The 133,793-nt window shown below is 39.4% G+C and overlaps 1 protein-coding gene across 6 annotated transcripts; it reads left to right on the forward strand.

Moving 5' to 3' along the window:
• The first annotated feature begins 1,322 nt into the window (after positions 1–1,322).
• Positions 1,323–104,373, forward strand: cdk18 (cyclin dependent kinase 18). Of its 6 annotated transcripts, none has more exons than XM_008115635.3 (16): positions 1,323–1,679; positions 65,040–65,194; positions 76,414–76,553; positions 80,974–81,099; positions 84,259–84,315; positions 85,243–85,357; positions 85,537–85,631; positions 86,265–86,327; positions 86,628–86,751; positions 87,588–87,708; positions 88,450–88,547; positions 89,619–89,724; positions 90,306–90,348; positions 96,160–96,250; positions 97,504–97,581; positions 98,538–104,373. In XM_008115635.3, exons 2-16 carry the CDS (start codon positions 65,071–65,073, stop codon positions 98,570–98,572), a joined length of 1,416 nt encoding a protein of 471 aa, XP_008113842.1. In that variant the 5' UTR covers positions 1,323–1,679; positions 65,040–65,070; the 3' UTR covers positions 98,573–104,373. The 6 variants fall into 6 exon arrangements, 5 of the variants coding, with proteins under 5 accessions (XP_008113842.1, XP_008113843.1, XP_008113845.1 ...); XM_008115636.3 differs by lacking the exon at positions 1,323–1,679 and adding an exon at positions 4,936–5,846; XM_008115638.3 differs by lacking the exon at positions 1,323–1,679 and having other exon boundaries at positions 65,062–65,201.
• The last annotated feature ends 29,420 nt before the right edge of the window (positions 104,374–133,793 follow it).

Genomic DNA, 133,793 nt, shown 5'->3' on the forward strand with positions numbered 1-133,793 from the left:
CAGAAGTTAGCAAAAGAGATAGGCACCTACTGCTATGTGGAGTGCTCAGCTTCAACACAGAAGGACTGAAGATTTACTGTTGTCCTCTATCCAAAGATATTATCCCCATCTTACATTTCTCACCCCTACTCATCAGACTTATGCACTTTATCCATTAGCCCTATTTTCAAAAGTGAGTTGTGCCAGCTTGCCCATTCATGCCTAGAAATTGACTTTATTACAGGCTCATTGGTGATTGGTTTGAGATTGTTTTTATTCTATCACAACCGCTGTGTTGTTTATAATTGTTGTTGTTTTATTCTGTTTTATGATACTATGTATGTATTTTAATGTGATTATATTCTATACAATTGAGCTGAGGAAGCAATATAACTGGTGCAAACAAAATTGATTGACAGCTATAAATAACCAATCAATCCAACTACATTTACAGGGTAAAGGCAAAATCAGGTATGATACAATTCAAATCTTGCAACTTACAGTTCTACATATAGATGGCGCCACTCGCGCTGTCACACTTACATTTATTATTTAAACTGTTATGTTTATTCATATCATGATCTGATCACTATGTTCAATATATCCCATATGCCTGGTGGTATTGGGATAAGGATACAAAAGGTTTGCTAGGGTAGATCCTCTCTCACTCAGACTCAGCTCCCCCCACCCCGAATCAAAATCCTGGCTACGGGCCTGGTTGACTGGGTTCAACCCCATGTAAGCTGTTCCGAGTCCCCTTGGGGAGATGGTGGCAGGGTACAAAAATAAAGGTATTGTTATTAACCCAGCTTATGCATGGTGTTCCATGCAGCCATGCCAGCCACATGACCTTGGATGTGTCTACAGACAATGCTGGCTCTTCGGCTTAGAAATGGAGATGAGCACCAACCCCCAGAGTTGGACACGGCTGGACTTAAAGTCAGGGGAAACCTTTACCTTTACCTTTTATGCACTTTATTGTTTCACCTTGGTTAGGTTCCTCAGCTCCTCCTCACTTTCAGCCATCAAAGTGGTATCACCTGAATATCTAAGGTTATTAGTGTCTGTAGATCCAACCTGTCATTCTCAACTCTTACAACTCTCCGAGACCCCTTGGGGAGATGGAGACAGGGTACAAAAATAAAGTTATGATTATTAACCCAGCTTTTGCACTTTCTTTTCACCTTGGTCAGAAGGCTCCTCAACTCCTCCTCGCTTTCAGCCATCAAAGTGGTATCATCTGCATACCTAAGATTGTTAAGTGTGGCGTAGATGCAGCCTAAGCCCTTTCTTCACTCTCACTAACCAGCTCAGACCTTGCCTAGAGGGAAACCCATTCTAGAGGCAGAGGCAACAGAGCAAGTGGAGGGGGAAACAGAGCCCGCCACGCACCGCGGGAGGCCCTCCAGCAGTGAGCCGAGGCTGCTCTGCGTGGGCCCGCCCCCTCGGAAGCCCCGCCTGCTTGCCTGCCTGCCCGTCTGCTTTCATGTTGTTGCTGGAAACCAGACCCTTCCAACCCACTTTCTGCTTCGCACCGGCTCCAGAGAGCGAGAGAGCAAGCGAACTGGAAGCTGCAGCCGGGAGGCGTGGAAGCGGGGCTTCGCCTCTTCTTCTTCTGCTCCTCCTTTGCATAAGGCGAGAGAAAGGAAGGGAGCCGGTCGGAGCCGGAACGAGCGCGGCTCCCCTTCGCCAGCCGCCGGGTAAGCCAGCCCCAAAGGCTCCTTCCTTCTTCCCTCGCCTGCTTTCCACCGCGTTGCAATGTAAACACAGCAAAGGTGCTTGGGAGGAAGAGAAGGTTGGGAGCACCCAAGCGCCCTGTGTCTTGGAAGGCCACGGGGACATCTCTACACTGTAGCATGAATGCAGTTTGACACCGCTTCAACTGCCGTCACTCAATGCTATGCAGTCATGGGAGTTGTAGTTTTAGAGTGCCTTTTGCCTTCTCTGCCAAAGAGGACTGGTGCCTTGCCGAACTGCTATTCCCTGGATTCTATGGAGTGGTGTCAAAACTGCTGTAATTCTACCTTTAAAGTAACCAACCTTCTTTCGGGACCGGGGTTGGCTTTTTCTGGCTTTGACAAGTAAAGAAAGTTGAATTAATGGGGTTTAGGAGGAAAGTGGCAGAAGCTCTCTGTTCTCCTTGTAAACTCTGTGTAAGCGACCTCTTCTGTGAGAGGGAAAGCCCTTGTAGCTGAGGGTCCCAACAGGCTGGGCTTCCCTTATTCAAAATGTTTGAGACCACATGTGTTTTGGGGTGTGTTTACACTCTAGGGTGCAGTTTGACACCACTTGAGCTGTCAACGTCCATCATGAAGATGGTCTTCAAAGCAACAAAATATGCCTCTACTCCAGGTATGGGCAAAGTTGGACCTGTCCTCCAGGTGTTTTGGACTTCAACTCCCAGCATTCCTTTCCCCCCTCAGCTGCTTAAGCGGCTGAGGGGGGAAAGGAAGGGGCCTGAGGCTGTCAGGAATGCTGGGAGTTGAAGTCCAAAACACCTGGCGGGAAGGCCCAACTTTACCCATACCTGCTCAACATTGTGGAATTAATGTGGTTTGACACCACTTTAACTGCCATGGTTCAACGCGATGGATCCTGGAAGTTGTAGTTTACTTTTAATTCGGTTAAGAGTGACTTGGGGCTCATCTACACTGTAAGAATGATACAGTTTGACACTATGCTATGGCTCAGTCCCGTGGAATCATGGGTCTTACAATTACTGTAGCCTTCTCTGCCAAGGAGTTCTGGTGCGTCACCATACTATAACTCCCATGATTCCATAGCACTGACCCATGGCAGTAAAAGTGATGTGAAACTGCATTAATTCTACAGTGCAAATATGCCCTTAGAGTTTGGCGTTTGGATTATCTCTATTTGCATATAGGTACATAATGAGATATCATGGAAAGGAGACCCTAGGCTAAACAGGAAAGTAATGTCTAATGTGTTGTTGAAGGTTTTTATGGCTGGAATCACTGGGTTGCTTTGAGTTTTCCAGGTTGTATGGCCGTGTTCCAGAAGCATTCTCTCCTGATGTTTCGCCCACATCTATGGCAGGCATCCTCAGAGGTTGTGAGGTGTTGGAAACTAGGCAACTGGGGTTTTGAAGCTGCCAGGCTATTCAATGCTAATCCAGGTGGCCAGTTGCAACATTCACACCTGCCTCAGGCAGACAAGAGTTCTTTCTCCCATCCTGAACATCCCACAGATATATAAATCCCACTTGCCTAGTTTCCAATATCTCATAACCTCTGAGGATGCCTGCCACAGATGTCGGCAGAATGTCAGAAGAGAATGCCTCTGAAACATGGCCATACAGCCCGGAAAACTCATAGCAACCCAAAGTAAGGTTTGTTTCATCTATCTATCTATCTATCTGTCTATCTATCGATCTACCTATCTACCTATCTTTCATATACACATAGCCTGGAAGTAATTTAATACAATATTTTCATCATTTTGTCCATGGAACAAAGTTTGGAAACATAGAACCACAAGAAAAAAAAAATCAAAGGTGTCACTTTCTCAGCCGCCCATGTGGACAATTCTTGAATTTCAGATAAGAGATGCTCTGCCTATACAGTGCAAATTCTCTGAAAAAGAAAAGGGAAATAGAAGAGTCACAGAACTTATCCTAGAATTGCTCTTTGCAGGTTTACCATAGTATTTTTCTGTTTGTGAGCATTATATTTTGGTGTCATCTGGATCCTATCTGACTGCCCAACATAGATGGCCAAAGCATCTGGGCCATGCTACATTTTTCATTGGGAAGTACACCCTGGTTTATCCAAAATCAAGATGGCTTTGGATCATTCAGATAACAAATCTGAATATTATGTAACGTGTAATCTTGAATTTTCACCTGGCAACTCTTTTCTCCTCTGGATTTTAAAAAATAATTAGAACAGTACTTTTTTCTTTTTAGGAGAAAGACCGAAAGAAGGATAAAAATACAGAAAAGTGATCTTTTTTAGGAAGTTTGAGTTGCACTTGTTTAAATCAAAATTATTTGACTTTTGAGAGGCTGAACTGATGTGCTGTTCAACTGTAAGAGATCCCTTTTTCCTCTGTTACCTAATATGCCCAAACAGAGATTAATCTGCCACATACTGGAACATTTGGGATTCCTCTGGCATCTTCACAGCTTTTTTTTTTAAAAAAAAACAGAAGATAATGAGACACATTATGTTTGAAATGTTTAAGGCTGTCATTCTCTACAATTAAATCCTCTAAAAAAGATGAGTCTATGAATATAACTGTAATTTCCTGCCTTGCTAGACTAGATTTGTGCCATGGGTATTTAAACTGGCTCTTCTCTCTAGGAAAACAAAAGGGAGAGTGAATGATGTAGATGGATGAGCAACAATAGTGGGATTAATTGTGAAAGGGAAGACCCTCAAACCTCAGGCTTCTGGCACTGATTTTTAATTTTGTAGTTTCTGCTGGCAAAGTGAGTGAGTTAGAGGCCAGTGGTGTGTGTCACTTTAGAAAGGTGATGAAATGATTACTGGAAGGACAATGAGCTCTAACAAAATTGAAGAGGGAAATATGTAAGAAGCCAAATTAGGCACAAAAAGGCTAGTGGGGCTGCAGGGCATTTTTAGTAGCAGTGGGATAAAGCAATGTTTTAAAAAACATTCATTGGAATCATTTGTCAGAGGATATACTTTGGTATAATCCTGTAGTGAGCACTTCTTTATCGTGTCAGAAGCGACTTGCGAACATACTGCAAGTTGCTTCTGGTGTGAGAGAATTGGCTGTCTACAGTGACGTTGCCTAGGGGATGCCTGGATATGTTACCATCCTGCTGGGAGGCTTCTTTTATGTCTCCACAAGTTAGAGCTGACAGACGGGAGCTCACCCTGTGACGCGATTTGAACAGGCAACCTTCAGGTCAGTCACCCAACCTTTAGGTCAGCAGCCCAGCAAAGGGTTTAACCCATTGCACCCATTGCAGCTCTTGGAGTAAGAGCTAATTTTATGTCTTTATATTTAGCAATTTAATGTCTATCTCAGGGTTAAACCACTGAGCTACTGAACTTGCTGACCAAAAGGTTGGTGGTTCAAATGTGGGGAACAGGGTGAGCTCCCGCTGTTGCCCCAGCCTCTGCCAACCTAGCAGTTTGAAAACATTCAAATGTGAGTAGATTAATAGATACCGCTCCAGCAGGAAGGTAACGGCGCTCCATGCAGTCATGCCGGCCACATGGCCTTGGAGGCGTCTATGGACAACGTTGGCTCTTCGGCTTAGAAATGGAGATGAGCACCAACCCCCAGAGTCAGACATGACTAGACTTCATGTCAGGGGAAAACCTTTACCTTTACTTTACTTGCATTGTATTGCATAACTTTACACTCGGGGGGGGGGGGGATATTTTCATTATTCTTGCTGTTATGAGTTGACTGGAACTAAATCTTGAGTTCAGTAGGACTTATTTACTTCAAAATATGTATACTGTATAAGGACTTTCTTTTCTGAAACCCTTCAAACATTATAGCAAGATCAGAAGTGGGCTATAATTTGAATGAGTAGAATCATAGAGTACTTAATTTTCTCAAGTATTTTGCTCAGACCTGACTGTTTTGTTATCTTGCTTTTCTCACAAGAATGCATCTTGCATGCTGTTTCAAATATATTTATTGTGTCTTTAAATTCTGAGCAGTATGAATGGAAAACTGGCCAGTGATTTATAATTTTCCATGACTAGGTGCAGCTGTTGCACTTTGTATCAGCAAGAAATAAATTTGCAAGAACGTCCTTTGAGGCTCACCAGACCAAAAAAAAAAACCCCCACAAAAAACCAGAACTACTGAAATGTTGGGACACTAGTGGAATGTTTTTAGTCAAGTCTTGTTGGAGCAATCAGGTACAAATTGTTTTTACTTGAAAATTATTGTCCAGGTGCTGCTATATAGAGCTAATGCCCCTCCCTGTTCATACAAACAGGTGTTTATAACCTGGCTTCCTATTGCAATTTATTCACAAACTACTCTGTTTTTCCATGGCACATTGAACTTTACCTGTTAGCAATAACTAGTTTGATTACCTGATCATTGATGTGGGATGCTACAGTAACTAATCCACTGGCAGCTTATAGTCCAAACCGGGAGGCGAGGGAGGCTAAACCTGTAGTGGGAGAAGTGATATTTCCATAGCTCAGACCATAGGCTAGTGAACTAATCTTATAGGTCAAATGGATGATCTGTAGCTTTGTAGGAAGTGAACTCTAACTGTTAAGCAGAATGAGTCATTGTCTCAGGTTGCAGATGCTGGGGGATTGGAAACACCTCTGAGATGTTGGAAAATGGAATTATCTGTGTCATAAGGCCTATTCTCTGCCTCTACATTGGGCTTTTGCTCTGAGATGTGGAGAGTGCTAATCCGTTATATATGTAAAAATAACATTAAACTTGCTAGTCCAAGTTGGGTTCTGTATGTGAAATGGAGAGGAGTGGGCAAAATAAGTATTATTCTTCACCTTGGGCAACAAGATGTCTTTGGCTCGGCTTGTCATCTTTACATAGCATGGCCCGTGGTCAAGGATGATGGTGACTTTGTTAAAAAAAAAAGTCTGGAGGACCACAGGGTTCTTACATCTGCCATAGGCTATTGTTACTACTAATGTTCTCATAAGTATGGAATTGAACATGCATCTCTGCATGGTGGAAGAGGCCCTTGATTTTTTTTATAAAGTTCTTTGTTTTTGTTTTGAAATGTGTTTTGTTAATTGGGGAGAAAATGAATGAGGAATTATCAATGTAGCTATTTTTAGTTACACTGAGATCAGCCTACTGGCTAGAGATGCAAATGATGTAGGTTAAAAGCTGTGAGGCAGTTTCGTTTATTTTATTTTTTTACAAGCCTAGAATGGAATCTCAATGCATAATATATCCTCAAGATGCCACATTCAACAACATCTCCTATTTAGACAACATTGAAGGTTTACTATAGAGGCTACTGTTCTGTTTATACCCAACATAGATAAAGGTACTTACTTTGTACTAAACAGACTCGTAGCTGTACATTTTTAATGATTGATTTTTAATACAGCAATTATTTCTGCTCCTAGAACTCATTTTGGTGTCTGGGTTGCTTAATTCTTCTGACATCCCAATGCAAATTTGATTGGTTTTTGCAATGTAGTAGCAGAGTAGCAGCGTCACTAAATAAGTTCAGGTTCCCACTATACTAAGTAGTAAGGCAGCTCATATGTTGTACATGTACCGATACATATTTTAAATTAACATTATTCATATAATAGTATCCAGATGCACAAAAATTTACCAAAGGTTCTAGGTAGAGTTTCAGGAGGCAATATCCTGCACTCAGTTATCTTGTCACTTCCTTGTCTTTGGCTTAGGATCTTAGATTCCTTTCCTGAATGCTTTAGCCCTTCTAGAACTTTAATGTCTTACCTACATATAGAGTTTGACTGTTCAGTTTTCATTGGCATGGTTCTCTTTACTATATCAAGGCCAAGATGTATTATGTAAATTCATTGAATACAATTCCATTTATATATAAAGAGCTTTGAACATCATGAAAGTGCTCTGAGGACCTAGAAAATGCCTAGAGTTTTCTGTAGGCCTTCAGAGCAATTATATGGTCAAGTTCTGAAAGATGTGGAGCATAGACTTGGACTGGATAACTAGAAAGAACACTTCTCCAGGCATTTTCTAGGTCCTCCTGAGTGATTCTGTGATACGTTTCAGCCAGAAGCCCAAGCCATTGTTAATTTTAGGTAAAAGACATGGGGTTCCAGATTATGTGAAAATCATATTATGTGAAGAGTTCTGGAATTGATCCCTTGTATAATATGCAGACCAATTTTCACCACTCTTGATCTCTACAAAAATAAAAGCTTAAAACATATACAGTAATTGTATTTACCAGTACCTCGTGGTTGCCTGTACTTACATAGGTGATCCCTTATTGTCCAAGTATGATAACTTTCCAAGTGTAGTGTCTTGGGAGTGGATACATAGATGACTGTAGAGCTCTGCTGTTGACCCACATGTTCTTCCACAGTGAAGGTATCTGTTTCCAGCTGGAAGGCAGTCCCAGTCAGGGCTTGCGTGATGCACCTTACTCCTCGCACATTTCACCCTTTCACCCTGCATTCATGCTTCTTCAAATTCCACAGCACTGCTGGTCACAGCTGACCTCCAGTTAGAGCACTCAAGAGCCAGGGCTTCCTCAGTGTCTATGCCAAAGTTTTTGAAGTTAGCTTTAAGCCCATCTTTAAATCTCTTTTTGTGTCCACCAACATTCCGATTTCCATTCTTGAGTTGGGAGTATTGTAACTGCTTTGGAAGACGGTGATAGGGCATTCAGACAATGTGGCCAGTCCAGAGGAGTTGATGGCATAGGAGCATCGCTTCAATGCTGGTGGTCTTTGCTTTTTCCAGTGTGCTGACATTTGTCTGACTGTCTTCCCAAGAAATTTGCCTATATACCATCTTGGATTAATTTCTTAATTCTCTGTTGTCAAGTCTAGAAGTTGTATGCTTAATAACAACCTGTGGTGTCAAAAACGTTCCCTTTACCTTATTTGTTAACTTCAAATTGTGACTGAGAATCAGATTTTGGAGATTATCCAGCACCTTTCAAGTTCTCTAATGTAGATACATAGATAGATAGACAGGTAGACAAATAAATACAGCTGTAGCTAACATAGATAAGAATTGTAGGAAGAACTTTAGCCAAAAGCAATCTACCCAGAAATAAAAATAAAGGATCAGCATGATTAGCGAAACTCCAAAGTTTGGGAAAGTATACCAATAATGTTTAAAAGTAAAGCTTTTCCCCTGGCATTAAGTCTAGTTGTGTCCGAGTTCAGGTGTTGGTGCTCATCTCCATTTTAAGCCCAAGAGCCGGTGTTGTCCGTAGACACCTCCAAGGTCATGTGGCCAGCATGAAAGCCCTCCACAATCACCTCAATGAGAACTAACTAAACTCATAGGCAAAGAATGGCAAGTGTCAATATGTGAAGGAAGGGACAAATAACTGGGGGCTGCACATGGTTCAGTGCTGCATCCTGGAAAAGGACATGACTGTCGCCCTGAATTGTATGTGCATGTTGTTCTAGTTCCACATGTTAATTATCGTACAGGTTTACTTTGTGCCAGTATTCAGCCTTAGACCATTTTAGAAAAGGTGTATGTAAAGTTATAACAAATACAAATACTTCTGAACGTATGAAGCAAAATTTGTCACAGTCTTGATCCTTGCATATTTACAGATTGCGGCATGATATGGTTTCCAAAAACTACTAAAGCCTATAAATTCAAATATTTTGTTTTGTTTTGGTTTTTAAAAAACAAAAACAAAAGGAACTAGGATTATGCCAATTTTCCTGCAAGAACAAGATCAGGCACTGAGTGCTTAAAAACATAGTACTGAGGGTTTGTCTTTCATTTGGTGCTTTCTCCCACTCTTTCAGACAGCAAACAATTCTTCTTTAGCTGTGTCCTTGAACCTGTTTTCTAAATCTCTACAAGTGTGTGGGAGAAGCTGGCATTGCCAACTATTTTATCTCCCCAGCTTCTGGAGAGGCCAGAGGGCAGAAAATGTGTTCTTTTTAAAAGTCTGAGGAATGGAGGGGTAATGAAGGTCTTTCAAACAAAGAGGCAGTTGATCTGTGTCTCTGGCACTTTTTACCATTGCAATTGTTAATATTATGCAGATGATTTATACAATAATAAATAGTGTTTGAAACTGGCCGGGTGGAGGGAGAAAGACAAGGAAGGCCAAAGTTGTGATAGTTCTTTTCCAGATGAATGATGAGGCAGGGAGAGAATGGCAACATGGAAGTTAACAAAACACACTAAGGCAAAGGGGGATGTGTGGTTTCTTAAGCTTCAGTCTCTCTTGTTGATATACCTTGATGCACTAAATGTGTTCCAAAATGAAAGAGAAGTAAACCTAAATGTGCCACAATAAAGTCAAAGAAAAGGAAAGACTTTGATCTAATCTCTTTAAATAAAGCAAAAGAAAAGGTGCATGGTTCTGTAAGACAGCAGCACATGAAAGGGTATCCACTGAAGAAGCACAATAGAAAAGTGCTCTCATAAAACTGATGAGAGGTTAGATAAAAGAAGAAACAGGGAGAATGCTGAAAGGATACACAGAAAGAACCAGACTGAATCAATCTAACGGTCCTGTTCAAATTGTCAGTTGCCAGAGTAATGCCTGGTATAATTGAAAGGAATCCAGATAAGGATAAAATGGGACTTGACAGGGCAAATATGTTTGTTGTTCATGTTTCTGCCCTGTTCTTTTGTAAAATATATGGGATCTAATTTTAACAGCCACAGTGACAGATGAATGACAGATGAATCTCTGCTGCCCAATTCTCTCTCTCTTTTGTATTGAGTGATCTACACTGAGAAGAAAAATGCCTTTTGTGTGATTGAATGGAGGAAGTTCAACATCCCTTCAGTTGTGTGTCAATAAGTCTGCATCTGCCTGAGATGTTTGTGGGGTAATTTCTTTCATTTTTGTATTACATTTGGCCCCGAAAGTCCTTCTGCTAGAACCTGTGCATGAGGAATTGTGTATCTGGTTGTTCCCATAAAAGCAAGGAATTTCATGTCAAGTGTAGAGTTTTATGCTGCAGACATTGTCATTATTGTACCTCCCTCCAATTTTTCACCTGCTCTGCACCCACTTTAGCATCAACAGTATAAAGAAGCTATCTTTATACCTCCTATCTCTGCAGACATATGTGCTGCAGTGTAATAGAGAGATTTCCAAATAGGGTGATAAAATAAAAATAAAAATATGGTTCAGTGGTAAAGCACATTATGGATATGGAGAACCCTTGTTCATGGCCTTATCAGTTTTAGGGGTGAATTAATGTGCAATTCAAAAGAGCTCTGACTAATGCTATTGGGGGCCAGAGTCGACAGCAACAGAGCTTAGAAGAAGTGGAGGAATAATTTTGGTCTCCCAAAATACTTTAGCTATCGTGGCCAGGGGATTCTGGGAGCTGTCACCTAGAAAGCACTTTTCCAAGCTCTGGAATAACTAAGCTGGTGTGAGACAGATTCCTATATGTTCTCATTTTATCTCTACAGGCTTCAATGTGAGTAAATATACAGGTATTTTTGGTTAATTTATATAATTTAACTGACCTTCAATAATTGTAATTTTGAGGCAAAATTTGGTCAGCTCTTTCTAATGTACCATTTGCATACTCTTGCTCATGTGGGTCCTCAGTGTACCTTCTCATCACATCAGGTTTTATATGGAGTGTTGGCATCCTAATCCTAGACATTTTTTTTGCTTTTTTCCCTTCTGTGGTCATCTTCAGCAAGCTTGTCATTGTTTTGCTTCACTTTCTTGTACAGGTGAACTTATACTCACTGTGTATCTGGACTCTCATGTAATGAGGACCTCAAGAAAATTATGTTTCCCTGCAGCTGTTACTTTACATTTTTAAAAAAGATGTAGATAAGGGTCAAATTAGACTTGCAGTGTCCAAACATTTTCTTGTGCAACATTCACCCTCCCTCAAACATGGAATATTACAGGAGACCATGAGGACATTATCTCCTGTTTGTTTCCTCTTCTATTTTATCTGTGTAATTTTGATATTGCTTATGTAGTACAAAATCTATCTGTAAGGAGAGGCATATTTATACAGTAGCTTTGGGTCAGTGAAACATCCTTGATGACAGCAAAACCATTTACCTAAGTATGGATCTATTTCAGTTGCATATGAGAAGTGTGCATAAGAGTTGGTGTATGTTTGGGTTCTGATTTCTACGATCTGTGTGCTTAAAGAAAAACCTACAGCTCTCCTGCCCCTATCTATTTTCCTGAAGTGTGTCTCACACCCCCAGTCAATTTTATTATTTTTATTTTTAAAATATGTATATTTGTTTGTTTATGGGGTCATAGATGAGTGAAAGAAAAAGACAGTTGGAGAAAAAGTCTAAAGAAAGGATTTAAGTTCTTGTATTCTGGTATGTTTTTTTGTTTTGAAAACCAGATCCATGATTGGAATGGATCAGACTTTAAACTAATAGGTCTTGTGAAGCCTACATAATTTGGTTTGGTTCTTGGTCATGAAGATTAGTGAGGACTTCTCAGTTTTACCTATTGTGTAACAAAGAGGTTGCCAGAGCTATTTAAAGTAATGAGGTTTTAAGGAAATACTGTAACCAAAAACAGTAGCAGTGGAACTTAGTTGCTTACTATGGTAAATTTGTTAAAACATCATGACGGAAAGAACTTGTATATTCCACAAATTTGATGTCACAGTTAGCACTGTATCTCAGGGCATACCCGTTATGCCATCTGGTGAGGTATCTTGGGATCAGTCTCAGTTGATGAGATGCCTGAATCATTCCATCTCACCACATGTAATCTTGACCATTGCTCATATTGGTTGATAAGTTCCAGAAGAGATGGATTGATCAGGCGGGTCCAGCAGGTGATTAAGGCATCATTGTGTCAGTGAAAAATACCTGCCACTTCTCCGGGAAGAGGATCTCCTTGTACCCTGAAGTATGTGAGAACTACAATCCAGAAACTGGAACACATGGTAACTATAGTTTTTTATTTTTTTTATTTGGGAGGGGGGGGGGAAGAAGCGGATCAACTGGATCTATTTCAGTTTGGTTTCATGTCAGAATATGATACTGAAACAGCCTTACTTGCTCCAAGTGATACTGCTTTGGTTGAAAAACAAAACGGATGCTGCCCTAATGTTCCTATTGGATCTCTCAGTAACTTTGGATACCATCAGCCATCATATTCTACTGGACCTGTTCTGTTAGATGGGAGTAGAAGAGATTGTGTTATAGTAGTTCTGTTCCCATCTAAAAAACTGGTTCCAGAGAATGGTATGAGGGCATTCCTTTTAATCTTCATGAAACTCCTATCCATTTTCATCTTTGGTATCTGTACTGAGTGAGAACCTTAGGAAATCTAAAGTGAAGTGTCATCACTATGCTGATGACATTCAGCTTTTCCTTGTCATCGGATTCAGCTGGGACTGTAAGTGATGGACCAGTGCCTGGATGTTGTAACAGGCTAGAAGAGTTGTAGAAAAACAGAAAGTATGCCAAGCTGTGTCTCAGAAGCTACAAATTTGAGTCTCTTTATTTCCAAATCTACTACATTATACAAAACACCCAGACAATAGGAATAGTTAAAAGAAGGAAGAACTTTTTGGATTCACAATCCTAAGGATAGAGTTAGGGATCAGTGGAAAAATCAGAAACAGAATTAGGGTTCCATGGAAAAAAGAATCTTCTGAAATGTTCCATGATTGAAAAAAAATGGAAATCACTGATCTGTATCAACACAGCAGTGCAAGCAGTGTTCATCTCCACAAGGAGCTGATCTTTTGTACCATTACTTGTCCTTAATTATATGTACAAGACCAATCCACCTCCAATTGTTTGCCTTATAAGAAGATCTCAAATCAATATATTGTTGCTGGGAAAGTCCTTCCTTCTACAGCTACTCAGTGGATTGCAGCTGTGGTAAGAAGAAATAGGAAAACCTTCAGGGGTGGGAGATGGCATTGTTATCCGTTGTAATGGACAGTGTTGTAGCACTGTCCGATCTTGACAGTGCTACAACACTGGGAAGAGAGTTAAGGAGAATTATGGGCTGAATGGGCTGTGTTTGGAGGAGAATTCAACGCTTGTAGTACTTGCCTCCCGATCTAAATGTACAAGCTCATACTATTTCTATTATTGTGTGATATACTTAAGAAATAAATATGGTAGTTGCTGCATTCATTCTTACCCATAACTATTGGTATGCTCATTCAGGATATCTGTAACTTGCAGATAATTGTGTGGCAGCTTCCTACCCATGAATATCTACCACAAAGTCCTAACAGAAGTATCTTTCAAGAAAACAAACTAACAGTTGTTTTTTTCTGAACTTTGGTCGAAATAGTAGAATATATCTTTGTATTATTTTGCTGCTTATAAATTTTGTTCCAGCAGAATGTCTTGATTTTTGCTTTGTGATTATTACCCAGAAAATACTCATAGCTTTACACAATCGGAATTACTAAATCAACTGTATTGAATGTTATGGGGTGGAGTTTTTTATTGGTTTAAAATGTTTAATTGAAAGAATAAATTAAAAAGATGGGGACTATGAATTTTAATGTGGTCAAAGACTGCTTTGTCAATAGTTTCTCTTATCATAAAAATACATAATTTCTGAAAAGATTCAACACTGAGCCTCATTGATTGCATATTAACTTTATATCCATCACTGTTCTCTTTTCACATTTTTTTCTGGTCAAGATAAATAGCATCAGTCATGTGGCTTTGCTCCTGCTGGGAAGTCTGTCAAGAGCAGTACTTACACATTCCAAAATTAATGTTGTCTTTGTTATGGCTGAGTTCATGTGTAGTACACGTTGCTGATATATACCCTTTATAAGTGTATTTTTCTACTATATATCTCTCATTGTGTAAAAATCATATATGTCTTTTTTATTTTTGGTTGTAGGCCATGTAGTTGCACCTTAGGGATTGGTGGTAAGCCCTGAACGAAAACAGAACATGCATAGCTTTTCTGCATTAAAAGAAATGTGCTGCTCAAAGTTGTGGTTCATATTGGCTGCCAGTTTCCAACAGGTTTCCATGAAGGAGGCTGTTGCACCATAATTTCTATAAAATGAAAAAAGTCCTTTACATTTGATTGACACTACTGTAGAAGGAGAGAGGCTTCAGTTTATGTATCTTGTTTAGTAAATGATCAAAGATTGCTGTGTTGGACTGAAGAATTATCAAAGGCAAGTGTATAGCTGAACATGTCAGAAATCTCTCTCTTACCATATGACATGTATTAGTTTGTTAATATTTACCAGAAACTGCCTATATATCCTTTATACATCCTAGTTTATACCTTAAACTTCTTCTAGAGTTTACAGATAGTACTCTTTAGATTGATCAAACAATTTAGATGGAATGGTCCTACTTACTTTAGCAGAACTGTTTTATAGTGCTTTAAAGCCTTGATTATAGCAATCATACCATTTTGTTAATGGTAGATATGCTATTTTGCATGTTTGTCTTGTGGATGGGAAAATGTGGGCGATGTTGGGGAATTCAACTATAATTTTGTAATGGAACAGTTATACATCTGTAAGAGAGTGTTGGCTTTTGTGGCCATTACACCGGGGGAGGGGGGGGGGGGGAGAAAGATACTGAAGTAACCACAAGGCAACTTGAGCTTTTGCATTTCCCAACTTGGGTTTTAAAGATATATGTCAGGAATCAGCCAAAACATGACCAAATAGATTTCATCATGGTAATGGCATAAATGCCCTTTACAAAATCTTGTGCTTTTATTCTTATACAGTCATATTCACACCTCAACTTAGTTTTTTAATATAACAATAGCAAAATGTAAGAATTTAAAATAAATGTCATTAAAGAAATTGTAAATGAAGCAATAGTTATTGAAGATTTCTGTCCAGACATAGACTACAAAGATCATATGTTTTTGTTCACATTCTTGTGCTTGGAGATACGTCTTCTCTTTCCCCACTGTATATAGCATCTTGCCCCAATTGTCTCCCTCAATCTGAATGGAGTCTTTTTGGTGACTGAAAAGCTTTCTGTAAGTTTTTATTTTTAATGCCTCTTTGGTGGCCATTTTCTTGGAAAATAGTAGTGGTGGATCTCACAGATGATATTCAGCTACTGTGAAAGTTAGGTTATTTTTTGTACAGTGAAACAGGAACTATCATTTATGTGTCACATAATATATTGTCTATGAAAATGACAGATGGGTGATAGGGAAAGGCCTTGATGTAAAAGAAGGCATTATGCCCCTGGGAATAAAGTATAAATAACCAATCATTGGCTGAAACCAATGAAGTATGACCAGTCATTGCTTGCATTCAATAAAAAAAAAATGTGACATAGCAAAAGAGAATGTACATTTCCAGTCTAAAACATATTAAACTATCTTAAAAATTAAGCAAGTTAAATTAGAAACACCCTCCCCCAAAGGTTCTAATTAAAAGAGATTTCAATTTAGTTCTGAAATTAAGCTAGCAGTAGTGCCTATCACACTTCTAAAATTGAGATCTTTCAATAACAAGGGTGCCATAACAAGTTTGCCCTATTGGCACATTCCTACAGTAAACAAGTAGTTATTGGAAATAAATGGGTTTCCTTTATCATTTCTTCCACATTATATGTCATGTGAGTGAGGGGTGCTTTACTTAATAATGTTGCCTAAATTTAAGCCTTGAACAAAATAGTACACAAAGAACAAATGCAGTGAACCTGTGTTCCCTTCTGTTCTCAGTTTGAATTCATATGTATTGAAATCAGTACTGACATATTCCTTGACAGAAAAAAGCCTGACTGTCATAGAGAAGTGGTTACAGACTAAAGCTGGGAAGACCCAGATTCAAATTCTCATTCAGCTGTGAAATTCACTGCGTGACGTGACGTTAGACTAGTCACTCTCAGCATGCCCTACCTACAGGGTTAGTATAAAGATAAGGTTGATAGGGAGGGATGAACCATATGAAGTCCCTATGGTAGAATATAAAAATAGAATAAAGGGGGGATCCAAACCTCCCCCAGCCCAAAGGCACATAGATGACATTTCCTAATCTAATTGGGGTGGAAAAAGCTCACCAAGCTTGTCTGGATTGCTGTGCACAAGCAAAATCCAGCCTGTTCTTTGTTGTTGCGTGCTTTCAAGTTGTTTCTGATCTAGATCAACCCTAAGGCAAACCTATCATGGGGTTTTCTTTGCAAGGTTTACTAAGTAGGGGTTGCTTTTGCCTTTCTCTGTGGCTGGGATTCCATGGCCTAGCAAGGATTTCCAGAGTTATAGTCTAATGCTCAATTCACTGCAGCATGCTGACTACACCCAGGCTGCTCTTGAAGTAAACAAAACCAATGTCCTATGTTACCTATGTTAATCTATGTCTACCTATGTAACCTATGTTAATCCCTGTCTCTGGAGGCGATGACAGCAAGACAAAAACCTGACAGGCTATCAATGAAAACGGCAGAGGTTGTCTTAATCTTGGGCCTTTCAGCCAAAGGGGAGGTGCAAAGTCTTAGCAAATGTAAGGCTGTCAGACTGGAAAGTTTAGTTTGGAGAGTTCCTTTGGAGGGCAAATACTTCCTTTCTGGTGAGTGAGGCCAAATTGTTAATTCTGCAGAGCACTAAGTCCCACCCGGATGAGAAGGGCCCCTTGATGTGCACTCTAAGGGCAACTCTGCATGTGTGCATGTATGTATGAAAAAGTAAGTGTAAGTAAGGTCACTTGTGGCATTTATGAAAAACATCCCTATTAGCAAGCTGCGTTTTCTCCAGCATGAAGAGAAAGCCTGGCTCGTATATCTCTACCTTAATTCCATTCCTGATGCCATTCGGACCTCCCTCTCTCTGTATCAATACATCTCTTTGGGCCCCTGGGCAAAAACAATAGCAGCACTTTTCTCTGCTGGAGTGCAGATTCCTAGTTTTGCACCGCCTTTATTGTTGCTGAGTTTCTGGAGAATTACGGTTACTTTGTGACGCTAAAGCGTTGACTATTAAAGAAAGCACCATCGGCGTCTCCAGTCCATCCCAGCTGGATCGGGCAAAGAATTATTGACGGTGACTGGAAAAAAACAGAAAGGTACTAATACTGTTGTCGACCGCGTTTTAGGGGATCGGGCCCTTAAGGAGGGACCCGATCCGGTCCTGAGAGAACGGACCTTGGCGAAGCCAAAAGGAGAATTATGAGCCGCAATACAACCTGAAGCCGAAATGAAGAAGGTCCGCCAAAGTTGAAGGAAAATCCGCCAAGGAGTCTTTATTGAGCAATTCAGCTGAAGAGGACTCTAGTAGCGATCATTCGGTCTACTAGGGTACCATACAATCAAAATAAAGCCATATTTATACAGAATTTCAGTCTGACAGCCCTTTGAATTTCCCGCCCTGCTCCCCCACCCATCTGATCGTTGATAGGCTAGAAGGTTGAACGAGGCGGGCTTTCGTTTCCCGCCTTGCTCCGTTGGCCCAATAGGAAGCTGCCTTTTGTCTCTACTCGGGCCAATCAGGAAAGAGAAGGCGGGAGTTATTGAAACAATGAGGTGACAGGGCAGGAACTGTCGGATTAAGTCCTGCTAGACCGATTTCTAAAGGGTGCTAAATTTATTAATGGCAGCAATCAAGGGTGTCCGGGTTTCTGTCACGTATACAGATTTTAGATATGCCTTGGGGTGTCAGAGGTGGAAGCAAAGATGGGTGGTGATGAGCCATATTGACAGGCTCTGCAGGGCGCCTTCCTGAGGTGTCCTGGATTTTCCTTTGGGTGAGATATGACAATGTTTGCCTTGGGGCGAATCACCTTTAGGTCAACACTCCGAATTCGGCGACTCAAGCCCTATATTGTCCATGCAATTTGAATTTGATTGGGTTTAGCGGGGGCAGATTATCCTTTTGTTTTTGGGAAAGGAAGCCTGGGTCATAGGAAATGGGATAAGTTCTGGGGTTCAGGTTGAGTTCAAAATATTTCCTATTTGATTTCATGACTTGACAATTATATGAAATAAAATGAAAAATAAAATAAAGTTGGAATATAAACCATGCTGGGAAAAATACATATTTTCCGGGGATCCCAAAGAGTACAAATACATATAGGCAGATAGATAGATTTCATGGAAATAAGGGAGAATTCATAAAAGTGAGTTACATTGCATAAAGGGGAATCATGAATGGTATAAACAATTGAAAATATTTGATAAGAATGAAGTTCATAACATCTGGAGAACCCAGCATGGAAATCCATAAAAGTGGAGTTTTAGCAGCATGATTTTACAATTCATGAAGTTGTTATCTCTTGCCTCAGGCTAAAAGGTCAAACACCTTTTGTGCAGAGAGTCACAGTAAACTCCAGTAAAAAGTCCTGGGGGGGGGTTGGTCACCTCGATCACAATACAAAGGAGCCTTTTAAAAAATTTAAACTTGATGGACTTTCAGAAAGAAAGGAAATGCAATTTGGAAAACACTGAAAGTGGCATGAATTGTGTTTTAAACTCTAAATCTGGCATAGCCTCCTATTAAGAGTGACTAATTTATACAATTAGCAATGTTGTGATAATGAGCTAATAGCCTCTTTGTTGCCATTGCCATGTGACAGAAGCTAATTGTATATTGCACTATTGTTCCCAAAGGTTTTCTTACAAGGGAAGAGTGACTTCAAGAGATTACAGAAGCATGAATTATACTACTGTTTTGTGGATTATTTTTTTTAGCTATTAAGACACTACACATACTCTCAAAGGTGCACATTCAGAGCCCCCCCCCTAGTTTACAGATATAATTATTACTGTACATATTTTTCCGATTACCTTTAGGATGGTTAGCATATTCTTAGAGCCACCATTTGTGTGGTGGTTTGAGTGTTGGGCAAGGCTCTGGGGGGCCTGGGTTCAAATGCCTTCTCACCTATGGAAACCCACTCTCTCAGCCTCAGACAAAGGTAAGGATAAACCTCTCTGGAAAATCTTGCTAAGGCAATGATCACCATAACAAAAGCAAATTTGTAAGTTCTAGTGTTTAGCCAGTAATCCGTGTTGAAGCTATAAAAATCCTGTGCCAGATTCCTAGATCCTTTCGAATGAATGTCCTATGATAGATGAAAAGAGCCAATGTTTCCATTATTCTTACGATCCTCAGCATACTACTTTGCCCTTTTCTGTAGACACTATACTGTCTTGGTTGTGTCCTCTCTACCTTTCCTTTCCCTATTGCTTAGCAGGTGGTAATATTAGACTCTTTTCTCCCAAATTCATTTTAAACAAAATCAGATCACAGCCCAGTGTGCTGCAAAGTGAGCTTCCCTGTTGCAGATTTAGATTTAGATTTCAGCATTTCACCACTTTAATTTCCCCAGAATGCCTCTGAAGCCCCTTTTACAAAGCTGTATAAAATGCACATTATCTGCTTTGAACTGAATTATATGGCAGTGTAGATTAAGATAATCCAGTTCAAATCAGGTAATTTGGATTTTTTGCTTTGATAATCTGGATTATCTGGCAGTGTAGAAGGGGTCTGAGTTTAATGTATTGCTTGAGAGGTATTGTCTGTAGTTTTATGTTGGTGGTATGAACATCATCCATCTAGAACTTTAGTCAAAAAGACTTTGAATACATGTTATTTCAGCTCCAGCATGTTTGCTTAGTTTGGAATTAGAATGTCTTGGAGTGCTTTCATCAAAATAAGTGCTATTAATTAGTCTGCCTTCCATTAAATATCCATAAGATAATTTTATATCTTCCTGCAGCAATAAATTCCCTACAATAATCTTATCTTTAAGATTCAAATCATTTCCAACTTACGACAACCAAAGGTGACCTCATCATGAGGTTTTCTTGGCAAGATTTCTTCAGATGGATTTTGCGTTTGATTTGCTCAGAGGCTAGAGAGTTATGTTTGTTCTTCCTGAATGCAATTACTTTTCACTTGAGAAAATGATATATGAATAAGGTTTTATGATTCAATGGAACAGGCAGCCTTGGACCATATTTTTGCTTGAAAAGAGCATAGCTGCCTATGTAGAGAAGAACCAACCCTTAACAGAGTTTATAATACTGAAAACCTTTTAAAAAATCAAAATATTTATTGGATTAATGACAGAAATGACAGAAATGTTTCACTTAGAGTTCTTTTCTATACAGCATTCCAAAAGGAACATAACAGAAAATGCTTATAATGAAACATAGAAATTCATATTTATGCCCTTTTCTGATTACTGTTAGATTTACTTCTTTCCTAATTTTATTATTATTTGCAATGCTTTAAAATGTTTTTAATTAATATATACCATTGGTAACATATATCCGTAAGAGGCATAAACATGTGCCAACATAAATACAACCCCACACATAAAATCAAATAGATTATAACATCTATATAACAAATACTAGACATCCCATAATATCTGTGTCTACTTTCATCTACTAACAAGTGATCTTAATTAACATAAAATACCCCCCCCACACAAAATAAGTTGATTTCCCACTTTCCCATTGTTGGTGTAGTAGAGAGTTATTTTCCCACCTGTGATCAAGTTTCACTGGAAGTGAGTTATGTTGGAAGACTCAGAGATTTTCAGAGTGAACATCTCTCTAGGAATCTCTAGGTCTTCCAGTGTGATTTGATTGTTCGCAGTCATGTTGGAGGACCTAAAGATTCTAAGAGAGGTGTTCTCTCATATAAAATGTGTATTTTTTTAATAAAGTTTTTCACTTTTCTAACAAATGTGGAAGACTGGCTGTATTTATAATATTTGTGTATCAAATAATAAACAGTGTTCTCTGAGTAGCTTGCAACTTTAAAATACAAAACACAATTATATGAAATAAGAATTGACAAAACAAAAGAAGAGCAACTCTCAATGTTTTATTTTGTTCTGAAAAGTATAATAGTATGCCTATAAAACTCAGTCAATGTGGTCTAGTTCTGCTTTCCCTTGTTCTCTGATGGCCTTCAGGTGCACATCTGAAGCGGGACAGCTTGGGAAATGCATGTATAGAATATGAAACTTCAAATGATAATTTCCTCATTCGGAACTTCTCTTATTATGTTAACCTATTTGTAACTCTGGATCCATTATTATTGAATTCTAATTCAACATACATTCCCTGTCCTTGCCTAGATTGGGGAATCATCTTAGAGCAAATTAATAAATCACAGAAGAATCTCCATTCTTGACAAAAAGGCAAATAAAAACCTAAGGAGAACCGTACATTCCCGATTTCAGCAACACACTTATTAAAAAACTTATTAAAAATAGTACACAACATTGTTAGAGCTACACACAGTGAGTGGAATTTTTCTCCTCCCTCAGATTAATTCATATCCTGCTCTTGTACTTTGTTTGTTTCCCACTCACGCACTACTCTTCATCATTGAAACTTTTGAATCTCTCATTCTGAGACATCAATTCAGTCTCCCACACAGGCCACAGTCTTCTTTAAATGCAACTAGCTGTGACTCTGATGCCCTTGACAGGTTAGCAGTACAAGAGAAAGAGAGAGAAAGACACACAGAGAAAGGATGGTGTAAGTCTTTGGAAACTTTGGAGAGAACAGAATACTGCACAAGATATAAAGTAAGATCCATCATTTTAGAGATCTCTCATTTCAAAGAAAAAATCAAAGTAAAGCGTGCTAAATCTTGTTTCTCCTTGAATATTCAAAGCCTATAAAGAATAGGCTGAACCAGGGGAGGTGCTGATGCCAGGTGACTCAAACACTATTTGCATCTACAGTACTTTCTGCAGAGTTTGAAAAGATTATTTCTTTTAACTGCAACATCTAGAATTTCTCAGCCAACCAAAAATTAACATTTTGAAGCTCTGGTATGTAGTTCAGTAGAACTGCCAAGGACAGCTATTTGCACAGCATTGCTTTGTGGCTGGGATGCGTACTAGATATTTGGGGAAGAGAGGGAAGCAGCATATCAACGAAGATTGTTCTGGTTGTGGTCATCATCATCATCATCATCGTCACCATCTTCTATCATGGATTGTTGAAAATAAGATTGAGGCCTAATACCGAGTTGAGTATTGTTTGAAAAATACGTGATATATATAAATGAAAGGGCAAGATTCACCAGGATTTTAAACATCCATCCTTTCATTTTTGTGCTGAGCCTTGGCTTTCTTTTGTGATCCAGATCCTACAAAAACATTCTGACTCTCTTATTTGTTCTCCTACCAGTTGTGTTTTGTACCTTTCAAAGAGGAGAGAGCTGGGGTTTTGTAGTAGTTAGAAATATTATAGTTGGACTTCTACTTGGGATATTTGGAGATCTAGAGTAGTTGAAATGGTACCTGCTTAATCTGGCCAATTGACTTACTGTCAGCCTGACATATTTCACAAGGTTGTATGAAGATAAAAGTGGGAAGGAGAAGGGCCATATTTATTTATTTATTTATTTATTTATTTACAGTATTTATATTCCGCCCTTCTCACCTTGAAGGGATCACAATGCACATCTCAAGGTGGATCACAATGCACATATAATGGCAAACATACATGCTGCCTTCAGATCATTGAATGAAAGGTAATATATAATTAATACATAATCAAGATGATAAGAATCTGATTGTACAATAAGACTTTGTGATGGCTGCTAGGACCAAAAATACCAAGTTCCACCAGATGGCTCATTGTGGAGTCTTATGGAAACAAAATGAGAATAAGTGCTATCACCATCTGCCATATTATTGCACTTCCCTCACCCGTCCTCGCCTGTCCCAGAGCCATCATTTTTCTGTCCTTCGTTTCTCCCTTGTTTTGTTAATTTCTCAGGCTGTGGAGCTGCTTAGTTGAAATTTCTCTCTTTTGTGACAAGGAAATTGCCATCTCTGTGATGGGAGACTATAAAGGAAAGGAGAGTGCACAAAGTTAAATCAGCCCACTCAAGAAGAAGCTTCCCGTCTGGTTGGTTCAAAGTTAGAACATGAAAGTAGCAAGTGAGTTAGTTGCAATTAGTTCTGTTTTGCAGTAACTAAGACAGAAATAATTTACATTGTAATGGTATCATATTAAGGGAAATCATCCCCTTTGTGATGGAGTTTCTTAATTACTGCTTTGGTGTGGTCTGTGCCATACAGAAATCTAATATTCTACACACACACACACACACACACACACATTCATGATGAGAAAGTGACATTTTAAAATTAATTGTAGTGGAGATAACTTTTTTAAAAAGCCAGTGTGATATAATGGTTTGAATATATATAATAGAGACCAAACAAACCCCATGGCATTTTTTGTCTTAGGTTCATTATAAGTTGGAAATAACTTTGGTATAAAAAGCTCCTCGTACTTTTTGAGCCTTAGAACACTAAGATCTAATGCAGCTAGAAGTCATGCAGCCCCTTCAGATGTTAGATTGCATTTCTCACACTTGGTTGTGCTGACTAGGGCTGCTGGGAGTTGTAATCCAACACCTTGAGAACTGCTTAACTCCCCCTCTGCTCTAGTGTCCACTCTCTTTAACATATTTGATCTGTTTCTTTCCCCTTTGTGATCTGCAGTTACATCTATGGTTACAAGGATGTGCAAATAATCTTGACTGCAGCTTAAATTTACAAAGATAAAACATACTTCACTGATGAGTTTAACTTGCTTAAGAAATATTTTCCATCTCAAAGAATGGTGTACTGGGAAATGTATGTGCTGTGTGGAGCCACTCAAAAGACCTCAAGAGGAGAAGCAGTGGTCAGTCCCAGCTAGCATAAATTTCTAAATTTTCCATCTCAATATTTACCGACTACAGGTCAGGTTTTATATAGGTGTTGTGTGACTTGAAATTTGTGTACCAAACTCCAAGAACCTCTGTGACTATATAATCATGTTGCTGATTTTTGCAGTTCTGGGATGGGCAACTTGTAGCCCAACAACTTCTAAAGGGGTACAAATTGCCTGTTACGGCTATAGCACATTGCTGCTCAGTCATGTGCCTTTTACTCTCACTCTTTTTCAGTCACAGTAGGCTCATTCAGCTCTTTATTGCTACTTTTTGATCCAGTATATTCTGAAAGTTAGTGAAAATGCCAAATGTGTTACTGTTCACTAGACATTTTTGATTGACATATGGGAATAATTTGTTTAAGTACAGGATGAGTATCCCTTACTTGAGATGCTCAGGACCAAAAGGATTTTGGATTTGGTTGTTCTTAAATTTTGGAATACCTGTATTTGCATACATGTACATAATGAAATATCTTAGAGATGGGACTCAAGTCTAAATACAAACTATATACATAGCCTGAAGGTATGTTTATACACAATATTTTTAATAATTTTGTGCATGAAAAAGGTTTGTGTACATTGAACTATCAGAAAGCAAACGATGTCACTGGAGTGTTGTGTGGTTTCCAGGCTGTCACTATCTCGGCCTCCCATGTGGACAGTTTTGGATTTTGAAATACATTAGATTATGGGATAAAGAATGCTCGGTCTGTACAACAAAATCCATGAATGAGTAATAATTTTATTGGCCAACCAAACTTCAGAAAACACCTCATGCAAGCTTTCAAAGCTTTACTAGCAAGATGTTAAAATCATATAGGAGTAGAAAAGTGATAATGTTAAAAGTCACAAGTCTACATTTTGTCTCATGTGTTACTTCTGTTGTCTGTTAAGATGGTCTACGTAGGCCTGCACAACCTGTGGCCTACAGCAGTTTTGACCTCCAACTCCCCAAATTCCTGGCCATTGGATAAGCTTGCTCTGGCTTCTGGGAGTTGGAGGCTAAAATAGCTGGATGGCCACAGATTGTACAGACCTGGTCTAGAGCAGTGATGTCCAACGTTCGATCCTCCAGGTGTTTGGGACTCCCAACCCTCAGAAGCCCTAGCCAGCAATGTTCATGACTTTTAGGAGCTGAAGTCCAAAACACCTGGACGACCAAAGGTTGGATATCACAGGTTTAGAGCAAGCCTAAACAACCTGCAGCTCTCAAAGGTGTTTTGGACTTCAGCTCCCAAAATTCTTGGCCATTGGGCAGACTGGCTAGGGCTTCTGGGAGCTGGAGAATCAAACATCCAGATGTCCAAAGTTTGTGCAGGTGTCGTCTAGAGAGATATCAATGCAGGCTGTGTAAGACTTTCAAGATCATGACCAGCACTTTGAATTCTGCTTGGAAATGGAGTAGGAGCCACAGAAGGTGTTTCAACAGGGTTTATGTGTTCACTATTATCAACTCTGATCACCTGTTTCCAGCTTCCAAAGGCATCCCTATATACGATCCATTACAGCAATCCAAGTGGTATGTAATCAAGCCTTTTATCACCATGACCAGACCTAAATTTTCCAGGGATAGGGAACGGCATTTCTAGCCACTACTGAAAACTCCACACCCAAACTCTGAACCTGAGTTTCTTACACATTGTTAGGCTTAGACAAATCCACACTTGATCCCAGCAAAGTTTATAACCCATGAGTCTCCTGTGGCCTTAATTTTATCACAACCAATTTATTTATAGTACTCGGAGATAAGTATGAATAGGGTTGTAATTCTGTGCATACTATAAATAGACACCAGTATCTCAGAAACTACCTTTGGATTTAGCCTTCTATGGAAAGGTCTTATATCTTGTTTTGAATTGTGGGCACTTTCTTAAGATATCAGTTGGTGGAAAGACTTCAGGTATGCATAAGGTGGCCTGCTAAGTCATCTGACTACAGAGACTCACAGAAAGGAATTTCTCAAAATGTAGACTTTAGCAGCATGCAATGTCTTGCTTCCAACACATGATCGGGTGGACCCTGCCAAGCTCCACCAAACCTGAGGAATGTCCACCAGTGGAGGGAAAATGAGAACACCCTAAAAGTTCATTTGAGGAAATGCTTCTTCTGTTTATTTTACTTCTTTTCAGGCAGGCTTCAAAATAAGAACCAAATATGATTGTTAACAAGGCTCACCGTTTCAGTCAGCTGTATGTGAGAGAGGTTTGGAACATGATGCTTGTCTTATTTGAGGTGGCTCTTATTTCCTTTGCTGCAGCCTTCAAGCTTGTCCTGGAATGTAACAAGGGCAACTCTCCTCATTTCTGACAGTAGCTTCTCACTGCCTCCGTTCAGTCCACCATGAGTCTGCAGCAATTAAATTCAGCTGTCATAAATAAAGCAAACCTCTAACTCTGCATCCCTCTGTCAACAAAGATCATGAGTCACAGTATCCAATAATTAGGGTTGTGTTGTGCTGGAGCTACTGGCATAGACTGATGAGGTAGCTGTTTGAAATTTTGGATTTTTTAGCCCGTTTACTGCTTTAAAAGGCTGTGGCTTTTCTGTCACTATCACCAAATCTATTGTGAAAAGTGAAAAAAAAATGGGGAACGGATATACAAATGCCCAATAGCCAAATTGTAACACGTACATTTTAAAAAGAATAAATAAAAAGCAGCTGCGGGATGTTCAACTTGAGTGGCTCAGATAATGTCACCTTTGATTTTTGATGGTTCAGTGTACACAAAATTTGTTATGTGCATAAAATTGTGTTTAAAATTACCTTCAAGCTATGTGTATAAGGTGCATATGAGATATACATTAATTTTGTATTCAGACCTGGGTCCTGTCTCTAAGCCATTTCATTGTTTACATATAGGCAAATACATGTATTCCAAAATCCAGAGGGAAAATCCAAAATCTAAAATGCTCTAGTCCCAAGCATTTTGGATAAGAAATGCTCAACCTATATTATGATAATAAAAAACCAATTACAATATTAATTACAGAAAAGACTACGTATATCAAAATAAAATGGCATATAACATATAGAGTAGAGCAGACTTTTAAGTCTTTCCTCTTTCCGTCGCTTTGTTCAGAGTGCAATTAAAGGTGTTATTTGGTCAGGGATTTTTCCGCTACAGCAAAATGTATTGTATTTCTGTTTAAATTCTAGTAATTATTTCTAGATCTACCTCTATACAAAGAAATCAATATGTGGAACTGTTAAGCAAATTTGTACCCTTTGTTTCTTTTTTTCCTTTCTTTCTTTCTTACAGTACATAATTGAATTTTCCTCTTATCTAATTATATAAAAAACACATTCACAGCACAAGATGCATGGATAATTGTTTTTCCTTGAGAAAGCATAGTTGAATTTTTGCCAAGGAAGCCCAACTGTTTGGTTTGTACCATGTGATTCAGTAGCAGCTTTAAGTAATGTAGATTCAGAGTCCTACCACACTATGGTTTAGCTGGCTCATACTAAGCAGCAACATTGCCACACCGATATCTGAGAAAAATCTAGTTATTTATTGTTCCAATTGCACAGCTGATTCATTAAGGCAGGAGAAGTAAATTGAGTAACTGTCATCATTTATTGCAGCTCTTGCTTCTAAAATCTCACTAAGCAGAAAGTGCCGATGAATGTTCAACCCTTGGCCTTTAACCAAAGATCAGACTTAATGAATGAAGCTTTCCTTTTGTAAGATGGGAAGCTGTTGTTAATCCCAAGGCATTTTGCAGGTGAGATTGCCCTCCCGCTTTTCCTGTTGGGCAAAGGCAGAGTGCCAGGCCACCTGCTAAAAAAACACAAAGGCTGATCCTGGTGGATGCCATTAAGTGCCAGAGCTTCTATCAGAAAATGAACGATTAGTCCAATGACTGTAATGTTTTGCTGGGAGTGGAAAATCTATGCATAGTTCCTCCCCACCCCCTCATAAGTTGACATCTGTCCATTTTACTTGAGCCATGGTATCAAACTTTGCTGTTAACTGCTTTCAAGTTGACCTTGACTTATGGTGATTCTATTACTGAGAGGCTTCCAAGTTACCCTGTCATCAACTGCCATGCTCATGTCTTGCAGATTCAAAACTGTGGCTACCGTGATATTGTATATGTGTGTATCCATCTGTAATACAGTCTCTTCTTTTCCTATAACCTTCTGCCTCTCAAAGTATTATTTCCTTTTCTACTGACTCGTGTCCTGTTCTGTTTTGTCTACGTATTTGGTTTTTTGCTTTGCTATTCCTGCTTTCCCTTGATTCCTACTTTTCACATCCATAATCCTTTAATATGTGCTGAACAGCTTCGGACTTTCCTTTCACCTCTTATTGCATCAACAGCTGGACATTCTTTCAGGTTAAATCCACTTGTCTCATTAGCCACAGCGCTATTTGTACTTGTCCTCTAATCTTCCCCCAACATCTTTCTGAGTGCTTTCCAGCCCAAGAGAGTAATTTCTGTTACTACTTGTTTAAAAAAATAAGAAAAAAGATAATAGTATTCACCTTAAAATAGGATATTTCCGAGCCTACATTCAAGCTAACCTGTAGCTTCTAACTGAGATTCTCAAAATCATAGAAGTGTAGACTTGGAAAAGACCAGAAGAATCATCTTGTCTAATCTGGTATGGTATGTGGGGAAGAAAATAGGATTCTGGTGATAGGCTCTATTCCATGATATGACTTGTATCTTAGCGCCAGAAGAGTATCTATATTCATGTTAAAGCATTAAGCCAAATATTAGTAGAATTTATTTAACAGAAAAGATCATGTTTCTGCCACAGGGGTTTTCAAACCTTTTCATCTGTGGGGCCCTTTTTGAAGCAAAGGTTTCTCATGGAACCCCAAGAAATGTTTACATATTATATATTACATTATATATCTCTATATATAAATATATAATGTGCGTAATTAGTACCGAGTTAACAACAATACCACTGAGCCAAATCACACCAAATTTGGCCAGACTACACCAACATATCCAAGGTATGTCCTTCACTCAAGCCCCCCCCCCCCCGAAAAAAACCAAATTGGCCTATATCTATTTTTCACTTTTCCCCTCTCCCTTTTCGGCCGGAATGGTACACTCCCCTCTTTTCCCTTCACACTCCACTCTTGCCCTGAGGGGGCCCACTGTGTTTACAGCTGAGGAGGGAGCCCAGCACTTGCAGAAGAGTAGGTAGAGAGAGAGCCAGCTGCCAGGGCTGTTCTTCTTGGAGGGGCTTCCCTCCCTCCTCGTACATACAGAAACACATAGACATCCAATTAGAAAGCGGGCGGGGGAAGGATGAGGAAGAACCATTCTCCCCTGGCTGCCAGTCAGAAGGGTTGGCCCCGCTGCCTTTAGGCCCCGCCCCTTCATGTCATAGCAACACCCTCAGCCACAATGGTACCCCAGAGGACAAGCAGAGTTCACTTAGGCCTCTTCCACACTGCCTATACAATACAGATTATCTGATTTGAATTACATCATATGGCAGTGTAGACTCAAGGCCCTTCCACACACCTATATAACCCAGAATGCCAAGGCAGATAATCAACAGTCTCTACTTTGAACTGGTATATCTTGAATCCACACTGCCATATAAACCAGTTCAGCGTGAATTTTATACAGCTGTGTAGAAGGTCTTCATATAATCCAGTTCTAAGCAGATAATATAAGATTATAAATATAATAATTACTATAGTATAATAATACAGAATAATATAATTTCTAAAATCAGGACAGTAAATAAAGAGCAACACTTACATACAGGGAAATTCCAGAAAGGAAATAACCAGAGCCAGCTTACACCTCCCAACAAAAGATTCCCCCAGGAAGGAAGCAGCCAAGCTTTGAAGCTGTAAGGCCATTAAATGCTAATCAAGGTGACTAATTTCAGCATTCATACCTGCCACACCCAGAATATTCATTGCTATTCAATCTGGCCAACCAAGGATTCCACAAGGTAGAATGTGGCCAGGCTTGCAAGCAGCAAGGCTATTCAGTGCTATTCAACCTGGCCAACCAAGATTTAACCTAGGTAGAAAACCCCGAGGCTGATGCCACGAGGCTACTCCGTCCCATTCAACCTGGCCTAGCAAGATTGCCCTATGTAGAAAGTGGCCAGGCTTTTAAGCTGCAAGACTATTCAGTGCAATTCAAGCTGGCCAAACAATGATTCCCCTACAAAGGAAGTAGCCAGACTTCAAAGCAGCTCTTTGATTGAGGGTGCTACTCCAGCTCACCAAACAAGGATTCCCCTAGGTATAACACAGCCAGGCATTGAAGCTGCAAAGCTATTCAGTGCAATTCAACCAGACCAACAACGGATTAACCTGGTCAGAAGGCGGCCAGGCTTTGAACCAGGGATACTACTCTGTACTATTGAACCTGACCAACCAAAGATTCCCCTAGGTAGCAAGCAGCCAGGTTTTGAAGTAGAGAGGCTATTCATTGCAATTCTAGCACTCCAAAAAATCATTCCCCTAGAACACAAGTACCCAGCCTTCCAAGCAGCAAGCCTATTCCATTGTATTCCAGCTCACCAAACAAGGAGTCCCATAAGATGAAAACGGCCAGGCTTTGAGGCTGCAAGGCTATTCACTGCTATTCCACCTGACCAACAAAGGATTCCTATAAGCCACAGCAACGTGTGGCTGGGCGCGGCTAGTAATATATATATATATTAGGCATGGGCAAACTTTTTGACCAGCCTTTGTGGTGATGATGATGATGATGATGTTGATAGCGATAGCACAAACCCAAAGAGCCATGCCAGAGCTCCTCAGTATGCTTTGTGGAGCCACAAGGGCTGCCCGAAGCACACTTTAAGAAGCACTTTTCTATCATATGAAAGTGCTTCGATTCAGGACATAGCAGAACTCTCCACTGGAATCCCCACTCCCTTTGCGTGTATATTTTTTGAGCTATCATATATGACAGATGGCTCACTTCATACTGAAATGCAAGAGACAAAATGGATAAAGGTAACATTCTTTTTTAATTTCTTCTCCTTACTTTCAATGGCAGTTGAACATTATAAAAAGCCAAATTCCAAATGCACTATAAAATGCCTGTCTTTCTTTTCTTCCTAATTAAAACTAACAAAGCTTGAACTACCTTATAGGAGTTTGAGGAGAATTCAGCACTCCAGAAGAAATATTGATTTAGTCAAGACACAGTGGCATTGTTGCAGCCGTAGTATGGTGTTTACCTAATTGAAAACATTTTAAATGTTTTCTCATAAAATATATCATTTTGAATATAGGGGTCCTGTTTCTTTAATTGTCATTAGACGTCCCTAACTATTTTCTGGGATGATTTCAGTTTCTAACATAGGTATGGGAAACAAAATAAATTATGTTACGATTTATATTTCTACATGAAAACTAAACTGTATCAAGGGGGGGGGGGGGGGGTAAAAAGGAAACTTCCTGTCGCTGCCTACAGAGGCCCCCCTTTCAATAACAATTAAGTAGAGAGACTGATAAGATTTGCAATTCTAATTTGCCACCCTGTAGGTAAAATAAGTAATCATCCTTTGAAAAAGAGCAATAATAATTCTTGAATCGCTTTATGCTAGCAAGGAATCCATATATCATACTGCCTTTGGATGAGTAAACTGCTCAAATGGTAACCCCTCAGCTTGTTGCACCTGACGAGAGGGGGGAAAACTTTGTACATGATGAATCCCCTTGTGCTTCCCCTTGACTTTGTATTATGTAACCTCCACATCCACTTGTATCCTTTGCTTCACATGCAGGGCTGTGTATAGTCCACATGTTTTCAGTTTCCTCATTCAAGTGTAAATTCAGAAGGCCTTGTGCAGAATTTAGCTCATTTACAATGTCTGCATTGTAGTTGTAGTTTTTAAAAACATAAAAGCAGGTTTCCAACCTCTTTGATAAAAGATTATCAAGAAGATTATTTATGGATAGGGGACAGGAACACAACAATAGAGCCCTGAAACACTTTTCCAACCAGTGGTGATAACTTAGCATTTCTAACCAAACCAGCCATGTACAAAACATATGTAAAATGATTGGTCATTAGTATATGAACTTGGGTAAAATATGCGGCACATAAAATATGACTTTTTTATTCTCAAAGCAAGTACAGCTCTGAGCATCCCTAATTTGTTCTGTGGGTTTTCACTAGCTAAAGATGCACACTTTTCTCAGAACCATGAATGGAGCCCGAAGTTGCTTCCCCTAATTGTGAGTCTTTTTTTCTTCCTAAACCAGAAACAGCAGTCTGGTGTTTTGGATTTCACTCCCTAGGCTTTAATCACTTGCTCCCATATGACATGAAGAAGAAATAATTAAGGGCAGTGTAGTGCAAATGACAGTAGTAGTAGTCTTAGCTGTTGGCAGTATCAAAACCACTCTTCACTAAAGGGCAGCATTTGTCTCTCACCTCTTACCATTGTCTCCTTCTGTGCTTGGATTGACAGCAAGCTGACATCTGGGATGTATGAACCAGAACATTCTCAGAATTTTCTTTGATGACTTGGAAGATCCGTAGAGCTCTGTGTGGGCTGATGCGTGGCAGCAATATAGAGATAATGTCCTCAGTCATTCAGTGGATTTCTATGGTTGAGTGCAGATTTGAGCTTTGGTCTCAGAGTCTTTTCCCAAATTAGGCTCTTTTTTGCTGTGTAATTCAAGACCTGATATAACCTGTTGGGAAGAAATTAGCCACGCCAACTTCACACTGCAATGAAGTTGAGACCTCAAAACCAGATTGAAGACCCCTGGACCCAGCAGATCAAGGCTGCCTTCGTGTTGCCACCATTCCTAGAATGCCCTGTTTGTGGATCATCCTCTGCCTACTGCTGGTGGTGTAGTTGTATTTACAGAACATTCAATTAGTATAACTGGGGTTTCCAGGATCAGTCCTCCCCATTGCTGATATCTCTCCATCAACTAGGTGAGGGTAGCTCTACCTCATCCTTTCTCCATCCCAGGTGATTACAATCATTGTCCTAAAAGAAGTCACCACTCTGCATCTCACTGCACTACCTGGGTAGTTGTTTCAGTTGTTCTGTCCTTACTGTAGACTAAGGCCCCTTCTATACTGCCATATAATCCAGATTATCAAAGCAGATAATCCACACTATCTGCTTTGAACTGGATTACCTGAGTCTATACTACCATGGAATCCAGTTCAAAGGATAATCTGGATTTTATATGGCAGTGTAAGAAACATAGTAAGGTGATTTGATTTCAGGCTATAGTTGGCCCTCCACATTTGCAGGTTTAACATCTGTGGATTTAATTATTTGATTAACATGTTCTCTCTGGCAATTTCTAGGTCTTCTAAAGGGGATTTTATGGTTAACTTCCTAGATTTATTTGTTTGTTTATTTATTTATTTAGTGTCAAAAGCATTGCATAACAAAATACATTTTAAAATGATGGGAAAAAAGGAAATCACAAGCACCTAAATAGTTTTAGACCAAAAGCGGGCAACAGCAACCACATTGTCCGTAGCTTTAAACAACCCCTCCTCTGTACATGAGGCAGGGCATTGTGGGCAAGCAAACATATGCGGAGTTGTTTGTTCAGCTCCACAGTCACACAAGGTGGAGGATTCCTCCAGGTAGTGCCACCTTGCCAAGTTGTCTTTATATCTGCCCACTCCAATTCTGAGTCTGTTCAGGGACTTCCAAGTTGCCCATTTTTGGTTTGCCCCTGGAGGAAGACCCTCATGGGGGGCCATCCAGTTGGAATTGCATGGTTTAACTGCCCAGAAGGACACCTTTGCTGTTGCTGGAGGAACATCAAGAGGAGTGGTGGTTCTCATGAAGCCCTTCCTTGATTTGAGTCTGGTGGGAGGAGGCTGATAGTCATGCAGTGGGTGGCTTTCACAATGTTCGACCTTATTTCTCTCGCAGTTAGCAGCAACTTCCCATCGCACGTCAGGAGGGGCAATGCCCGCTAACTTGTAGAGTTTATCAGCAGGTGTAGGTCTAAGGCATCGTGTGATTATTCTGCATGTTTCGTTTAGTGCTATATCCACCTGCTTCACATGGGCAGACTTGTGCCAAACAGGACAGGTGTACTTAGTAGTTGAGAAAGACAAGGCCAGGGCTGATGTTCTTATTACTTGTGGGTCTGCACCCCATGCACTGCCAGTCAGTTTCCGCAGGATGTTGTTGCGTGCGGCTACTTTGTGCTTGGTATTCATGCAGTGTTTCCTATATGTTAGTGTTCGATCTAAGGTGACACCAAGATATTTAGGATGGAAACAGTGTTTGAGCTCTTGGCCTTCCCAAGTAACTTTCAGTTTCCTGTTGGCTTCACAGTTACGTAGGTGGAAAGCACACATTTGTGTCTTGGCAGGGTTAGGCTTCAGGTGGTTCTCTTTGTAGTAGCTGGAGAGATCTTTCAAGGCATTAATGAGTTGGTTTTCAACTGTTTCAAAGTCTTTTGCTTGTGTTGTAAGGCCAAGGTCATTAGCATATATAAAGCCCCAAAAGCATTGGAACTTCCTAGAGATTCCTACAGATAACACTTTTCAGCATTTCTTGGCCCTTCAGCACAATTCTGTGGTCAACATCTGGTGGAGGGTGACCATATAGTCACCTTGGAGAATCTAGAGTGTGGTTCTCAACCTGTGGGTCCCCAGATGTTTTGGCCCTCAACTCCCAGAAATCCTAACAGCTGGTAAACTGGCTGGGATTTCTGGGAGTTGTAGGCCAAAACACCTGGGAACCCATGGATTGAGAACCACTGATCTAGAGGTTCCTAAAGGTAAACAAATCAGTGGTTTTTGAATTTGTGTTTTTTTCACTTTTGTGAAGGTCTCTGTTCCTAGCCAATACAAAAGTGATGGGCCTACTGTATGTCCAGAGATAGGGATTTGTGTATTTCTTGCATTTTAGCTCTGATAATGAACGTTTTCACTGGTTGATAATGTGCTGGTATCTTGGTTGCTACAGCTTGTTTGTGTAATAATTTTGATCATCCGGTCAATGGACTGCTTCTTAGTGTTCATTTTTCCTAGTAAGTTTGAACATAGCATTTGTGAACAAAATGATTGATTTCTGTTTTTTTGTCAGGGTGAAATATAACTCAAAGGTCCCTTAGGGGATCATTGTGGATCTCTAATTCCTAAAAATTGCCCCCTTGATCCCAAAGATTGTTTTGAGGATTAAATAATTAAACTAATGAGAGCATTGAGGAGTTTTGTTTACAAGCATTTGTAAATGAAGTGACAAATAGATTCTATGTCTGCTTGCCCAGATTTGGAAAAAAATATTATTTTAAATTAATGACCACAGATGGTTAAATAACTGTCTGGGTTTAAGCTGATTTTCAATCTATGTTCATACTTGTTCAGTTTTTTTTCAATTAGTATAGCTCAAAACATTGCAGATAATAATCTGTTTTATCCTTCACCTGCATTTTCTTCACCACCAGGTATGACTTGTCATTAAGTTATGAGGCTGTAATTTTACTAGATTAGAGGTGGCATTTTCAGATCTTGTATTATTTTTTCATAAGATAAATTTTGTGGATAAGTGATTTACAAAATACTCTCCAGCATTCATAACAAACATATGATTGGCTTTGTGTTAGAGATTCTCAGGGGGAAAACAGATTTAAAGTGGTATATTTACAATGTGCTGCTCTGCCCTTTAGGATTTTTTTATTTCTGACTTTCATGATCCACCAGTCTAGATAATAATATCAACATATTTTTAGTAGAGCATCCCATGCACTCTTGCAAATCTTAACCTCTAGTTGTGCACTGGATAACCAATGTACTGTACTTTGGTTGACACCTTCAACCTATGTTCTCATTGCTAGATCCTCTTCTAGTGTAAACAGCTGATACAGTGTTCCCTCACTTATCGTGTGGGTTACGTTCCAGGACCACCCGCAAAAAGTGAAAATCTGCAAAGTAGGGATGCTATATTTGTGTTGTTTACAATCTCACTGGCAAGTAACATCTCTGTCCTCTCCTTACCTCTCAAGCACGCGCATGCCTTGTGAGGTGAAAACAAAGCTACTTCAGCCTCCTTTTCTCTCCCTTCAGCTTCCTTCCTTCCTTCCTTCCTTACTTACTTACTTACTTAGGCTTCTCCTTAGGAAGGAAGTAAAAAGAGGGATTTATAATATTATTTTATGATTGATACTATTAGTTTAGTGTTTATTAAAAAACTGCGAAACAGGAAGGGCGCGAAAAGCGAACTGCAAAGTAGTGAGGGAACACTGTACATTGATTGACACTGGCCCAAAGTATACGATCCTGTGAAAAGCTGGAGTGTGCCATGCAAAATGCTGACACGGTCAACATCTTTTCAGCCTGACAAGAACCTCTGTAGTGAAGCAGACAATATGGGTTTTGAAAGAGCAGTGGTCATTGGGGTGTGACTTAACAAGCTGGCTCCTAACAGCAGATGATCTGGCCAAAGAGTTGAAAATAGGGAGAAATCAATGTGACTTTAAGACCTTCCATCCATTCTGGTCTTGTTTCCTTACTATAAAATATGAATTTCAACCCTTTCTAAAAATTTGCCCCAGTACCTAGCCTGATGGCAAATTCTGGACAACTGAAAATCTGATAAAAGTGGGTTCATAAGCCACAAGGCTGCATTTCATCTTTCTTTTCTTTTCTTTTCTTTTCTTTTCTTTTCTTTTTTGCCTTTCATCTATATCAAGGTCCATATACCAAGAGGAAAACAGTCCTATCTGATTAATTGCTATGTGCTGTACTTCTTGTAATAGAACCAGGTCTTACAGGGTCAAAATACAAGGGTATTTTTAATTAAGGTAATCTGCCACTCACTTCAACAATCTCTAGTCTCTCTGATCTCAGCTGCAATCCTCTTTTGTGAGGAAAATGCCAATAAAGAATATGTTTCTTTATTTATTATACCACCTTTATCCCAATATAGGACATATGGCCACACATTGGCACTAAGCCAATATGAGTTGCTTTAGTCTATTAACTGGAAAGAAGTTGATACAAATGATGGATTTGATATACATGAAAAATGAAAGTCGGGAAATCTGATGCAGAAAAAAGAGGGTGTCTGTCTACTTTGCCTTCCTAAGGAAGACCTGGATCATAGCTTCTTTAATAGTTATGTGAAGAGCCTGGAAATGTGACAGTTTGGGGCACTCATGACTTTTGAAGTTAAGTCCAAAAAGGTTTCCAAAAACTCAGGTGATGCATTAAACAACATAGGACCTGGGCTGAGGAAATGTAAGTGTCAATGTATTTCTTAGTTTTTAAATAGCCACTAGGTTCTTTATTTTTGGACATTGACCAGAGGTGCCTATCTTTAAATGTAATTTTCTCCCCTTCACACACACACTCTGTTTTTGCAACTTGGAAACTTGCTTTACCTGCCTTCTCACTCATCATCTTCTGGCTGCTGGTGGTATATAACACATCATAAAAGGGTTCACAGGGTTGAGTCCTGGGATGAAATCGAGATAGAATTTGGAGGCTCTCACCTCGAGTGAGAGAGAGCCTAAAGAGCCACCAAGAGCGGGTTCGCTACTGTGGCAAGAGAGAGAGAACCCAAAGTTAGAATTTTGCCGTACCCAATAAATCTCACCAAAGGCTGAAGAAAAGTACCACTGAGTTGAATTTAATTTGATCCAGCTGGAAAGGATGTCAACCACGATCAGTCATCAAGCAGACATGTCATACAATGGAATACAGTACACTTTATAACAAAGAAACGGGGTGGTCAGGTTTGAATTTCTCACTCCCTCCCCCTCAGCTGACTTCACGCTGATTGGTTGTCTTCATCAGCTGGAGGAGAGGCGTGAACACCTCACCCAATCAGAGAGCCGGCGCCGCTTCAGCCTCTCGACCAATCAGGAACAAGGGGGCGGTCTAAGCCACAAACAAAGGACTGCTGAGTGGATTTATGAATGAATCAAGGTGACTAATGTTGCCTGATGGTTGTCGATTATCTCGGGGGTCCTCAAGACAACCAGGTATTATTTCCAGCAGTAAGAATATACATTTTGGGTCTGACGTGGCTGTCAGAATCCGGTTTTTCTAAAGACTGATTATGTAAACAGATAAGTGAGAGCCAGGAAACGGCGGCGAGGCGGCAGCGTGGCGGCGACTCCGTTGACAGTCAGCTGTTCGTCCTTTTAAATTTGATTCTATAGGAATAAAGGTTGTTCCCAAAGCATAGGGGTCCAAAGTGAAGAAAGCAAGATAGCAGTCATGCTTAGAGTTAGTTCAGGAAGATGTGATGTGAAATTGGTGTTGATCCGTTGATTTGTGGTTACTGAGATCCTGGGATTCTCTGTAACCGCGGTTCAAGGGAACACACTTTCAGCCAGTTGCCAGCGACGGCCAGCAACCTGGGAAGGAAGAGAGTTCATTATGGAAGGCTAGTGTTGATGAAAAGGAAAGGTTCTCATGCTAGGGTCAATAGGGGGATACATAATAACCACCATGAGAGGAAAAGGTTATAATGTAATACTTTTATTAGGGATTAGTTCCATTCATCCAATGGCTATCACCCTCCTCCCACCAGACTCAAATCAAGGAAGGGCTTCATGAGAACCACCACTCCTCTTGATGTTCCTCCAGCAACAGCAAGAGTGTCCCTCTGGGCAGCTAAACCTGGCAATTCTAACTGGATGGCCCCCCAAGAGGGTCTTCCCCCAGGGGCAAACCAAGAATGGGCAACTTGGAAGTCCCTGAACAGACTCAGAAGTGGAGTGGGCAGATCAAAAGACAACTTGGCAAGGTGGCACTACCTGGAGGAATCCTCCATCTTGTGTGACTGTGGAGCTGAACAAACAACTCAGCACATGTATGCTTGCCCACAATGCCCTGCCTCATGTACAGAGGAGGAGTTGTTTAAAGCTACAGACAATGCGGTTGCTGTTGCCCGCTTTTGGTCCAAAACTATTTAGTTGCTTGTGATTTCTTTTTTTTTCTTTTTTCTTTTTTTCCCATTATTTGAAATGTATTTGTTGTACAATGCTTTTGACACGAAATAAATAAAAAGGGATTAGTTACAATGTTAGGGTTAGGGAGGGAAGCAGAGGAAGAGATAATTCAGACACATTGAAGCTGCTGCTGGGACGAACAGCAGGACTTTTTCAGATCTGTGGAACTCCCTGCTGCAGGTCAGATTTGATTGAGTGCAGGGAGCTTCTGGTTCAACCTCAGGGATATGCAACTAATGTGATGTGTGAAAGTGAGGTGTATCTTTCACATACCTCTCCTGGGTTTGAAGATCGGATCTGTGACAGTCTTTTTAACAGTACTGGGGGAGTTTTCAGGTGCATGTTTCAAGGAACACATTGTCTCAATTCCCAAAATTGTCACATGTGTAAACCACAGATGGCTAAAATATGGCTCTCCAGAACAATGTTTTTCAAGCTCTGTTCCTCCAGATGCTTTGGACTTTGGCTCCCATAATTCCTAACAGCTGGTGAGATACCTGGGATTTCTGGGACTTGAAGTCCAAAACACATGGAGGAGCAAAGTGTGAGAATCACTGCTCTGTAAGGTCTTGGTCTGCATCTTCCAGCTTTCACTAACACACTTGTGGGTTGGGCTGAGAGGCGTTAGAGGTTGACTCCATATTTGCAATCTATACCTTGTCTATCCTTGGTGTGGGCAGAAGAGGCAACATAGAATACTAGGGAGTTGTCACACTAATAAAGGCCGATCACAGCTCCCCAAAAGGCATGCCATTGTGGTCAATTGAATGAAAAGCTTTTGCAGACTAGAAGGAGTGAATGGGCTTGTTGAGGAGTGAAGGGCAGCTGCAGCCCTCTCAGACACAACCACTGTCATCTCAAGCTGTTCTGGCTGCCCTGTCCTTTATATACCTGGCAAAGAGGAGAGCATATTTAAGGATTAATGTGCAGAAGCAACAGCAACTAAAACCCTCTCAAGCACAGCGACCTCCAGCTCATGCTTTCTGAGGAAGAAACTTTTTTCAAATCAGCTCAGCCTGTCTTCGGTCTCAGGCTTTAACAGCTTACTCTAGGAAACTAGTTGATGAATAGGATATCAATTGATTCCCTGCCAGGAACATGGCTACCTGGCAGGGAAGCTTTGTTTCCTTTTTGTAAGTGAAATGTCAAGCTCCCTGACCGAGCAGCAAAGTCCTGCAAGGAGAAATGAGGCAAAGAGAAGGAAATGTCTTATTCGCTATCATTAGAAAATAAGTCATGGGTGCAACAGCTGTCCTGAGTAAGGTTTCCCAAGGGTAACAAGTGATTTAACCCATACCCTACAAGCACAGATATAATCGTAACAAGACCTGCAAAGGATTTCATAAAGAAAAAATCCTAGTAAACAAAGCCCCAAAGCATTGCTGCTCAGGCAAAGAAGCAAAATACAAAACAACTTTTGAAAGGATGAGCTGCAAGGCTGATTTTGATGACAAGTCAACCCCTTTCTATTCCCCAAGGCTCTCAATAGGTAACTGGTAGCTCCTACTTGCTTTCAGATTTTTTTGCATTGTGCACATGCCAACTTAAAAATAAACAAAAGACCTCCAAGCTATATTCAGAATCACAGTAGGAACAGCAGCTAACATGACAGAACTTCTTTCTTCTCTTTCCAGTGCCCTCCCACCCTACAGCCTTTCTCACCTAGTATTTCTAATGTGTGTGTATGTGTGAATGATCAAGGGGTTGCAGGGTGAAACTTTCCTGTTCTGCTGGTGTAAGAAATTCTGGCAGTAGAACCTGGATCTTCACCATTGTGCTTTATTATTGCTTTTAAGTGAAATATGTTGTAAACGGCTTTAGATGTATTAACTCTAAATATTTAAAGTAAGCAAATTATTGCTAGGTTCTTTCTGTCACATGCTTTGAAGGGTGGAAGCAGCTGCGCCAGAGGACCTACCTCAGCCATAGTGGATCTGCCTGCACTTTCCAGAGCTAGTTGTGGTTGATAGTGGGGTCCCACTTCTGGAAAGCTTATTTTTCTTGATTGCTTTCTGAAGTGAAGTGCTTCAATACTCTCTATCCAGTTGGGCAGTGAATCTACTTCAGGTTTTGGATGAATTTAAATGATGAAGCTATTTTTTTTTGGGGGGGGGGGGAGTTAGGGATCAACATTTTAAGTACCTCTAAAGCCTGGATTAAAACTTGGTGTGAATTCACCCAGTTGCCAAAGTATGTGTTTGTTGAGCATGGGTAGAAGTCATAATGGCCTTTTCTTTCCTGGCTGTACTACAAGCCTGGAGTGGCTGAGAAATACAGACATAGAGGAAGTACAGAAGAGGAAGTGGTGGGGGAAAGCAAATCCCAGATGTGAATAAGAGAGTAAGGGTCAGAGCTTAGAACAGTTACTTCTTGTATATCAGCTTCCAGTAATCTTCGGTGAGTATATTTACTGGCTGCCAACTGGACAATTCTGTGAATTGTGGCAAAAAAACCCCACCTTTCAGGTTCTAGTGGTGTAGTGGTTTCTGTCTACCTAAGTCAAGCAATTGGTGCGCAAAACCCTCAAGAAGGAGGGAAGGCTTTCTAATTACTTTAACCTGCTGAATAAATTATGTGCAGATCACATGAATGCTACCATGTTTCATCAACATGCCTCTTGATAGTTGCAGAACTCAAAGGTAACAAATTACTAGTAAACTGAGAGCCAATATCTTGTAATGACTCAGGAGAATAGGTTTTGAATCGATTCACAGCCGTGGAAACCCACTAGATGACCTTGGCGAGTCACATTTTCTCAGCCTCAGAGGATGGCAAAGGCAAACCCCTCTGAACAAATCTTGCCAAGAAAACCCCAAGATAGCTTTGCCATGAGTTCAAAACAATTAGAAGGCACACAGCAACAAAGTTTCCTGCAACTCGTTTATTTGCAGGGTAATAACAGCAGAATGAGGTAAAATGTCAAAAACAATGCAACAGATACAAAATAAGTTACTTTAAATAACATCATGGATCAGCTCCAAAAGTTCATTTTAAAGTCAATTGTTTAAAAATTTAAAAAATATTTTGACAGGAATTTTTCTATGTGCAAGTTGTTTTTGATATAATGTTGTCATTCTATTTTCAGACCAAGAACAGATGGTGTATTCAGTGCCATAATTTAAGTAAATCTTCTCATGCATTGAGTTGCGCATTCTTTCCAGTTTTTTGAATCACTGTTTCTATTCTCCCTTATGTTAAGCCATGTTGAAAGGAGTTATAGTCCAAAACACCAAGGGGGGTACTTGACTACCCCTCTCCTAAAATAAACCAGAAATGCTACAGAACTCACAATTGCAGATATGCTTTTTCTGACAACAATGGTATCAACCTTCAATAGCTTTAAGTTTAAATGGAACAGTGGGGCAAGAAGAGAGTTATCAAGAGAAATAATTGCTGAACCATTTTCCCCACAGTCTTTTTTTCTCTTCAAAACCTTTTCCAGGTTGCCTTAACCCCATTTGATAGGAAGTGCACAGCAGCCTCTAGCAGAATTTATTTATTTATTTACAGTATTTATATTCTGCCCTTCTCAACCCAAAGGGGACTCAGGGTGGATCACAATGCACATATACATGGCAAACATTCAGTGCCGTTAGATATGCAACATATAGACAGACACAGAGGCATCTAACATTTTCCAGCTTCTGCTTCATGAGGGTATGCTCAATTCCGGTCACGGAGAGTTGCCGCTTCATCGTCTACTTGTGACACTGAGTCTTTGATGGAGTACTTCCTCATTCCTTTCTGCACACTGCTGGAAGTTTTTATGGTGTCATAAATTAGTTAAATTAGCCTCCCCGCATAAAGCGGTATCTAAATTTTCTACTCAACAGATGCAACTGTCTTTCAAGCTGCTTAGGTCAACAGCGAGCTAGGCTATTAATGGTCGGGAGCTTAATCTGACCCGGGCTTTGATCTCATGACCTCTCGGTCAGTAGTGATTTATTGCACCTGGCTACTAACCAGCTGTGCCACAGCCTCGCCCAGAAACCATTGATTGATAGATTACCAGTTGATGGTAGCACATGATTTATCAAGCAGGTGCCTAAAGGTTCTTAATTCTGTCAGTAATAAAGGATAAAAATATTCCCCAACTGTGTCTCAACCCCTCTCCTTTAAAAGTGAATACTTTTTCTTGATATAGTTTGGTGCTTGAGTGCTACTACTGTAATGTATACAGGCAGAGAGTCAGAAACAGACTGTGGACCATATAGTAGCTATTACCTGTCAAAGATAAGGACCCAGTCCATATAATATTGTTGGCTAGTTTGTTTTACTGCAATGAATTTGCAATTGTTCAGTAATTCCAAGAGATTTAGATTGCTGATATTATTTCAGAATTTGGCTAGTACAAGACTGGATGAAAATTACCTAATGTTTAACATCAGATCTCAGCATTCCTCACGAGTGACTATTATGACCATAGCTAATGGGAATTGCAGTCTGAAAACAGATGAAGGGCTGCATTTAACCCATCCCTGGTTTAGTGCATGCTCTCACACAGAACATGCTACAGTGGTCTGATTTTCTCCCGTGTTGAATATTCCTGATGCTCAGAAGATTGGCTGTCATCTTTCAACAAATTCTAAAATTCTTTGCTTGGAGTACTTCTGCATTACAGCATAAGAGGGATGACTGTGTGCCCATAAATCTGAGCTGAGCCATTGTTTGAAAGTGCAACAGCTTTCCTCAGGCCGCTTCCTCCAGAGGCCTTATGCTTCCCCTTGCTGAACCACAGCACACAGTCACACCACTGTTTCTGCTGATGGAATAGGGAAGCAGTGTGGCTGTTCTTCCATCCCTCGCACTCACCAAAACCAAAATCAAGTCTACTTCCAATTTTACAGGCTATAAACAATTTCTGTGAGTCTTTTGTCCAAAGCTTAGAAAAATTACTTTTTGGATGACAGCCCCCAGAATCCTAGAATTCTGGAAGTAGTAGTCCAAAAAGGCAACTTTCCCACTATCTGTTGGCACAGTCAGTGACTAGAGGGGTGATGGTTTTTTCTCCTGACAGTAGAATTTGGAACGTTCCAAGCTAAAATTATTAATATGATCTTCTCTCTGGCAGTACAGTAGGCTATGCATTACATGTTGGACCCATTCCAAGAACCTTCGCATAACTGTTTTGTGTAATCTGGAACCCTATTTTTCTTATGTCTTGGGCATCTGACTGAAGTATACCATAGAATCGTTCTGAGGGGCCTAGAAAGTGTCTTGAGAAATGTTCTCATTACACCTCCAGTGTGATTCCATGGTCAATTTCTGGTAGAATTTCCAACAGAATAGAAGTTGACATAGAAACATACTGAAGGCCTAGAGAGATCAATTCTCTAGGCATTTTCTAGGTCTTTCAGAGTGATTCTCTGGTATTAAACCTATTCCTATATAAATACAACTATGTTCAGTGAGCTTGTGTAATGCTCTAGAAAAACCAAGTACACTATGTTAGAGGACAAAATAGTCCCCTTTTTATCATTGTTAATTTTTATTAACTGTTTAACAGGTAAATTCAAACAGATACATTTCAGTTGTGTCTAATTAAAAGATAACCCATATCCCGAGAATTCAGTTCTGATGCCAGTTGAGACAGAGCTATTCCCATTCTGATGTGACAAACTCAGAGGAAAAAATAACATTGTTACACATTAATCATTATTTAAATTACTTACTTTAGATTACTTAAATTATTTACCATAATGTTTTTTTTCTTTTGAGTTTGTCACATCAGAAAGAGAAATACCGTATTTACTCGAGTCTAATTCGCCATAGAATCTAATGTGCACTCCAGTTTTCAAATCCCTGAAACCCAAAAAAGTATTTACCGTATTATCCAAATCTAATGCACACCCTAATTTTGAGAAGGAAATTTAGTCAAAAAAAGATGAGCATTAGAATCAAGTAAATACGTACCGTATTTACTTGATTCTAATGCTCTATCTTAACTTGTCTCAGAACTAAATTCTCAGAATCAGCCTTTTTATAATGAACATTTACGTTACATTCACTGTTCTTCCTTCTTGTCCAGCATGGTGAACGGGCTCATGCATTAATTCTATTAACATATCAGTGGTATTATTGCTTTTTGTATGTGAAATTACAAAGTAGAGATCCATAAATGGATGTTTGCCAAACAAGCAAGAACTTTCATTAGACAAAATTGTCTAATGACAATTGTAGCTATTGATTAGTGGTATCTGATAGTTACCATATTTGGACACCACTTATTTTAATAATGGAAGATTCAAAATCTCTTTTTCTCTCCCCTTCCACCCCACTTCGATATATTCCTCTATTTAGCACTGGCCTCTTATACTGCATGCTAATGCATCCATTGCTATGGAGAACAAAAAAGTGCTTTCTGGAAAATGATGATTGCGTTTTGTCTTCCGTACTTTGGCTGCAGTCTTTCAAGAACTAAAATGCTCTGGAATGAATCAGCTATATAGTGAGGGTTTTTTAAAGGCCTGTTGCAATTTTTGAAATAGGAGGTAGTGAACAGTACAAGAAAAAGTATGTTGAACTGGAAGTGGTCAGAGCAACCCAGGAGGTCCAGACCAACGCAAACTGACAAAACCAAATGTATAATGGAACAAGGAACATTTTGATCTAGGATTCAGTTCATGGCATCAGGAAATCTGTGACCTGAAAAATAATTTGTTTTTTTTTGTTTTTTTCGTTTCCAGCTAATGGTGTCTCTAAGGCAACCCTTTCATGGGATTTTTGCAAGGTTTGTCCACAAGAGGTTTGTCTTTGCCTTCCTTGGAGGCTGAAAGTGTGTGACTTGCTCACGGCCATCCAGTGGGTTCACATGGCTAAGTGTGGATTCAAACCCTTGTCTTGAGAGTCACAGTCCAATCAATGTTCAAACCAATATACCATGCTGGCTCTCTGAAAAACAGTGCATTGAAATGAATATTATTGTATATACTCATGTATAAGGCTAGAAATATTAGTCAAAAATTGACTCAAAAATCTTAGGTCAGCTTATCCATTGGTCAATGTAAGAAATGTGCCTTAACTGTCATCAAAAGAAGGAACCACCCTCTTCTCTGAGTAAAGTGGGTGAATGGCGAGAATGTAGTCCATCCCAGGAAAATCTAAAAGGAGCACCAGCCCACTCTTCTCTGTCTGCTTTTTTGAATGCCTGGGAAGGAAAATGGTAGATAGGGGCAGATTGCTGTCTGGGATGGCACTGACACTTTCCCCTCTCCTTGGAATGACCCTCGACTTATATCAAAATCCATAGTTTTGGCCCCCAAACCTGTGCTCAACTTATACACAAGGTCAACCTATAAATGAGCATATACAGTACATCCTTTCTGTTTTTCCAGTAGTGGCAAAGGCAAAATTTAATTTGTTGAATTCAAATGGTCCAATTAGGAATAGGGCAGAAAAAAAGCTACAAGTATAGTCAGTGGCATTGTTGACCACACACACAAGTCAAAATGATAGGGCTGCAATTGTTTGTATTCTTAAATGGTAATAAGTCCAGCTGAGCATTATAAGTCTTGTTTTCAATTAGGTTACCTGATATAAACAGTAAAAAAAACATGTCAATTTTATTGATGCCTTCTCTTCCATGAATTCACTGGAAAAAATAGATACCGGACCTGAGTTCATCAAAGTCTTCCTCCATAGGATACATAGCCATTCATTTGTTTACATTAATTATGTAATACTATACCAGATAATCCAGATGCTCATAGACTAGTGTTCTGTGTTTTTGTTACCATTTTGTTAACCTCTAGGAAACATACATTTTCCACTATTACTTGAAGCTATGACAGAGCCAAAAAAATCACACATTGACGTGTTGATATCAGGCAGCTGCTTTCTTTTTTTAAAAGGCTACTTTGTAAACCAGTTCCTCCTAGGGTTTTCACCACTCTGAATAGTTCACCTAGACTGAACAGAGTCATAAAAGTGAGGGAGTAAACTCAATTCTGATGTATTTGAAACTGGATTAAACTCTTCTTGATGGGGAGTTCTTTTTGCACTTTATGCAAATAGCTGTTTTGTGACCTTGTGGCCTTGCAGATGAAGATCTGAAACAGGCAAATCCCTGGAAACCATTCTTTGAGTAGAAATTAGACTGACAGCATCAGGAAGAATTTTTTAGCAACCAGGCAATGCTCCTAGCAAAGAACTGGAAGACATTTCAGATTTATTACAATTACTGGAAGTACAGACTGGAGCAGGGGTAAATACTTCTTACAGGAAGCAAATGGGAAGCAGCAACCCAATCCATCTTACTCTGTGGACACTTTAATTGAAGTTTCCCTGAAAGTGGCAGCTAAGTTCCAATGTAGTTAGCAGAACCAATTCAAGTTCTTGAGTTCAGAGAGTAATAAAGATAATAAATGCAGCATAACCTCACATAGAAAGGTAGCAGCAGCGCCCAACAATATCCTGTGATTTTTCAGCTGCTATTTATACCCCCATCACTTCCTCTCCGAGCATGGTTATATTTAGTAGTGTATAACAAACAAGGCATATGAAAGAAATCTCTCACCACTTGCAATTTATAAACTATTCGAAACCATTGGCTCCCACTTTAACACCTTGGAGCTGACGGAAGGTAGAACCATGGGTCTCATGTTTTAGTCCAAGCTAATTTTGTTTTAATCACATAACTGATCCCTATTTACCCTGGAGTGTGCACTGCAATTCTTTTAGTAATACAAAGGCAATAATATACAATGCACAAAGAGTTTAAGGTTTTAGATCACAAACTGATTCTTTGTTCAGGAAACTAGACCAAATTTTTTAACATGTATTGATTTTAAATTATCGTGAATTTTCTCCACGAGGGTAATGGCAGGGTTCATATCTTGTCCCCACTTTGGCACATTAACCCTGTTAGAGAATGAATGAGTCTAAAATACCCAGTGATTTCACTTAATGAGCTCAGTGGGAACTAGAATGTGGCTCTATAAAAGTTCTGTCACATGTTAAATAAGCAACACAGGAGGAAAAGAAAGTGCTAGATTTACCCCCAGTTAATGCTACGTCTGTTGTTATCTTCATGTGAAGAATGTCTAAATAGGAGGGGTTTCTTCCATGCATTGACACTTCCCACATAATTTGCGAGCCTATTTTTTCTGTTTCTGATTGTGTAGATAGCATTCATGCATAGGGGAAGCTCTCCTATTGATGTTTTTCCCTTTCTGTGTGAGAAAAGTGACAGAACTAGAGCTGGAGGAGGGTGAGGCTCAGACACTTCCTTCTTCATGTGTTTTTTGTACCTGCTTCCCTAGTAAGGGATTAGAGTTAAAGACTCTGTCTCACAAGCTAATCACTACGCTGGCTCTCAAAGTGACCATTTTGTACTACGGTTTTGAGCAACCATTTTGAAGTTTTTTTCCTCCATCTAGGCACATGTTCTTTCGCTTGTCTGGATTGAATGAGCCTATGATGAAGAAGTAGGTAATCATTCTGATTTGCCTGAGGTCAGACACATCTGTCCTGTATATACGCTTAGATGGGGGGGAAATAAACTTCTAAATGCTAATTTTGTCAGTACTGGTTTCTGCCTGCAGCATTTTATGTTTTCTGACCCAGCTAAAAGGCTGAGTGATAAGAAATGTTATCTGTGCAAGTCCGTGAAAATATTTTCTATGCTGAAAGACCAAACAACAGAGGTGGGAAATATGCCCTTCAGTATTGCTGAACTTCAGCTCCCAGCAGTTCAGGTCAGCATAGCCAGTGGTATAGAATGGTTGAAGTTGTAGCCCAACTGTATTTGGAGAGCAACACATACAGAATCATGTACAAGGAAAAATATAGTATGCTGAATCATGAGCACCACAGTTATTTCTTTTTCTTGGTTAGTAAGCTATCATTCACAGCCTCAAACACACTATATACATAGATACATACAGTACCTTTTCTGCATTTCTGTCATCTTTTTTCATCTGTCCTCCCACTATCTCTTGAATTGACGGTACTCCATCCATTCTATTGTTCTTCAGTCTTCATCTGTCATGCTAACCATTATAACACAGGAAGCTGCCTTACACTGAGGCACCACAGCACTGAACTACAACCCTTATCATCCCCGATGAGTGTCCATGTGGGGTGGTAGTGTAACCATCTGGAAGGCCTTACTAGAAGCACTTGACTCAGTTATGCTGTATGAAAACATGTGCTCTATCACCCTTTCCCTTAAAACAATGCCATAGTTTGTGTGCATGACTTGAGAGCACACTATGTAGTAACTTTGGAGAGCTAAGCAGGTGTAGCCCACTAGTGCTGACTGACTTTTTTTAAAATACATTTTATTTTATACATCCCGGCAATTAACAAACTTTTACCATACAGGACTTATTTCAGTATACATTATTCCAAAAGTAAATATTCCTTAAATGACATTTTAAATGACAGCTGGAGAATAACAGATTCTTTATTCCTGTTAAAATAATAGGCAAAGAGCTTTCTGAATGTGGATTTGGAAGTACAACTGAATTGTGAAGCCCCCATTTCCTGATCAACCATGTGCCTTCAGTGATATGCTAGTGTGGATAGCAAGATCATAAATCCTAATTTCCTGGAATCCCTTTGAACTCTAGAGGTTCAAATGGTGATTGTGCTGTTTTGTCATTGGTATATCAGTACATAAGTGATCAGCACTTTGGTTTCCCCTTATCTTATGTCGGTCTGAAGATATCCTGAGTTGATCTATGTTTTAAAATTATCATATGCTTAAAAAGTCTTTTCTGACTTATACCAAACTACTCATTTTCCAAAGGATGGTAATTTTTATTGATATAAAATGATCCTGAATTACATTGTCCAGTTGTCATAGTCTTATACAGTACTCCCTGAGTTCTCTTAGCTGGACCATGATCATCCCTCTCACTGCCCCCCACTCCCCGTATTTTCAGGGTCACTTGTCAGGTGACGGTATACTCATTTTAGAGGCTGTCCATGAGATGCTAATTCATAGGCAACTGCTTCTGAGAGGCATTCCTTCCCAGCGTGTCAGCTCAAGCTTGTTGCCTGTACTAGATCAAACAAGTTTGTGCTCTGCACAGCCATGCAGAACTTGACCTGAATGCTGTCTTGGCTGAGCTCCAGTCTCCCACTGACTTTAGTAGGATGGTGGAATGGGTAATGCTGGGCAGCGAAGCAGAACTGGTGTGAAGCAAGAACCTGGTCTTTGTTGTTGTGTTGGTGAGAAGAACATTTCTTGTGGGAAATGCCACTAGGTCTCAGGACCAAAGTGAAAGCCCTCCCCCCCCCCTTCATTGTCTTTTCATGTGTCATAGAAGATGGACTGGGGTTGGCATAGATAGTATCAACTTCAGCCAGTTCTTGCAGAATAGATTTCACACACCCTGGTAGGATAATAGTGAGGAATGTGGTACCGCCGTGTTTTCTTCTTGATACACAAAGGAAGGCCTGTCTGCCAAACCTCTTGGCGTTTACAGGTTAAACAGTGATTTCTGAACTCCTATCTTCCAGGTGTTTTGGACTTCCAACTCCCAGAAGCCTCAGCTACCAACACCCAATAATTTGGGGAACTGTGGTTCCAAACACCTGGAACGCCAGAGTTTGGGATACACTGGTTTAAAACAAGGCCATTACAGTGTTGCTAATGATAGACTGCAATTGTCCTTAATGTGTTGTTGTGCACAATACAGAACTAATCCAACCATATGTTCATATTCAACCTGCTGGTATTGCAAGACAGTTGACATATTGTGCTTTCTGGAACGTTGGGGCCAGTTTCTGGTTCAACACAGGGACATTGGTGTTGCCTACAAAGCAAGCAGAACTGTTGAACCATGACTATTTTCAACTGAGATATTGTGGAATTGGGACCACATGGTTCAGACAGGTCTATGAATTAGGGCAGAAAATTTAATTTCTGTCTTTAGAGGTGTCGTCGTTCTTGGTATTGTATGAATTAATAGGAAAACTATCTTGTACCATTGCAATGGATAAAGGGGGCTTCAGTCCCTAAAAACATATATAGGCAGTCTGCAAGTTACAGACATCTGACTTACAAATGACTCGTAGTTAAGAATGGGGGTGAGACAACAGGAAGTGAGAAATATTTACCCCTAGGAAGGAAAATTCGTTCCTGAAAGAGTTATCATGCGAAAAAGGTGTTTCCACTGAAGCTTTATCCCCAATCCTTGTTCTCACAACAAGTCAATTCTTTTTCAAAATCCAATGATCACAGGGACAGAAAGGTGAAATCTTTTGAACAGGGGCATAGACAGAAAAACAAACACTACAGATGTGTTAACCCTTCCCTGTGCTATCCAAAACGTGTGTGTGTGTGTGTGTGTGTAGGCTAGAATTACACTTAAAAATGTATCTGTTCCAACTTATGTACAAATTCAACCTACAGAAACTATCTTGTTCGTAACTTGGGGACTGCCTGTATTTTGATAAACCATACATTGAGATGCTATAAAATAATTTTCTTTAAACACATTAGATTTAAGAGCTTCAACAAAGTCCTTTTGATTCCATCAAATTGCTAGCAGAAATTATACTTATTCCTCAGAAAGTGCAGATTGGGTAACATTCAAACTTCCAATGCAATTTGGTAGCTAGAAGTGAATTGGAATAATTAACGTTATTAACAGTTGTCAGCCAATATATGAAGCTTTTGGCTTCTTTTTTATGAGGTTGATGAAGTACCCCAAATAAGCAATTAAAAGGGGGTTATTTGTGCCTGAAAATATAACAAAGTTTTTTTTTTCATTTTCTGTTTCACAACTTCTCTGTAATGGAAAAGACTTTACAGAGATTCTTTAAAGAAACAGAGTAATGATCATCATCTCTTACAATGAGAGTATCAGAAGCACGCACGGTGACATTTTCTTTCTTATCTGCATGGAGGTCAAAGCAATACACAAGGTTCTTCCTTCTCCCATCCCCAGCTGTCAAAATGATAGCCAGACGTAACACGGCATCACTTCTCTGATATACCCAAAATGTGATTTTTGGCCCACAGAGGGAGGCATGGGAGGGGAATTTGCTGATGTCCCCCAATATAAATATAACAAATGGTGCTGAGGATCATTTTGGACTTCTTTTGTTACAGCTGTCTGTCATTGGCTTGGTTGCCTAGACACCACTTCTAGTTACGCAGGAAAAGCAAATCTACACCTAATTTTCACTGTGGCTCAACACTTTCTGATGTTTCATCTAGATTGCCAAATAAAACCTTTTTTTCATTTACTCTGCTTGCTCAGTGGCTAATTCATTCAGAATCATTCTTGATATCTTTGGAGATAATACAGTAGTTGCACTGATATTTTAGAATTTGTAGCCACCCATTCTAATTAAAGTGCCCCCCCAACCTACAACTAGGAATTACTAGCAGAGCTTTACTTTGTTCATGTCTCATGATTTCTCATGACTTCCCATGTGCAAATGGAGACATACAATATGATGTTATTTCACAGGGTCTGTCCTTCTGCCTCACCAAATCCGCACATATGATGCAGTTCTGTGATGACCTGCACGTGATTTTTTTCACCATCCACAGTTCAGGAATATGTCAATCACACAGTCCTAACCAGTGTAGCAGCAAACAAGTGGATAGTGCACTAACCCATTATAGGCATTCTGTCAATGCTACAGGAAGAACAAATTTTGCCTGGAACCCTTCCAATGTTACAATACAGGAATAGATTTTTAAACAGAGTATTATTCCTGCATGCAAACTGAGATAACCAGAAAACAAGGTAGTTACTTGTTGCATATTGCAATGCCTTCAACAGTCTCAAAACAATTCAGATATTCATAATAGAAGAGGCAGAGAAAGAAGCATCTGTTGTCACCATGAAAATAAGCTGCTTTCCAACAACACTTTGCAAACCTTTGTCTGCAAACTCCGCTGGAGAATATCAGAAGAAACTACACATTGTAATAAAAGAATTCTGAACAGATGTGCAGAACCAAATCTGTATAGACACACTATAGGAATCTTAATTAGGCATCATCCATCTGCTGTCTAAAACAGACAAACAATGCAATTCTGGGTATTTCAAAGCCTGGGGCATCAGTACTATCTCTGCTGGGATTTCTGGCTGTATGCTGTCAATATTATTTACAGGATTCTCCTAACTTCCTGAAGAAAGCACAGTTAGCCATACTCATTTGCAGATTTAATTTAGGGGGCTTAAATATTTGCAGATTTGGTTAACACGTCATTTCTAGAAATCTGTAGATCTTCCAGGATGATTCCATAACCAATGTCTAGAGGACCTAGAGCTTCCTATAGAACTGTTTTCTCAAATTAAAAAAGTTATTTTAATTTGTGTATTTTCCACTTTTGGGGGAGCCATACCCCTAACCCCAGAAAATGTGGAAGATCTACTGTATAAACCACTGCCAGTCTTCCAGAGGAGATAATCCTAGCTACCATGGATATTGAGGTCTTTTACAGCAACATTACCATAAAAATAGACAACATGGCACCAGGAATACAGCTACAATGTTTCCAGCTACTTCAATTTGAGGTGGAAAGTTATTTTCAAATCAGTGGCACTAGAATGACTCCACAATACACATATGTATTCATGGCTGACTTGAAACAATCTAAGAACTGTTCTTTTGGTTGAGATATGTTTATAGAACCTAGATCATCTGGACTCATGGCCAAGAACCACCTGAGAAGTTTCACCAATATTGAGTTATATCTCCCCCACTGAGCTGAGAGTAGTCCAGAAGGCCAATTTATATTCTGAACACAACTGAACAACTACATAATTGACAATAAACATTCCTTATATCAGAAACATGCTGACCATGACACATACTTACATACTTCCAGCTTCTACTCAGCACAAAGTCCATTGTGTGATACCAAATCCTTTGATACAAAGATCTTCTGTTGGAAGTCAATAGACAGAGATTGAGTGACAGGCCTATGCTGGACAATCCAAGCACCTTAGCAACAACTTAGTAACAACATGGGAGGACAGTGATCATCACTAAAAGGATATAAACACAAATTCCATGCTGTAAAACTAACCCAAATGCCAACTTTGCCCCATGTCTAATTTAGCAACAGCATTACAGGACCTACACCGTGTCATCCTAACATGACATTAGAGGTTATTTCATTTGCTTGTCTATGTTATATGACATACTCTGCCAGCAATCCCTTGCTGCATTCTTCATATGACATCAGAAATAGCAATATTCAAAAACCAGTGGGAGAATGTATCAGTGTCTCAGTGTTAAAGAAACTACCATATTGCAAAGAAATGTCAAAGAGAGATTAGAGTAAGAGATTGAAGTTACAATTCATTAGGAAGCTCATAAGGATCTTATTATACTACATCTGTTAATTGACTTACCTAAACCCAGGATGTTTGGATTATCAGCTGCAGTTTTGTGAATGACCAGTATGAATAGTGCAATTCTAAGTATCCATACTTTCTGTATTTAATTTCTTTCTGACCTCACTGTCCACAGCTCCACCTCTAACTCCATGTACTCTACACTCACCTGAAATTATGGATTACGTTGTGCATTTATAGTGCACAAATTCTCATGCTGCAGTAATCAATTAGATTGTAAGACACCATAGAGCTCTCAGTTGTTTCACAGAGTTGTTAGGTAATTAGATGCTGACTGGGGATTAGCCAACGGTGGTTTTTGTGTCTCATGATTAATATTCTTTTTGTGTCTTCTTCTCTCATCTCCTTCCCTGATCTTTTGTTCCTCTTTCATCCTTGTTTTCTGGCATGACTCTTTCAGCAAAGATAAGGGGCAATAGGCTATATTTAATAGAAAGGTGCTGGCAAAACCACCTCTGAGTATACTATGCCTAAGAACATCCATTGAAATGGATGGGGTTGCCATTAGTCAACAGGCAACTTGAAGGCACACACACACACACACACACAAGCAAAGAGAAATGGAAATTGTAGTTGCTAGGCAACCCCAATATAAGATCCTTTCTCTCACACACACCATTCAACATGGTACTTACAGAGCATAGGATCAGCAAAGGCTGCTTGGAATCACTCAGAGGATGAGTGTTTCATACTGGCCTCATCAAAAAAAAGATACAAAAAGTAAACTATGAAGCCACTAGCAAATGCTTAGGTCTTGGGGCCCTGAACATAAAGGAGTGTCCTACTCATTTCCCCTGGCAACAGCACTAAATTAGTTCGCAGAATGTTTGTGTCACTGACAGATAATCTTTTAAGCTTTTTGGATAGAGGCATTTAACCCAAGTATTCTGTTGCCATGGCAAGGCAATGTGTTAGCTTTGTACGCTGCATCTGACCACATCAATGTGGAATGTGCTCATCATTTGTGCACACATCCTGTCATGAGATTAGCTAGAGAATAGACTGCTCCTTGGCCTCGTAATTCATTCTGTGTTGCATTCACAATAGACCATGCATGTGCCACCTATAGCCCAGGGGTGATAGGCAGCCCATGGGGCCTCTCTGTATCTTCTGCTGTACATGCCCAAACTGCCTCAGCTGGCCTCCACAACCCCTTCAGTTTTGCTGAGAAATGTGGAGCATGAATAGAGCCATCCCAGAATGCCATCTTCCTCACACAATCATGTTCCCCTATCTTTCCAGGCATATGTTTGGGAGGGTATCATGAGCACAACTGTCCCTGAGAGGATTGCTTATGGAAGTGACTGCTCCCATGGACTCCCATCCTCAGCACCATTGTCCTTCTAACAGCCTAGCTAACAACTGTTTGGTTGGCTGAGTTTAGATGAGGAAAAGATGCATGGGGAAAATAGTGATTGAAGGGAGTCTACCATCTCTAAATTGTATTCTTTTCTCTTCCTCCCTTGCTAGAACTGGAACACAGATGCAAAGAGATCTCCATGTGTAAGGAGGGGAAAGGCATCTGTGCTCAAGGTTGCTTACATAAAGGGGAAGGTGTGAGTTCACTTGAATACATCTGGATCTGTGTCTGGGTAGGCATGGTCCCCAGCTGTATTGCTCCAAAGATGACTCTCTATACTGTGAAGAAAATGGTGTTATACTAGCTTATCACACCAGAATTTTAAAAAGCAGGTAAAGTGTATGTGCCCACAATTAATCCTGTGGTTGCCTCCTGCAGCATTCTGGGGTTTGTTGTTTAGGAAGGGTCCTTTAAAATGCTCAGCCAGAGAAGTCCTCAGCCTCACTAAACTACACACCCCAGAATTCTGCAGGAGGCAGCCATAGCATTTACCTATTCTTTAAAACACGAGTGTGATGAGGCCCTAAAATATACGGAAACGCTGATAAATGGAAAATCTTGATTCCTGTTCATCTGTTTTCCCCTCCTCTGCTTGCAGACTTTCAAGCACATATCTATAGCTCAAAGGAATCGAAATGTTCCTCATCTCTCCCCAATTTCCAACAAATACAGTAGAGTTTCACTTATCTAAGCTAAACAGGCCAGCAGAACCTTGGATAAGTGAATATCTTGGATAATAAGGAGGGATTAAGGAAAAGCCTATTAAACATCAAATTAGGTTATGATTTTACAAATTAAGCACCAAAACATCATGTTATACAACAAATTTGACAGAAAAAGTAGTTCAATACGCAGTAATGTTATGTTGTAATTACTGTATTTACAAATTTAGCAGGAAAATATCACGATATATTGAAAACATTGACTACAAAAAATCATTGGATAATCCAAAACCTTGGATAAGCGAGTCTTGGATAAGTGAGACTCTTCTGTATGTGCAAACAAGCCTGGAGGCTTAATTCCGCATCTATTACTAGTTTACCTTCTCCATGCTATAGTTGTTTACCCAATTCCTAGAGTTGTTGTGTTTTTTTAAATAATAGAATTCCTTCTCAATATCAACATATTATAAGGCATGTAATAAAACCATACCCAGCACAGGGTAGTGAGGTGGGGAAATAAGGAGTAATTAAACTGGAAATATCAGCAGCATAAGGATGAAACTACAGCAAAGTGGTCCCACAGGAATTAAGCTGGATGTAATTTGTGTAAGGGAGAAAGATTTTTTTTAAGTGCTATAGTCAAATGCAGAAAACCTGTTTCCAGCATCTTACATTTTTATCAACAACTCCCTAAGGGTAGGTTCAGTCTGGTTACATCCACATTGCTGAGCAGCAAACCAGCAGAGTGAAGGAAGGGAATAGCAGTGGAAATAAACAGTAATGCGTGCACACTGCAGGTGTGTGTGTCTTAGCAGTTAGACAAATAGAACTAGTCCTTGAGGCTGAAAAGGTTTTAGTTTTCATGTGTTTTGGAAACAATCTGAGTCTGTTAAGTGAAGTATATGCTCCAAATCCATATGCATAAGCATTAGTAAATGTCTTCCAAAGTTGTTGATATCACACAGAAGACAGACAGATGGATAGGCAAGCATATATCTCCCACTCCAAGTCTGTGCACTGCATATATAGCTGAATTTATGTATAGTACTCTCTGCATCTCATAAACTAGGCTGTATTCCTCATAAACTAATCATTAATCCCATGGCACTTTGGTTGCTTTTGCTGCAGGTGACCAACATAGTTAGCCCTTTGGAATTTGAATGTTTGTTTATATAGTGTATGAGTGAAAAGAGAAGTCACCAACAAAGAGAGAGAGGATCAGCCCTTGGTTGCTTGAAGAGCATGGTGCCTTAGTATTTTTTATATCTAGGGAAACTATATTACGGTAGAGTCTCACTTATCCAAGCTAAACGGACCGGCAGAAGCTTGGATAAGCGAATATCTTGGATAATAAGGAGGGATTAAGGAAAAGTCTATTAAACATCAAATTAGGCTATGATTTTACAAATTAAGCATCACAACATCATGTTATACAACAAATTTGACAGCAAAAGTAGTTCAATACGCAGTCATGTTATGTTGTAATTACTGTATTTACGACTTTAGCACCAAAATATCATGATATATTGAAAACATTGACTACAAAAATGGCTTGGATTATCCAGAGGCCTGGATAAGCAAGGCTTGGATAAGTGAGACTCTACTGTAGTTCAAAAAGTGTCCAATGGATCAAAAATAGCTGGAAAGACCACCAGCATATATTACCTCTGAACCTTTCCTGTTTATCAGTCATGACCAGTATCTTTTAATAGATTTCTCCCCAGTAGATTTGTTGCATTCTCCTTTAAAGCCATCTAATCTAGTTGGCAGCAAATTTCATAAATTAGTAATACATTGTTTGAAGAAGGGCTCTCTTTTGTCTGCCCTGGATACACTGCTGAGCAGTTTCACTGGTAAGTTCCTTGGTTGTTTCCTGCTGATGTATTTATAGAAATGTTTTCTGTTTTGTCTCTGCATTTTTAGTAATGTGTTGCTCAGTTTGAATTTTTTCTCTTCCATATTGTCAGTAGTTCTTTCATCAGAACTTGGCGTCATTTGGGCAACTTATCCATTTTCAAAGAAATGGCTGTGTGTTTATTTTATATTTTTTGACCCAGCTCATTAACTATGATCAGACATGGAGTGCATCTACACTGTAGAACTAATTCAGATCGACACCACTTTAACTGCCATGACTAAATGCTGTGGAATTCGAGTAGTTGAGGTTTGGTGAGGCACCAGCACTTTTTGGTAGATAAGAGTGGTAAAACTACAATTGTCATCATTCCATTCTATTGAGCCATGACAGTTAAAGAGTTATCAAAGTACATTAATTCTACAGTGTAGATACATCCTTAGTTGCATGTTTTCTAACCTGCGATATACATTCTATATATCTTGTATAGTTTTAAATAGCATCCATGTGTCTTGAAGACATTAGGATATCTTGACTTTTCTCTTTAATAATCTAATTATTTGTTTTTAGACATTCATCTTAAAATTATCTATTACTGGAGTTGGAAAACTTTAAACATACATTGCATTTTATATCACTGCAAATGCTATCTGCATTAGTTTGACAACAAATCTCACACTGGGTTCTTGGCACCGTTGAGGTTATGGCTAGGGTCAGTTTCTATGTGTTCAGTTCCCATGACAGCTCTTCCAATGCACCTTCATTTGCTGTGCCTAGAAATGTCTCTGTGATGCATCCCTGATATAAATACCCAATTAGTATGGTACTAGTTGAAAGCACCTTCATTGCTTGTTTGATTTTCTTAGGACTCTGCTTCTCATAATGTAGTTCTGGCTAACTAACAAAAATAATAAGATTATAATTGTTTAGTAATATGCCCCAAAATTACAAAATAGCATTATTCCAAGACCTATGCTTAGGATATCTGTGTGCCCTGTCGTACATAGGACAGTTCTCTCTTTATAGGGTGGTCAGGATCTGGTCTGGTCCTTTGGTAGGGGAAAACAATAGGAAATGAGAAGAGCAGCTTTGAAGTTACCTGAGAACAATGCCTGGACATCAGATAAAGCGGTCACACAATTCTCTGGGTCACAGGATGCATCTACACTGTAGAATTAATGTAGTTTGTCATCACTTTAACTGCCATGGCTTAATGCTATGGAATCCTGGGGGTAGTAATTTTCCAAGGTCTTTCACATTCACTGCCAAACAGTGCTGGTGACCCATCCAGGAAGTCATGCCACCCCTCTATTCTGCCTTGGTCAGACCACACCTGGAATACTGTGTCCAATTCTGGTCACTGCAATTTAAGGGAGATGTTGATAAGCTGGAATGTGTCCAGAGGGCAACTAAAACCATCAAGGGTCTGGAGAACAAGCCCTATGAGGAGCAGCTTAAAGAACTGGGCATGTTTAGCCTGCAGAAGAGAAGGCTGAGAGGAGACATGATAGCCATGTATAAATATGTGAGGGGAAGACACTGGGAGGAGGGAGCAAGCTTGTTTTCTGCTGCCCTGCAGACTAGGACGCGGAACAATGGTTCTAAACTACAGGAAAGGAGATTCCACCTGAACATTAAGAAGCACTTTCTAACTGTGAGAGCTGTTTGGCACTGGAACTCTACCCCAAAGTGTGGTGGAGGCTCCTTCTTTGGAGGCTTTTAAGCAGAGGCTGGATGGCCATCTGTTGGGGGTGCTTTGGATGCAATTTCCTGCTTCTTTACAGGAGGTTGCACTGGATGGCCCATGAAGTCTCCTCCAACTCTATGATTCTGCGATTCACCAAAATACAAATCCCAGAATTTCATAGCATTGACACATGGCAGTTAAAGTGGAGACAAACTAAATTAATTCTACAGTGTTGACTTCTTAATTTGCCTCAGTAAAGCATATGTAAATTTTGTGCAAATACCCTTGTTTGTTCATTTATTGTTATGTTTTCTTTCCCCTTTTGTAAAAATGTTGGCGATTGAATGATAATCCTATTTCTAGTTGAGATCTCAGCCTCTGTGGTTTTCTTTGTTTAATTGCCTTTTATTATTGTTAGTTTACTGCCAAGTGATGGTGCCTTCATTATGATTATTACTGTAGCACATATATGGCATGAACGTGTCTGGATACAGATTCCAGTCAGTCTGGATGCCTATGCTAATTAGCCGCTGAAATGTTCCTGTGGAACCAACGTTAATTAACGGAGGCACAAGATGTACAGTTTTTGATTGTCTTATTCTGACAGTCTAGATCCACTGAGAGGTTGCATTTCCTTCCCAAGCATCCCAATTAACTCCATGGGAGCTGAAATAAGAGGTTGGCCCTACTACTAGGCAATGCGAGGCAGTTGCCTCAGGCAGCTGGTTTCAAGAGTCAAGAAAATACATCATGCGAACAGTGATTTAATCTATCTACTATTGCTGTATTTTGGCTGCCAGGGAGAGGCACTTTTAAGATTGTTTTGCCTCAGGTATCAAATAACTTGGCAGGCCATGGCTATTATACACCTTAACCCTAGACTGCACAATTTCTGCACCTGTCCCTTAAAGGAAGCCTGAATCTGTCCAGGTGATTTTATTTTACGCTTCTACACTAAAAATGTGTAATTGTCAACCAAATTTCATACATTCTTGATCAAATATCAAAAGTCTTTGCCAAGTATAACTTGTCATCCTCCACTGCATTCAACCAAACACAAGGGAAAATGGCATGGGGTTGGGAAAAGATTGTCAGAAACAGGTAACCCTCAGTGCTTTTAGTTCTGGATCTGTCTCTGCCTACTACTGGATTCAGCCTCATTCCCTATTAACCCCTAATGCAGTGTTTCTCAAACTCTGCTCCTCCAGATGTTTTGGACTCCAGCTCCCACAGTTCCCAACAGCTGGTAAGCTGGCTGGGGTTTCCGGGAGGTGAAGTTCAAAACACCTGGAGGAGCGGAGTTTGAGAAACTTTCTTACTTAGGTGATCCCTCACAGCTCGAGGATGATGGTCCTCCAGGTGTAGTGTCCAGGTGGATCCGTAGGTGGCTGTGGAGACCTATTCTTGACCCGCATGTTCTTCCATAGTGAATATAAGTGGTACTTAAAGGAGCACTTAGATGGAACCCCTTGGATACAAGTTCTTTGCAAACCTATTTTCAGTTGGCACAGGAATGGCTGGGCATCCAAGCCCATCCTCTTAAGTGGATAGGAAGAGTCTTCTCTATGGGAATGGATTAAAAGCTGATGCAATTCTAGGACCCTTTTATCACCCAGTTATAGTGCTATGATTCCACTTTAACTGCCATGGCAACATCCAGTTTAAAGTCTAGAGAGGACTACGTAAATTTCATTTCTAGAAAGTTCTCATTAAACTACAAACCCAAGTATTTCATAGAATGTTGCCAAAGTGAAATCATAGGAATATTATGTAGTGTAAAAGGGCCCCAGCAAACTGTTTCCACATTGGCCAACCAGATGACCTTGAGAGGCCCATAAGGAGAACAATATGGATTCAATAAGCCTCCCAAGCATCTTTTATTCAGAGACATGCTGCTGGTGGTGTTGAAGAGAGTATATAGTCGTCATGACTTATAGCCATTAATGTATGAAGGTAAACGTCAAAGAGCCAACTTGATGTAGTGGTTTGAGTATTGGACTAAGACATCAGTTTCCAGACAAAAGGCGGTCCCGGTCAGGGTTGGCTTGACACGTCTTCCTCTTGGCACATTCCTCCCTTAATCCCTCCATTCGTGCCTCTTTGAATTCTGTAGCACTGTTGGTAACAGCTGGCCTCCAATTACAGCACTTAAGGGCCAGGGCTTCCCAATTCTCGGTGTCTATGCCACAGTTTTTAAGGTTGGCTTTGAGCCCATCTTTAAATCTCTTTTCCTGTCCACCAACATTATGTTTCCTGTTCTTGAGTTGGGAGTATAGTAACTGCTTTGGAAGACAGTGATTAGGCATTCAGACAACGTGGCCAGTCCAGTGGAGCTGATGGTGTAGGAGCAGTGTTTGAGAAACACTGCCCTAAGGGAATGCATCTCCTAGACCTGGCGTTGTTAAATGTTTCCATTCAAGACTCCTTTTGGCCCAAGACATTTTTAAGTGACCCTAGGTTTAAAGTTATATCAAAGAGGTATAAGAATCAACATTTGTTTATAACAAATCAGCATTTCCAAGGCTTGCTAAACAAGCAGATTTTGCTTTTTATGAAGTACAGCTGAAGTACCTTTGCAGAGTCCACTGTCAACACTGCACAACAGATTTGTGTAAATGTCTAAAGTAGTCACTAGGTGATGCTCAGAAAACATGTACTGTTTTTTGGGACCCCGACATTGAGCTAAGGGAAGCACATTTGGGCTCAGGACCCACAGTTTAAGAAGCCGTTCCCTAGAACAGTTGCTCATTCCTGCTTGAACATTTCATATAAAGTCGAGCCATACAGGTCATATTGAAATGTGAGCATTTTCAAAATATCTCTCTTTTGGAGAAGGCTCCTGTTCCGAGAAGAATCCCAACTCTGCTAGGTAGTTATCCCCAAACACCGTGGTCGTGTTGATTTTACATTAAAATTTAGCCCAGAAAAGTAACACAAAACAACCAGTTGGAAGCTGCAGACGATAACCATCTGTTACTGTTTTTAGAATGAATCACTCTTCAGGTAAAGACCAACAAAAGTGGCCTGATTAGAATGCAGGCAACCTGAAAGGAAACTGAGAGATGAGCTCAGAAATGCTTAATGTTTAACTCTTAATTCTTCCATCATGGTATTCAAGAACCAGATTGAGTAAGTCTGATTTGGAGAAAGGGAACTCTTAGCCTTGTTCACCTCCTGTCATCACTCCTCACCTAGAATTTGGCTTGCTAATGAAGAGAGCAGCCTATATCCATGGGTGCTTTATGCAACTCAGAACATTATATTGGATGAATCCTCTCTACATATGGAGGACTCCCTTCTCTTTTAGAAACTGCCCTGCACATAAAGAGAGGAGTGGAAATGTGTAAGGAAGGGAAGCAAGACTAACTTGCTTCTAATATGCTTACTTCACTGTTTCCTCAACACTTAAATAGAGCATTCAAAGCATGCATCCACATCCCACAAATCTGGTCCCAAATGACATTGTCGCTGCTTGGGACAGTTTTGTGATGTATAAAAGCAATGACACTTTTTTGAATAGAGAAAATAGAGTTGTCTCATTTCTTGTCCTCCTTTTTTCCCATGCGAGGAGGTAGATCTTCTCAGTAACTGCTTCCAGACCTAGGAACTCCCTCCCTGGGGAGACCAGAATGGCCCACTCCTTACTTTCTGCCCACTGTCACAGGAGAGCTGTGATTTCAATGGGCTTTCAGGAAGTGACTGAAATTGGCTTTTAAGGCTGAGTTACTATGTTGTTTTTAATGAATTTTTAATGGTTTCAATTCTATAGATTAGCTTTTTTAAAAAAAGTTTTATTTTTAGCAATCATTTTAATATGTTGTGCTTTTAATATTCATATAAGGTGCATTGATTCCCAATATTGGGGAAAAGGTGGGTAAAATGGATAAAATTGTCATCATCATGAAAAAAAAATGTTTCGTCTCTATGGTTGATGTCTAAACTCAGTTTACTTTAGATTTTCACACCTTATCTTTAGTTTATAAATCATACAGTACAGTTGTTCAAATGGCACAGTGAGGGATATTTCAATACAACCATACTTTATTCTGTTATGTTTATGTAACCATTGAATATTTGGAGCCGAGCTCATTGAATCTGTAAGAACTCGAGAGTGTTTACAGCCAGGTCCTTCAAATCAGGAAGCAATCATTTCAGACAAGTGTCATTTGTATAAACAGAATGGTTTCCTTGTTGTAGAAGTGGATGTTTTTCCCCCCCAAAATTACCTTTACATAATTTGATTTGGGGTATTTTATCAGTTGTCATCTCTTTTAATTAAGTTTGGAATGCTTAGGTGGACGATGACTGTCAAACCACTGAATTTTACATTCCTTTTAATAAAGCCATTTCCTATTCTTTCAACTTCAAAATAGGCAGAACTACCGTTAAACCAATCTCTTGTGTCCTGTTAAGTGTCTGAATAATCTGTTCAATTTTTTCTTATAATAAACTATGAAATCTACTTACTCATGTTTTAGAATATGACTAAACCTACTCAATCTCAGCATAGTCTCATTGTGGCAGTTCTATAACAATTGGGTGTAACTGTTTGTTAAATTAGTTCTCAAATGAACAACTTTTGCAACCTTTGAAGGCTGCCCAGATTTTCTGTGCAGACGTTAATGTTTCTGGGCTAAAATGCTATTTCCTGTACCCAAAATGTATTTTCTGTTCAAAAGAAGTGAATTTTTCACATAGTCCTGAACTGCAATGATACTGTTCAGTTCAGGGTCTGTTTATCAGGGTTTCACAACAGTTGACAACATAGTTTTCAGCCATTCTTCAAATATTTTTGAATATTGTTTCCATCTCAAATAACAATAGTCAATTTTGTTTAAAAAATCATGGAATTTGTCCCATCTCAGTTGAATTCAGGCCAAGAAACAGTATATTCTTCTCACCAGATGTGTAATAAGGCCATGCCCAAAACTACATGAATTGTTTATAACTAAAATCTATTTTATTTTATTTTTTTGCTTCTCTACCAGATTTGCCTGTCATCTTCCTGTACGGGATATAATGAACAAAATGAAAACTTTCAAGCGTCGTTTTTCTCTTTCGGTTCCCCGGACAGAGACGATTGAGGAATCACTAGCAGAGTTTACAGAGCAGTTCAACCAGCTCAACAACAGAAAGAATGAAGGTAAAAGGTGGGAAATCAATCCCATGGAAAAGAGAGTGGTATGGGCAGAAAGATAGTGCTGAGGTCAGTTCTAGACATCTGAAATTTGGAGAGATTGTATCTCCCCTTACTTTGGGAAGCAATACTTGTATGGTAGCCCTTGTAGCTTATGGTTTATGAAATGTTTGAAATGTGGTAATGAGGAGAACAGAGTTCTCTAGGTCAGTGCTTCCAAAAGTTTGGTCCTCCACATGTTTTAGACTTCAACTCCAAGAATTTATGACTATAGACCAAATCATCTAGGATGACTCCCTTCAAACTGAACCAGTTACATGTTGGCTGGATTGCATTGTTCATGTGTGAGTTCTTAAATTGGAGGGAAGGCTAACATTGTACTACTGATTCCTTCACAGTCCTTCACAGTTAGGCTATAGTCATCACCTTAACTACACCGGAGCCTCTGGTGGCATAGAGGGTTAAAGCCTTGTGACTTGAAGGTTGGGTTGCTGACCTGAAGGCTGCCAAGTTCAAATCCAACCTAGGGAGAGTGCAGATGAGCTCCCTCTATCAGCTCCAGCTCCATGCGGGGACATGAGAGAAGCCTCCCACAAGGATGGTAAAAACATTAAAACATCTGAGCGTCCCCTGGGCAATGTCCTTGCAGATGGCCAATTCTCTCACACCAGAAGCAACTTGAAGTTTCTCAACTCGCTCCTGACACACAAAAAAATCTACATTATATTGTTCAATGTGTTCCGTTCTGATGTAATTTGTTTATATGTCTTTTCCTCATTGACACTGAATATTTGCTATATATGTTGAAAACTGCCCTGAGGCCCTTCAGGGACATAGGACAGTCTACAAATAATGATGATGATGATGATGATGATGATGATGATGATGATGATGATGATGGTGGTGGTGGTGGTGGTGGTGGTGGTGGTGGTTGTTGTTGTTTGACCCACTAGAGTCAGCAATATTCATGAAATTACCATTTACTGAATATGGAAGGATTGCTAGTTGAAGGTAAACAAATACAAAGTATAACTAACTGGAAGCAACCTGTAGAAAAAAGAGGAAAAACAGGAAAAACCTAGGTTTTTAAGTGAACAAAAAACAGCTAAATGCTTGGGAATATAATTGGAAAGTAGAAAAGCAGACTTGTACAAAATAATGTTATGAGAATTGTAGGCTAATATTAAGTTTCAGAAAAATGGGAATGTTGAATTGATCTTTTTCAAGATGATCTATTCTTCAACAAAGAGGGTTTTTATTATTTCATATTATGTCTTATTTCAATTACTGGTTATTTCTGATGGATTTTATTTGCTTATTTATAAACTTACCTAGGGAACCTGTAGTAGAAGAGCAACAGTGGCTTGCAATCTGAGTTGGGTAGAGCTTATCTTTCTCATTGAAAGATGAGAAATCCACCCTGCACCCAACTCCATTGGTGTAGACTGTGATATAGAAAAGGTACAGTGTCTTGGGATGTTAAAGAAGAGTTTGTTTTATGCTTGAAAATAGCCCACTACCTATTGGCCCAGAAATACCTTTAATTGCTTTATTCAGGGGCTGTTAAAAGAAAAGCAAGACATGTTTAGATAACAGTAATTATAACAAAAGACAAGCTACAATTTACAAAATCAATTATATGTGTATGTATCTTACATCAAATCACATATAAATTGTCAGATTTTTTTTAAAAAAAATGCATCCTGAGTAAAAAAGTGTATGGATACAAAATAATACTTATATTACAACTTTAAAATCAACTTGCATATATTCTCAAAAGAGTGTTTCCAAAGTTTATTCTTGATAACTGATAGTTTACAAACTAAGAGACTGAGCATGATGCTATTCCAGTTTTTTTTCCATGTGCATCAAGGACATCCTTATCATAACATTTCTACAGCAGATCACAGGATTAGGAGAAGGCCATAAAATATTTCCAGACTCAAATGCCTGGGACTGTTTTCAAGAATAAAATCGTCACTCCTTTTTTCAACATCTTAAAATGTTTTCTCCTTTCCAGATCACATCTACAGTTCCCCATCCACATTTATAGTTTAGAATTTTATTGATTTATAGGAATCTCTAGGTCTTCCAGTGTGATTTTGAGATCAACTTTCTCCAGACATGCTGGAGAAAATACGGATTTCTAGAAGAAACAACTCTCTAGAAATCTTAGTCCTCTAGTGCAGTTCTGTGGTCAGCTTTCAGTGGAATTCAGTGATAGAGTCATGCTGGAAGACATTAAAATCCCCAGAGAGTTTTTTAAAAAACAGGTAAAAATGGCAATTTCTTTATTCAAGTTTTTTCACTTTCATTGGATTCTGTGCTTTTACTGCCAGTGAATGTGGAGGAGGGTTGACTGTACTGAATGTTACTAGTCCTCTTTGCTCAATGGTAAAGGGCAGTTTATAAACTCTGCTTTCAGGGAGCACAGACAAGGCACCATTCTTCATTCCACCGATTACCACCAAAGATAGGCTGCAACCAAAGGGTTGAATAATTAGACCCCAGTCAGAGGTTGCAGTGGAAGATTATATCAAATTCAATTATGTTTTGTTCTTGCTCTCTTTCTCTCTGCTAACCTCACTTGAGCACAAGGAATGATAGGGCATGCACTGAGAATCCCAGAAGGACAAGTGGAAAAACAAATAATACGCTAAGTGAGCACAGGGAGTTCCAGGCAATGTCACCTTTGGTTTGGTGCAGTCTGTTTTTGCAAAAGCTGGAAAGGGCATTTGCAAAGAGTCCTCAAAAGTTTCTGTAACAAGTACTTGAAGCTTTTCCATCCTTGTGATAATTCTGTCTGCCTCAATGCCATATGGAAGAGCTAGAAATGTCATCTGCCTGTGTCTGATTCACAGCTGCTAGAAACCTCTGGGGCTCTCCTTAAAATTAGAGTCGAACTGTAGTGGAACTAGCACTGAATTTTTAAAAAACTGTATTTCATCTTTATTTTCCTCTCTACAAAATGTCAGCAAGTGCACAAGCAAGTCCTGAAGGTTTTCATAACCTTGTTTTTCTTAGACACTGATGATTGCTTTCTGTTTCTGTCTGTTTTCTTTTCCACAAGAGAGCTGTAGAGGTAAATTGCATAATTTGTTTTGAGTTCAAGCTGGCCTACAAATATTAAACATAGTATTTGTAAGGGGTAGTGGTGTGTCGTACCCCATGAAAATGCTCACTGTTTACCCCTCATTAAGCCCTATTTAGTTAAAGGGATTAATATTTTATGTATAGTTTCTGGGGGGTTAGCCTAGACATCCTCTTTGCATTTGAAACCTCCGTTGCCCCACCACTTTAAGAATCTCATCAGGGGTGGAGCATCGGACTAGGCACTTCTAGTTCTTGGAAGAGTTATCATTTTTCGTGACTGGAAGGTGAAGAGAGAGGAAGGCTGGAAAGTCTACAAAATAGCATGTCCAGTCGTTGCTGTATTCAAGTCCAGTCAGCTAGATCTATATTCAAGTCCAGTCAGAGTTAAATATTGAGTTCATCTTACAGACAGTTGATCACCATACAAGGCAGAGACAATAAGAAGAAATAAAGATTCAAGAGCCTCAGTTCAGCCAGAACTGTATCTATCTCTCAAAGACTTTACTTCTCATAAAGACTTTGCAGTAAGACTCAGGAGGAGAGAAAGTCTAAAATTCTTGTCAGTTAATAAACTCTTGATTCAGCTATATAGTCTCCGATCTGTTCCCTGCTCAGCCAGTTCACCTTCCAAGTAGTTAAGATAGTGTGGGGGCAGAACATGGTGTCTTTTTTCATTGATTAGAATTCTTGAGAGTCCAAGACATGATTGATGGAAAAAAACAAGCCATCAAAGCTCTAGGTCTTTCTAGAGCCGTGGTTTTTAGAGCCGAGCAGATATGTTAACACTTAACAAAGTAATGAAATAGTTGTGGTTTAAGCAAAGCAAAGCAAGTTTCTGGCCTGTTTCCCCAGGAGATCAAAGCTTGTTTTGGCAGATGCAATGTTTAAATATATTTATAAAAGGAGTGAGTCTTGTCAAAGGCAGCAGCAATGTCTGCAACTTCCCTTTTAATTTTGCTTTGATATTGTATGCAGCCTCATTATGCCTTGAGTGTGAGCACCTGCTTGCAGTCCGCATGAAAAGTGGAGCAGAATCAAACATTACTTCAGTATGTGTCCAGATTCTGCCTTTATCCCTATTAAATATCCCAGCCAAGACAGTTTGGGTACAGACACCTAGTACGTAAGGTTAGTTTAGCTCCTGGTGTTTTGCTTTTTTCGTGAGCTAGTGAATCTTTTCTAAGCTATAAACCCCTTTCTTGTTTGCAGTTTCTCCATTTTCTGATATCTATTCTGAAATGGGGCAACAAGAATTCTACAATCCCTTAAATGGGGACACACCATAGGTTTTATGGCATGACTTTAATTTATTTTCTTCCTTCTTGCCTAATCACTAATAATGAATTTTCTTTTTTAAAAAAATTCCAGTCTGTTACACAATAATGTGTGAAACGGGTTCATTCCATGCCAAACACTCAATGACTTAACAACTTTTTGTTCTGCTTTAGCATGTCAGTTCTGGATTTACTGGCTTTATTTTTCACATGAAAGTTTGTATCTCTTTTTTAAATACAAAGTACTTCTGCAATTCATTTAGATTAAGGATGGAATAAAAAAACTCAAATCTACTCAGCTCCCCTCCCTACTAACTTTTGATCCCTAAGATGTGTCACCCAGAGAGCCTGCTGTTTTGATCTGTGTAGTATGCACCAATTCATTAGTTAGTGAGCAAATTGGATAACTGTCCAAATACATTGAAATCAACACAGTCGAATCCATGTTTATCATGGGAGGTAGTTCTCAGCAGTAAACCAGGCTTTCAGTGGATGAGACTGAGAGAGGCATGAATTGGAGAGATAGTCATTGCATTTTAGTTTGCTCAGAAGTCCACCTGCTGATATTTGGCCTTTTTATGCTCATGTATTACATTTTTTTTGTCTTCAGTGTAACAGACAGAGCAGATGCAGCAATTAGAAGGGTTTGATAAAGAAAGACCTCTAGATTTTGGCTTCTGATCAAAACTACCTTTCTACCCACAGTGTTGTTTCCACCTGAATTCATTTAATTTTGACAAATTTATTGTATCATGATTATAAGAACAATGGAAATAGCTCCCATTATTTTAATATTTTGTTGTTTCTACACTAAGATAATATTGCTAATATCTTCTGTCCTGTAGGATGAGAAGGACAGGCACACCTTTCCAAGCTTTAATCTTTCACATTAACAAGTGAACTGTAAAATATAAAGAACATTTTGCTTTAAAACAGCAAAAGTGTCATGTGCCACTTTTTGTTTTTGCTGCAGCAAGCTGACTCTCTGGAATTCTTTTGTGATGAAAGTCTGTTTTCAGAATCTAGAGCTCAAGGGGAAAGTAGCATTGTTTCTCTGAATAGCATCAACAAAGACTCTGGTTGCTATCAAATGCAAAACCTAGTAGGCTGCCTTTTACAGCATCTGGATCCAGAACTAGAAACTGGCTGGATTGGGCACTTGATTGCTTAGTACATCATTGGATTTGAAGATGCTGCATTTGTTTTCAAAAGTAATATCTTTTACATGCAGGGTAGCAGTTAAAGTATGCAGTTGCAAACTACAGTGGGTCCTAGATAGCTGCTAGAGTTTGGTTCCATGTGGAGACCAACATCCATGGATACTCATCCCATTAAATGCAGTGGTGTAAATGAAATGATGCCTCTTGTCTAAAATGGCAAAAATCACGGTTTACTTTATAGATCCCCCCTTCTTCTTAGGACTGTTTTCAACTCATAGGGCCCTTCCACACAGCCCTATATCACATAATAAAAAGGCAGAAAATCCCACAATATCTGCTTTGAACTGGGTTATCTGAATCCACACTCAAACAATGTGGGATTTCCTGCCTTGATATTCTAGGATATAGGGCTGTTTGGAAGGGCTCATAGATGGCTGAACCTGTGGATGCAGAATCCATGGTTACAGAAGACTGATTGTACTCATTACATTATTTGTTATGTTCAACTTCTGCCTTTTCCCAAGTGAACTTAGGGTTGTGTGCATGCCTCTTCTCTTCACTACTTCATCCTCACAAAAACCTTGTCAAGTAGATCAGGCTGAGAGAGTATGTCTTCTACTCTTCTTTTTAACCAGAAAAGTCTCTCAGTCATTTTTAAAAATCAGTCCTTACAGTTGGATGGGAACTCTTGATCCACTAGAGGATCTTCAGAGGCACTGCAAACCCACCCACTTCTCAATCTCAGTTCCTCAGGTTTATAATGTACAAGAGTAAAAGAATGGGTTTGAGGAAGAAAGAAATTGTTATAATTGTGTTCATTCTTCCATCCTTTCAGGGCAAGAAAGGTTTCTTATAAGTAGTGGAGTGGAATGGCCATCAATGACAAGTGGGTGGTGGTAGCCAGACCCACACTTTATTCTTTTAGGCAGCTTCAGATATTAGTAAAATTCAGTGGGGAAAAAAGTATTTAGTCAGATACCAATTGTACAAGTTCTCCCACTTAAAAAGATGAGAGAGGCCTGTAATTGACATCATAGGTAGACCTCAACTATGAGAGACAACATGAGAAAACACATCCAGAAAATCACATTGTCTGATTTTTCACAAATTTATTTGCAAATTATGGTGGAAAATAAGTATTTGGTCACCAACAAACAAGCAAGATTTCTGGGTCTCACAGACCTGTAACTTCTTCTTGAAGAGGCTCCTCTGTCCTCCACTCATTACCTGTAGTAATGGCACCTGTTTGAACTTGTTATCAGTCTAAAAGACACCTGTCCACAACCTCAAGCAGTCACACTCCAAAGTCCACTATGGTGAAGATCAAAGAGCTGTCCAAGGACACCAGAATCAAAATTGAAGCCCTGTACCAGACTGGGAAGACTGAATCTGCAATAGGCAAGCAGTTTGGTGTGAAGAAATCAACAGTGGGAGCAATAATTAGAGAATGGAAGAGATACAAGACCACTGAGAATCTTTCTCGATCTGGGGCTCCATGCAAGATCTCACCCTGTGGGGTCAAAATGATCACAAGAACGGTGAGCAAAAATCCCAGAACCACATGGGGGAACCTAGTGAATGACTTGCAGAGAACTGGGACCAACGTCACAAAGGCTACCATCAGTAACACACTGCGCCGCCAGGGACTCAGATCCTGAAGTGCCAGACGTGTCCCCCTGCTTAAGCCAGTACATGTCCGGGGCCGACTGAAGTTTGCTAGAAAGCATTTGGATGATCCAGAAGAGTATTGGGAGAATGTCATATGGTCAGATGAAGCCAAAGTAGAACTGTTTGGCAGAAACACAACTTGTTGTGTTTGGAGGAGAAAGAATGCAGAGTTGCATCCAAAGAACACCATACCTACTGTGAAGCATGGGGGTGGCAACATCATGCTTTGGGGCTGTTTCTCTGCAAAGGGACCAGGGTGACTGATCTGTATACATGAAAGAATGAATGGGGCCATGTAACGTGAGATTTTGAGTGCAAACTGTTAATGTGGGATTTGTGTATTGATAGTGTTTAAATGAAATTTGTGTCTTGTTTGTATTGCATACTGATTGCATCATCCAGAGTGTAACATAGTCTGGAAAGAGTTAATTCCTAAGAAGCTGTGATGTCCTTGATGTGTGGCTGGAGCTGGGGAGTATCCAGACACAAGTGTATATACATTACTGATTGCATCAGTTCTGTTCTGAGTTGAGTTGAGTTCTATCTGCTTAGAGTGAGAGTCCTGTATTTGTCTGCAAGTCTGTTTGTCTTGATTATTACTGAAGTCAGTAAAACTTGTATATAGTTTTACCAAAGTCTCTGGATGTCTCTTCGTTCTGCGTTCCACTGACTCTATCCAACTACTGCTGCGCTGCAAATTACTCTGACACAAACCTCCTTCCATCAGCAAAGGCACTTGAAATGCTTCATACGAAGCCACTCCTTCGTTGCCCTGGCGGTGTGCTTGGGATCATTGGCATGCTGAAAGACCCAGCCACGTTTCATCTTAAGTGCCTTTGCTGATGGAAGGAGGTTTGTGTCAGAGTAATTTGCAGCGCAGCAGTAGTTGGATAGAGTCCTGGAGTGGCCTAGCCAGTCTCCAGATCTCATCCCTATAGAAAACCTTTGAAGGGAGTTGAAAGTCAGTATTGCCCAGCGACATCCCCAAAACATCACTGCTCTCAAGGACATCTGCATGGGGGAATGGGCCAACATACCAGGAACAGTGTGTGCCAACCTTATGAGGTCTTACAGAAAACGTTGGACTTCTGTCATTGCCAATAAAGGATATATAACAAAGTATTGAGATGAACATTTGTTATTGACCAAATACTTATTTTCCACCATAATTTGCAAATAAATTCATGAAAAATCAGACAATGTGATTTTCTGAATGTGTTTTCTCATGTTGTCTCTCATAATTGAGGTATACCTATGATGTCAATTACAGGCCTCTCTCATCTTTTTAAGTGGGAGAACTTGTACAATTGGTATCTGACTAAATACTCCCCCCCCCCACTGTATAAAAGAAACTAGGAAGATTACTATTAGGATTGTTCTGCCACATTAGCTTCTAATATTATTTCACATTTTATTCAGAAATTGCCTATTCTTGACAGATCTTTTTCAGCAAGAACAACATTATCTCTCTTTCTGCAACTAGCTTATGCAGTGAGTTCATACTGTCAAATTCTGTCTTGTTTGATTGGTGTTTTGTGCCTGTGCATCTATCTTTTGTGTTTTTATAATAACCTCCAGTATGTGCTCTATGGAACCGCTTGGAGGTGGGACTCAGTTATTATTAAGTGGCATGGGCTCTATTTGGAATGCTGATAATTAGTGAGCAGTTCATTTGTATGCAGGTTTCTCCAGGAAACAGTATCTGCGTAAATTCTCAGAATTTTATTTCATGGGTATATGGATGACCTACCCTGCACTTGGTGGAGTGTTTTGCTGTACACCAAAACGCTGTACATCTGTTTGGGGGCTTCCTGTTCCAAAGCCTCCTAGCAACCAGTAACTAATTGCAGCCCTGTCAGGTTTAATGGCAGAACATAGAGCCATGGGGCAGAAATTGGTAGGTATACACACAGGAGGCCTGTGAGCTTGCTTTCCTCAGATTTCATTTTCCGTGTATTGCACAACAACACTTCAGTACCGAAATATCACAAAAAGAGATCACTTAAATTTCTTAGATGATTATTTCTCTGAAGGGTACAACCAGCTGAACAGGTTATTGGCAGAATGGATTGTTTGTAGACCCTGAAATGCTTGACTGTGCCCGGCCCTCAAGTAGGATTGGAGACCTTTGGTATGCATGTCTCAATGGCATGATAACATCCTTCCTGTTGTTATAATCAAGGAAAAACATGAGTATTATGTATATTTTATTGTTTTAGTTTTAGCTACTTTGGGTCTCTTTTTAGAGAGATAAAGTGGAATAGAAATCATCATCGTCATCCTCATCTGCGGTGGGCAAATATTGCCAGATACAACTCTCACCAGCAAGAGTCTGTGGCAAAGAATTTTGAAAGTTGCAGTGCAACAATATCTAGAGGTCAGCAGAGTTCCCACTCATGAACTACACAATTTCCCCAATTATTGGCTATGTTTGCCTGCTATTGGTTATGGTTGCATTTACACAATCATGACTGCTATCTGCAATCATGACATCATTTTTGTGCACTGCATGGATATGGGTTCCAAAGCAAGAACCCCCCCCCCCCCCAGTTGTTAGAAAAATCAGGAAATGAAATATTAATGTGCCTCAAAGTGATCCCTTCTAATTATCAAGTTCCTTCCAGACTACCCAGAAAACAAACTGGACCCATGTGGAGGTACAGTGAGCATTAAGAAAGTCTTGAAAATAGGCATTTCAACAGTCATTAGGCATGAGTTTGATCACATCATAGACACCAATATTCCAGTGTGTCATCGTTAGGATCTTGCCACCAGTGCAACATCCTAACCCGGGTTTAGGATGCTGAAGTCAAATAAGTAGCATTGGAGCCAGAAAGAATCACCTAGGTACCGTCTTAATTTATTAGGAAATCATAGACCTGAAAGGGAGCATTAGAGTCCTGTAGTCCAATCCCAGTTTAAAGATTTCCGAAGAAGGAGACTCCAACACTCTCTTTTTCATGTAATTAGAATCCATTGGTCCTTGTCCTAGTATCTGGTAGTAGCAGAAAACTAGCTTGCTCCGTCTTCTACATCAGTGGTTCTCAATCTGGGGTCCCAGATGTTTTTAGCCTACAACTCCCCGAAATCCCAGCCAGTTCACCAGCTGTTAGGATTTCTGGGAGTTGAAGGCCAAAAACATCTGGGGACCCCAGGTTGAGAACCACTGTTCTACATGATATCCCTTCAAAATGTTCTCCCTATGCAGGCCAGAGGTACCTTTATATAAAATGCTATACCTCTATTTGCTGTGCATGGCATATACTTATCTTTCTATGGCTCAGTAGCATCAGTAAATGATATCATCATGCTTTGGACAACAGATGCTGTCCTTTGGTTGTCCTTTATGAATTGCCATTAGGAACCAAGAAAATGACAATAGGTAATTCAAATGGTACACAGCTACCCGTTTCAACATCTCTGTGCATGCTAGTGAGTAACAAATAAATGCCACCTTCTCGATTTAACTATATCCAGTTTTCCTCCAATTTACTAAATTATTTACAGTACTACTCCAAACTTATATTAGTGGTCTAAAGTGTTCGGGATAACATAGATTAATAATTAAATAAGTTATAGCCTGTCTCTGTGCATGTTTATTCAGAATCCTGCACTGACGTTAGAGGGGTATATTTTGATTTTGTGTCCAGCGAAATGTACTTCATTGAACTCCATGGCAAGGGAGACACAGCTCAGAGGTCTAAAATGGCTTGCAGGGTTTTCTCATCTGGCTCTCAGAGCTTCTGCTCTTTTCTCTGATTAATGATGGGAGGCCAAAGGTAAGAGGCTAGTTAAAATCCAAGAACATTTTGCATGGGAATGAATTCTGGTTTGCAGCCCTGGAAGGTTTTGAATAGAACATAACCTGCTTTGATTTGCAGGTTATGACTATAAAATATGCTTTGCAGATTATGGATTCAATAATGAAATTGTTTTTTGTTAACTTTGCCTACAACCCCTGATTATCTGAAATGCTGCCAGTCTATAAAGTCATCTGGACTTTTGCAATCTGTTGTTCCTTTCTCATCAGATATGGCACAAGGACATCTGAACCTGGGTCATCTGAACAAGGATATCAAGACACAGCCCAGCTCTTTTTCACCTGTGGAAGGCCAGTCCCAAATGGAAGTGCAGTACCGAAATGGCAACCAACGGCGGTTTTCTATGGAGGTAATGTGCAGCTATAAAGTGAAAGGGGTGTCTGTTCAATATTGGATGGTACAAGTTGAATATCTGTTGTTTGAAATAGGTGACACCAGAAACATTTTGGATTTCAGATTGTAGGGGAAGAGGTTGGAAGATCTACATTTGTGTATACAGGCAGTTTCCAAGTTATAAACAAGAAAATTTCTGTAGGTTTGTTCTTAAGTTAGCTTTAGATGACATAGGAAAGGTTAACACCCCTGTGGTGTTTGCTGTCTGTGCCCCTTTTCAGGAGATTTCAAAATTATCTGTCCCTGTGATCATTGGATTTGAAACAAGGATTGGTGAGAAAGCTTCAGTGGAGACACATTTTCGCCATGATAACTCTTTCAAGAATGAGTTTCCCTTCCTAGGGGTAGACTTCTCTCACTTTCTGTTGTCTCAGCCCCATTCTTAACTATGAGTTTCTTGTATGTTGAATGTTTATAACTCGGGGACTGCTTATATGTACATAGTGAGATGTTTTAGAGATATGTCACAACTCAGAATGCAAAATTCATTTTGTTCTCTACATACTTTATATACATAATGGGAAATCAGTTTTAGGGCATCCTGTGATTATTCTGCATGTTTCGTTTAGTGCTATGTCCACCTGCTTCGCATGGGCAGATTTTTGCCAGACAGGACAGGCGTACTCAGCAGTTGAGAAAGACAAGACCAGGGCTGATGTTCTTATTACTTGTGGGTCTGCACCCCATGCACTGCCAGTCAGTTTCCGCAGGATGTTGTTGTGTGCAGCTACTTTGTGCTTGGTGTTCATGCAGTGTTTCCTATATGTTAGTGTTCGATCTAAGGTGACACCAAGATATTTAGGATGGAAACAGTGTTCGAGCTCTTGGCCTTCCCAAGTAACTTTCAGTTTCCTGTTGGCTTCCCGGTTACATAGGTGGAAAGCACACTTGCGTCTTGGCAGGGTTAGGCTTCAGGTGGTTCTCTTTGTAGTAGCTGGAGAGATCTTTCAAAGCATTAGTGAGTTGGTTTTCAACTGTTTCAAAATCTTTCGCTTGTGTTGTAAGGCCAAGGTCATCAGCATATCTAAAGCTCTTTGTGTGTGGTGGTAGTGGCTGATGGTTCGTGAAGATGTTAAATAAGGTCGGTGCAAGAACGCTGCCTTGGGTAAACCATTCTTTTGCCTCCTCCATCTGCTTTTCCAGCCCTGAAACTCCACATAGAAGCTGCGGTTTTCTACACCTGGTCTAATCTGGTTTATGTAACCTGGAAGATTTCCCCCTTTGAAGTATAAACTTACATAGGCAATTTAGGAATGAAGATTGACTAACAATCATTTAATCATTAATTTCAATTAAACTCAGGAAAGAAATAAATGTGGTATCTTATTGTGGGTCTCCTCCTCCTCCTCCTCCTTCTTGAATCCTTGAAAAGATCTAGGAAAAATGTCTACTGTATATTTTAGTGCTCCTTGATTAGACTGATATATTTAATTCTTCAAAATGTGAATGCTTCACTAAAGAGATTTTTCTTCTGATAAAAAGTGGTTTTGGTATAATTACATGAATGGCTGTTTAAAGGATATTCATTATATGACCACAAGGAACTTGTAGTTACCCTAGTGACAGGTTTGTGAAAGTAGAAGCGGGTGACCTTTTAAGATTGTGGACTTAGTTTTGGAATGCCATTTCCTTTCTATTTTCAGACTTGTGGGCTAATTATAGACAACATGATGTCTTTAGAAATGTCATGTTCTCACATAGTGAGAGACACTAACTGTTTTCTATACACTTTTGGACTAGGAGATTGAAAGACCAAATGCATTGCCCACAGACAAAGATGTACCCCAACACTACCCATTGGGAAATTAGGCCATACCAAATGCTTGAATGCATATGCCAGAACGAAAATTTGCCTCTGTTTGGATTTGGTAAAGGTAAAGGTTTCCCCTGACATTAAGTCCAGTCATGTCCGACTCTGGCGGTTGGTACTCATCTCCATTTCTAAGCCGAAGAGCCAGCGTTGTCCGTAGACATCTCCAAGGTCATGTGGCCAGCATGACTGCATGGAATGCCGTTACCTTCCCGCAGGAGCGGTACTTCTTGAACTACTCACATTTGCATGTTTTCGAACTGCTAGGTTGGCAGAAGCTGGAGATAACAGTAGGAGCTAACTCCACTCACCGGGTTTGAACCTGGGACCTTTCGGTCTGCAAGTTCAGCAGCTCAGCGCTTTAACACACACTGAGCCACCGGAGACTCCGTTTGACCTGGATGAAAGAAATACAATTATTCATTTGCCTTTGATTATGTTTTGCTTTTGTTCAGAAAGATCCCACAATTCAGTCTAGAATTTTCCAACAGTCCAACATAATTAAGAGGATAAAAAAGGATGCATATGTCATTTGGGCTGAGTGAAAGGGAAATGGAAATAGAAGGAATTGACCAAAAAATCTTCGTGATAGAACAAATAATGTAAACCAACTAGCTGTGCCCGGCCACGCATTGCTGTGGCTTATGGGAAATGCTTTGTTGGCCAGGTGGAATAGCAGTGAATAGCCTTGCAGCCTCAAAGCCTGGCCATTTTCTTCTTATGGGAATCCTTGTTTGGTGAGCTGGAATATAGAGGAATAGGCTTGCTGCTTGGAAGGCTGAGTACTTGCATTCTAGGGGAATGGTTTTTTTTGGGGGGGGGGCTGCTAGAATTGCAATGAATAGCCTCACTACTTCAAAGACTGTCTGCTTGCTACCTAGGGGAATCTTTGGTTGATCAGCTTCAATAGTACAGAGTAGTATCCCTGCTTCAAAACCTGGCCACCTTCTACCAAGTTTAATCCTCTATTGCACTGAATAACCTTGCAACTTCAATGCCTGGCTGTGTTATACTTAGGGGAATCCTTGTTTGGCGAGCTGGAGAAGCACCCTCAATCAAAGAGCCGCTTTGAAGCCAGGTTGCGTCCTTTGTAGGGGAATTCTTGTTTGACCAGCTTGAATTGCACTGAATAATCTTGCAGCTTAAAAGCCTGGCTGCTTTCTACATGGGGCATCCTTGCTAGGCCAGGTTGAATGGGACGGAGTAGCCTCATGGCTTCAAAGACTGGGGATCTTCTACCTAGGGGAAATCTTGGTTGAATAGCACTGAATAGCCTTGCTGCTTGGAAGCCTGGCTGCTTTCTACCTTGTGGAATCCTTAGATGGCCAGTTTGAATAGCAAGTATGAATTCTTCAATTAGTCACCTTGATTAGCATTTAATGGCCTTGCAGCTTCAAAGCCTGGCTGCTTCCTTCCTGGGGGAATATTTTGTTGGGAGGTGTTAGCTGGGCCTGATTGTTTCCTTTCTGGAATTTCCAATGTCCCTGTTTTCTGAGTGTTGCTCTTTATTTACTGTCATCGTTTGTTCTGTATTACTATACCACAGTAATTATTATATATTATATTTATAATCCTGTATTATCTGCTAAGAACTGGATTATATGAGGCCCCTTTTACACAACTTTATAAAATCCACATTGAACTGAATTATAAGGCAGTGTGGACTCAAGATAATCCAGTTCAAAGCAGATACTGTGGATTATGTGCCTTGGCATTCTGGGTTATATAGCTGTGTGGAAGGGCCTTGTGTCTACATTGCCTTATAATCCAGTTCAAATCAGATAATCTGTATTTTATAGGCAGTATGGATGAGGCTTAAGTGCACTTTTCCTGTCCCCTGGGTGCCATTTTGGCTGAGGGAGTTGCTAGGACACGAAGGGGGTGGGGCCTTAAGGCAGCAGGGTTTACCTTTCTGACTGCAATTAGGGGAAGAAAGGCTCTTCCTCATCCTCTATAATTTGGACTGTTTTCTAGGGTTTTTTTGATTGAAAGACATAGATTGGATTACTATGCCTTTTGTGGATAAATTTGGTGTGATTTGGTTCAGTGGTTTTGTTGTTTACTCCATGGGAAAAACGCACATTACATTTTTATATATATAGATGAGTAGAGTCATAACTGTCCTGGAAGGAGGAGAGAAGGAAGAGGGAGGAGAAAAATGGATAGGTATACGGTAAGTAATAGATATATAGAACTGTAAAGGATAAAATAATCAATAGAATGTGTTGTAAGAGGTAAATAATAATATATCATTGTGTGTATGCAATTATGACAATGTTGCAAATTAATGACATCTAACCAAATTTTAAAAAATGTCATTTGGGCTGTGTCTACTGAATGTATCTAGCTAACATTTTGGAGATGTAAGAGTAGGCTGTTTAGATGCAAAAGGGGACCGGACCCGTGCTCCTTTAATTAATTGGATAGAGGGGGAAATCCCAGATGGTGTATTTCATGCTAAAATTATTCCCGTTATTGCGGAATTCGTTTAGATACAGTAGACCTGATGCCTTTTGTACCTGGCTATCATGCTTAAAAATTAATCCTATGTTGCTCTTCTCCACAGGATGTCAGCAGGCGCCTCTCTCTCTCCGTGGATATTCGCCTTCCCCCAGAGTTCCTCCAGAAACTAGAGAGGGAAAGTCCAGAGATGTCTAAGCCTCTAAGCAGAATGTCTCGGCGGGCATCACTTGTGAGTACTATTCTTTGGCAGAAGTCAAGAAAATACAACTCATTGTATCATTGTGTGAGAATTGCCATGTTCAAGTGACCTAAGGTAAAGATAAAGGTTTTCCCCTGACATTAAGTCTAGTCGTGTCCAACTCTGGGGGTTGGTGCTCATCTCCATTTCTAAGCCAAAGAGCTGGTGTTGTCCGTAGACACCTCCTAGGTCATGTGGCCAGCATGACTCCATGGAACGCTGTTACCTTCCCGCAGAAGCGTTACCTATTCACATTTACATGGTTTCGAACGGCTAGGTTGGCAGAAGCTGGGGCTAATACCGGGAGCTTACTCCGCTCCACAGATTCGAGCTGGAAACCTTTCGGTTAGCAAGTTCAGCAGCTCAGCAGTTTAATCCGCTGCGCTACAGGGGGCTCCCAAGTGACCTAAACCTGGAGAGAAACCCTACACTGATACACTTCTCTGGAAGTGTCTCCTGTTCAGTAATTTGAATGTACTTGATAACTGTAATGTTCAGAAAGTCGTGTTATTTTTTTTCTAACATGAGCTGATGGAAAAAAGAAAGAAACATTATAGCTAAGAGTTTTCCATTTACCTGTGCTAGTTTTTTCTGTATCTTGAATAAAATATATGCAGTTGAACCAACTGTCCAATAAATATTAATAAGCTCATAAATTAAAAATGTATGTTCTCTTTAACCTCAAAAATGTAGCACCGTTATCTTTGTTCAGCCACATCAAGCCCCCTTTGCTTTTCCCTCTCCCCTTGTTACATTTCCACAAAAAATCTAATACATTTAAAGGGTTTTTCACAATTACAATTACTTTCCTGTACAATGTTCCCGCTATTCAGCTATGCTTTTTTTTCAAAACATTCAATTCCATTATCTTCTCTCTCTTCTCAATCTGTTACATGTTTGTATAGTCTTTGTATGTTTGACCCTGTATTCAAGTGAAAATATGTGATTCCTATAGGCTGCTAAACTGTAATGTGTGTTTCAATTTAGCAGTCTCTATGAGCTGAGAGACCAATAAACTTTGCCTGCGTCCTTGAAGGGACTTGGGCACAACTCCTGTCTGAGCTGCTGTTAGAAAGGGGAAACCTTTGCTTTTTCTATGTTGAGATCATACAATATGTTGATGTATTGAAAGTGAAATTTCATTGTAATCTTAGGCAATTCAGAGTTATGATAGGTGAGCCTAGTCAGAGGCACATACTTTTGAAACAGTAAGACTTTCCTGTAGGTAAAAGAGCGTGAGAATTGTCAAATTGCATGATAAGAACGCACTTCAAACAGTGTGCATTCCATTGATTATAATATTTCTTTAGCAAAAGCAGATTTCAAGGGGGTGGTCCTAGTTTTTCACCTTTCTGCAACTCTTGTCTGTAGAAGTTGTAAAGTGAACACTATGGGTAGCAGTTTGCTTAGATCCTTTCCTCCACCATCATACTATGAGTTGTGATGAGGGAAAACATCTAAAATCTTGAGCCCAAATGTAATTTAATTAATGTTTCACTTCTCTGTTGCTGGAGATTGGGGATGTAGTTTTTCAATAATTTTATTCTCTAAGAAAGCAATGAGCACACTATGCAATTTTCCGCACTGTGAGAAAGAACTTGAAAACTGAGCTGTTTTTGGAAGCTATTTGCACCAGGACATATTCTTTGCACAATTGTGTGTGTGTGTGTGTGTGTGTGTGTGTTTACACAGAAAATACCACTTTTGCGAAAGAGATATGAATGCTCTTTCTTGTAGAGAAAGTGTTGTTTTTTTGTGCAAGAAAAAAAATATCTGTGAATTTTGTGCAGAATAAGTCCCAAACTGCAAGGATTTTCATCATTCCTGGAGTCTCCTTGTCAGGGTTTCCAGATGCTAAAGAAACTTAGTTTTTGATCATTGTTTGAATATGTTTTTAATATCCTTTCCACCCCTGATTTAGATGCAGTACCTTTATTTTATTGCATTTGTAGCTTGCTTTCCTCCCATACTGAACACAAAGCGACTTACATTGTATCTTAAAAAGTAGCAAAACCAGTCTACAATACAAAAATTAAAAAGCATTAATCAATTCATTACCAAATTCTAATTCAGAGCAATTGAAACCACATTATCACTGATTGCGTATGAAGAGCCGGTATACTTGTTTTGATACTTTCTTTGCCAGTCTGCTGCCTTCCGCACAAGTGAAAAATCATGTCCCAATTTTCTTCTCCTTCAGAGACTGCCAACCAGAATCATTCTCTGGTGGCCTGAAAATGAAATAAATCCTGTTGTTTTTCTCTCAAGACATTTGTCTCTTTATCACCACCTAGCGTTAAATAATTGATATGCTTATAACACAATATATGACCTAAGCAACCTTAATACTTGCTCCTTGAAAGCCTCTTATCACCATAAACTGATTAATTCTGTGATCCATTCATGTTTGCAAGTGCTATATGTGTTTGATGCCTGTGCTTATAGAGTAAAATGCACTTTAAGGGAAGAACATTTTAAAAATGGATGGTTAAGCGCTGAGATATTAAATGGGAATAGAGTTCTTTGAAGGCTAGAGATATCTATTTGTTCAGAGGTGCAGCTACATAGTACTGGAGGAAGTGGAGGATTACCTTCGTTACCTTAATCTTTGGGTCATCTGGGTCACCTGTCAGCCAGGATCCAAGATGTTATGGATGCACAGGGAAGAGCTTCAGAAGATTAAACTCCTGTTTGAAGTAAACAGCATGACAAACAGATGGAGGGCTGTTAGAAGTAAAAACAATCAAATGTATTCTTTGCTACAACACATTCTGAGTGAAGAAATCTGTTTTAGTTAATGACCTTATCTGAGCTCTATGGAAAGAAAAAAAATCCTACAGGTTCTTCAAGGACACACATGCTTTGATTCCCTGATGAATGTGGCATTTCTTTCTTCTTCAAAGTATATTTAGCAGTGAATTCAAAGGTTCATGTTGCTTTTGTTTTTCACTACATGTGTTAGAAGTAAGAGCCCATTTATATGATGTGATCATAGTACAGTTGCAGTTTTATACACACCTCTCTAGAAGCAAGACCTAATGAATTTACTGGGACTTATTTTTAGATAGACATACATTGGACTGTAATGTAGATTTCTTAAGAAAGAATGTAGGATCATTTGTACTGATTCCTCTTTGTTCTTCCTGACAGTCAGACATCGGGTTTGGGAAGATGGAGACTTATGTTAAGCTTGAGAAGCTGGGGGAGGTAAGAATAATGTGAACTCTATCATCTTAGTATCCTAAAATTGTGTATATTAATATTTTGGGAGAGTAGTGTTTGTTTCAAGACGTTTATAAATTTTTTAAAAAGCACTTTGGATTATGACTTGGATTTAAGTAATGCCTTGAGATTTATCCACATTTGCAAGGGATTTTAATACTGTTCAGTGTCCTGGTGGTGTGCATCTTGCATAAATGCATCTCTGACCTAAGGTGGACTTTTAAAAAAGGATTTTATATTATTTCATGCAAATTATTCCGCAAAACCAGTTAACACCAGTATGATAGAGACTCCATTTCTCCACAGCGTCTGCCACATAAATAACTTAAATATAAATAACTTAAAAATAAATATTTTATCAAGCCTAAAAAAGATTTCAAATACGTTTAAGTTCTGTGGATTTCATTTGAAATGGCATAATTTAGAAATGATTGTGTAGGTCAGGGGTTCTCAACCTGTGGGACCCCAGGTGTTTTGGCCTACGACTCTCAGAAATCCCAGTCAGTTTACCAGCTGTTAGGATTTCTGGGAGTTGAAGGCCAAAACATCTCGGGGGACAGAGATTGAGAACCACTGGTGTAGACGCTTAATCCACCAACAAATCCAACAAAAATGCCATGTCTGAATGTTGTCCTATACAGCCAGCCCTCCATAACCATGGATTCTGTATCCACGGATGTAACCATCCATGACCTGAAAATGTTTTTTTTTAAAAAAACCAAAAGTAATCCCCAATTTTGCCATGTTATTAGACACTATTTTACTATGTCATTGTATATAATAGTACTTGAGCATCCATGGATTTTGGTATCCAAATGCGATACCAAGGACCCATTATATAGTATAATATAGCCCTAGTGGGTGGGATGTACTGTATTTGTGAGCTGCTTACTTGCCTTGCCTCCTTCACAGGGCACCTATGCCACTGTCTTTAAAGGGCGCAGTAAGCTCACCAAGAACCTGGTTGCTCTAAAAGAAATCCGGCTGGAACATGAAGAAGGAGCCCCTTGCACAGCTATCCGAGAGGGTAAGCAAGAGGAATTTAGCTTATTTCTTCATATACACCCCAAGTATGGATGGTTTGTGGAGTTCCCTGCCTATTCCTACTTTGCCTGAATCATGGTTTCTGACCTGAATTTTCCAGCTCATAGCACATATACCCTCAGAGTCAGGCAACTAATGCTTCTAATCTCATTGCTTTGACAGTTTCCTTACTGAAGAATCTGAAGCATGCAAATATTGTGACCCTCCATGATATCATCCACACAAAATGCTCCCTCACGCTGGTCTTTGAATATCTGGTGAGTCTCCAGCCTTCCTTCTTACAGAGAAACTGGTTGATCCAGCAGTTAAATGCTTCATGTATTAGTTGAAGTTAGTTTTGAATTGAGATCTGAAATTTTTCATTACTGCTGTTTGACAGTATCTATGCAGTACATATTTAAATGTTGCAAAAATTGTGTTGGCCCACAGCAGTTGCTTGCCTGAGCTCCAGGTGGCATGTACAATTTGGTTCATGTTTACTAAGAAGTAAATTCCATTTTGTTTGGTATGGTCTTCTGCCAGGCAATTTCACCTTAATAGCAAACTAGGAGTGATTGGAGACTATCATGTTTTCTCAACAGTAGTAAAATATAGTTTGATTGCTAGGGAGGTGTTACTTTTCTGCAATTGATCTCCTAGTTAAAAGACAGAAGTTTAATTCTGCAGCAACTACATTATCTTGTAGAAGACTCAGCTGTCTCTCGGAAGAGCTTAGTCATAACAGTGCACTCCTTAACGCATTTGGAAAGAATTGATGAATGTAAATTCTATAGTAAATTGTATTGTAGAACCGAAGAAAGCAATTCATCATAAGTGGGGAAATATAATTTGACTTGCTTTTTATGCTGGCAAGGTAACTTATGTCTCTCAGGACTTGCTTATGTTTGTAGGACAGTGACCTGAAGCAGTATCTGGATAACTGTGGAAATCTGATGAGCATGCATAATGTGAAGGTGAGCAAATGGGTGTGGGTGAAGGCAGGGATTGATACATTCCATTGGCCTTTTGCCATGTAAAATTGTTGTGCATATCTGTGTCCCTTCTAGAGCATGAGGTAGGAATCATAGGGTTATTCAGAAGCTCCTGGATGCAGATCCCACAAACTATAGCCAGGGTGGCCAACAATCCTGGGCCAGTAACAACATGGGAGCAAAATTATTCCTGTCCCTATTTTAGAAGTATCTGTATTTTCTAAATTATTCTGACTTTAATCTTACTACTTTCTCCCTCTTCTTCTTTCTCTGTGGTCCAAGATCTTCATGTTTCAGCTACTGCGTGGGTTGTCCTATTGCCACCAGCTTAAGATCCTACATAGGGATCTGAAGCCACAAAATCTGCTTATTAATGGAAAGGGAGAACTGAAGCTCGCTGACTTTGGTAAGTTAAGGAGTGGAGCAAGCATACCTCCAGTGTGATTTTGGTTTGGTTCAGAATATGAAAGGGGTTCAGCAAGTGTTTAGTTCCTTCCCTGTTTCAAAATCAAGGAATTGTAGCAAAATATATTGAGGGTTTCCCATCATTGCGCTCCCCTTCTCCCCACAAAAAAGCTGGTCCATTAGGTGTCTCCATTTTCAGCTAATTTACTGCTGATTGGCAACTTCTGGTAATTTTCAAAACATAGATCTAACAAAACCAGTTTAAAATGTTTAATACAAGTTGTGTTCCAAATGTAGATATTACAGTTAGTCTTTTTTTTTTTTAGTCCTACAGGTATTCTTGTGCACCTGCCCTATATTAGCATTGTTAAGAAAATACAATTGCTTGTGACAATTTGTGAAATTAGATTTCTACTCTCCAGTACTTAGGAAACATTTCTATTATTCCAGTAAGTAATGCTTTTATGCAGGCCTGAACAACGTATGGTCTATTTCCTGTGGGTTTCCAAAGGCAGGCAAAGGAAGGGGAGCAAGGAAAAGCCCAGCCCCTTTGCTAGGAGGAGGAGTGGCCCACATAAGTTTTTTAAATATTGGCCCTTTTTACACCAGCCAAGATGTGCAGACCTGCTTTTATGTCTGATACAAACAACTGGTCACAAAGTTAATTTTTCTGAGGTTTGATTTTGTATATATAGAATGCATTGTATTATTCTCCTGACAGTATTATTTTCTTGCTAGACCAGATGTATTATTCTCTTGATGGAGTAAAGTAGTGTTGGTCAGAACTGTGATAAAACTGGAAGATCTGGATCTCACTGGGATCACTTCTACCTGTAGGTCTAGCCAGAGCCAAGTCTGTCCCTACAAAAACGTATTCCAATGAAGTGGTCACATTGTGGTATCGGCCTCCTGATGTTCTTCTAGGATCTACAGAGTACTCCACTCCCATTGACATGTGGTGAGTTGAGCACCTATGCTTGGATGGGTACAATGATTCACCACACTGGTTTTCCTAGTCATACTTGCTTTCAGAGTCCAGTCTGTAGAATAACAGAATCATAGAGTTGAAAGAGACCATAAAGGACATGCAGTCCAACCCCCTGCCAGGCAGGAAATGCACAATCAGAGCACCCTGACAGATGGCCATCCAGCCTCTGTTTAAAAGCCCCCAAAGAAGGTGTCTCCACTACTCTCTGGAGCAGTGAATTCCACTGTTGACCAACTCTTATGGTCAGGAAGTCTTTCCTAATGTTTAGGTGGAATCTCCTTTCCTGCATTTTGCATTTAGTCCTGGTGTAAAATTGCAGTAGATGCTGCAAAGCAGAGTTGAGAAATATGTGCCACTGAAAAAGTTGCTGGCCATGTTGGATGGACTGATGGAGGTAATGTGTTCCCATCCTCTGCTATAAAACACAGAGAAGGTTAAAGAAAGTATCATGGTTTGCTTCTCTGTCTTCCTGGAGGCTCCCTCTTCTTCATTCTGCTGACGTATTCTGTATGAAAAATATGAAGGCAGGAGGCCATTCTTATCTCTTGTGTTGTCTTCAGTTCTTGTGGGCCGGCAGTGAAAAGTCAATGTAGCCATTTCAGAACCTGAAACAACAGGAGAAAGGGTTAGTGTAATAAGGGGCCATCTAGGACCTGATTACTCCACATGTTTTTGAACCCCATTGTGCTTCACAAATACTTATCTTTTTAGGGGTGTGGGTTGCATACACTATGAAATGGTTACAGGACGTCCCATGTTTCCAGGATCTACAGTGAAAGAGGAATTACATTTAATATTCAGGATATTGGGTGAGTTCTCCCCGTTCTCTGTTTCATGGTGTCGGTTGAGAAAAATAAAATGAAAGATGCATGAGATGGTCACATTACATATGCTAAATATGGAAACTAGTAGATCTCTTTTGCATGTAAGAAAACAGTTTGTATAGAGCACTGCTCAAGAAACAACTCAGCATCAGGGCTGCTCAGATTGTGACTTCATTAAATGTATGCACTTCTGCAATTAAATCTGTACCCAAGCTTTGAGTTCTTAAATAGATGAACTTTATTCTGCAAGGATTTTTGGTGTGTGAGAAGACACAGAAAGGAAGGAAGTTGTGATTTGGTGAGAATATGAAGAGTTGAGTAAAGGAAAGTATAGTAAGAGCAAGGATGTAAAGTTTTATGGCAAAGGTGAGAGGAACAGTAATAGGAGTTTAACAATATAAATATGGCCACAGGTTCCTTAACATAGATATATAGAGGAGCAGCAAGTGGAAAGCCTCATTACCAGAGCATGATGAAGCTGGTCTACCACAACAACCCATAAATTGGTCCATGGTATCTCTGACTTAAGTCCTCTGATTTGGTTGGATTGGAGAAGTTCAGGAGCAATTGCTGTTTGGGCTAGACATCACTTTCCCAAATGAACCAAATGATATTGTAAAGCAACTTTATGTGTTCTAATACCCCAGTGCTTTGCTTCCTCTGTCTTTTAAATAGCCCTATAGCCAGTATGCTTTCAAATATCTCTCTACAGTAAAGGTGGAGTTTAAATAGATATTTTCCTACCTTTGCTGCAACAGGAACAGAAACTTGGTTCTGAATCCAAATACAAACCCCAGCTAGAATAGATCATTTGAATCAGTTCCTGAATTATAAATCAATGACCCCATGAATTAATTTAGCATACTCTAATTGGATACGATGATAGTGGTTCTTGATGGACAGAGGATTCCTATCTTTGTGTTCCTAGCAGAGTCCCGAGATTTTCAAGATTCTGATTTCCCCCCCCCCCCCCCCAAAATGTCAGGATTGCCTATGTTTGCAGTAAACATCTTTTAGACTCTGTTGATATCTCCAGCACTTCCTTTTCTTCCTCAGGCACCCCTACAGAAGAAACCTGGCCTGGCATTACATCTAATGAGGAATTCAAGACATATAATTTTACACATCATCGAGCCCAGCCATTGATAAATCACGTGCCAAGGTAATATAACAGTCCTACAAGGAAGAATAGATCTCCTTTATAATGGGTTTCTGTTGGAGAAAACTAGGAGGGAAAGTGAGCCTCAATTCTACAGTGCAAGAACAGGCAGATGGAATTAATAGTAGTGATATTAGTATCTGTGTTAATCAGCAGAATAGAAAATTAGCCATCAGCTCATTTACAGACTTCCAATATGGACCATCCAACCATTTTACTTAAAAAGGCTGAAATAAAATAAAGTTGACACCTTTCTACAATATCAGTCTTTCTGGGACTACCACTAGGTGGTGGTAGTGCTCTGAATCTTCTTCTGCCAGGACAAACACTACATTTTATGCCTTGTGTTGTCACTGTTCCAAGATTAGAACTCAGTTGCGGATAAAAAATTTCTAAATAATTAACATATATTTATTCTGGTGGGGGAACTCAGTAGGGCTGAGATTATTATTACATTATTTTTATTTAAACCCTACTTTTTCCCTTCACAAGAATATTCAAAGATGTCCAACTGCACTGTTCTTAATAATATAGGCTCCCTGCAGGATTTCCCAAATACATAAAACACGTTTCTTCTTTTGCAGACTAGATACAGAAGGGATCGACCTGTTGTCAAGTCTCCTCCTGGTATGTGCAACATAAGTAATCCTAGTTGCTTCCTATCCACTTAAGAGGATGGGCTTGGATGCCCAGCCATTCCGGTGCCAACTGGAAATAGGTTTGCAAAGAACTTGTATCCAAAGGGTTCCATCTAAGTGCTCCTTTAAGTACCACTTATATGGCTTTTCTGATTTTGATATTATTATAGAGCTGTCTCGATGCCTGATTCTTTTCCCAAGAATAGAAGTCCTCTCTATGGGAATGGATTAAAAGCTGATGCAGTTTTATTACCCAGTTATAGTGCTATGATTCCACTTTAACTGCTATGGCAACATCTAGTATAAAGTCGAGAGAGGACTACATAGATTTCATTTCTAGAAAGTTCTTATTAAACTATAAACCCACATTTGGGTTTCATTAAATGTTGCCAAAGTGAAATCATAGGACTATTATGTAGTGTAAAGGGCCCAGAAAACTGTTTCCACATTGGCCAACCAGATGACCTTGAGAGACCCATAAGGAGAAGAACATGGATGCAATAAGCCTCTCAAGCATCTGTTATTCAGAGACATGCTGCTGGTGGTGTTGAAGAGAATATATAGTCATCATGACTTATAGCCGTTAATGTATTGTTCAGAGGTAAATGTTAAAGAGCCAATCTGATGTAGTGGTTTGAGCATTGGACTACGACCCCCGAGACTAGGAGTCAAATCTCTGTTCAGACATAGAAACCCACTGGGTGACTTTGAGAAAATCATATTTTCTCATCACTGATAGTAATGTTTACCCCCAACGACTTCTGTGCCAAAAGGAAATGATTTCAAAATGATCTTTACAAAAGGTGTGAAATCTCACAGTATGGTTCTGTGAAACCCCAATAGCCATTGACCTAAGTACATTGATATCACTATAGTTATAGTATCCTACAAGCTAAAAAAATTAGGTATAGATTATCAGAGATTTTAAAATGTTCAAAAAAAAGAGAGACACATTTATGATACAAGTTATGAAGAAGATCAAAACTGGTTCCTAAGATCTAATAGGGAATAAAACTCTGGGGATCTAGTGGAAAGCTGCAAGCTGCTGTTGCAAAGGGCCAGAGGTTGGAAACATTACCTTGTAGAATACAATTTCCAAAGCTCTGACAAAGGGAAACATTCTAGTCTTTTGTTATTAGTGTCTTGTAATAACAAAATACTGCAGTGCCTATGGATTGAAGGGATTTGGAAAAGAGGATGTTGGTGGGCGAAGGGCAAGACTCATAAACAGAAGCTTGGAGATATCAAAAATAATCATCACTGCAGGCCTCATAAACTTTTAAAGTAATAGAAGACAGTGTATCTTGTTTTAACCTGTTTAAATTACTCCTAAAATATTCAGCCTGACTTCACTATCAACCAACAGAGCTTCCTAACTTTGTTTGCTGAAAGCTACACATACATTGAAAGGCAACTCTGCTAACTTTAATAAGGGCTAGAGAGACATTTGCAGAACTAACTGCCAATCATCTCTTCTTAGTAATACAGTTTGGTGGTCTTATGAGATGCTGCCAGTACATTTATTTATGCTTACATAGCCACAATTGTGTCCCAGACCAAACAGAAAGAAAATCCAATAATAAAGATAGATGTACTGGTCCATTGGGAAGGGAGGGGGAGAGAAGGAAAACACAAGATTCCGCAATTAAACACAAATTTCGTTAGGACCATCCAAAATGTGTCAGAATTGTGAAAGGTTTTCGTTTCTCCAGAAATCATAATCAAAGTACTGACAGTATGAGCTGTTTCACATTGAGACATGTTGCCTTGGAGTGTGGTGGAACCTCCTCCTTCTGAGGCCTTTAATACAGTATTTAGATGCAGTATTTAGATGCTCAGAGCTTATTTCTCATCTTATACCAGTGTCTTTGGTTTTGTAGCCTAAATGTAGAATTTTGCATCTGTCTCTACTGAATGTAATGGCGCTCCATGCAGTCATGCCGGCCACATGACCTGGAGATGTCTATGGACAACGTCGGCTCTTCAGCTTAGAAATGGAGATGAGCACCAACCCCCAGAGTCGTTCACGACTGGTCTTAACGTCAGGGGAAACCTTTACCTTTACCTTTTACTACTGAATGTCATTTTATTAATTTTGACCCAGTTTTCAACTTTCTGTTCAACTTTACTGTGTAAACACATTGGCTTTTTCAGGTGTTTCCCATTTTTCTTCTTCCATTTAATTGTTTGTGATTGGACTTTTAGCAACTCCATCATGAAATCCCACCCTTCCTGGGTGTCTTTTTTTTTACTGTGGTTTCCAGCTTATCATGTAGAATTCCCATCCTTGTACTTAGAACTTGATTTTGGACAGATGTATGAGTTATCATATCCAGTCTCCCAAGTTCAAAGCCTTCTTGGCCAGATATACCAATCTTTTGCAAGACATACTTCCTCATCTTTGTGCAGTGTGGCTCATCTGAAGTTAGTACTTTGTGGAAGAAGTGAAGATGATCATTCCAAAAACAAAACCTCTCCTGTCAACACCATCTACATAGCTAGTTATTCATCTGCAATAGCTCCATGTCTGTGTGTGTTCCTTTGCATTTCACTGGTAGATTTGGTGAGAATACCACCTGTGCCTCTAGACTCTTTACCTTCCTGCCCAGAGGTTCATAATCCAAAGTTATCAATTCAAAGATTTCTTTGCAGTGTCATTTATGCCTACATAAATCAGAAGAAAGTCATAATGTTCTATGTTCTTGGTGAGCTTCAATAACTTTGACATTCTGTGTACGCACACCAGAAAGATGGCATGCTTCACAATCAATCTTGTCCAGTTGGCACACAGTTCCCTCTATACCACTGAACAATGCATTTGCTACCATTGGCACTTTCTTTTCTTTTTGCTGTAGTTGGTAGTTAGGTTGGCTCCTGGTCTCTTTTTGGCATCTCTTCAGCACTATTATTCTCAATAAGATGCAAGAAATTATTGCCTAGATTCCAGCTCCATTGTAAATGGTCTGTTCCTGGTGTGACTGTTTTTCAGGATGTTTCTTTTTTTTTCCTGTCAGTTCTGTAGGATCAAATTTCCCTCTGTTCTGTCCAGAAAAATCCTCATGTTTTCTGATGTGGTGCAAGAACTGTAATGTGTTAATTTTCTATTCCAGGATAGCCACCAGTTTTCACTTACTTGCCTCTAATGTATACAGTAAGGTTTTCTAAGAGACGATAAACATGTTAGATGCATGGCAGCAAACTAACAGGTCTTTGTTGCTTCATCCCTGCAGGTATTTATTTCCTCCCTTTCCGACTACTGTAATAACTCTTACTTATAGGGTTTGTTTTAGGCAAGGAATATTCAGAGATTGTTTTCCAGTTCCTTCCTCTGAAATATAATCTGCAGCATCTGATATTCCTTGGTGATCTCCCATCCAAGTGTTAACCAAAGCTGACTTTGGCATATTTAGGCTCCGTCCAGCTACTAGGTCATACTCAAGGTCGGAGTCCAGTGCACACATACGTACATTGAGGATAAGGTAGCAGGTATGGCAAATACATACAGTCCACATCTCAGTTTATCACCAGCACGGCACTATTTCTGCTGCTAGAAGGGAGATTGCCTGCTTGTGACATCTGGGGGGAGGTAGCCCAGGAGTAGTGCCAATTGGCATGCCAGGCCAGTCTCCCTACAACCGTATGCTTAATTTTACTGACACATCATATGGACATTGGAGGCAGAACCTGCATAATTAAGGCATTGGCATTCCCAAGGAGTGCATGTAGCCTGGATGTCTTTGTCAGCACTGCCACCTTCACCATCAAGGGCTAGTCAACTGTCAGCCTGCATGTCCACAAATTAAACAGTGAAGCACAAAACTTAGCTTTTCTAAGACTACTCAAAACTTCCACCTCAGCTTTAATCAAAAGCTCATTAAACTGCGGGAAAATCCATGAAGTATAAGATAAAATTTCAGTGCTGTAGGAATATCCAAAGTGGAAGCTGATACATAAACTAGTTTGTAGAAGGAAGCACAAAATGTTTTGTCATATAATTGGAAACTAACACAATGGCTCCTCTATTTTCAAAGTGATCTTTGATCTTAAGAGTCTCCTCAATCAAAATCAATTGAACTCAAGAGAATTGTTGACGTTTGTGGTGGTTGGCTGGCCTCTGCTGCCAAGATTCTTTTCCTCCTCTTCTGTCTATCCTAGGAGACATTAATTTGCTCCCATTTACTTCACCCATTCGAGCTAAGCCAAACTCAAAAGTGCATAATATAGAGTTTCTCGAGAACACTTTTATTTTTTCTGGTAAGTAAGATGATAGTTGGAAACATTTTTGCTCAGGTTTGTCTTTGGAAACCTAGGAACACTTCTAATCCCACATGTTACTGGCTTCATAAGCAGCTAACTACAAGTGTCAATAACATACGTACATATGATGACTGCCCAAACTACACAATGATGATGATGTTTATTCATTTCCTTCAAGGAGCTTAAGGTTGCATTCTTATTCATATTCACCTATTGGACTTGCTTCTGAGTAAACATGTACAACATTGCATTGTAAAGTTTATAGGCATATTTGCACCTAAGGGGCAATAAGGCATAGTTCTTGTTAAACATAATTTGTGTCTTAAGACAGGGTCTCTTGGATTTTTTGATGTAGGAAGGAACAGTTTTCCCCTTTATGAGTCATAGACTGGCATTATTTTTGTGTTTATTGGCTACAATTGTATCTTTTTTATAAAAAAAACTCACTGCAGACCAGCAGACCGTCGATTGACGCTGGTCCACCACTAGTGTCAGCCATAAATTGCACACCAAGCAAGTGAACAGGTCTTGTCTTATCCTTCCTATTTGTATATTCCACAGTTTCCATGAACATTTCCACAGTTACAGGTTTGGATGTCACCTCAAGTCATGCTTTTTGCAATCTAGAATAAGCCAATCACAAATTATAGTACTTCTTTCTTTGAGCAGAGAAGAGTGTATAACTATTATAAAATTTAGCATTTTAATTTATTTTTTACTTTTTATTTACAGTATTTATATTCTTCCCTTCTTACTCCAAAGGGGACTCAGGGTGGATCACAATGTACACATACATGGCAAACATTCAATGCCATTAGACATACAGGCAGAGAGAGACAAAGACCATAACATAATAGTGGTATTTTATACCAAATAGAAACATAGAAAATAATTGTATGCAGGCAGTCTAGGCCAGGGCATCTTAAACATTTTTTATACTCATAACCCCTTACTTATTTCATATACCTATATACTCATGTGATGCTGAGTATAGTGATATATAAAACAGGTATAAAAATCAAACATTTACTGAAAATAAATCAGCATTCGCAAGGCTTGCTAAACAGCCTCGTTACTCATTCATTACTCACTGATTTTTGCAAGTGTCTTGATCATGTTCATAAGCCTTTTACTGTTGCCAAATTTTAGTGACCTCAACATTGTGCTATTTTAAGAAGCAGCGGTCTAGGTCACTAGTATTGTGCACACAGGCCAAAACTGCATGATAGGATTTGAAAAAGCATGGGTTTGTCGAATCAATGCAAGCAACCTCACAAGCCACACAGCATCCACCCTCAACTGCACAGAATTTCAGTATCACAACTGATGTCAATAAGTAGGGAAGGGATGCATGAAACCCACATTAAACCCCTGTGTATTGGATACTGCTTCTTGCACCTCTAATTATATGTTACACTAGGAGTTTGGGATCCTTCTGTGCAATGTATACTAATCCTAAAGCCAAAGTGTAATAACAAAATGTAAATCCAAAAAATTGCCACACACATTTTAGTTGAATGAGCATCCCCTCTCTTTTGTTTAGTATGAAGCCAAACAACGCATTTCGGCTGAGGCAGCCTTGAGGCACCCGTACTTCATGGCCCTGGGCGAACACGTGCACCTCCTTCCTGAGAGTAAGTAACTAACTGTAACATAAACACACAGACCAGCCTCATTGTTCTGCCTTCTCTGCACTCTTCAGAAATTTTGCTCCAGGACACAGACAGAATTTTCCCTTTCTAGCACTGCAGAATATGAGAAAAGCTTTTGCATGCAACTTCTCTTTGTTGTCAGAAATACATGTATATTTTATGGATTAGAAGTGTCCACTTCTGCCCACTCCCCCAGGGATGGGGACCGAACAAGGACATCATAGGACCTCATACCAATGCATCACCATTTAGGGCAAAATAAAATCAAATCAAAATGCCACATCTGTGTGTAGTTTGAGACAGTTTTCATGCAGAAACGTTCCTAAAAATTTTGCCAGAAAGTAAGGCAGATAATAGCCTCTGGGGAAACAGAGGGTGCAAAAGTGGGGTTCAAGGGCCATAGGCTGTGGTTTACTCACCTAATTGCTCCCTAGAGAAAGATAGGTTCTCTGCATTTCTGGAAGATGCCTGCGAGTTTGGTTTTCTCGTTATGGATCCATGGCTGTTTCCAAACAAGTAACACTAAAAAAACATTGTAGAGTGATTCCATCTTTCCCTCTTAGATATATTTGGTGATTACCAAAAAGGCCAAAGGAGAGTTACAAATAAACCCTCTTGAAACCTACCATTAAATTCCTCATTGAAACAAGACAATTGCACAATAAAAACCTTCTCTAGAACATCCTGTGTCATGCAGAAGATAGCATTGGGAGGGAGGGGGCAAGATTACAAAGAAGTATGACCAGTCCAAAATATGAACAGTATTTGTATTTATTTATCACAGTGTCCCCACAAACCATTTACTTTTGTGAGCACTTGCCACAAATGCAAAACAGGAGCAGTTCTTCTGAATGAAAGGGGTAAAGTCCCTGCATTTCATTTTTTTTGGATGTTTCTTCCTCCTTTTGGGAGAGGTACAATTTTAATAAGAGGCAGAGTTCATATCTGTGAAAGAGAAAACTATAATGTTGGAGGAAAGCAGAATTTAGATTGCAGGGGATGTTTCACCTTTTAAAATAGCACAAAAAGAGAAAGGAAAAGTACTTGTTCACTTGAGCACTGTCTAACATAAATATTATAATGCTAGTGCTACTGAACATTTGGGACTAGCATACATGGTATTTGGGAGAAATGCAGCCATGAAATTATGTTTTACTCACAGGTTCCTTCTTTATATTGTTTTCATAATTGGTTCTGCTCTCTTTCTCTCTGTGTCCTCGTCTCTTTTCCATCAGCTGCCTCCATCTTTTCTCTGAAGGAAATACAGCTTCAAAAGGACCCAGGTTACAGAGGTTCAAACTTCCAGCACTCAGGTAGGTACCAGTTTCCTTATAGGCCAGTGCAATTGAACAATTGGATTGTTTTCCATGGTTTTTGTAGTGTTCTGTTATAAGCGCACAAAGACCATAGCAGGCATGACATGAAATGAAGTTGTGGAGTATTGACATTCAGGAATGGTGTTAGATTCAGAGCCAGTGTGGTGCAGTGGTTAGAGTGCTTGATTCAGGTTCAAATCAACATGAACCCATGAAACACATTGAGTGCTCTGGAGCCAGTCTCTTTTAATCAGGCTGACTGGTCTCACAAGGTTGTTGTGAGAATAAATTGGGAAGAAGATGGCCACATATATGTGGCCACATTGAACTCATTGGGGGCAAGGCAGAATATAAATGGAATAAATACCAATATATAAACAATTAAATATTCAGTGGGACACAAAGCAATCTCACATGGGTTAACCCTTAACAATGCTCAGTACCTTGATCCCTTTCTCTCCTCTTAATGTGGAGAATTGTGATTAACAAGGCCACCTGTGGGAACCTCCATCTCACACTCCTGTTATTATGTGTCATCAGGATGTTTTTAGATGCCACTGTGCAAAAAATAGTTAATGATGCTGGACTGGACTGGACTCAGTAGACATGTCCCTGGAAAGCCAACCGTTTTGCTGTAATTGATGGTAAGGGCAAAGATCCTGCAAGTTACAGTTCAGTCACCCATCATTTGAGCTGCATTATAATGTGATGTGTATGAAGCTATGATGGGATATAACTCATTGAATGGACTACAGATATATCAGAGAAATTGGTTCAACGATTCTTTAGAGATATGAGGTTACCGTATCTCTTTTTCCTTGATATATATTGTAACTTGGTGGAAATGTCTTCTTTGAAACCCCCCCCCCCTTTTTGTTAACCTTTGAAACAACAGATTTTGATCCATAATTTCCAGGCCTTTTCCTAACATTTCTCCTTTTTTTCGCCCCCAGCTCGAGGAAAGAACAGGAGGCAAAGCATATTTTAAACCCATTTACTCATTCAGTGCATTGTTGGGGACATCAAAAGCACTGAAGGGGAGAGGACCTTATAGATCTCATCAAGCTCATCCTCAGAATGGTGGTGGCTGGTACGCACAGTACAGGATCTGCTTTGCAGTCCCAGTATCTTTCATGAGCCCAAATCAGAAATGACCCGCTGCTTAGTCTGGGCCCCCATTCTCCATACAGCAATCACTGGGCAAGGATCTTCATCAAACAATCAACTACCAGGTGTGTGGTCCTACAACGTGGACATGTGCTATCCACTGCTTTAGAGGGAAGCAAAATGGAGTCAACAAGCAAGGATTTCACTGCAGAATCAACACCTTCATTGCTTCTTAGACGTCATGCCATGACAGATGTGCTGAACTCCATTGTTTGTTTTCCCCATCATGTGATGACTCCTAGGACTACATGCAGACAAGATGGGTAGGATATTAACAGCAGGAAACCTCTTTGATCCACTCATATGCTGGGTTTTCTACCTTTAAACTGAAAAGGAAACATTATGTTTAAAATAAGGGTGAAAAAGAAAAAAAGGGGGGTCTCTTCTGTGAGCTTGCTCTGTTCTTCGAAAACAAATCTTAGTTCTGATGATAATAAACATTTAGGGTAGTGGATAGAGTGGGGAGGCCATTTGTTGAATTTTCTTGGCTTTCTCATTCCAGTGTTTGTTTTCTGAACTCAAGCTGCTATAAAGAAAGTCCAGAATTAGTCTTTCTCGCAGGTGGGTTTCAGATTGCAGATCATGAGCAGCATCATGTATTTATCAGATTCATACTCAGAATGTCTGTTTAATTCATTCCAAGAGTTATTCACCAAAAGCCTCCCACTAAATAAACTGATGCACTTTCTCTGAAAAAGATAGCTGACATCCAAGTAACTCTAGAACTACAGAAACTGTCTGACTTTTTATTGAAACTCTACCACAAAAATGTAAAAGAACTCAAGCCTTTCTTTCATCTGAAATCACATAGTCTTGCATTGAATTATGCCTTTGTGTTGGGTGTGCAAAGATGTACCTCTCCATTCATTTCTTCCCAATTGCACTAGAGAAAGTAATTTAATAATATTCAGAAACCCCTGGATGTGCATGCACTCCATTATCCTCATTCTCCCCCCCCCCCATCTTTCATACAGAGTAATCCTATTCATGTTTATTCAGAAGTAAGCACTATTATGTTAATAGGACTTGCTCTCAAATAAATGTGACTAGGACATGAAACCAATGAAATCTATAAAATTTAAGTGAGATCTTAGGCTTACAGAAAAACAGTGTTCAAACGTTGAGTAGGTAAGTCAGTAGATAACCTAATGTGTATACTTTATTTTAAAAAATGCTAATTCGACTCAGTCAAACAAGGTCTTGATAATCAAAGGAAGCAAGTTCTCAATCTCATGTTTTGATGTGTGTGTGTGTGTTAGGAAAAAGATTTCACCGCACTTTCTGTCCCTGTGAGAATTGGATTTTGAAAAAATTGGCTTCTTGTGGAAACAAAGATTGGTGATAAAGCTTCAGTGGAGATACCTTTTCCCCGTGATAACTTTCTGAAGTATATTTCCCTTCATAGAGGTAGATTTCTTTCACTTCCTGTTGTCTCACCCCTGTTTGTAACTACGAGTCATTTGTAAATTGGGTGTTTGTAACTTGGGAATTTTGTGTGTGTGTGTGTGTGTGTGTGTGCGCACGCGCGCGCGCATGCACGCATGTGTGTTTGTGTGTGTTTATGAATATGACTGAATTGGAATTTCTGCCACTTTTCTTCTGTTCTGTTATTCTAAGAGTCAAGACAGAAGTCTTGAGCCTTATCAAGAAATTCTGCAGTTACTCCATTTTTTCTTCTTTCTTCTTTTCTTTCTTCTTAACATATTTTGTGCAGTGCGAAAAGACTTGGAAGGCAATAGTCTTAGGACTCTGCATAAAACTTTATGAATGAAGCAAGACTTCCCATGGAAGCACAATACAGAAGAAGTAACACATTCTTGGATGCAATCAGTTTGTATGCCCTGATTAAGTCACTCATTCTGTGCAGCCTCCAGAAAAAGGCCTGTCAGTATCTCCGTATTGACAGCTGTTAAATGGGGAGACTTCAATGAGTGGGATTTCTTCTACTGGCACAATAATCATACAATCATCCAAGCAGTATGCCAAGTACAGGGGACTTTAGCTAGAAGATTTCAAAACGAGCACTAAATTACTTCTGTATTCATGAACTTTAGGCCAAACAGGTTTTGAGAGCTGGGAAATAGGGGCACACTGACATTTAAATTTTAAAATGCATTGCCTGGATGAACAGTACCCCACCCTTGGATTAAACAGGAAGCTCACAACTAGAAAAGTTTAAGCCTACATAGTGTATGAATTTCTTCACTAAGGCTGCACATCGACAGATGGACCACATCAATCATGTATGAGCAAAGCTTTAAAATAGTCTAAAATGTGCTTTCAATGAGTTGGTTAGATAATTCAAGACAACTTATGAAATTCAGCTCCTCCTTTCATGCTTCATTTTGGCCCTTCTTGCTCCTTAATCTTTCTAAATTTCAGTGCTTTGAGGGCAGTAGCAGCTACAATTATTGAGGGAGAGATTGCCTTTTCAATGCAAATTAAATAGAGTGATCACATCTGGGATTATACCAATGGTTCTGGACCTTTTTGTGGCTCACATTGAGGAAAGCGTCCAGAGGAGGGCGACTAAAATGATTAAGGGTCTGGAGAACAAGCCCTATGAGGAGTGGCTTAAAGAGCTGGGCATGTTTAGCCTGCAGAAGAGAAGGCTGAGAGGAGACATGATAGCCATGTACAAATATGTGAAGGGAAGTCACAGGGAAGAGGGAGCAAGCTTGTTTTCTGCTGCCCTGCAGACTAGGACACGGAACAATGGCTTCAAACTACAGGAAAGGAGATTCCACCTGAACATCAGGAAGAACTTCCTCACTGTGAGAGCTGTTCGACAGTGGAACTCTCTCCCCGGGGCCGTGGTGGAGGCTCCTTCCTTGGAGGCTTTTAAGCAGAGGCTGGATGGCCATCTGTCGGGGGTGCTTTGAATGCGATTTCCTGCTTCTTAGCAGGGGGTTGGACTAGATGGCCCATGTGGTCTCTTCCAACTCTACTATTCTATGATTCTATGATTCTATGTCACAATACCCATTGTTTTCTCAGATCATTGCTTTTCAATCCACTATCATAGTCTCATGTCCTTTTTCCATTCGGTCTTTGACCAGGCTGCCAGCATGCCACACAATAGAGCAAAGAGCCATTCCAGTAGTGAGCACTTTGAAATTTCTTCATTCTCCCAAAATTCATTGTTTTCGTCTCTTTTCATGAAGCTTTCATGTTTCCATCCTTTGTACTCCTCTCTCACACTCCACTGATTATTTTCCCTTACCAACTCTGCCTCTGAATCCTTTGCCACTCATAAGAACAGGCTTCATTTTGGCCCACAAAACTGTTCCTAAACAAAACTATAATTTCAACTGATACCAGATTTGTGTCATCCAGTACCTGCCATTTTGAAAGAAATCGGGTCGCTCCAAATTGAACACTAATGGGATACTGTGTAGGCATGGAGAAATATGTTGATAATATTCTTGGACTACGGTTATGGGAAATACATGTCATAAGGGTAGGAGGAAAAATCCTACATCTTCTGTACAATGAGGTTTCAGGAGGAAAAACCCGAGAAGAAATGAAAGCACATTCCCCCTTCCCTGCCATTTTCCACAGAGATCACATGCAAAACTACGTAAAAATAGGTCACTCGGATTTACAAGTTGCTTCTGGCCCCAAATCTGTACTCTGTAGCACAGATGTGAGCCCCCAACTTTTCTGTGAGGCTATGACAGCCCTTTCCCATCACAGTTTTGCTGATCAGGGATCAACTGGACTATGAATAAAAAGCAGCTGTTTTAGAGTGACTAACATGCAAAGACAACAGCAATATTGGTATGAATCAGTGAGGCAGAAAAAAAGGCTTCCCCAGCAAGCCCAGCAGTCTCTAGATGCCTGATAGGCAAGAAATACGAACAGCACAACACACTATTAAAATCCTTTCCCAAAAGATCATGGTTTTTTGGTTTTTTGTTTTAAAAAAAGTCCGCTTCACCTGTGAAAAGACAACTCCCTAGAAGCTGTACTTTCTGAACAAAACTGGAAATAAATAAACATAGCATAGGTTTACCACACTTTCTAACTTAAGCAGGGCTGCATGGTTTTTTTTTGAGTCAGGCTACTATAACTATTCAGCGTAAAGCACAATTAGCATATTTTCAAACTGAACCCTATGTTGAAAGTCAGTACCAATAATTTGCTGATAAGTAGTTAAAGGTATTAGCAGAGAAAAAGAATTTTCGCTGTATTTTTAATACTGAATTTCACTGGCTGTAGTGGTTCCATTGACAGTGCTATTTAAGAGTTAATAGTTTATCTGTTTATTTGATCCTTAGGCAGAACGGGCCCCACATTGTTTCAACAAGGCATTTAAACTTGTGCTAATGCACAGCGACTAGGTTGTTTTATGGAAATCAATACATCCAAGAATTAATGTCGTAGCCTAAGTACTTTGGTGGTTTGGTATAATCGAATTTCATTGGAGGATTAAATGCAGCGGTAATTCTTTCTTTATTTCTTCAAAACATTTTGCCTCACTGAGAAGCTATGAAAGCATTATCAGGATACTTTTTTTTTTTCAAGATTAGTGCTTATTCTCGGACTTCTAATTTTAAAGGTCTAACAGAAGAGGAAAGGGGAGTGGGGAGCCGGGAGGGAGAAAGCAAGTGCAGGTATCAGTTTCTACATCACAGCTGGGTTGGAAACAAGATAAATAATGAGAATAATACAGTGGAGCTAGGGTACTACATAATTATAGCATCCTGATTCCACATCAAATGGCATAGCTTCATCCGATGAAATCCTGGGGTTTGTAGATTAGAAAGGCGCAAGAGAATCTGTCTGACTGATCCTTTTCAATGCGTCTTCCTAACCTGCAAATTCCAGGATTCCATAAGATGGAGCCATGGCAGTTAAAAGGAGAATCATAGTCCTATAATAGTGATTGTGAAAGGGCCTCTTGTCTCTGTTCCCTGCCACCCTTTTATCCCTCTGCTGCAGTCAAATGGAAAGGCTGCTGATAGATGGCACTCTTTCATGAAGGCCACACTTTTCCAATTTCCTGTTCAAAAGGGAACAATTGGAAAATATACATGTAGCCTCAGTGCCAGTTATGGTGACATCTAGTTATGTCACATGAAGAAGTAGTAGAAGATAGGGCTTCTATAGCTTTCAGACTTACCAGGAAGAGGGAATTTCAACAGGTGCACTTATATAAGGTACTCCTGTTGAAATGCCCTTGTTCAGGCAACTATTGGAGGTATCCATGTTATTTATCTAATAGATTCCCAGTGGCCCTATTCAGTGCAATAGTGCAACACCAAAAGAACCATCATCTTTTTAAGTTGGACCCACAAGGCAAATAGGATATTTTGTCCTGGTCCTGCCATATTGAACAGTATTTCTGGCAGCTCAGGTTTTGCCAATTCAGGGCAATGGCTTCCTGTGGTTTCCCTCTTTTCCTGCTGCCATCCACAATACCAAGCATTATATTTCCCAGAGAATGATATCATCTCGTGATATCTCTGAAATACAGAAGCCTTAGTTTAGTCCTCTTCATTTCTGGTAGGCACCATAACTAATATTGATAATAGTTCAAAGCAGAAATAAGTTTGTTGCAACTACTATGGTAATTTAGCCCAAAGAGACTTTATTCTTGAGTAAAGATCTTAAAATGTATCCAACATTTTGTATCTTCTCTTTTTCATTTTTTAAAATGCAACATGTCTTTTTCAGGTTTGCTTTCAGCAACACCCATCCGAAACATAACATAAAGTTGAACAGTGATGGTACATAAGTAATTTGGCATTTGTGAGAGATCTACTAAAACAAGTCATTGGGAGAGAAAAAAAACAGCAGTTGCATGTTTGTATTGTGTAAAATGACCATTAGCCTCACCAAGTACCAGGTGGTTTAGAGACTACTGCAGCATATTGGAGGACCAATGCCTGCTCAACCTAAAATACCAGTGAGTGTTCCTATTAGCACAAATCCTGCATTTGCCAACTGGTACCAATAACACAGAATGAATTGACTCTGAAATAGAAGCAAGTGTCTGAATAAGGGAAGTGGAAGTCCACTGTTTAACAATATTGTCTTTTGGCATTATAGAAGGCATTACAAAGGAACTGTCTTTGAAGTGAAAAATTAGTCTGTAACATGTTCTCCTGCCTCCTAGGATGTAGTAATTCTGCCCTACAGCTTTTTCCTGGACAATTTCTCATTGTTAGGACATTGCTTTTTATGTCCCTGTATCTAGATATCTAGTGTGAGTTTTAAGATAGTTGCTTTCTCAATTGCTTTGAATTGCTCTTTATTCCTTTAGGCCAAGTGATACTATATGCAAATATTTGGAGCTGTGCCGTACAAGGCTTGATCTATAAACCCTCTATGCTTCCTTGTTCATGTGGCATGGCAGGCTGCATCCCATGTGATGGCTTTCTGGATATGCATATGTGAGCACATTCCTTCTGTAGCTTTGAGTCTGACCTTGCAAGGTCATAAGCCTTATGGGGGAATGTTGCCATAGCAGAGGTGTGTGTATGTATGTGTGTAACTTTTATTTCAGACATCAGATGAGCATTTTATGAGGTGCCCAAGTCCCAAACTCCCTGTTATTTCTATATATTTTGCAGTACTGCAGCAGGGATGTGTGCATAGTGTCAGGTGCAGCCCCACTTCACCCCATGATGTTTTTGTGGCCCTTGGCATCTTCACAGAATCCTCAAACTGACCCCAAAAAGAGGAGGAATTTTTGTTCCTCCACATCCAAACATTTTTGACACTGGTTTTTCTATTTTTCAGTAGTTCTTCAACACAGTTTACTCCCCCCCCCCAAAAAAACCCCAACAAAAACCAGAAATTGACTTCTGGTTTATATCTGCATTGTAGAATTTATGCAGTTTGGCATGATCTTAACTACCATGGCTCAATGCTATTGAATGTGAATGCGATTTCCTGCTTCTTAGCGGGGGGTTGGACTAGATGGCCCTTGAGGTCTCTTCCAACTCTACTATTCTATGATTCTATGATTCTATGAATCATGGAGTTGTAGTTTTACAAAATGACTCTTTGGCAGAGATGGTGCCTCAACAGACTACACAACCCAGGATCCCACAGCATTTAGCCAGATCAGTTAAAGTGGTGTCAATGAATCAGAGCAAACACACATTTCATTTCAGTTAATTGTTGGAGAATATTTGAAAGAGATGTCAGTGTGGTTGTTGTTGTTGTTGTTTTTTTAACAAAACAGTCCCAGAGACTGGAAAATAAAGGTCTTTACCATCTGTATTGATCCCACACATATGTGTCCCAAATGAATCCAACTGAATTAGATCCAAATTATGGGACTTCGATCATTTGGAGGTGCTTTCATCTTGCAGGCACACTGCACCTTCATAGAATTTTACATGGAGTCCAGATGTCATTGACTGGAATCCTCTTGGTGACATAAGCACATGTTACATTGTGTATATTCATCCGTACCTCTTCTTTGAGCTATTCACTACCTCTTGTTCACTGTTCTAAAATGTTATGCCTGTCCCAGGAAAGTCTGGGGGGGGGGGGCTACTGTGCCCATTTACTAGTCTCAGGTGCAATAGCAGCCAAGTGAAAAAGAAACAAGATCACTCCTACTGAACTCATTTCTTTTCCCTTCAAACCCAAGGCAGACAGCATTTAAGGTTGTCTGAGTCATTTCACATTCCCTGCCAGTGAAAGGCCATGGCAATATCCTTCCTCATGTGCTTGAGGTCTGCTTTGTGGGGAATGGTAGTGTGGGAGTGCTGTATTCAAAGTGCTATATTCAATACATGTAATATATACTCTTGTATTCTATACTCCTTCAGTCTGCTTATCTTACCAAAGAAAGCACATTTTCAGACACTTAGCACTACTCATCAAAATACATCAAAATACAATCACTCTTTCCCCCTCAACAAATTTTCTCTGGAAGAGGAGTATGGCTACAGTCCTGACAGTAAACTCATACTGGGCACAGCTGGATTTCCTCCTGAATAAACATGTAAAAAAACTATGTTCTGAAAAGCACCTTTTAGTGTGTGTTGGTCTTATTATTTAATATATGTTCTAAACCAACATACTCCATAACACTGTCCTTGGCTGAAAACAAAAACACCTGTTTTTCCTTACTTCCTCATATTTGCCTTATCACTTTCCTCCCCAAATTAGCTCTCTAGAATGTTTCTTAAATCTTAAATGTTCAAAGCCACTTTTAACAGAAGAGTTTTTTCCTGTCTAGAGGGTGGTTACAGTATTCCCTGTTCAGCAATGTGAGGCTGAGACAACTGTCTCTCTCAGATGTGATTGATTGGGCTGCTTTCATCTTAAGTTTTTTTCCAACAACTTTTTGTGGGACCAAATTATAAATATGTTTTAAAAGTGCATATTGAGCATCACATCTTTTCATAGCTTTCGGGAAGTGTGTTTCAATAACAGCAACACAAAGATCAAGGTGGGGTCAACTTGAGGGTTTTGGATCTAGCTTCTTTTTACTCTAGACATATCAGCAAATTGGGGACAAAATGTCTAGAGCTTAAAAAGTTAAGCAGTTTGGAGAAGTAACCTTCAAAGAAATGCCCCTGCCATCATCGTCTGTGCTGACTGAGGGGATTTTGGGAGTTATACTGTGAGTGATAATTTTTCAAACACTGGAAGGCTGCAGAATATAAATGTATAGCCCAATCCCATCTGACTGGCCCATTTAAAACAGGGCTAGTCAATTTATGGCCACTAGATGCCACTTGACTAAGACATCCATCATGCTTCCAGTATAGCTCCAGAAAAAGGATAATAGGAACTATCAAATGCAACCCAGAGAGTACTTGATGTTCCCTCCAGCAGCAGTCAAAAGAACCTGTGCATTTTACGTCAACTCCCAGAATCCCCAGCCACTGTTAATAATGTGATAGTTGGATGTCACACATTAATTCTAAAACATTATGCCTCAACTGAGGATCGCTCCTACTGGGACTCCCGTCTTTATAACCCATTACACATTCTCTCTTGACCAAAGCCAAAGAGACATGGCTTTGATTCTATGCAGGGTGAAGTATTTCAATGTCCTTGATATAGCAAGATCTATATTGTTAGAAACAGAATTTAGAAGTCGAGACTGTGTTCTTAAAGCCACTTATCTACGAGGAAGAACCATTAAACCTCTGAGTAATCAATCATACCACAGACTGCTCCTATTAATTATGAATCTATAGAACTGTCTCTCAGTAAATTTTAGGTAGCATAGATTGAACATCCCCTATTCAAAATGCTTGGAACCAGAAATGTTTTTGGATTTTTGCAATGCCTATATTTGCAATATGTAATGAAATATGTTGGGGATGGGATTAAAGTCTGAATACAACATTCATATACTGTATGTTTTACAGTATATACATCTTACAGACATAATCTGAAAATATTTTTTAAAACATTTCTGCATGAAACAAGTGTGTGTACGTTGAACCATCAGAAAGCAAAGGAGTCAATATTCCAGATACTACATGGGCAATTCTGGATTTTAGAGTCTTTCAGATTTTAGAATTATGGAGAAGAGGTGCTCAACCTGTATCTTTCATTCATGATTAGACCTCATGTGCATGGAACTGTTGTTTAATGTAAGAATAAAGGCTTCAGTGTAATCCTTGCCATGTATCCTCAGATATCTTGGATATCAGACAGCATCTCATGGGTTTGACATGAAAATAAAGTGGGGAGAAGGATTGCTATGCATGTTTTCTGTAATTAATTGAAGTAAAGTCAGGATATAAGGCTGTATTTTGTACCATATGTTTTTGCTAAATCTGGCCATCATAGTGCACAGTTTATAGCAATATGTTGTGTTCCAAGTGAAGCAATGTTCATTCTGCTCAGTGGACCAGAATACCTACTCTGAACTATTAAGGAATGCATGCATTGTAACTCTGCAGGATGGCTCTTCCATCCTTTCCTGCAAATCTGGCAATTTTGGAGGCTGCCCAGCCTGCATTTAAGAATATGTGCAAATAATAATGTGTCTTAACATCCATATGAAAATGTCTAAGATATTTCAGATTTAGTTTTCCAACAGAACCTAAGTTCTGTTGCATCCTTTTCAATCGTCTTATACTATTTTTCTTCCTGGGGAAAAATATCTGCACTAATTCCACAAAAGCTATTGTCTGAGACAACCTTTAAAATTGTTGTTCTTGCTTTACAGTGCCTACTATCTCTAGTATTACTGCTCATCAGCATTACCTCAGTCATGATGTGCAAATAACTGGGCACTTACATTTTCAGTCATATGCATCTTCCACTATTTTCCTTGTTTTCTAGTGGTGCCATCATGATACATAGGGGAATGGGGTGAGACATCCGGGGCCCCACTCGAGGGAATGGGTGGCCTGAAATGCAGTACAGGTGGCTGGCTCAGTACATTTTTAAATCGGTCAACCCACATTGCCATCTGTGGTTTCAAAGAACCTCTTCCATCAGATCATTAAATCTGAATCTTAAAATTACTTGGCCACAAGCAACCAGATCTGATGTTATCTTAGAAGGTAAGCAGGGTCAACCTTGGTTAACACTTGGAGACTACCAACAATAAAAGCTACTGTTGGCTATATTTTGGAGTGAGGAACAGGCAAAAATACATCTGTATATTCCTTGCCTAAGAAAATGCTATGAAATTCAAGGGGTAACTGCAAGTCAACAGGTAACTTAAAGGTACACATATACTCATTGTTTAGTGCATGCCTCCTCTGTTTTTGTGAAGATTTCAATGGGAGAGGATGAACAGCTCATGCTACAATGGATTAAAGGTTATCTCTCCCTGTTTTCTGGCTTGTTTTGGGAAATGTTTGCACGTTCTCTCTGTCCCTATTTCCCCTGTCTTCTTAATGTAATGATCTGCCTTCCCAGTTCAGAGAAAGAAGGAAAAAAGGGGGAAGGAGAGAAATCAAAGCAGCCTATGTTAAAACATGACCTTGAAGTGTGCTCTTTTTAACTTGGTCACTTATTCAATAAAGACCATGCCAGCAGGTGAAAACGCCGAGTGCTTTCAGCAGGTAAATTTTGATCAGGTGGTGATTATTTCCAGTTAAGAGCACAGGGTCTGGCAATGTCATGCTGAGTGTTGCTGTGTTTCCAAAGTGCAAATCTGCAATGCCTCATTGTGTACCTCATGAGCCATTTTTAAATTAGATCTTTATTGTAACATACACAACAAAATATACAAAGCAAAACTATAAATAAAACAAAAAACAAAACCATCATAAATGACAGCCACCACTGCCCTATCACCCACTTTCATAAAGAAAAACAAATTAAAAATTGACTTCCCACCTTCCAAGCCAAAGACTTCAATATAAAGATATCATAAACATCTCATTACGATATAACTATACATTTCATACTTCTGCCTAATAGTTAAGCAATAAAACTCAGTTATCAATGCCCACACATGTGATCTTCCCCTTTTTTACACAGTATAAATAGTACCCAGTCAAAAAAAGTTGTCCAAAGACTTCTTTTTAATCAAAGTAGATAATTTGTCCATTTTGCCATTTTGAAAATCTTCCAAACCCAGTCCTCTTTTGTTGGTATTTTTCCATTCCCATGAGTGATTTTTTACTTGCCAGGTTAAGTTTACTGCTGCCATTCTGATTACTGAGACCTTGAACTCTGATTCATTCTGGGGGCCTTTTCCAAGCATGCTTGTCTCAATGCTTGGAAATTTAACTTTTTGGATTAGAAATCCCAGAATCTCTCAGCTAACGTGGCCATGGTTAAGAGATTCTTGGTGTGGTAGTCTTTAAACGCCACTTTTCCAAGCCTCTGGTTTGTTTGTGCCTGTGTATCTATGGGATACATGTTTACTACACAAGCTGGGTTTTAAATATTTGTGACTCAAGATAAAATCAGTGCATTGTTGCTTTTGTGTGATCCTTTCTGAGTGAGATCAGGATTTGAGATTGGCAGGGCATGGGGAATCAGAACCTACAGACCAATGCTTGAACACAGAACTCTGGTTTTCTCCATGCCTGCCTTTAGTCCCTGTGCTATAGAATAAGTATGTAGCATGTGCCCAGTGGACCCTTTCTTGCCCCCTGCTTAATGGTGTCCTGCAGCAAAAGGTTCAAGTGTTGCTCTGGGTAAATAAAAACCTCTTTTGGTTTCTTCCTCACCTTCCATTCACTGGTGGATGGACACAGGAGGAGACTATATTCATGTTGTCACAACGTATCTTACTGTGAAACATTATTTTGTGTGCTCATGTTGAAAATACAGATAATATATTAAACATGTTATTATTGTACAAACAAAGGACATGTTTGAAGAATAGGTGATTTTATTGATCTATTGCTAGTGAAGCAGTTATGTTTCGAATGGAAAGAGTTTCCAATATAAAGATTGTATTCATTAACAAATGCACTGTTTTATAAGGTGGGGTGGGCCACTTGTAATTCTTCAGATATTGTTTGACTGCAAATCTCAGCATCCCTAACCATTGGGTAATAATAGCTAGGCCTAATGGAAATTGCAGTTTGACAACCTCTGAAGGGGCAAATATTGTCCACCCATTGTAATGTACTGTTTGAGATGAAACAAGGATTGTTGTATATGTTAACTGTTTTCTTACTAAGGCTTGTATTGCAAATGTATTTCCAATGCTATGAACACTCAAAATAAACTTTGCTGAGTACCAGGCTGTTTGGTCAGAGTGTTGTTTTGAAATACAGAATGATGAAATGCCAGCTGTTAATTGTGTTTTTGCCTTTTTTAAAAGACTCCTTGGTGTTGAATTCTTTCCAACCTGTAATAAAACAGAGGTTCTTTTTATGATAAACAAATTGTCATGGACCTTGGAACCAGAGGGCTTTGGAACCTATTCAAAGGGATGCTCTTAAGTCCTTCCCCAAATGATTTGGCAAAATTGGACCTCTAAGGATGCATCTAGTTGTAGTTTTAGAGGGTCTTTAGCCTTCTTACCAAAAAGGGTTCATGCCTCACCAAACTACCACTCCCATGATTCCATAGCACTGAGCCATGGGAGTTCAAATGGTGTCAAACATCATTAATTCTATATTGTAAATGAAGCCTAAGATGCCTATATAGCTGAGCCTCCTTAGAAATTATCAATCAGGAGTATTCTGAAGGATAAAACCCTCAAAAATATTAAGACCGCTATTGTGGTTGAGCTCTCCCAAGAATAATTAATATCCCATGCATACTGGGAGTAAGTTATACTGAGTCATGGGTGAGAGTAGGATGCCTGATGTTTTTATTGATATGTATTGATATATACACTGATAGGTCTGATGGCCATGAGCTGTTTTAACTATGTTTGACAACGTTTATTTTATGCTTAATTTATTGTGTTTTGTTTTTTATTTACAGCCTTTTTTATATTATGTATATTGTTTTTGTGTTGTGAGCTGCCCCAAGTCCCTTTGGGGAGAGGGGGCAGGATATAAATAAAGTTTATTGTATTATTTATTATGGAAGGACACATCTGAACGAACATTCTCCTTTTTAAAGTTATCACATTTAAAGATGTTTTGAGTAATAATGGATATGAAAAATAATTCGCCTGCAACCTGTGAGACGGCAAAATTAATAATGAGCTGTCTGACCAGAACTCTGTATAAACAGCTTTACTGCACAACTGTAAAGTAATTTTTTTCAATGTAAACTGTCGTGAACCAAACTTTAATACAAACAGTGGTGAAGTATTGTTCCTACAATAACAGTGATACTATTAGTCATGATATATCTGTTCATTTCAAAGACCGATAAGTGGCCTAAATCCGCCCAAGGTGATGTAATAACAGACAATAAGAATCACAGAGCCAAAGAAAATATTGATTAAAAAATTAATAATTTAATCCAAATAGCTCTATAGGCACATGACACTAACTCAGCTATAGCTCCAGGAAGCTGTTGGCAGCTTCAAGACCATTTCTGCAGCCCTCAAAAGTATATTTTGCTAAGAAAATTGCAATATCTACTCCAAGGAGCCTCTAGGAATGATTTTTAAGAAATAAAAGCAAGAAGCAACACCCTCTACATCTTGCTTTTCGCCCCAAGTCCCTGAAAAGGATGGAGAAAATATATATTCAGGGGTAGCTGTCTTGGCTATGCAGCAAAGTACAACAAAATCTATGAGAAGTTGTACCTTTATTCAGCCAGCTATAAAAGGTCAACTGGCTTTTTCATCAGGCAAAGATGAAAAAGAGAAAAATAGTGGTAACAGGCCTACATTCTGAGATGTTAGTTAAGATAGGATTGAGGGATTTTGAAGCAGGCAGAGCCCACTCCCTTTACTAGCCATGTGAGGACTAGAGACAAAGAGCAATAACTCAAAAAGAAAAGGAGCTTCTCTTGTGATCCAGATGTCCCTGTCCTGTATAAAACCAATTGTTCCTTTCAATGCTAAGACCATTGCATTTCTCAAGGACTCTCTTCTGGACTATTGTGGCTGGAAAAAATAGATGCTATATAGGTAAAACTTAAGGGGGGAGGGGATTTGTAGATCTGTTGTGTGTGCATATGTAGGTCCACAGGTCAGGTCCACAATAGACTTATGACAACTCCATACATTTCATAGGATTTTCTCAGGCAAGTTATACTCAGAAGTTGTTTGACCACTTCTCCCTCTGAAATATATCTTATACCACCTGGTATTAACTGATTGTCCTCCTTCCAAGTACTAACCAAGGTTGATCCTGCTTAGCTTACAAGATTAGGTGGGTTCTTGTGCTTTAAGGGTATTTAGGCCATGGTTAGGGGCATCTAATTAGTTCTGGTTGTGGAAAGGTTGGTATGGTTCCTGTAAAGTCCTTGAGGTCAAAAAGTGATTCCTGGCTGTTCCTTTTGCATTTGATCATCTTGGCTGTAATGCCTGGCTGAGGACCTATAATGATAAGATCTGGTGGGTACCAACAAGGGCTGGAAGATTTCACCAAGGAAGCCTTCTCTCTTTGTGTCTACCAGGCCTAACAAATGAGCAAATACATAGGGCCTGTGGCTGTAATTCCTGAATGCAGACAGACTGCTTTAAGTAAAGACAGTTGATCCCAATGCTCTGGGCCCTGGACACAAAGCCAGTGCAATACATAGGAGTTGTTACACATTTCCACACAGAATCCCTTTTGGCACAAGAAATCTTTATGTGACCCAGGGTATATAGGTATACAATAGGTATAAAAACCAAACATTTACTGATAACAAGCATTTGCAAGGCTTGCCAAACAAGTTGACTTTCCTATTTTCTTAAAACTGTATTTTAATCTGTGTGGTTGAAACTTCTGTACCTCATTTTTTAAAGGACATTTTCTCTGGCATTTCTTCCTGATTTTCCAAACAACCTGGAGTATTTTATAGTGTAAACCACAACCCTGTTGATCTTACACTGAGCTGCACATGAACTAGCCAAGCAACTTCTGCTGGCACTGAAGAATAGTATGACAGCAGTATGTCAATATAAAGTGCCAACAGCATTCTGACCATTAATCCTTAGCTATATAATCTAAATACATTATCTAGAAAGCCAGTCCTTTACCATATCTGAGCCACTGCAAGCCAGAGGCAAATAAGCTCTGTGCTTTCCTCCATTCATCCCTTGATCCCTCCTTCTCCCAATGAGATTCTGATAGGGAAAAGCTCTGGTAAATGGAAAGAGGAAGAGGCAGAATAAAATTTATTTGGAAGGATGCTTCCAGGTGGAGGCCTTCTAGTGCGATAAATAAAATGACCATGTGTGCTTGTTCCACATTTCCTCTTAGAAATGAAAAAAATTGAGAAAATGGGGAATGGGAATAGTGGTTGTAAAGCATGAAGAGGCTAGAAATGGGAGACAACACTATTTGGGTACATGTGTACACACACCCACAGAAAGACATAGACTCCCAAGTAAAAATATATGAATGAGAAAAATCAATTTCAGAACAAAAGCTACATCTAGAGCCCCAGAAGGATGGAAGATCAAATAAAGACAACTTTGTATATTTCATATTAAGGCTTGCCATACTATGGAAATTCCTTCCTCTCTATATCAGAGTTCTCAGTCTTGAGGGTGAGGAATCATAGGGCCAGAGTGCTGCCTTTAGTATAATGCCTAGTATAATGCCATTTAGTATAATGCCAAGTTGTTGTTGTTGTTGTTGTTGTTGTTGCTGCTGTTTTTTAACAAATACATTACAACTTGTACCCTGACATGATAAATAAGTGCTGCCTTGAAGAAATATACATACTTTTATGATGTGTTAGCCTTTAAGGTGCTACAACACATTTAGTTCAAATCAAGATATTAGCCTTTGAAGATCAGCTGGCCCACTCTTTTCTTAATTTGATACCAACAATTAGGCTCATGATCAGTAAATACACCCACTCAGAGAGACACACAGACCTCCTGTTTTTCTTATTACTTAAAATATGTGCTTACATTTTTAAAAAGGAAATATTTATGTACTGGTATTTTTTCTACATATTACAACAACCTCTAGTTCAGGCTGGATCTACACTGCCCTATATCCCAGGATCTGATGATGTATTATTTGCTTTAAACTGGATTATATGAGTCTGCACTGCCATATAATCTGGGATAAACAAATAATGAGGGATCAAATTATAGGATATAGGGCAGTAGAAGGGGCCTCAGAGAGCTTTCTGAAGACTCACAGTGGCTGTGATTCTGTCTCTACTTACCTGGGTGCCCTACCCTCTTCTCCCATATCATATAATTTAAACCTACCTTTTAAATAATTGTGATTGCATCACCTCCTTAGCAAACCCATCTCTCTTTTGCTTCAGGCACCTATGCATACTCACACACACATGCACTACAACCGTGACCTAGAAAATGCTTATTAATTATCCAATGCAGAGATACAAGGCAGAGAGCTGCTAAGAGTTGTTTATCTGAAGCAGTTACCTAACATCTCTGCATTTCCTCCACAGGACTTGCAAAGCTTGTCTACTACGATAATTTATCTGACCCCAGAGAAGAAATGCTAGAACCATTTGTTCTGAGCTGTAACCCTCCAACATTTCACAGACTAAAAACCAGAACACATAGAATTATAGAACATGAGTTCAAAAGAACCATCAGATCCAATACGCAATTACAGCACTCATAAAAGATACCCACCTAACACCTGCTGAAAGATCTTTGAAGATGGAAAGTCTACCACTCTCTGAGGCCAATTATTCTATTGTTGCACAACTCTGAATTCAGGATAGAAAAGTAGTTCACATTCAAGTTAACTCACCAAGAGAGGGCGGGGGCGGGGGAGAGAGAAATGAACCACAACAGGAATGTTACACTTCCAGTAAGCTCAGACCAAAGCAAACAGCCATGGCCTCTCCTAACTTGTGCATTTTTCTTCATTTTACCTTTTTCTAAATTGCATTTTAATATTGTGAGATGCTTTGCCTTTCAGCCAAGAGAAAAAAAGTACGATATTGTTAATAACAACAACACCCTGATGTTGCTTGGCAATATGTGTTCCAGTTTCCATCTTTAAAATGTTGGAAGGTATGCAATTAAAATAAGTTGGTCCCCTTCTTCTTGTCCATCTATTGGCAAGTAAAACTCTTTATATTCTGACACAATTTGGCAAATACCTAGCTGTTGATGACAAGACTTCTACTTAATAGTACTATTGAAGGGAGTGAGGGAAAGGTGATGGCTACATTTTTAAATTCAAGTGTATTTAAGTTTTAAATTTTTTTAACTGTGTGTTTCACAAGACCTATTGTGCTTTTATTTGTGCCTGGCTTTTAAGCCACCTTGGTCCCTTTCACACTACCCAATTATAGCACAGTGATCCCACTTCAACTGCCATGGCAGCATCTTATAAAATTCTGGGGTTTGTAGTCTAATGATGCTCCAGAGCATTCTAACAGAGAATTCCCTAAACTGCAAATCCTAGATCTCTAAGATGGAACTAAGGCAAATAAAATGAAAACATTGGACTATATTTGGGAAGTCTGAAACAAACAAATTGCTCATAAGAAAAAAATGGCTATGTCAAATGTTCCAGCATGCAGGAAGTTTGACATCTCAGTTTGGATGTTGGTCTGTATACTTCAGAACACAGATATGTTATGCTGAAATGAGTCAATCAAAAGATTGGCACTTTGACTATGGTTGCCTAAGATGTTTGTGGGGAAAATTTGAACACTTCCTAGTTCACACCCTAACATTTGGGTACGTAAAGCTCCCAGTGCTTAAGCTAGCCAAGTAATCTAGATCTATAAATGACATCTCAAAATCATTTCTGTTTAAATATGTACCTGGAAAAAGAATAACAATAATAACGACAAACTATTTCTAATTTGTTGGCCTTTGAGCCCTAACCATTAGCTTCTGGCACAAATCCTGACACTATTGTCTTGAGTGTACTTCCCATTCAGGATAGGCTTTTCCAAGCGTCATGAACAAAAGGTGTCCCTTGCCACATTGACTTGTTTGGCAAGTTTTCACTTAGCCAAAGATGTTGAAAAGCATAGGCTTTGACGTTCACTCACATTTTAGCAGATAAAATTGCAAAAAACCTTCAGAACTATTGTGTAAGTGTATCTGGCTACAGGTTCAAACTGGAGAGTGTTCATTTGTATTCCTGGCCATACTGGCCCAAAGTGAACAGAGAGCATTCCCATTTGCAAGGCAACTTCTCTATCCCCACTCCTATTTCGATGTTTACAACAGTATAACAGAAACACTTCAAATCATTGTCAAGGACAGAGAAACACAAAGACTTGTGGGTGTGTATAGAGAGTCAGCATTGTGTAGTAGTTTAGCATTGGACTATGACTCTGGAAATCAGGATTCAAATCCCCAGTTGTCTATGGAAATCTACTGGGTAAACCTGGGTGAATTACACATCCTCGGTCCCAGAAAGTCTTGTGCTATTAACTGGGATCTCATTCCAGTACCATCACTACCACCACCCCATAGATACCAAAATATGTGGAGGTACAAGTCGCTTAATTTACAATGGTATAGTAACATGATGTCTTTATAGTTTATAAAATGACAAAATGAAGGTTATTTTTACTTGGAGTATTTTCAAGCTATGGATGGTTGAATCTGTGAATGAAGAAACTGTGGGTATGGCAGACTCTGTGTGTGTGTGTGTGTGTGTGTGTATTAGTCCCCAAAGCTAGAATGTGTGTGTGTGTGTATGTATTAGTCCCCAAAGCTAGAATGTGTGTGTGTGTGTGTATGGCTGGAGTTACACGTAAAAATGTACCTTTTCCAACTTACATACAAATTCAGCTTAAGACCACACCTACAGAATCTATCTTGTTTGTAACTTAGGGACTGTCTTTATACACACACAATCTCTTTCCTTACATTGAGATTTTCTCCAGTACTCCTTCCAACATGGACTGAGTGAGCTGGAAGTTGTATTACATCCATTTACCATTTTGAGATGGAATCCAGCTGAGAAACGGATTTAAGTGGTGCAGGATCCTGAGGGACAGGGGAAATCAAACCCTTGTTTTGTAATGTGATTTGGTGCTATATCGGGGGAGAAAAATCACTCCTAAATCATGGCAGAATTGGAATTGGGGGGGGGGGCTTCATAAATTTGGAGGGGGCTTTGGGAGCTGAAAAAAATGTGGTTGAAGGGCTGTATTTCCCCATAGACTGCTCTTCCCCAGGCCTGCATTTCACATCTAGACATTTTATAAAAACCAATCACAACACAAAAGAGGGAGCAATCAATTGGCAGCATTGTCATTGATTTCTTAATTTTCCTTTTGCTGCCCTTTGCTCAATCACAGGTCTGTCCAGATGGCAAGTCCCATCCTCTGTGATGGTGCTGATCAGAGAGAAATTTCATACATACAAGGATCTGAGTTTGAGAAAGGCTGTTATGGGCATTTGGAAATGCCTTGGTTTATTCCATAAAATCAAAATACTTTACTGTTTAGTACGTAAGGTAGTAGAGCAGAGTACTGGACATGTAAAAAGGTTGAGATCAGAAGGGGAGATTCATTCAAATACTGTAACAAAAATAATTTATTCTCAAAAAAGCAGTGAGGTAGATTAGCTCATGTAATAAAAAAGAGTCTTATTTTTAGGAACTTAGATCATCCATTTAAAAAGTGCATAGGAAGGTACTTCTGAAATACACTTTGTCATTTTGAGCAGGACTTGAATGGTATTTTTAGATTTCAACTCCTATCAGTCTGACTGACTATGGAAAAGAGCAAAGGACTATGGAGCAGTCCAAAAGAAAGCGGCCGAATTTCAGCCTATGAAAGGAAACTCAGGGCATGGAAATAATCCAGCTCTTTTTAATTTAATGACTATAGGAAGAATATCTAATTTTCACCTCTCTGAGCTGGTCTGGTCAGGAACTGAGACATTTTCTTAAAGCATTTGACCATAATTTACAGTTAGGGTTTTTCCATTTTGAAAAAAAAATAATTAAATAAAGCAGGACAGTAGGGATCTAAGTTATTGATCTCCATATGACAGATAAAGAAATGTCTTGGGTGCAGCTTTGATGTCTGGTTTCTCTCTCCCGGGATATAACGTAGCCTTCCCAAAATGGAAACAAGTAATGTCAAGTTCGGGGAAATGATGAATTGCAACCAATATAGGGCAGGTTATTACACTGTTTGTTTTCACAAAAAATACTAAAACGGAACCTTCTGGCACTATTTGTGGGGTATAAAACAGAAAAAATGACCATTAGATAAAACTGAATGTGCTTCTCTATTCTTTGTAGACTGAATTATGAATGCTGGGTATGGCAGATGCAAACATTATATTTAGCATCATATTCTATGAGGCTTTTTCAAGGAATGGTTGCACTTAATGCTGTGCATTTGTAATAGACCTCTGCAAAGCAAAGATGCTTTAAACTGAAAGATTAATTACACACACTGCAACCGCCCCGATTAGGCAGGGACAGTCCTAATAAATCCTCTATATTCCCAACTCTTCCACCTGCGTTTAAAATGTCCCATTTTCTCATTTCTCCTTTGACTTCCCTGTTTTGTCCTCAGCTTACTTCAGTTGCTACAAAGCAGTTTCAAAGTCCAAAAATAGTTTCTATTGACATAATTCAGCAGAGGGGAGAAAAGAGAAAGGGGATGATAAGCATGCAGAGGCACAATCTGGATCAGAATAATTCTATGGAGGTAGAGGAGGTAGAATTAATGCAGTTTGACACGACTTTAACTGTCAAGGCTCAATACTATGAAATACTGGGAATTGTAGGGCTTTTGCCTTCTCTGTCAAAGAGTGCTGGTGACTTACCAAACTACAACTATCAGGATTCCATAGCACAAGCCATGGCAATTCAAGTGGTGTCAACCTACATTCATTCTATAGTGTAGATGTACCCTTAGTCTCTCATACTCTTAGAAATCTCTTCCTCAATGCAGCATGGTGCTAAAAGAAAACAGCATAGTGAATCATCTGGAAGTTACATGTATACTTGCATAAAACTTTTAAAGGGAATGCCACACCCAAAATTGCTGAGTATGCTCTCAGCTCTCTTCTCAGCAAACACCATCACTTTTTTGTTTTATGGGGAGCAATGGAAAGAGACTCATGACTCAAAATATGGCCAGATGCATCTCCTGGCTTTTATTTTTTGAACTCAACCCCATTTCCAAAGGTGGGATGTCCACTAAGGTGAAGGGTGAATCCTTTTTTTCTTTAAGCTACAAAGCTGTTTAGAAAATTGTTTTTCTGGAGTGGTAGCAACAGAGGCAATGCCCTAATCATATTATGCTGAACAAGGGCATCTGGCTTCCTGCAGAAAATTCTATTACAATACAGTTATAAGTTCTTCCCACCAAAAAAGAGGCAACTATTCTGCAACAAACTAGAAAAGTCTTTATAAATAGAGAACATGGTTAAACTTGGTACTCTTACAGCAGAAAAAGGCCCTTTTTTGGCTAGTAGAAGATTTTGCTTCACTGCCTATCAAAGTGTTTTAGAAGGTACAACTCGGGAGGTCAATGGCAGGATTCAATCATGGCCCAGAATTGTTTTAAAGGTTTTAGTTATGATGTACTGCTTTTATTTATATACTGCTATTAGGGTGGAGATTGCTATAAAATGGCAGCATGCTAACAATCTGGGGGTCATCTTTTTATTGTTTCTATTCACTTTATAGAGGGAGTCCCATGGAGCCCATCAAACAACGCAGGACTGTTTCAGGTGGATTTCACCTTTAAAGTGTAGAGAAATTGAGACTTGTGATGCTGAGGAGGAGTCAACTTTACTGCTCTCCCTGCACAGTTGAAGGCACTTTAATATTATTCCAACTATTTCTCTGAAAACAGGTATTTTAAGGTGAAATGGAAACTGTTGTATTTTCAGAGCCACAAGTATCATTGAGCTGCAATTCCCATTATCCCCAGTCTGCATCTTAGACTTAATGTCAGGGGGAAACCTTTACCTTTATATATGTGTGTGTATGTGAGAGAGAGAGATGGCTCTCTGTATCCAGAGATTCTCTGTCCATGGATTCAGTGGCCCTTGAAAGACAACCATAAAGCTGATGTGGCCCCCAATAAAAATGAATTTGACACCCTTGTTGTATGGAAACCTGGGGTTTGGAGTTTGGTGAGACATTGGCGCTTTGTCTGCGAATCCCAAATGTCTCAACCTAAGCTACAAAACCCAGAATCCCACAGGATAATGGGCAGTGGAATCACAGCACTATAATTGTGTAATGAGGTGCAGGTGGTGTATTGTGTCTTCTTACACAATAAAACCTTTTCCCTGATGCCTCTCTTACACTCTACTGTGGTGAATACAAAACCAGAAGAAGCAGTTATCCTTCTTTTATGAACTTGGGGTAAACAGATCAAATTTGATTAACGTGCCTGCTGTGTTTCTGCTCACTCAAAATTAAATCTTTGAAGAGGTCTAAATGACACAGCAATCTGTCATTTCCAAAAGGAAAATGCAATTATCATTCATCCCCCACTTAAAAACATACACGCTGTTTCATCCCCAAGGACTTCAACACCGTCAGGCCAATTAAAATAATAAGAACGCATCGCATTATGACTGTGGATTTCAGCCTTAAGTGCTTTTAAATATGTTCAACAATTAGTATTTTCAGCATGTAAATTTGCTTTAAAAGGATTTAAATATCCTCCCGAAACCATTTGTTAGGGTCCACCTTTTTCATGCTTGTTTTTGACTTGGTCTGACGTAGTTATGACAGTTATGACATTGACACTATTTTCCTCACTGAGTGTGGCTTCTTTCTCATTCGATATAAAATCATTCCAACTAACTGGGATGATAACATACAACACAAAAGCATCATGGTGCAAAGTAACCAATCATTCTTGATTACATATAATTCTGTCATTGAGAGCATGTAAAGCCAATAAAGAGTGAGGTCGATATTTCTGTGACAAATAACAATCAGGATTTTTAATGTGCTTTTCATTGCTTTATGGTAGATGCAAAGAGAATTGCTCTCATGTCAAACCACCAGGTGCTGCACGTAATTTGCTTTTCCCAACTGACTTTAAAGGTGGTATTATGACATTTTGTAATACACTATTAAAATTAACAAGATGAAATATAACATTTTGTAATAATACTGTTCCCACTAGAAATCCTCCCTCTAAATGTCACTGTTAAAAGAAGGGTTGTAAGCACTAAAACACTTTTCCCAACAATAGATCTCTAAAAATGATAAGCATTGTGATGATGATAACGACAATGTCATTGTAATGGGAATATCCTGTTTACTTTCAAAGCTGATAAAGAAATATTGTGAAGCTGCAGAACAAAAGATAAAGAGGTGACATAATAGTCATGTTTAAATATTTGTCTGTCATAAATATTTGGCTGTCATATTAAGGAGGGAAGAAGCTTATTTGTTTTGCTGTGCCAGAGACAAAGGCTCCTTCTACACTTCCCTATATTCCAGGATCCAATCCCAAATTTTCTTCTATCTACTACCAGATAATCTGGGATATGCAGATAATCTGGAATCAGATCCTGAGATATAGGGATAGTGTGAAAGAGGCCTAAGATATGGAACAATAGATTCAAACTACAGGGGAAAGTCTGCCTAAACCATTAGGGGAAACTTCCTGATGATGAGAGCATTTTGACAATGGACTATGCTGCAACAGAATGTTTTGGAGTCTCCTTCTCTGGAAATTTTAAATAGAGATTGGATGGCCATCAGTTGGGAGTGCTTTAATTGTGTACTCATGCATGCTATGAGGCTGGACTGGATGGCCAACTATGATGCTGCTTACAGCGGCTGCAGATCTTTCTATTAGCTGGAGCTGATCTAGATTGGTCAAGTACCTGCTGATACTTGATGGTGGGAGATTAGCCTTTCTATTCCAGGTGGTTCCTGTATGTTGCTTAAAGCTTCCTGGTAATGTTCTTGCTTTAATTACACAGAGATTGTGCCCCTGTCTTTTGTCTTTCCCTTCAGCTATGCTTGGTCAGCTAATTCCAGTTGAACCTTCTACTTTAAAATAGAGCTTTATGTGTTTGCTTGTTTTTTAAATTAGATCATGTCTTCATTCACACTGCTTGAACCCCATCCAGAGATCATTTTTGTTACCTGGAAGTGAGAAGATGCTGGGAAGACAAAATGTTGTGGATGTATGCTTTGTGAGCAGCTTGTTTTTAATTAGCCCAGATGGTGTATGACAAAGCAGATTTTCATGCTTGTACTAGTTTTCACGCAGCAATCTATTCTGTGTAGAAAAGCACAGACTTCAGGAAATAATATGAAGACCATTTTGACCTACAAAAAAAAATTGTACTGAAATTTGCTAAAAGATATCATGCATGTATGTAGTTACGTATGTAGACATGGATGGCCACCTTTCCATATCTGGGAACTACATTGGATCTCCTAGAACCCATTAAGGATTGGACTGTTGGATTTCCCACTGCCAAAATGTACTGTCAACCGCTGCAGCTCTCTGTGTCACAGATGGGTGCTAAAGTGTCCTCTTGGCCTGCATGATCCCAAGGAAGAGTGTCCACTTTCCTTGGGCAAGTCACTCTCTCTCAGCCTCAGAGGAAGGAACAAGCAACCTTCCTCTGAATAAATGTTTCCAACAAAAGTATGTGACAGGATTGTCTTGGGTTTGCAATAAATTTGAAACAACTTGAAGGCACACAACAAATAACGGCAATAAAAGCTTCGAAGAAGTGGGTAGTCTGTCTTGCATCTACTGCAAGGCAATTGGGTGCCTGAGTTATAGTGTTATTGGAGGGAGCAGAAATGTTTCTCTTCATGCTTCCTTTGTGCTATCCAAATATTTATAAATACAGTAGAGTCTCACTTATCCAACACTCGTTTATCCAATGTTCTGGATTATCCAACGCATTTTTGTAGTCAATGTTTTCGATACATCGTGATATTTTGGTGCTAAATTCGTAAATACAGTAATTATTACTTAGCATTACCGCATATTGAACTACCTTTTCTGTCAAATTTGTTGTATAACATGATGTTTTGATGCTTAATTTGTAAAATCATAACCTAATTTGATGTTTAATAGGCTTTTCCTTAATCTCTCCTTATTATCCAACATATTCGCTTATCCAACGTTCTGCCAGCCCGTTTACATTGGATAAGCAAGACTCTACTGTACCTGTAATATATATCTTTTGGATGACATGCATCTCCCTGAACACTGGCAGAGCAAACTCTTCTAGGAAATCTAGGGTGACAAGGGAGACTGTACATTCTTGAAATTGACATTAGTAAGTCTTTCTTGTTGGGATGCAGAGAATTAACAAACATGTTGAGAGAAGGAAACTGCCAGGTTCACTGGAAAATCTAGAAAATGCAGGTTCAGCTGGTTGCCAGGTAAGGAAGTGCCGATTTAAAGATTAAAACAACTTGTGAGTGAAGGGCTACTTTTGAGTAAGAACTTTTCAAGACATCTCTAAAGATAGCAGCTGAATCCCAGGTGAGGTTCAAAGAGCAAATACTTTAACATTCTTGATTGTGGGGCTACTAGAACAGCATTAGTACTCCAGTATTGACTTATGTCCAGCATCCATTACTACCTTGCACATCTTTGGGCCTTGTGTGTTCTGTCCCCTTCATATTTCACCTTTGAGGAGACTCACAAACTTGAAAGATTTGGTTAGTTGGCTCCTAGCTTCCGAGCATTAGTATGTGTGCAGTTATATCAACATATCTTGTCAGCTCCAAAGACTAAAGGTGTGGCTGTGCTTGAAGTGTAATGTAATCCCTTCAATATCCCCCTTCAAAGCCTCCTCACCATGTACATAGAAATGACACAGCTGTTTTTACATACTGTTTTTACATTCTGATGTAGTAATGTCCCAGATGGCATTTGAAAGGCTTCAAGGTCATGAGTAAACAACAAAAAAGCCATGCCTCTTCTGACTGTTCCATGATTAAGAACCTTGGGTAAGTCCTTCAACATTTCCATTACTACCACTTCTATATCAAATATGGTAAACATATGACCTACATCTCAATGCTGTTGAGATATTTCCTCAGTTAATTTATATTTGCCAATCTCAGATTGATAAGGCATTTGTCACCTTGGCCTGCTTAACTCCTTTTCTGGTTTTCTAATTAACATTATAAAGTTGCATAACTCACATCCACATAGATTGCCACCTCCTTATTTTTTTAAAAAGGTGGACTGCTTTCCTGGCTTCCACTCAGCCACCTTTATTGAAAAGCCTTTCACAACTATGGCATTAGTATGTACATTGATTTTATATGTTGTTGTATTGCATTTTATATGTTGTATGGCACCACTTTGTGTTATTTTGTAATCTGCCCAGAGTCCCTACAGGAGATGGTGGTGGGGTATTGATAAAAATGATGATGATGATGATGATTATTATTATTATTATTATTTTATTATTAAAGTAGTCACAGATTCCTCACCCTACAAATATATTGAACTAGATAGATGTAATAAGGTTTTGGTTTTAGTTTTTAGAAATGGGGACAGGTCTTCATGAATTTTCTTATTGAGACCTTACACAAACAAATCACCTCTAAATATAATTTTGTTGTTGTTGGTATGTGAGCGGACCCCAGTGTTGACCCTATAACAGGATTTTCTTGGCATTATTTAATCAGAGTAGGATTTCCTACTTTGCAGTTTGAGTATGATTTGCCCAAGATCACCTGTCAGTTTCAGTGACTGAGCAGAGGATATTAATACATTTATATCGCACCTTTCTGCAAATATACTGAAGGTAGTTTGCTATTTAATGTAACAGCTTCTATTCTAAGAACGAGGATACCATAGGAAAGACAAGTGGAAAGAAAGTAGGGAAAAGACAAAATAGACATCAGCTGTTTCAGAATGTTACATAATGAAGGTACATAATAGAATATCAAATGAGGGAATGGAAAGAAATCCTGCTTTTTCGGCTCTTCTTTTTGGTACCAACAGGTGTAATGGTCCCTGACAGGGAAACACACCAGAGGAAATTAAACAGATGCCCTGTCTAATATTAATAAAATAGATTTAATATACAGTCCAATGCAGCTATATTGGTATATTTGAGGGGTGGGTGATCAGTAATACCATTCTTTAGGCTGTTTAACTCATTCCTCCTCCACTCCACCATGACATAGTGATGGAGTTTGGACAGGATTTGCTGCTTTGACTTCTAGTTTTAGCTTTTGAAGCCAAGCAAGGCCAATCCTACCATTAGACAATCAGCTCAGGCATCAGATAATATAATAATAACTTTATTTTTGTATCCCACCACATCTCCCCGAGGGGACTCGGGGAAGCTCACATGGGGACCAAGCTCAACAACATACAATAAAATACAGCAGTATAAAAATACACAATATAAAATACAACATGCAAAATGCATAACAATCACAACAAATTAATATATAGATGTTGGGGGCCATGCGTAGGAAGCAGTACCCTTCCTTTGATTGTTCCTCAATCAAATCCTTTCTGCCACCATTCCCTTCTGTCAACTAACAAAGCTATAAATGCCTCATGATCTCAAAACAAGCCTGTGCCCGGGGGGGGGGGGGGGGGATACTAATTTATATGTCACTACTTTTAAAGGAATTATGGGACAAAACCTTTTGTTTGCATATGATGATAATGACAACAATGGTTCCCAGCTATTGGATTGTGGAAGAGGTTTCCAGCCCCTTAAACCACAAAAATGCTTCTATATATTTGACCTAGACAACCATTTAGGATATGAACAGCCCTTCCATAGCAGGGAAGGATGTTACCTGAAAACCAATGTGGTGTGATGAACAGAAAAGCCTTCCTCAAATACTTACTCTTTATATAATTTGCGTTTTATGCTGTTTTGTACAGATACACACATATGGATGAGTTTGAATAGTTTTAAAGTATTTTAATTGGTTTTAAATTGCCTTCTTTCAACATACTAAATTGTTTCTTCTTTTTAAGAATCTTTAGACAGCTGTATGTGTATATAGTATACATAAATATTTTAATTGATAAAAAATAAATAACTTTTTAGACAAAGACTCCCAACATTGGGGTGTTGTGTGGTTTCCAGGCTGTATGGCCATGTTCTAGCAGCATCTTCTTGTGATGTTTTACCTTCATCTATGGCTGGCATCTTCAGAGGATCTGAAGTGAATCATCCCAGTGATTCCAGCCATGAAAACCTTCAATACTCCCAACATTTTTTGATTATTACCCAGGTTGGAACCAGGTATACTGGGCAATGTAATTCCCAAAAGGGGTCCTGGCTTTCATTGCCTGCATTTCTTTCTGGATTGTTTCTCTTAATTAAGCTTTACAATGTTGGTCAAAGGTTACAGACTTGATTAAAGTCTAATTAGTCCCACAGTAATTTTCTGGGCATAACAAACATTGTGGGAGGAGTTCTCCTAAAAGACTGGGGAAACAAAACTGTGTGTGTGTGTGTGTGTGTGTGTGTGTGTGTGTGTGTGTGTGTGTGTGTGAGAGAGAGAGAGAGAGAGAGAGAGAGAGAGAGAGAGAGAGAGAGAGAGAGAGAGAGAGAGAGAGAGAGAGAGAGAGAGAGAGAGAGAGAGATTGGTTATGACCACAGATGAATGACTTGTTGTGATAAGTATAAGAAACTTCTCTTCTTGACTTTATGTTCAAGTCTCTTGTGAGTACTTTGCCATTTATAGTCACATCTCTGTCATCATACAGTGATGGGATTTGAGTTAGATCTGCTGCTAGAAAAAGTTTTCTCATAGGTTTTCTCATATATTTTCTTGCTAGTTTTAACTATTCCTTCCCTTCTGATTTAAAGGTGCCATGAAGTCAAGCATGGCCAGAAATAACATGAAGGCATAAGTGGGCAGAAATAATATTCCTCTGGTTCTTCATTAGACCTCCCCTTCCTGTTGAATAACAGAGCTATAAATGCTACGTGGCCTAGGCTTACTAGCTGCTCCAGTGCAGGAAAAAAAATTAAATAACTTTAAATATTAAACAATAAATCAATAAAATTAGGCTAAAATTGTGATTTTTCCAAAACTGAGAAAAGTTGCCTTATTATAATGGAGGTCCATCTGTAAAATTAATGTAATTTGGCATCACTTTAACTGCCTTAGCTCTATGCTATTTTGTGTGTGTGTCAGGAGCGACTTGAGAAACTGCAAGTCGCTTCTGGTGTGAGAGAATTGGCCATCTGCAAGGATATTGCCCAGGGGATGCCTGGATGTTTGACGTTTTACCATCCTTGTGAGTGGTTTTCTCATGTCAGTCAGCAGTCCTGATAGCACAAGGGGCTCCGAGCTCTATGATATGAAATCCTGGGAGTTGTAGTTTAGTGAGGCACAACCACTATTTGGCAGAGAAGGCTAAAGGTCATGTAAAACTAAAACTCCCACGATTCCATAGCATTGGTATGGAAAATCTCAAACTATTCCAATACCTTCATCTGTTTTACAGTTGTATAAATCACATGTAATCTTCATTTTTGTTTTCTTAATGTTCAACTGTAAATCTGGCTTTGCATTTTCTTCACTTACTTGCTTCAGCTATCATTCTAAAGCTTTATTATTTTAGTAAAAGTCTTATGTTGAGCATCCCTTTGCTTGTATGCAATGGTTCTGTGGTTACTGAAGTCCTTAGTGTCTCCTTCCTTGAGGACTGGAAGTATGAAACGTATATTGAGTGTTTCCAATTTGTGAGCTATTCCTTTGGTTTCAATATTTGTTGACAATTTTCTGTAAAACTAGGGTAGAGTCTGTACCCTGAAGCAGCTTTATTCCTGGTCCTGATGATTTATTTCTCTCAAGTGCAGTTTCTAAAATTGGAGGTTCATCTTCAAATGGTTTTCCTTGAATGAATCTGTCATCCTTTCATCTCTGTTATATAATGCTTCCGGTATGATTTACATTGTCTTTTTTGTTTCTACCTGGCCATAGAGCACTCACACTCTTTATTTAAAGTTTCCCTTTGGTTTTTCAGACCTCTGCCATCTTCTCTGCATTGATCTTTGTCTCTGCACAGAAATCACCAAACAGTTGCATTCAGGGTTCTGATTCTATTTCGTTCACCTTTTATTTTTGCTTCTTGTCAGTCCTTCACTACCTGAAGTTTCATCTACCATCCGTTGAAGCTTCTCTTTCTTTTTGGCTGCAGATAGTGTCAGGTGTTGAAGGCTTGATTATTTTATAAATCTATATTTTTTTCAGCAATATAAACATTGTTATATAATATATGAAGGAAGTAATTTTCCCATATATGACTTATTTCACTATATACATTAATTTATATTACTGTATATGCATGTATGTGACTAAGTTTCTGTGGGATCACTACTTGTGTAAGTGTGTGTTAAGAGAAAAACACCTGGTTAATTACAACTCATGGTTGAGTAATTGGAACAATCAGGGCTAACAGGCTTGAGCCACTCCCTGAATGGGGTATATCTGGGAAATGTTTGCAATGTCTTTTGGGGACTTACTGGGGGATTTACTGAATGCTTGCTGAGAGCCTACTATGAAGTTGCATGAATTTAATGCAAGAGACTATGTGAGTTTTTGTTGCTGGAAGTTTTATTATGATTTTTGACTCTGCTACTTAAGAGTAAATTTTGATTTTCTCTTCCATTTTTGTGGTTTGTTTTTCTTTTGCTCATTGTGGATACAACAAAGGACTGGATAAGTCTGGACAGGACTGCACGCAGTTTGTTTTTCTACAAACCCGTAACAATTTAAACTAATCTCTTCCACCTTCCCCATTGAAAACAATAATGAAAAATTATAAAATGAAAAGAAGTCTTGTTTTGGTGACACACATTTAGTCAGGCATAAAGAAAACATTTCTAGAGCCAATATGGTGTAGTTGTTTGAGTACTGGACTAAGGCAAACCCATGGTTCTGATCCCTACTCAACTATGGAAAGCTACTTGTATGTGGATAAGGAAGGTAGACCCTGTGGCCTTTCCAATGGTGTTGGATTTTAGTTCCTATCAGCTTTATACTGCCTGGTCAGTGGAGAGTTTATGAGTAGTTTATCAGCATCTAGAGAACCAAAGCTTTCTCCTCATATTATAATATTTGATAGAATTCAAACCTCCCAGGAGAGTGTATATATTTTGCAGACATAATAGCTATTCATTCTCTGTGCAAAAGAAGATGGTTAAGATACAAAAAGTGATCTGTTTTACTTTGACATCACATTCCCATAATGCAGAGAAGTGATTCTTTTCTGTGCAATACTGGAGTTTATTCTGAATTATGTAATCTGAATTCTGGAAGGAATAGGTTTATGAACTTTCTTTTTCTACAAGCAACAGAGCTGCCTTTCACAAGTCGTCACAGACACCTAACATCCTGATTCCCGGAGAAGAAACAGATGGAAGCCAATTGGCACAGAAGTAAGAGTGGGCTAGATCAAAGCGCAAGTCTTCATTGAGCCATGAAACTCATCTTGAGCCAGTTTCTGACCTTGAGCCATTTCTTAGCAAGGGCAGTCTCACAAGGCTGTGGAACAAAATGTGGATAAGGGAAGTCATGTACACTGCCTCTATGGGGAAAAGGCGAGATAGAAATGTAATCAGCAATGACAGAAATTGAAGTAGGAGCTGAAACCAGGAGCCATTCAAATGTCCAGTGACTTAAATTAATAATCCTGTTGTGCAAATTGGCATTTCCAGTTTCACCAAGTAAACATTCTCAAGATAGATAAAAAGCATGCATGCACCCCAGGAGCACTCAGGCAAAGAAAGCAATAAGGAACACATGACTCTCCAGCATATGCTTGAATCAGTTTATATGCCTGTGTTTTGCTTTGCCTGGAAAGAGAGAAAGAGGGACAGAGAGAGAGAGGGAGAGACACTAGCAAAAGCATTCTAAAAATTGCCAGTTAGCATCTCAAATGCAGCAGGTGAAATATTTATAAACTCAGCCTCCTCCAGAGGGAGTTTTCTGCGTAAGCAAAGCATCAACCACTCCAGCCTAGCCCCAGCTTGCCAGATTTGACAGTCACAGTGTATATTCCTTTCATTAAAAAATATGTCACAGAAATTCCAGAAAAGAACAAAATAGAGATTCTTTTCTGCAAGTGTGCTCATTATAAAGGTTCCCGTGTTCCCTGCCTCCTCTGCACATTTTGAGCACTTTGCTGTACATTTTGAAAGGCACAAGATTCCACATTACCATTTCAAGGGAGTCAAGCAGAGCAAAATGTCTAGAGAGACTTTGGAAATCTTAGCCTGATGTAACCTCTGAGCAATTGCTTCAAAGTAAATGTTTTGGTGGTAATCATAGCTGGTTGCTGAGCAGGGATGCCCTCTCACTGAGCAGAGTGAAATGGCTACCGGACATCTTGGAACCACTGTTGACCACTGAATGTATTAAATGTAAACATTTTTCATATCCCACCACAAGCAACAAGAATTTGCTGGTTTATCTCTAGGAAACAGCAGCATGGTTGTGCAGGCATCATTTTTGCATGGTTCCAGATATCTGAAAATAGCATACAAAGAGACTGTGTCTAATCACAATTCCCAGAATAACAGAAAGAGGACGTATCTAAGCAATTTTTATTTCTATTTTGTGATACTGTGCTTAGTCGCACTCTGCAGTATGCTTTGCACATGCTTGAGAGAAATGTGGTTTCCCATTGATCAGGGCTTGCAATTAACATGGCTATGCCTGGATTCCAGATATATCATAGGTCAGGGATAGGACTATACAAGCCTCCAGATGGTTTCGGACTGCAGTTCCTAGCAACCTTAGCCAACAGTCAATGGCGAGGACTGTTGGGATGCCCAAAAACATCAGGAGGGCTGGGATTGTTTAGCTTGGAGAAAGAAAAGTTAAAAGGGGACACTATAGCATATTTCAGTACTTAAAAGGATGTTGTATTGAGCAGAGAGCAAGTTTGTTTTTTGCTGTTTGCTGCTTTAGAGAGCAGCAAACAGCAAACTACAATTTAAAAAAATATTTATTTATTTATTTATTTATTTCAACATTTGTATCCCGCCCTTCTCACCCAAAAAGGGATTCAGGGCAGCTTACAATATAATACACGTATATAAAAATATAAAATACAATACAAATCAATTAAAATAGTTAACTAATTAATTACAGCAACATTCATAAAATACCATACTAAATAGCAGGTAGGTGCAATCAGATCTAAAAATACGAGTCTATCAAATTGAATTCCATTATAATACTTAATGCTGCTAGTTTTGTTCAAAGGCCTGGTCCCACAACCAGGTCTTAACTTTCTTACGAAAGGATAAGAGGGAGGGAGCCTGCCTGACTTCGCTTGGGAGGGCGTTCCATAGGCGGGGAGCCACCACTGAAAAGGCCCTGTCTCTCGTCCCCACCAGCCGCACCTGTGAGGCTGGTGGGAGCGAGAGCAGGGCCTCACCTGAAGATCTTAAACTTCGAGATGGGTCGTAGCAAGAGACACGTTCGGACAGATAAGCTGGATTTATCCTAAACACCAGATTTATCCTAAACATCAGGAGAAACTTCCTGATTGTAAGAACTGTTTGATAGTGGGATATGCTGCCTGGGAGTGTGGTGACTCCCCTTTTTTGGAGGATTTGAAACAGAGGTTGAATGGTCATCTATTGGGAGTGCTTTGATTAGGTGCTCCTGCATTACAGGGAATTAGACTGGATGGCCCTTGCAGTTTGTTCCAACTCTATGATTCTATACTTCTGAATGTCTTATCTGTTATAAATGTATAGCTCTCCTCCAGGATCTAATCCAAGCCTGGAAAACTTGTAACCCTCCAGATGTTGTTGAGTTCTCATTTCCATCAGACTTAAACAGCATGACCAATGGCCATAGGGCTGAAAGTCCAACATCTGGTGGGCCACGGATTCTTCAACCAAACTTTTTATTTTCACCATGTTAGTAGATTTTTTGCAGAGCTGCACATAGGGCCAAAAGGGCCAATCATAACAGCCACCAAGCTTGGACAAACTCTCCACTAGTAAAGGGCATATTACTGAAACAAATTATGTAGAAAGCAGGCATGTCCGATCGATTAAAAAAATGTTTCAATTCTTGTTTCTAAAGTAGGGGGCGCCGGCGCTTCGATATAGAAAGTATTTCCGAATTTTTCACCCAAAAATTTCGGATATTTCCGAAATTTTGTAATGTTTCTAAATGTTTCTAAAATGGCGGGCGCGCATGCGCAATCGCCAAAAAAAAGGAACCAGGGGGGGGGGGGACTTTTACAGGGCTCTCCCACCCTCATTTCTTGAGCTATCCTCATCAAATTTGCAATGCCCTTGCAAGTTGTGCAAAGATACTTTGAAAACTAGAAATTCCCTTGCTATATTTGTAAGCAAGAAGGACACTGGAAATCAATGGTGTCTCTGGCTATGTAATCCCACAAGCCTCAACCCAATGCCTTCAATTAGAAATGGACCAGTGACCACCACACCAAGCAATGCCCTGGCAAGGAGTGCAAAGATACTTTGAAAACTAGAAATTCCCTTGCTAAGAGAAAGAACCAGCAACAAAACCCTAACCCTTTCTCCAAACCCCTCTGTGGGAACAGCCAGACTGGGCCCCTTCGCCCTCTCTCTCCCTCAAGAGGCTTGCTTGCTCTCCGTTTGCAGACCACCACCCTCTCCGCACAAAGCCCAGCCCAGAATGGCTCGG

Source organism: Anolis carolinensis, chromosome 4 (genome assembly GCF_035594765.1).
Source record: "Anolis carolinensis isolate JA03-04 chromosome 4, rAnoCar3.1.pri, whole genome shotgun sequence".
Classification (NCBI taxonomy): Eukaryota; Metazoa; Chordata; class Lepidosauria; order Squamata; family Dactyloidae; genus Anolis; species Anolis carolinensis.

What these genes read in the sequence shown, in the direction of transcription:
- cdk18 (XM_008115635.3), top strand. Translation starts at nt 65,071, where the DNA reads ATGAACAAAATGAAAACTTTCAAGCGTCGTTTTTCTCTTTCGGTTCCC. An exon ending in CAACAACAGAAAGAATGAAG is followed by an intron (nt 65,195 to 76,413) that starts GTAAAAGGTGGG and finishes CTTTCTCATCAG; the next exon opens with ATATGGCACAAGGACATCTG. An exon ending in CGTGCACCTCCTTCCTGAGA is followed by an intron (nt 96,251 to 97,503) that starts GTAAGTAACTAA and finishes CTTTTCCATCAG; the next exon opens with CTGCCTCCATCTTTTCTCTG.